Source organism: Eschrichtius robustus, chromosome 8, assembly GCF_028021215.1.
Source record: "Eschrichtius robustus isolate mEscRob2 chromosome 8, mEscRob2.pri, whole genome shotgun sequence".
NCBI lineage: Eukaryota > Metazoa > Chordata > Mammalia > Artiodactyla > Eschrichtiidae > Eschrichtius > Eschrichtius robustus.
The window spans coordinates 128260798-128404976 of NC_090831.1; positions in this window are offsets into that span (position 1 = coordinate 128260798).

Sequence of the window (144179 nt, forward strand, 5' to 3'; positions counted from 1 at the left end):
TCTCAAACCCTGCCACTGCTTTATCAACTAAGTTTATGTCCTAGTCTAAATCCTTTATTGTCATTTCAACAATCTTCACAGCATCTTCACAGGAGTAGATTCCATCTCAAGAAACCACTTTCTTTGCTAATCTATAAGAAGCAACTCCACGTCTGTTAAAGTTTTCTCATGAGATTACAGAAATTCAGTAATATCTTCAGGCTCCATTTCTAATTCTAGTTCTCCTTCTATTTCTACCACATCTGCAGTTAATTCCTCTACTCAAAGTCATCCATGAGGGTTGGAATCAACATCTTCCAAACTCCTGTTAATGTTAATATTTCGACCTCTTCTCATGAATCATAAATGTTTATAATGACATTTAGAATGGTGAATCCTTTCCAGAGGGTTTTCCACTTCTTTTTCCCAGATCTATCAGAAGACTCACTATCTATGATGACTATAGCCTTATGAAATATGTTTCTTAAATAATATGAATTGAAAGTTGAAATTAGTCCTTAATCCATGGGCTGCAGAATGAATGTGTTGACAGTTCTGAAAACATTAATCTCATTGTACATCTCCATCAGAGCTCTTGGGTGACCAGGTGTGCTGTCAATGAGCAGTAATATTTTGAAAGGAGTCTTTTTTCCAAGTAGTAGTTCTCAAAAGTGGGCTTAAAATATTTAGTAAATTATGTTGTAAACACATGTGCTGTCATCCAGGCTTTGTTGAGAGCACTGGCATATTAGATTTAGCATAATCCTAAGGGCCCTAGGATTTTTAGATGGTAAATGAGCACTGTCTTCAACTTAAAGTCGCCAGCTGCATTAGCCCCTAACAAGGGAGTCAGCCTGACCTTTGAAGGTTTAAAGCCAGGCATTGACTCCTCCTCTTTAGTATGAAAGTCCTAGATGGCGTCTTTTTCCAACAGAAGACTGTTTCACCTACACTGAAAATACGTTGTTTAGTAATACCACATTCATTCATTATCTCGGCTAGATCTTCTGGATAACTTGCTACAGCTTCTACACCAGCACTCGCTGCTTCACCTTTTACTTTTATGCTATCAAGATGGCTTCTTTCCTTAAACCTCATGAACCAACCTCTGCTGGCTTCAACATTTTCTTCTGCAGCCTCCTCACCTGTCTCAGCCTTCATAGAATTGAAGAGAGTTAGGGCCTTACCTGGATTAGACTTTAGCTTAAGGCAACATTGTGGCTGGCTTGATCTTCTATCCAGACCACTTGAACTTTCTCCATATCGGCAATAAGTCTATTTTTATTTTTTTTTCCATAGCCTCTTTTTTAAAATTATGTAATTATTTATTTATTTATGGCTGTGTTGGGTCTTCGTTTTTCTGTGCGAGGGCTTTCTCTAGTTGTGGCAAGCGGGGGCCACTCTTCATCGCGGTGCACGGGCCTCTCACTGTCGCGGCCTCTCTTGTTGCGGAGCACAGGCTCCAGTCACGCAGGCTCAGTAGTTGTGGCTCATGGGCCTAGTTTCTCCGCGGCATGTGAGATCTTCCCAGACCAGGGCTCGAACCCGTGTCCCTTGCATTGGCAGGCAGACTCTCAACCACTGCGCCACCAGGGAAGCCCCCAATAAGTCTATTTTGTTTTCTTACTGTTCATGTGCTCACTGGAGCAGCACTTTTAATTTCCTTCAAGAACTTTTCCTTTGCACTTACAACTTGGTTAACTGTTTGGCACAAGAGGCCTAGCTTTCAGACTGTCAGCTTTCCACATGTCTCCCTCACTAAGCTTAAGCCTTCCTCATTTCTAGCTTTTGATTTAAAGTGAGAGATGTACAACTCTTCTCTCACTTGAAAAGTTAGAGGCCATTGCAGGGTTATTAACTGGCTTAATTTCAATATTGTTGTGTCTCAGGGAATAGGGCTGCCTGAGAAGAGGGAGAAAGACAGGAGAATGGCCAGTTGCTGGAGCAGTCAGGACACCCGCAACATTTATCGATTAAGTTCACCATCTTGTATGGATGTAGTTCCTGGCTCCCCCAAACAATTGCAGTAGTAACATCAACGACCACTGATCTCAGATCACTATAACAAATATAAGAATAATGAAAAAGGTTGAAATATTGCAAGAATTACCAAAATGTGATAAAGAGACACAAAGTGAGCCAATGCTGTTGGAAAAATTGTGCTTATCTAGTTGCTCGATGCAGGGTTGCCACAAACCTTTAATTTGTAAAAAACACAATATCTGCGAAGTGCAATAAAGCAATGTGCAACACAACAAGATATGCCTGTCATTACTTTACCAGCACTCTTTTTTTTCCTTGTGAATTCTAATCGCCATCTGGTCTCACTCGTTTTTAGTCTGAAGATCTTCCTTTAACATTTTTTGGTAAGCTGGGTCTACTAGCAACTAATCCCTCTATTTTTGTTTACCTAGAAATGTCTATTTCACCTTCCTTTTTCAAAGATAGTTTTGCTAGATGTAAGAGTCTCAGTGATAGTTTTTTTTCCTCCAGCACTTTACTGTCATCCACTGCCTTCTGGCCTCCATTGTTTCTAATAAAAAGTTAGCTGTTAATCTTACTGGAGTTCCTTTGTGTGTGATGAGTCATTTTTCTCTTGCTGACTTCAAGATTTTCTTTGTCTTTCAGCACTTTAACTATGATGTGTCTGTGTATCTCACTGAGATTGTTGAGTTTCTTTTGTTGTTGTTGTTGAGTTTCTTAGATGTGCAGATTAACATTTTTTAAAATCAAGTTTGGGAAGTTTTTAGCTATTATTTCTTTGAATATGTTTTCTGTTCCTTTCTTTGACTCCTCTCCTTCTTACACTCCCGTTATGCACATATTGGTATGTGTTATGTGTTCCACATTTCTCTAAGGCTCCACTCATTTTCTTCCTTCTTTTCTCTTTAGATTCCAAAATATCTATACCTTCAAGTTCACTGATTCTTTATTTTGTCAGCTCAAATCTGCTATTGAACCCCTCCAGTGAATTTTTCACCTTGGTCATTATACTTTTCAATTCCAGAATTTCCATTTGGTTCTTTTTTAAAAATAATTTTCATTTCTTTATTGATATCCTCTATTTGATGACACATTGGCATTACACCTTCCTTTACTTCTTTAAGCACAGTTTTCTTTACTTCTTTGAACATACCTATAATAGCTGTTTTGAAGTCTTTGTTAAGTCTGACATCTGAGCCCTTTCGAACGCAGTTTCTATTGCCTGATTTTTTTTTTCCCCTATATATGGGTCATGCTTTCCTGTTCCTTTGCATGTCTCATAATTTTTGTTGAAAATTTGACATATTAGATAATATATTGTAGCAACTCTGGGTACTGATTCATCCATCTGCAGGGCTTGTTATTGTTTGCTTGTTTTTTGGTAACTGGGCTGGATTCTTTCAGTCAAGTCTGTTACCCTCACAGGGTGAAGCCTCTGATGTCACTCCCCTGAGGGCACAGTCTTGGCATGTGTCCAGCCATCCTGGGATGACAGTGGTTTCAGCCAGGCTCTCTCTGATTGCCTCTCTGTTAAGTTGTCTTTCTCTCTTGGTATCACACTCAGCTGTTAACCTCCACTAATGCTGGCTCATTGCTCTATTGTTTTTGACAAGGCCCCTGGGCATAAATTGCTCCATGGTCAGATTCAATTAAATTCATGCCCTTTTGCAAAGCTAGTCTCTGGGTCCTGTCTTTGAGTCTTGTTCCAACCCCAGGAAGGCTCCTCTTAGCTGTCTCTTTCTCTGGTTCTCTCTGGTAAACTTCTAGCTGGTTTACAGCTCAGCTTGTATTCATGGTGCTACCAGCCTCCTCTTAATTTCTCACCACTGACATTTCCATTGTTTTTGACAGCACCCTTAGGTTGAACTTCCTCACTCTCTGTTCCAAATAAATCAGTTTTCTTTGGGAGCGCTCAGCGCTATTTGTTTTTCAGGCCTTTCTCTACCTCCTGGGCGAGACCTTTGCATCCCTCTCTGGACCTAGGGGAGGGGATGGTGTCTGCTTCTCTCAAGTAACATCCCTGCTTTACAAGCAGGCTATTGGGTGGGCGTGTTGGCCTCTGATATTCTTGGCTTGCCCCTCCTGGTATGGAATCTCTGCCCTATAAGTGTGCAAGGGTGAGGGTGGTCAGGGGCCCATGGTCTTGTTGTGCTGCTCCTGAGCCAGGGTTTCTGAGCTATGAGTGAGGTCTGGGTGGAAGAAGGGGTCTCCAGACCTCTCAGCTGCTCTTGCCTAGAATACAGCTTCTACAACACAGAGTTGGGGGAAATGAGAAATGCTGGTGGCCTGTCCCTCCCAGGGAAAAACCATAGCCCTGGACTGATGGCTGGAGGGGGAGTGAGCCCTATGATATATATAAATGCTGCTCTTATTGCTAGTAGTGGTACAGATGATTAATACATTTTTCTTGGGGAAAAATGTAAAGGAATGGAATGAGAAGAAGATGGTGAGTTGTCTGTTGCTGAAGTATTTTATGAGGAGTCCAGCAGGTTATCTGTTTGGAGTGGTGTCCTGGCTGAGAGCTTGGACTAGGTGGTCTTTAAGGTCTTTTTGGTGGATGAGATTTCATGATTCTAAATATTGGGTGGGCCAAAAAGTTCGTTCAGGTGTTTCCATAAGATGTTATGGAAACATCTGAACGAACTTTCTGGCCATCTCAATACAAACCTGAACTCTGTCTGAGCCGGACATCTGAGCGGATGACTTTACACTAGTACAGCTTGGTCCTCTCTTTGTGTTTGGCCACAAAAGTAATTCTTCTTGGGTTGCCTGCCCCTCTTGGGCTACCAATGTGATGTTTTTCTAATGGCAAGGCCACACTGGTGTTTAAAAAGTCAGCACTTGTGAAGTTATTTAAAATCTTCCTGTTTGAAGCAGGGGCTGATGTGTTGTGATGCTGTGACTTTGCCTGACCCATGAGAGCTTCTGAGATACTACCAGCCACGCAGATGCCCCATCTCAGGAGGGCTAACACACCCTTCACCAGCCGTTTTCATGCTGACCTGCGTCCTCCACCCCCACAGTGATTTGTCTCTGTGTTAAGTGGAAACAGGAACCAAGGAGAAGTGGGCAGCTACTATCTGGTGTGATTGGTGGGCGATATGACAAACCCAGTGCTCACAGATGGCCCCCTTATTCTACACCTTATTAATTTCTTTGTATCCATGCTGCCAGAAGGGAAGGTTTTTGTTCACATAGCTGTTACTGCTAAGATGAACTCTTTGTGTCGGAGAAGACTTTCTGTCTTGGTTCCAGTAAAATGAATAAAAAAATTACATTTGAACTTGCAGGTGTATTTTTATATCGTTTGTCTCAGACTTCACATCAAAATAGACTCTAGATCATCATCTTGCTTGTTCTTGTAACCCTGGCCTAATGATACAGGAAAGAAAACATGAGACTCAACACATAAATCCGTCTCCACATGCCTGCGGTTCTGCGTCTTTGTTCTCTCCCCACTGCAGCCAGAAAGAGCACTGAGAAAAGTCAGGGTTCTGTTCATGGTCCTATTATGAAACTCAACTGTTACCTCTGATTAGATCTCGCCTTGATTAAAAGTGTCAATATACAGAAGTATTGACTATTGCCCATGATGTGACAAGCAGGGTATATAGAATCCAAACACATGATCTTTTAGTAACAGTCACTAATGAAGTAAGAGCAGCTTTCTTGAAACAAATGATCACTGTGATTAAGAAGTGTGTCTTGGATCCTAATGAATGAATCAGCTAATTAGTCATCGGCCGCCTACGCTAATACGGTGAAGGTGTGATGTGGGTTTGGGCAGGGAAGGTCTTTGGTCTCTTTATAGGTTTAGAATGCTAAAATATAATGGCCTGTGGGATCCTGGGCTGGGCCTGCAACAGGAAGAGGACATCAATGGGAAAACACGTGGAATCAGAGTCTGTTAATAGAACCGCACTGACGTCCATATCTGGTTCTGTCCCTCGTAACGTGGGTCACGTTGTGGATACTGTGTGACGGGTACAGGGGAACTTCCTGGACTATCTTTGTAGCTTTTTCTAGAAATCAAAAATTATTCCCAAATAAAGAGTTTATTTAAGAAAATATAATGGGTCTAAAATTCTCTTAGAACGTGAAGCTAATGTAATGTCTTTTTGTTGTTGTTTTGTTTTTTTTTGGCCACACTGCACGGCTCGCGGGGTCTTCCCTGACCAGGGATTGAACCCGGGCCACTGCAGTGAAAGTGCAGAGTCCTAACCATTAGGCAACCAGGGAAGTCCTGCAATGTCTTCTTCTATCAGTGAACTCTGTAACTGCCATGGAACAATAACGTGGACCTGGGGGATGGAGTCAGGCTTCCGGATCCTCGTGGGCTCTGCTCGGCTGGTCAGGTGGCTGTTGGACAGTCAGCTTTCCCAATGGCCTCCACGGTCTCATCTAGAAAGTGAGATGGTGGGACCCATGGGGCCATCTTCAAAGTTCTGTCTGTCGGATGCTCTGTGATAGAATGTTCCGCTCATCGCCGTATCAGGGGGGCAAACCCCTCTAAAATGTCATCCTCTTCTGCGGAGATCCAGCTGGTTCTCTTTAAGTGGCGACAAAAATAAGATGCTCCGAACCGCTCAGTAGCAGGAAAGAGTGCAAATTAATCCTTTTGAATTGCTAATTGGGGATTTAGTTGGCTAGATTGAGGGTTATGAGATGAAAGCACGGGCTTTTGATCTTCTCCAAAGGTAGGGAAAGGATGCCCTCTCTGGGGACCCTGATGTCCTCCTATGTAAAACGCAGAAGCTGGCAGGAAAGATGAGAAAGCATTTTGGCTCAGCCCTCTAGAGGTTGTATCCTGTCCTCCAGAGTAATTTGAACGCATGGCCCCCTCACATTCCATCCAGAAGAAGCGCCTTTCACGTGGGTGTTACTGGGTTCGAGCCACTGCTGTTAAGCTGGACGTCATGGTGAGGATGGGTGAGTGTGTCTCCCAAGTGCTGGCACCTGCAGGAGAGCATGGCACACCTGGCGGGGAGAAGTGTGGTGGCTTTCGGGTGATTCAGGTGGGCAGGAAGAAAACCCTCTGTTCACAGCATCCTCTGTGGTGCCTGCCAAGTGCCTGGAAAAGTTCCTTCTTGCTTTACACTTCCGTGGATAAAGGGATTAGGCCCTACTAAAACATCCTTAGGAAACAGAATTTATTAAGTTATCATTTGCCACGTGCATCTGATGTGAACTGATTAGTCCCTTTCCAGCATGTGGGTGAGCCAGGAAGATGCTCTGACTGAGGAGAAAAAAGGAGGAAGAAAGAGATAGAAACAGAGGACCCTGCACTCCTGGAAGGGGAGGTGGCAGGTGCCGGAGGAAGACTTCATTCCGCAGGTCAGGTCAGGTGGGTAAGACTCAGGTGATGGTACATCACTGTGCCGCCACCAGCCTCAGTTGGTACAAAAGGGGTTCCCATCAGTGTAGATCTTTGAAGGGTCTCATGTGGGGTGATGGGGAAGTCCCCAGGCACCTTGTGCTCCCAGCAGTTTGAAGTCGGCAGTTATGGATTAAGGCAGGAGGGCACATTTGATACCTTACAGGTATTGCTGACCAGATGCTTACCTGGCCTCTGATCTTCGTGGCTGGGTTGAATCTAGGACCCAGTTCTTCTGAGCCCTCTTCAGCTAAAGGGACAGCAAATTGGTCAGCAATGGCCCTGGGCACATTTGAGACCCCGGTAAAATGAGTCATGTATCTTTCGAGCCCCCGTCAGAAACCTCGTCTCCCTTTTGTGTCACGTTCCAGTACTTTTCTACAAAATCTCATAAAGCCCTCCCTGAACCTCCTCGCCCCAGACAGCCCTCCAAGTTAACCTCACCCTCCCCTCTTGAAACGGAACCACCTTACGTCTCAGGTCTTAAAAACCCGACCTCCTTGCCAGCCAATTTGTTCATTCACTTGGGTTGCTGTGTTTAGGGCATTGCAGGCTCTCTGTCCTGGGATTGCCATGGAGCATTTCAACTTTGTAAAGCATTTCACATCTTTTATCTTGGTGGAGTTTCATAACATCCCGGTAACTTGCCCAAATGTTGGCAGCAAAACTTGAGTTGGAATTCAGGGCTCCCAAACCCCGGTGCCTGCCTGCTTCTCCATACCGCATGGATGGTTTTCTATAAATAGAAAACTTCACATATTTGCATCCCATCAAGTTCCAGTGAGTGATCTTACCCTGGTGCCCTGGGAGATGTTTTGGGGCAGTCAGAGCCGTCTTGAAAAGCTTGAGGTCCTTGAAATAATAGCCTGAAGTTGGCTGGCAGTTCTATCTGGAGCATTTTCTCCTCATCTCTGCCTCTCATTACCTCAAAAACGAAGACCTCCAAATAGCTTTTCCTAGCCCTGTCTTCTCTGTAGACTTTACATCTTATTTTGGTCGTAAGTTGTTTCAGTGTTCACGCTTTATTTCCTCAAGGAGAACTCAAGATCCTGGAGGGTGAGAGGCCTCTTTTCTCCTTGCTTTGCACCCCAGTGCTGGTTCACTGACACATAGTAAATGCTCAACAAAATTTGTTGAACCAGATGCATGCTTGCTAGATGATGCAGATGAAGTTGTGTTCCGCTAAAATATACAACAGGTGGTAAATGTCGTCCTGGGGCTGACTTTTTCACAAACATAGAAATTATCCCTCAACGGGGACCTTTTACAATGTATCTTTCACAAGAATCTCTTGGATATCCCATATGCTGACCCCCTGTCGCAGCAAGTGGGCAAATGCTCAGGTCATTCTTGGAAGGCCTCTTTTGGAAATGACTGGCATTTCTTTGGATTAGCCTCAATATTGGCAAAACTTCACTTTTGAAGGTATAGTTGGATTTTGGAAATGCCTAAGTCATTTGAAGCTAACTCTTATGAGAAAGTTTAAAAAGCTGGATGATGCAATTTTTGAATATGTAAACAAATAAAAAAGTTAAATGACTGTAAAGCAATTAACTCGATTTTTCAATGTGCTTCATTTATTAGTTCTTAAAGGATAAAAGATTCAGTTGGATATGTCTTACTGTAAAGTCAAGCACTATGTCTCACCAAATAATCTAAACATTAATTTGAATGTGCCTCCAAATCCTTGAGGACAGGGGTCTTATCTTTTCACCTCTGTCTTTCCTTGAGGCACCATGCTTGGCTCATGGTTGGTGTTCAGTAAAAGACTTTTCAACAAATGAATGAACGAATGACCTTGGATGCATTACACAAAATCAGTATAGTTATTTTATATCAATATACGTGTGTGTGTGTGTGTGCATTTGTTCTTATTACTAATGCTGCATTGTCACAAAAATTAAGACTTAAAACAACAATCATTTTTTATCGCTCACCATCACTCTTGGTCTGGTATTTGGGAAGGACCTACCTGAGCAGTTCTCCCTTGAAATCTCTCACACAGGTGCAGTTAGATGTTGTCTGGGGTGCAGTCTCATCTGAGAGCCAGGCTGCGGCTGGAAGACCCACCTCCCAGGTGGCTCCATCACACGGCTGGCAAGTCGTTGCTGGTTCTCTTCAGATGCTCTGCACATGGCCTTCTCCGTGGGGCTGGTTGGTATCTTCACTGCCTGTGGCTTCTTCTCCTGGTGAGTGATCCAGGAGATCTAGTAGGAGCCGCTACCCAAAGCCTTCGATGACCCCGCTTTGAGGGTCTCACTCTGTCATCTGCACCACATTCTTGGTCACGCAGGGCCAGTCCTGATTCAAAGTGGGAGGAGACTGCACAAGTGCAAGATCCTGGGGGTGTAGACTGGGCCATCTTGGAGGCTGGAGGCTCCCCCCGCCATTCTACATATTTATTTAGCCTATACAGCTCATCAGGTACAAAGTTTTTTTGGTACTGGGTTATAACAGCGAATAAGTCAAGTCCTGTCCCCAAGGAGCTCACTGTCTAGGAGGAAGAACTATGACCAGCGTCATTCGACCACAATGCTTTAAGGGCTATGGTGGGGGGATGCACAGAGACCCAGAGGAGACCCAGCTAACCTGACCTGGGGATTCCCCTGTGGAACTCATATGAGTATTTGGGCAAAGATGAAAGGGACGATGCCTCAGGGGAGGGAATCGTCTGGGCAAGAGGCATGGAGGCACGCATGAATACGATGTGTTTAGGGAGCTGCAGGAATTTGACATGGTCACACCAAGAGGCGTGTGTAGTGGGACGGCCTCTTGGCTCGATCAGGTGGGGAGATGTGGGGAAAGGTCAGCTGGGGTCAGACCTCCCCAGGGAAGGCTAGGACTGCATCTGCGTTTCGGGAAGATCATTCAGTAGGAGGTGGAAGGTGGATTCAAGAGAGACCAGCTGGAGATGGGTGGGTCTGGAGCAAGAATCAGGACAGAGTCACTGAGGGCTTAAACCAAAGCAGCGGGAGTGTCTGGGCACTGAGGAGGGATGGTGACCTTGGGTGTTGATGAATAAACTCTCCTCCAGTCGTCAATAATTGGACAGGTGAGTGAGTGGGCAGGTGAGTAAGATGACCCAGGGTTCAGGTTCAGGTTCAGGAGACTGGATGGATCAAGGTTGGGATGCAGACTGCGCTGGCTGATGGAAAACAGCACAATTGAAAACCCGCACGTACTTTCTCATCTGTAGAGTGAATAGTATTTTCTATTTCCCTCCAAACGTTTTGTTTCTATTTTTTGATAACTGTTTTTCTCAGTGTCTAAGAAGGGAGTAATTTGAATAAAGATACTTACACGTGGAGGTTTTCTTAGTACTTCCAAACAGAGGCATATGTGTCCATGCTAAACAGTAACTTCACATCAAACCTTCTTGCCATTTTAACATCCTGCATTGGGGGAACCCGCCATAGTTTTGGCTTTCCCATCCTACCTCAAACAGAGGGGCTTTCTGGGCTCTGTTCTAAATTTAAATGTGCTACTTAGGTCACGGAAAGGGCAGCCAGATCGAAGAAAATAAAAATATGGGCTACCCAGCTAAATTTGAATTTCAGATAAATGATGAATGCCCTTGCAGTATTTGGGAAGTGCTGAAATTGTATCGCTTCTTAAATCTGAAATTCAAATTTAATTGGGCATCCTGTACTTTACCTGACAACCCTAGGCATGGGACATTTCTTTCAGTGACTACTGGATATCCCTGTGACAAATGATCACTTAGGGCCTTCTAAAAGACAAAATGGAACGTGGCTAGCGTCGTGCTTGACATTTAACAAGTTCTCGAATAATTGTTAAGAGTTTTGAGAAAATGGTTTCCCATTTTCAGGACAGTTCCGCTGCTTCTGCCACCAGAACTCAATTCCACCCTTTAAGACCACCACCAACAAAAAACCTACTGATACATCTTCTGTTGTAACAACGCCTTGCAATGGACCATGCCTCATGGCAGCTTCAATACCTGTGGTTATTTTTGCTCTCTCAGGCACAAGCCTAAATAAACAGGTGAGACTTTTTCTTCCCCTTGAAGGTCAAGGAAACCAACCCCTAGCAGGGTGGGAGTTCTCTGGTGGGAATACTCAAGTGCCAATCGCAAGATTTTGAACTTGGGCTCAAGATGTCTCAAAGGAAGCGAGCACGTGAACACTACATGGAGCCTTGTGGCTTGAACTGGTTTCTTGAATTGCCAATTGACGCATGCTAAAGCTGGAGTAGCTGGGGCTCTACTACAAGGGCCACTAAGTATGTCCTGGGAGCTGACTGAAGCTGTCCCCTGGACCCTGAGCAGAGGCTGCTGTCCCCTGCACCTGCTTTGCAATTGTGAACATAGCCTGGTTCACCTTCATCCTCTCACCTCCCCCTGCGGTGCCTGGGGCCCCCCTCCCCTTCCTGAGGGATGGCTGGTGGAGAGTGTCTTGGAGGAGTGAATCAGGGAAGTCTGACCACTTGACCTTGGTCTCATGTCTCTAATCAGTTGGAGCAAACTGTTTCAAAAAGCACAGTGACTGACCCATGACTGAGACCAAAGTCCTTTGTAACAACATTGTCTTGTATTTCCCATGGGTTAGATCCTTGCTACTCAAAGTGTGGTCCCCGGACCAGCAGCACGGGCCTTACCTGAGAGCTTCTTAGAAATGCAGGATCTTGGCCCCCATTTCGAATGTACTGAGTTGGACTTGCGTTTTGATGAGATCCCCATGCGCACAGAGAAGTCTGAGAAGCCCTGGTTTGGGTCATTGTGATTGACTGTGGGAAGGAGGGGAGCTTGGGGCACTTACACTCTGCCCTCTCGGCCGTGAATGCCCTGTCTGTTAGGGCCCCCGAGAGCCCAAGGCCAGCACACAGGGTGCACACATGTGGGGCTGTTCTCCATGGCCCTGTGGGAAATGTCACCAACCAATTATGGCCCTAGTCGATCAGGCCAGCCAGCCCAGGTGGAGTTCAAGCTCTCATTTTATAAGCAAGAAAACAGTGACCGAGAGAGGGGGAAGTAAACTGTCAGAGGTCAGAGAGCTGTCCAGTGGCAGATCCAAGGTCAGAACCCAGGTTTTCTGACTCCCATTCTAATTTTCTGGACACTCCACCTAGAAAAAAGGAAGTCACAAGAATGCAAAGTGTCTTCCTGGTGCCGTCAAAGGGCCTTTAGTCATGCATTGAACAAAGAACAGAGCCTCCATGGTATGTTTGGTGAGCTATGGAGAGAAAATAAATATAACACTTCAGCTCCATGGCCCCTGCTTAGGCCACTGTGGATCAAGCAAACCTGCTCACTCAGACACGAAATAGCAAAGCCAGAGAAGAGCACGTTATTTGTATAACAGCCTGGTCCTTGAAAAGTGCATGGAAAAGTCATCTTGTTTTAAAGATATTACAAGTGTCCACTGTGCTGCCATAAAGCAGAGGTGCAATCATAAAGTGGATAATTTTCTGCATAAGAATGACTTTTTAGGTTTGGATTTCCTGCAATTGAGAGTAAGTTAGGACTGCAAAGAGAAGAAGAAAGGGAATGTGGGGTGGAAATAAACACTGATGGAGTACTGTGACTTCTCAAAGCCCTTTGTGAATTCCAAGGTTCCTTCCTGCATCTCACGTGGCCGCTGTAGACACAGGTGGATTTGTGCCTTCCTGAGCCCAGCCCAGAGCTCTGCCATTGGATCTATCCTGGCTCCTAGAAAGACTCAAAATCCTGCTTTTGGAAGTCCAATGCGCTACCCATTGCTCCACAGAGCCACCTTCAAAATTCTGCTTTGGAGCTGGTCGGACAAGCACTAGTATTTGGAAAGCCACTCACGTTAGTGGACGCTTATCCATAAAGCTCATCTCTTCTGGCCCAGGTGATACCCTGTGCAAACACTGCAGATGCTGCCAGGGGAGATGCCATGTTGGTCGCCGGCCCTGAGCTGCCTCAGCTTCTCCTGTTTTCACTCACCCCCATCTTCAGGGTCTTCTCAAATTCCTTCCTCACACCCTCAGCTGCACTTGTCAGCTGGAGAGATTGCTGCTTCTTGCCTCCTTTGTGAGACTTAAAAAGCTTCTCGTTCTTCCTTTGAAACGGAGGAATAAGGCCCATCTTGGGGTTTCTTTGCGAGATGAGTGAGCGGCCCCTTTCAAAGCTCTTGGGAAAGCTTTCAATAGAGGGTTTAAGGCAGGACAGAGGAGTACATGTGATTCTGGGCTTAAGATGTTCGCTCCAGCATGAGACCTCAAGAAATCCGGCGGATGTTTCCATTGTGTCCTGGAAATGAAATGCGTCAGCCTTTGCCTATGAAAAATATTTGCTTAATGGAACAAAGTGACCAATTGGGCAGTCCTGGCTGGGAACCGATGTGCTAAGTCTTTCCTGAGGACTTTATTCTGTTTACAAGAAAGAGCATTGTCTTGAATGCGGTGTCCTGTATCGTATTCCCGATCCACAGGGTACCATCTCAACCTCCCTCAGGACAGGCTGAAATGGAGATTAAGGCAAATTCCTGGGCTCGCATCTCTTAGGTTAGCTGTGGGCACTGACGCTCCAGGTCAGAGGTCCACAGGCAGCGTCTATCCACTCACCCTCATGCGCATACCAGGCCTCTGGAGAAGGGTGTACGAACTTAACAGTATGTGTCGATCGTCTATATGATCAGTGTGTGCAGTGTTAAGGACTTCCAGTGTTCTGATGTTGTATGAGATAGTAGTGCCAGGAGTTTGTCATCTGTGGGGCAAAGAAACATATTAAATAACTGATAAGTACACAGACACCTGCTAACACGTCAAATTATGGGTTACGGATGACAGACCATTTGGGTCAACTTTGTACATCATCTAAATCAGGGGTTGGAAAACACTTTCTTTTTTTTTTTTTTGGTGAAAGGGTCACATAGTAAATATTTTAGGCTCTGCAGGTGAGGTGGTCTTCGTCACAGCTACTCACCTCTTCCTGCCAAAGCAGCTGTAGACCCTGGCAAATGAATGCCCATGGCTGTTCCAATAAAACTTTATTTAAAAAGCAGGCAGCAGGTTGGATTTGGCCCAGGCAGGGTTCCCTGATTTAACAAGTAAAAATCCAGGGAGCCCAGGTGAGTGTGGATTTCAGATAAACAACAAACGCATTTTTAGTATGTCCCGAATATTGTATTTGGTACACTTACACTGGGCATCCTGTATTTTAACTGGCAATCCCGACGTTTGAAGGTCCCGGATTTGAATCAATGGATATTTTGACTGAGTCAGTTACAACTTCTGGCCTTCAAACACATCCTTTCAAACTTGGGGAAGATGGAAGAGATGTTTCAGATGGGAAAACAGGGTCCCAGATGGGAAGAGATTTTCCCCAAGTCCCATGGCTGGTTGGGACAGTGGCCCGGCCCAGGCCCCCAATGCTCGCAGCCCAGAGACCCTGCGTCCGGACTGGAGGAGCCCTGAGGTTGGACAGGACAGGCGCTGGGCGGCCGCCGTGCATCCTGCTGGGAGTCGTCTGGTGTCCTGGTCCCCCACGAAGGAAGGCCTTTGAGAGGGGGCTTCCTGGCAGCTAGCTCCCTGTGAGTCAGCACGTTTGTCCCTTCCTATTCTCAAGGAGAAAAGTAGGTGATTTCTTGGTAATGGGCCAAATGCTCACCCTTCTGCCATGGGGTGGCATTGTTCCCGGACAGTTTCAGAAGATGGGAATCAGGCCCAATGTCACTGACCTCTCTTTATGTATATTTAACCTCATGTATATACACATATACTTATATAGGCAGCGTACACATATATTTAAGTTAAAAATATTTATATAAAGCTTCAACCCGCCTCTATCCTCAGGGGCTGTCAGGACACAGCACCTTCATTGGGGTTGCAGTAGCCTTTTCTCCTGATTTGGAATGAACGCGTGAGCCTGGATGCGTGTCCGGTGGAGAGAGCCACGCGTGGGGTTTGATGAAGACTCCCGGATTCTAATCCCAGGTGCAGCACCGACTGGCTGCCTGAACTTTCTTAGAGTTTGAACTGCCTCTTCTGTAAAATTGGATGAAGGACACACGCTCTTCACAAACGGTGTGCAGTCAGTTCCGAGCCCAGACCTTTAATACGTGGCCTTTAATACGTGCATCTCTCCTTCCTCTCCCCTGACTGTGCCCGCCGGTGCCCGAGCAGGCGGTAGATTCAGAGCCAAGTGAATGAGGTCCCCTCTGACCGTGGGGATGAGGCTGACCTGCCGCTGGGGTCTGAGTGACACACAGGTGCCTGGGTGGCAGGTTCAGTAGAGAAGTGGGGCACGGATCCTGGCTGAGGAGTGAGGGCAGGATTCTTGGACCTGGTATGTGCGAGAGTTTCTACATCTTACCTTCTTTTTGATGAAGGAAACACACTCAGAAAAATTCAGTAATTAGGGCAATATCATGCATAGCTAATACTTAAAAGATACACCCCAATCTTTCCTTTTCTCTTAAATGTTTCTAACCAGGTCTCTTTGGGTCTCCAGTGAAGACCTTGGATTGCACTGGAGTGATTGGCTGCAGCTCTGTTTTCCGTATTTGGTGACCAGAGGGCTCTTAGCGTTTTAGGCTCCTTGCTTGTAGCTGCACTTCTCCATCATTGTTCAGAAACAATTTCCAGGGCTTTGTCCGCTCAGGAGATAGGAACACTGGGGAATGCAAAATATTTGGACCTTGTTTGATTTTCGACTTTTCGCCAAGTCTTCTTTTTCCCTGACATTCTTCAAAGGATAAAGGGCACATTAACAAACTCTTCACTGATGGTGACAATTAGGGTGAATCTGTGAACTCAAATTTGCCAATTGCCTTCATTACTTTGGAATTGACAGTTTGCTTTTCATTCTTCTTTAAAACGGTGCTTTACGTAAAGCCGGCCCACCTTGCCGGATGGAGGGATTTTCTGAATTACAGATTAGTCTTTCAAGCAGCGAGCAGAGGCAAGGTGGGTGCTCTCAGAGAAGGGAAACGAGCCCCCCCAGCCGCTCGGACTTTGTGATCGTTTGTTTCTAGTGGTAAAATACGGGCACATGTGCGACCTTGCAATGACTTTTGTTGAGCAGGGAGATTAACCACAAAACGATGGTACCAAAATGAAGGCCGGGGAGGGCGTGTGTCCTGGTGACAACTGACTGGCGGACTGATGAACTAGCCCATTCACTATGGGTTTACTTATCTGTGTATTGATAACCGGATGATTGGAATCTGAGAGGCACCCTTGTGACCGCTCAGTGGCCCCAGGCATCACTCTTTGGGGGGTGCATGTCACAGGAGATGGGAAATGAGCTTCTCTGTCCATGACTTTGAAGAAGGGAGAGGACAGGCCACCTGAGCTGGTCTGCTCCCTGCGTTCCTCTCTCTTCAGCTCTGGGGCTCGACTGGCTGCCTTGCATGGCGGCATCTATTTTATTGCCTATGTAATCGGCTCAAAGTTTCATGTTAATTGGGTGGAATCTTCCTTGCGGAGTGTTTTGGTTCTGAGCAGCCTGAGACTTAAGCACAGTTAATTCCCCTCTGAGACCCTCTGCCACTGACAGCACGAGATCAAAAAACAACTAATTAACACCAAAGTCCACCTTCCAGTGAAGTCATCGCTCGCTTCCCCTGGAGGAAGTCATTTTCTGAACTTGCAGTCCCTGGGGAATATTTTTCCTCCTCAAATCATGTGACTAGGAAAATGTCGAGTCTGAGATGCCTGTTTCCTTTCTAAGTCAAAGGAAATGGTTGTCACGAGCGGTTTCGTATGCTCGGCCCCGCCATCCACAATCGCAGGGCTCCCAGGACGCCTGCTCAGTCCCACTCTGTCTGTCTGTGCTAGGATCATGTGTTAGTGCGCAGGAAAGTGTTCAGGGAAGCGGTCAATATTCATGCGTGGTGCAGAATTCTTGGTACTTCAGACAAAGATACCCTGCCGGTTGGTGTGTGTGTGTGTGTGTGTGTGTGTGTGTGTGTGTGTGTGTGTGTTACTCTTGAGACAGAAGGCTATGTGTGTTTGTGTGGTGTGTGTATTTATATATGTGTGTCAATGGTGAGACAGAACGCTATGTGTGTTTGTGTGTGTGTGTGTATTTGTATGTGTGTGTTAATGGTGAGACAGAACGCTATGTGTGTTTGTGTGTGTGTGTGTCTTTGTGTGTGTGTGTGTTACTGCTGAGACAGAACGCTATGTGTGTTTGTGTGTGTGTGTATATTTGTATGTGTGTGTGTTACTGCTGAGACAGAACGCTATGTGTGTTTGTGTGTGTATTTATATATGTGTGTGTTACTGCTGAGACAGAACGCTATGTGTGTTTGTGTGTGTGTGTGTATTTGTATGTGTGTGTTAACGGTGAGACAGAACGCTATGTGTGTTTGTGTGCGTGTGTGTCTTTGTGTGTGTGTGTGTTACTGCTGAGATGGAATGCTATGTGTGTTTGTGTGTGTGTGTCTTTGTGTGTGTGTGTGTTACTGCTGAGACGGAACGCGATGTGTGTTTGTGTGCGTGTGTGTCTTTGTGTGTGTGTGTGTTACTGCTGAGATGGAACGCGATGTGTGAGTGTGCGTGTGTGTGTACTGTACAGGTTTATACGTCTATCTCGCTAGCCAAGGACAGCAGAAAGCTAATGACTACTGTTTAGCTGAAGGATTAGCCAATGACCAGTGCTCAGCACTCACCATATTCTCAGGAAATATCCCTTTGGGGTCTGTGGCCATTTCTTTCTGTGAAGGGGTTGACATGTTCAACGGTCACCCTTGGAAGGGTTTTTCCTTTGCTGTTCACTCAGCCTGGCTGCCCTGGTAGTGAACTGAGTGCAGAGGCTATAAGAGCATCGGCCCCAGACCCTGATGGAGACTCCGGGCGTGCACAGTGGAGAGGTGGGCTTTGGGGTTTGCGCCCCATCTCGCGGGGGCTGGGGGCGGACAAGACAGGGGAAAGGGGAGAAGCTGGTGGCTGAGTGGCAGGTGGTTTGGGCAGACAGAGCTCGGGGAGGGAGCTGGCATGCGGGCCAGAAAGACTGTGATGGGCTCCCACCCTGCTGTCCCGGGGAAGCCCAGGTGGCCTGGTGGGGACCTGCTAGCAGAGCCTTCTCGGGGCAGAGCAGAAACCTCCCTGTGTCCCCTTACCCTGGGCCCTCTTCTTCAGGGTGGGGGGTGTCGGGGTGGGCACAGCCAGCTGCGGTGGTCTCGAGGATGTGTCTTCCTCTGAAACTGCAGCCCCCGAAGCAGCAGGTGACCTGGAGGCAACGGCCCCTCCCCACAGAGCCTGTTGCTGTGGTAGAAGGGCTGGCCCTCCGCTGCCCGTTACGTCCTGGCCACGGAACTGCTGTCTCTTTAGGGGACCGTGAGGCCTTCTGTTGTGACTCACCTGTACATTTCAAGGCTTGATTTCCTGAGGGTATTTTTATGCCCAAGTTCCAACCTCATTAACTGAATAAACGACCTTTAAAAATTACACAGTTAACACATGCTCATTATTAATTGTTAGAACCTAGAGAAAAATGTAGATAGAAGGAAATCCATAAATCTAGCATCTAGAGAAAACCATAAATGAATAACGCTTTAAGTTGCATTAAACTGAACATAGGACTTTCACAAGCCACTGTCCCTTTTCCAAATCCTATTTCTCCTCCTTCTTGTCAAGCATAAAAAACACACACTATTCACTCAGGCTGTCTTCAACATACATGTTACATGTCAAATCCCCACTCTTGCATTAAATCAAAGGAGTGACGCATTTTATATCCTGGAGTAACAGCAGATTCTTACTGCTTTTAATTTTTTAATAACCCTACCCAACCCCCTTTGTGGCTCCTGGGATAAAACTAAATTTCTCAATTGATTTCTTGATTTCTTGATTCTCAAGAATCAAGTTGCTTTCCAGTAAATCAGTTAATTTTTCTTTCGAACAAGTTACACCCCACTCTCTATACACTGAGTTTTGGCTATTACCATAGCTATTAATACCTCCCTGCCTAGTCAGATACTGATGCTTAAGTTCAGATTTGTGCAACAGAAAATTATTTTACACTAGAGTTTGTTTCCCAGTGGAACTTAGGCATTTGCTTTAACTTCTCAAGGTCTGAGCTGTCTTGAGGATTCAAGGAGGTAACGCACAGCGTCTGGCAAATACCAAGTTTGGGCAATCGTCACTCTTATCACCTCCTCGCCGAGCTAATAAATGACACTGTGTGTCCTCTCAGACTTTGAGAAGTTAAGCAAAGTGTCCAGACTGCACCATGAGTAGCTAACTATTGTAAAATACATTTTCTGTTGAGCAAATATAAAGGGGAGGATTTGCCTTCGTTTTATAAAGAAAATGGATTTCTTCTGATAACGTTTGAGCAATGAATACAATAAATGCTTGGAAAAGTAATAACCGTCTTAAATTTACACCCTTAAAGAAAAGTACCTGGGAAACAGATGCGGCAGGAGGAGGGGAGCGGTCCAGCTCCTGCAAGAGGGTGCGAGCATTCCCCACAAACGCCTGCATCCCCCCGCTCTCCAGAGATGCACATTTGTCTGTGGGAAGGTGCCATTTCTTGGAACAAACTCATGATGAAATTAAATGGTTTCTTAAGTTTGCAATTCTTTGGCATGAACACTAATGAGCGGGTGGTGGCAGACTTTAAAAACCAGAAATATGTGCCTGCCTTGACCCAACAGGCCTGCCCATGGTATCCACAAGAGGCGGGGGGAGCCCAGGGCCCTCCTCCATGTTGGGGGTCTTCCATGGGCAGAGGGCGTGTGCTCTTGACTCAGACAAGCTGACCTGGGTGGGACACCTGCCAGTTTCCTTCACACCCGCCCAGAAGAGCACATCACTTGAGCTCTCCAGAACATGCTATTCTAAGACTTCCCAGTGGGTCTCCTGGGGCCCCGTTTGCCACAGCGCCCTGCAGATAGACCGCTGGTGTCTGACAAGCTCCCTAAACATCCCAGGAGGATGGCTGTGGTTTCTTCTGCAGGAAAACATGTGCACCATTTTAGAAAGATTGACAGCCAGGGCACAATGAAAAGGTGTTTCTGCTCATTTGGAGTAATAGAATTTCCTGTTCTCTAATCATGCCATTTAATTGAGGATTTTAAAATAAAGTGTGTCTTATCATCAGATCGTATTCACTAATATCAATTTGGAAGAGAAGAGAAATGTAGGGGAAAAGTCACCCCAGTCTCAAAAACAACCCCTCAAATCTCCTTTCCTATGCAGAGGTTAAAAAGATGCAGCTGCTGTGTTAGTGAACGTAGGATCTCTTCACTTACATCACCAGCAGGCCTGTGTTTTTACGTGGGCTTTATAACTAGATAACTGTCCGTCAGGTGGATGTGGCAGAGTTTGCTTTCAGTTAATTGAGCAGTTACCTTTGTTCTTACTGTACATGAGACGGCTCTTAGCTCTAAAGAGAAGCCCTCATGGAACGGCCTGGCAGGCTCCCATCTCCCAGTTTTCTGCCAGCACAGCCAAATTCCACCCCCCTCACCCCGCAGCAGATTCCCCTGGGCCTCAGAAGCCAGCTCCAGCCTGGGCACAGAGACTGGCGTGGCCGGAACACAGCTCCCGGCTCAGCTGACCTCGCCCCTCTGCTGGCCGCGATGTCGGCTCCTGCATCAGTGTCCTGCCCTCTGCGGCCACGCCTGCCTCAGTGACCGAGTTCCCCTCTTGTCCCCGAGACTGGCCCTCCTGGGCACTCCAGTCACCGGAGCTGGGTTTCCAGGCTCTGGCCCTGACGATGGGCACCCGTGGCCCACTGCTTTGTGGAAACTGAAGTTCTGCATCGTGCCTGATGTGGGCTGGACTGTGGCCCCCAGAACGAGTCAAAGTCTTGACTCCACACCTGTGGATGTGACCTTGCTTGGAAACAAGGTTTTCGCAGGTGTAACTGAGATGAGGTCACGCCAGAGAAGGGTGGGCCCGAATCCAGCAGGACTGGTGTCCTTGTTAGAAGAGGCCAGAGACGGGGGCGGTGGGGGGATGGCGAGGGGAAGAGACACACAGAGAGGAGCCCACGTGACCCCGAAGGCAGAGACTGGAGGGTGGTGTCCACAAGCCAAGGTGCCGGCAGCACCGGGGCTGGGAGAGGCAGCAAGGTCCCCCCCTGGAGCCTTCCCAGGGAGCACAGGCAACCCAGCGGACTCGGGCGGTGCCCTCGCGAGGGAGGGGTCGCTCTCAGGGTGGGCGCCGTGCGCCCAGCTGCGTCCGGGGCCCCGCTCCGCCTCTCGCCGTCCTGTGCGCTGTGGCCGCTGTGCTGAGTCCCCAGGGCCTCAGCGCCCTCCCCTCACTCTCGTACCGCTTGGAGGCATGATGGGCGGGACCCGGCTGTGTCGCAGGCCCCAGTGAATGGCAGCTCCTCCAGGGCCCGGGGTCCTCTCTGGGCTACATGTCCTGGGCTTCCCTGACAGACCTTGACCCATCCCGGCTCCGGGACAGTCACTTTCCTGACGGGAAGACAGACCTCGGCTGTGTGCGAGCTGTGCATCTCGGATGTGGCCTTGGGTCCAGCTGGACCCAGACTTTCCCTTGGCCTCTCCTTAGGGGCACGTCCAGCGTGTGCTCTGATGCCCCTGGGCTGGTCAGACCTGGGTCCCCATCCCCCCGCCAGCTCTGCCGGCCACAGGCAGAGCCCGGCGCGCACTGCTGCATCAGGGGGCCCGCACTTCTGTCCCAATCTGTTCATCTCCTGGACCGCCCTCAGCACATCTCCCAAAGCCAGGTGCGCCTAGAACCTGCCACGGGTGGGTGGGCGGAGGGGCAAGGAGGGTGGGGGAAGTGACTTGCTAGGAAGGTCAGCAACCCTTAGAGGTGGGGTTACCTGGGGATGAGGATGGAAGGGGTCTGAGAAATCTACCCAACTGCCCTCCACCCTCCAAATGGAAATGCCCAGGCCCAGGGAGGCATCTTTCCCAGGTCTGCCCACTGGTGGGACAGAGCTGACCCAGCCCCATCCTCCTTCCTGGGCTCCAGGAGAATGGGAAGAGGCAGGAAGCTGAAAACCCAGGCCACAGCGGGTGGGTAGGGTGGATGAGATGCCACCAGCCTGGGGACACACACCGGGACCAGACCCGGAGGCCAGGCTCAGTCAGGACCCCCACCCCGGGGAGGAAGTCTCTAGCAGTTTAGGGATGACAGTCTGATGGTTTGACCTTGAAGGGTTTGCATCTTGCTGCAGAGGAACTCACGTGGGTACGTGGGTCCTCAGGACGTGAGAGGCACCTGGAAAAAGAGCCTGGGGCCCCAGGTGAGCTGTGACTCTTGGGGAGCCTGAGCCATGGGGGCTCTGACGGCTGGGCTGAGTGACCGCCTTCCCATCATGTGGGATGGTGCCAGGGGCTGGTCCAGGGGGACCCTCACCTGGTTACAAGATGGCTTCCTGGGGACCCACGCCTGATTCTCGGAGGAAAAGCCCAATCCCCGCGTGCACATGAAGTGCACGCTATCCAGACCAACGACAATGAGAGGAAAGTGACTGTTTTATCGTTCTCCAAAAGCATCTCGTATTGAGATGCTGTCCAGCAGAGAGAAGGTTTCCCTGCCCCGAGCGTCTGAGATGAGCATCTCCTACGGCAGGTGTCTGCCAGCTTCACCCCAAAGGGACGCAGAGTCTGAGTGCTGTCATTGTGAAATTTGGACGGAGTGACTGGGCCGCAGTGAGGGAACAGGTCGACCCAAGGGTGTTCTGTAAGCGGGGCCACCCTCCCAGCCCTCCTTGCACAGGGAAAGGACACGTCCCCCTCCCCCCTGCCCCTCCAGGCCTCAGCTGCCCGGATCCTTCCCTGGGCGCCCCACATAGAACCGCGTGGGTCCCGGCAGCCCGCCGGTGTCCCGGCACGTGGATCCCCTGGACGCTCGGTCTAGGAGGCAGCAGAGGGGAGAAGGCTTGGGTGCGGGTGGCCGTGGGGATGCACTTATTTAAGGAAGGCCAGTGCGGTCAGGATGAGTTCCCATCCAGGTGAAGAAACTTTAGTCACAAAGAGAATTGCTGCTGCTTTAAAATCTGGACGCTGAGCTGGGCACAGTCTGTGCACACAGGAGGATATTTTCACGATGGTGATTTTTTCTTTTGGTTGTCTGTTTTGAAGGTTGGGGAAGTCTGGCTCTTTCTTTTTAATTACGTAAGTAAATCACGTTCCTTACAGGAAAAAAAAGAAAAAACACACAAATAGTAAGAACTTCCCTTAGTTTATCTTTAGGTAATGACTTGGACTTTGGAAATAAAGCAATCTTGCATTATGAGAGTTTTCTTTTCCCCCCTCAAAGGACCCAGCTTCTTGGATTCCATGTGGTTTTCACGAATCACCCTGTCAGCGCAGAAAAGGACCCAGCGTGTAAAGGGCAGGGACGCTGACGTTCAGATTAAACCGTCGAGCTTCAAGTGGTTTGGAGATGAAAAGCCCCGTAGAAGGTATTATGGTCATCACGGTGAATAATGGATGAGCTGGGCGGCAAATGGAGCCTTGATCCTGGCACGCGGGGGCCGGGGCCTTTCGGGGCAGGTGTCCTGGCCTGTCCTCAGCTGGCCTGCCCGGGTCCCTCCACCCTGCGCTGCACAGCCGGGGTGGGCGGCAGGATCCCAGGAGGCGGGGACCCAGGGACTGTGGCCTCTCCCCCCTTCCCTCTGTGTTGCTCCTTCGGCTGTCACCCAGGGACATAGGGACCCTTTCTCCTGAGAGCCTTCGAGGCAGGTCTTTGGGCTATGGGTCAGGCAGACTCTCGCCTGGCTGGGGGCCGGGGGCAGGCTGTCTGCTCTGCGTCCCAGCATCCAGCCAGGCCCATGGGAAAATGTGGGGTGACAGCTGCCCCAGGGTGAGGCCTCCCTCAGGGCTCTCCCATCTCCTCCCCAAACTCTCCCTTTGAAGACTTTTCTCTTCTGTGTCCAAGGAAAGCTCCCCCTTGACTCTCTGTAACCAGGAGGCCACCCTTGCTGATGGAGCTGGGGGCATGGGGAGGGCCTGGGGGCTTGAGGAAAGCTGCGGGCCCCCCAAGTCTGGACCACTTTCTGCCTCGACGTGATCCCCAGGCCCTGGAGGACGGGGTCGGGTGGCTGGAAGGTGTCTGCGACCCGGGGTCTCAGCTGTTGGGATCAGAAGACAGAAGTGCGGGCGTGGTGAGCCTTGGGACCGGACAGATTGTGCGCGGCGTCCACAGTGACCGTTGCTTCCGGCCGGGAAGTCTGAACCCGGCCCGGTGGAGAAGCGTCTTCACTGTGCTTTATCCATAAGCATAAGGGGAGCTGCAGGCGGGCAGGCAGGAGCCAGGCCACAGGGCGGCTTTGACCTCCGAATTCAAAGAAGGCAGAGGCCTCACTCGAAGATTCTGGAAGAACGGATCTGTTCACTACGAAAGCCTTCTCCAGGGCCCCTGCACGGCCCGCTTTCTGTAGACCTGAGCTGAATGAGAGCGTCTCACCCAAAGCATTTATTTCTGAGAACTGCGTGTTTGTGGGTGTTCATTTGGTTTTTTCTGCTTGAGTGTACGAACAGTTACAATTCCCTGTGGGAACTACCCTTATTCCATGTTTTTGGCGCTGCCCCTACACCTGTCTCGAACCATTTTACAAAATCACACAAGAAAGCCCAGACCCTTGAGTGAGACAGAACCACTTACCCCAGGGAAACGTCAAGGCCACACCACAGTCCCAGTGTCAGACCCACGGGGGGAGTTGGTCCTCTTGGACTCGGGCATCTTGGCCCTTTGTCTTCCCTGCCCTGGAGTGAGCGAAGGCTGATGATCTCAGAGCAACTCAGCCAAGCAGAAGGCAGCAGGAGGAGGCTGCAGGCATGAGTTTTCGCCCTCTGAGCTGGAGAGGTGGCACGTGCAGGGACGTGGGGTCCACAGCGGCCACAAGTCTCATCGGGGACAAACAGGAATCAGAATGCATCCTCGTGGCACCTGGCTCATGGCGATTCTTCTGACGTTGGTGTCTCTGGGCTGAAAGGTGAGAAAATATCAGAAATAAACACACACAGGAGAGATGCCCCACAGGAAAGCTGGGGCCACAGAAAGAGCCGACCTGAGGCCGGGTGCTAACACGAAATGACAGTGGCGGTGTTGTGAGGCCACACTCGAATCAGCCCAATCTGTTCTTACAGCCATCCCACCGGGGGGCACCACTGCGGCTCGTGGCCGACAGACGCTGAGGCAACATCCTTGTAAGTGGCCGCACCGGGAGCTCAGGCCCCTCTGTCCCTGGGGAGGGGACTCAGCCGAGAGGTGCCGGGTCAGGCTCAGCCAGGGGGATACACACTGCCCTTGGGCCCTTCCTGAGCTTTAGTGCCTCGAGTCCAATTGTGAGAAGGTCGGAGTGAAGGCTGCAGACTTCTTCCTTCTCCGTACTCCTGGGCATCCTCTGTGTGAGGCAGAATCCGGGCTGTGTTGTCATGGAGATGAACCAGGTACCTGGTCCAGCGCACCTGGGAGAAGCAGCACACCCCCTGCTTGTGGATTCAAAACGCATATTTGCATCGTAAAGGCTCTGAAAAGTCCTGCATAGAGAAACCTGTTTAAAACGTGTTTACTACAGTGTTTTCCTATGTTTCAAGGAGTATTATTAATGTGTCACAGAACAAGCGTTCTCTGGACCATGGTCAGGATGCTGGGTGGAGTGGTGACAATACAGAGTTTGGAGTCACACAGACCTTTGTTCGAATCTTGCTTCTGCTGTGCAATTTGGGCAAATGATTGATCCCTTTACGGCCTCTGGTTTCTCGTCAATAAATGCCATCCACCTCCTTGCGCTGCTGGGGATGAAGAAAGATCACATGCGAAGTGCTTAGCACGGTACTCTGCACATAGTAAGTGCTTAATAAAAGGTATCTGTTATTCTTGATATTCTTCTTATTCCCAGGGTGGTTGATGATAGACTCGGAAGTCCAGATCTGGGAGTGAGGGTCATTTTCCTGCCGCTCACCCTCCGCAGGGATATGTGAGTGTCACAGCCTCTCTGGCGTTTGCACCACTCTCTCCTTGCCCAGGTACTTGGCTCCAGTTCAGCCAATGAAGTCAGAATTAGTAAGGAACAGCAAGCACTTTCTCCCTCTGAGTACTAACGGTTTTGAGAAAATGGTTGAACTGTTCTTGCATTTAGTAATTAGATGGGACACGTTCATTTATATTTCAGGGAAACTCCAAGTCCTCCCTCCATAATTAAGGTAATAGCCTTGCGAGGGAGCCAGGGATGGGGGCCCGCAGGTGTGACGGACCCTCCCCGCCGAGGTGCGCCGACAGGCAGGGGTCCGCGCGCCCGCCGCTCTCTGCGGCAGCCCGTAATTAGCACCTGATTTATCTCTCCTCGTTCTCATTTCCAGCCTAATAGATTTTACCAGTTATGAGTTTCAGCCAGACGTTCAGCCAGCTGGGGTTGGACATGTCAGTTGCTTTTTCATTCATGACGACGCCAGAGAGTTGGGGTCTTTAATCCGATTGATGAAGTTTAGAGGGTGTTTTCTGCTTCCTGGAGCCCGTCCATTCACCGGTGCTGCGGCGACTGCTGACCTCTGCTATTGATTAGGAATCAGGGTACCACCAACTAGCTGCTGTACAGAACACGGCCTCGAAACCCCAGTGGCTCGACCCCGTGGAAATTTATTGTTGACGATTTATAATGGACAGTTAAAAATGGTCTCTCTTCCGGGTGCACAACTTGATGATTTTATATGTGTGTACATCATGAAATCTTCACCACGATCAAGCGAATTAACAGATCCATCACGTCACTTAGTTACCATCTTCTTTCTTTTTGTCTTTTTTCTTTTGTGGGGATAACAATTAAGCGCTACCCTCTCAGCAGATTTCAAGCACGCGATACGACACTGTTAACTGCAGCCTCATTGCTGAACGTTAAATCTCCGGAGCTTACTCACCTTGCGAGACGCAACCTGTGCACCGCTGGACCGACATCTCCCCACAGCGGGAGCTGAAGGTCCGGCCTCTATGCGTGCGGTGCACGTGCTCCCAGCCCGCCCCTTCCTCCTGCGGCCCCTGTGTCCACCTGGGTGGGAGTGCCACGCTCCAGCCTGCCCACGCTCCATGCCAAGAACCAGCCCCACGGCCCCCTGGGAAACAGGAGGGTCTGGACAGTGGGGACCTCGGCCGAGCGGCCACTCCACAGCAAGGACATGGTCAGTGCGAGGCGCATGGCCGCTGGTGGGCAGCTGCCCTGACCCCACCCGTGCTATGGTCACGGAACCCCCGAGAGGCACGCGCTGTTACTCGGATCTCAGGCTCATCTCAGGACTTCCCCTCTTCTTCCCTTCCCCCTGGGATGCTCTGGTCCTGGTTGTTTGGGTTGTGGGTTTTTTTTTTATTATCATTCAGGTTTCATTCTGGAGCCAGATGAAATGTTTCCTCCTTGGAGGGATCTCTTCCCACTGCCCTGGTTGGCTGTACCTCCCCACCCATCCCCGCTCTCCACATATCGCTCCGTTTAATTATTTCATGTCACTATTCAAAAATCTCACTTCCTTTTTAATTTTTTTGATGTACCATCGTCTTTCTCCTTAAATCAGGTTTGACTGCCTTGGCCTCTTCTGAAATCTCAGAAGAGTGCTTTGTACATAGTAGGCATGCCATAAATAAAACAGTTTCACTGTAGAAACGTTAAAAAATTAAAATTAAAGTTAAAGCAATCAACTAAGGAAAAAAATAAGCCTGTAATCCGTGACTAGGAAATATTCTTTTAACACTTTTCCATCCCTCCTTTGGATTATGCACATTGTAGGAATTTTATTTGTACATGAGATCATATTGCAATCATTTTGTAATTTAGTTTTATCACTCACATTTTTCATATTATCAAGTGTTCTACATAATTTTAATGCCTTCTTGGTATTTCATTGCCTGCGTGTGTGATGATCACCTATCCAATTTCCTATGGTAGAGTACTGTATTAAAAGATTTTTCACTGCCCACTGTTATTAGCAAGGCTGCAGTGAACACCTTTGCCATTGTAACTGTGAGTATTTCTTTAGGATCTATGGGTAAGTTCTTAGACGTGAAGGATTGTGCCATCACATATGAATATTTTATGTATTTTGTACGCATTGTCAGTTGGGCCCCAGATTGTAAATAATAATTTTTTGCTTCTGTTGGTGGTTTATGAGGGTGCCTATTTCTCTCCATCCTTCGCAACAGTGGCATTTCATATTTTTAAAGTTTTCTGCCAACATGATAGGTGAACACCACTCCCTGTGGTCACACCCATTGCATTAAATTGGGGACCACAATTGCTTTCCTCTTCCTATACACGTGGACATTTAGCACAACATATGAAAAAGTACTTCCAGTATTCATGTACGATGGCTCGGCAATCACTGGGGCTGCCGGTCACGTGGATTTGGCCGAGCGCTCCTGCAGAGCTTTCGGGCGTTTGCTTAGGGCCATGGGGAGCCGGCTGGCTACCGAGTGCAGAGGCAGACCTCATGAGGGTCCCAGTGCCGGCCTCCATCCCCCTACCTGTAAAGGGGAACGATAACGCTATAGTGACTGGTGTGTGTGTAACGCTTAGCGCAGCCCCTACTTCTGCCCCAGCGAGGGCTCAGGGTCTGCGGTGAAGTCTCCTGATGACACAGAAATGGGGCCAAGGCCCCTCTTATCTCGGTGCACCCCAGGCTGTACTGACACCTGCAGCGGGCAAGTCACTGCGTGGCTGTGAGGTCCGGCCTGGTGGAGTGCTGGTGGTGGCCTACACGCCTGCAGCGGTGGGAAGGAGGGGTCCATGGGGCTGGGAGGAAGCGAGGGCTTCCCACGGGGAGGCGGAGGAGAAGGCCCACATTGGGGAGAGGGGCCCTGCAGCTTTGGACATAGGTGCTATTTTTACAGGGAGGAGAGTGTGGAGGGATTGGGAAGCGAGAGGGGTCTGGGGGGCTGTGATGGGCAGGGAAGACCCCTGCCATCAGTTTGGAAGGCATCACTGCAGGCATTCCTGTTTCGCTCTCACCTCCACCCCCCACCTTTTAGACTGATTTTCTTCCCGGGCTTCTCTGGCAGCCTGTCCTTGCGCACATCCCGGGGGCCTGGCCTCCGGGCCCACAAGTCCCAGTGCAGCTGCAGGACCACGAGCAGAACCCCCTTCCCACGAGGAAACGCAGGCCAGCTGTTTGTCCCACGCGAAGAGTTTCAGACTTCATTTCCTCGTTGAAGAAGAGACCACTTCAGTGCCCTGTGGATGAAACACTTTGAACAGGATGTTCTGAACGATTTTTTAAAATAAGATAAAAATTCTGCCGAGACCTGAGGGAAAGTCTGCTCTTCCTGTGCTTCTCCTCTTTTCTTCAGGTGCTGCGTTTAAGAAGTTGGGATGACCCGGACTCCCCTGACCCAGCCCATCGTCAAGGTCAAGGTCAAGGTCGGCCCAGACCCAGCCTGACTCTCTCAGGCTCCTCTCACTTCACACACAAGGTCTCAGGGAGCGCTTTCCCTCCAGCGTCCACGCAGAGGGGGACACAGAGGCGGCTCAGGGGACCTGGCTGAATCCCAGGCCTCTGATTCCACATGCCGTCTGCCCTCCACTCACTGCAACCTGGAAGGTTCCGTTTAGCTCTCTGACAGCTGGGCTCGTAGGACGTTCAGAGGAGAGAGGACACAGCCTATCAGAGGGAGCCACATCCTTCCCGGTCTGTAAGGCCTGCAGGGCTTCAGGGTTGTCTGTGCTGCAGACACGGTTTGCTTTGGTCTGTTCCCTGGAACAGGCTGCCCCAGCCCCCCGCAGGGGTCCCCTGGCCCCTTACCCTCGGGCTCTGGGGCTGCCTGACGCCGGGCTCTCGCCCTCGGGCTCTGGAGCCTCCCTTCTGGTCCCCCAGCTGAGCGGTGCCAGGGTGCTGGCCCCGCAGGGACAGGGGACCGTGGGCTCCCAGAACACAGCTGAAGAGAGAAGCCATCATGACGGCAGGATGTGCGGTGAGCAGGCAGGTGGCTGGCCTGTGACAGCTCGAGGGGGCCCGGTCGGAGCAGCACCGGACAGGCTGCGTCCTGACGTCCAGTGTGCCGTTGGCCCTTGAAAAGATCAGAACTTCTGCTCCTGAAGGTGACGTGGCCACAAGCAGGATGACAGCCGGAGAAAAGTTCTCTGGGGGGCATCTCTCAGGGGGCTGGGGGCAGCCAGAACATGGGGGTGGGAAAGGTCTGTTCAGTGAATGAATGAATGAGCGAATGATTGAATGAATGAGTGAGTAAATGAATGAGTGAGCAAAGGAGGGAATGAATAAATGAGTGAATGAATGAATGAGTGAGGGAATGAGTGACTGAATGAGTGAGGGAATGAATGAGTGAGGGAATGAGTGAGTGAATGAATGAGTGAGTGAGTGAATGAATGAGTGAGTGAGTGAATGAGTGAGGGACTGAATGAATGAGGGAATGAGTGAGGGAATGAATGACTGAATGACTGAGTGAATGAGTGAGTGAATGAATGAATGAGGGAGGGAATGACTGACTGAATGAGTGAGTGAATGAGTGAATGAATGAGTGAGTGAGTGAGTGAAAGAATGAATGAACGAGGTGAGGGGGCAGGTCCAGGTCCTCACCCCCCACCCCCCTGCAATGGCATCTCCTTGGGGCATCTTTGTGTCCCTCTGGCCCTGGCGGCGGCTTAGGGTGCCTCGGGCTGCCCGGGGCTCCTGCTCCCTGGAGTTTCCCTGGCCGCTCTCCCCGCCTGTGGGCCTCACACTCCCGGGAAGTCCCGACGAGCCAGGCCCTTTGAAGCGGAGCCCCTGCCAGGCCGCAGGGCTCCCCACCTCTGTGGGGAGGTGGGCACAGGGGGCCAGTGGGAGTGGGAGGAGTGGGGTGAGGGGACAGAGTCCCCCAGCTCACCCGGACCGGAAGCTTGAGGGCTCCTGGGCGAGACAGCCGGCCCTTTCTCCCCACGTCGCCGCGTCCTCCCGTCTCACTGAGCCCTGGAGGACATGCTCGTTTGTCCTGCGGTACTTCCTGAGCACCTACTGTGTGCAGCCTCTAGCCCCGGGCCTGGCTTCTAGTTCCAGTGGGTGCATCGTGGTCACCTGTACCTGGATGCGTAGTGAGGATGGAAGGGGGTGTTAGTGATCGCTCAGGACAGCAGTGCAGATGGGCCATTGCTGGCGCGTTTGCAGGATCACTCACTGGCCGTGTCTCACCAGCCTCTCACCCTCCACTAGAAGAGCCAGTGTCTTTCTTTTCTGCACCTTCTATAGCACTGCTTTTAAAACTGTGGGCTGAGAACCATTAGTGGGTTTTGAAATCAATTTGGTAGGTCATGACCAGCGCTTCCATAAAAAATGAAACAGAAGAAGATGGAAGGAACATGGCAGAGGACGTCTCCTAGAGCAAAGTGAACATTGCTCGGGGAAGCAGTTCTTTCCGTGGGTGCACGTGCACCCGCAGGAGCCTGTCCCCCACCCCTGGGAGGCCACTGGTGCACGAGCAGTGGCCCAGGAATTGCTGTGAACACTGAACGACCCTTGACATGTGCTGATTGACTAGATATCTTACTGGATTTGGAGCCTGGTTTCCTGCAGAGACGGTGGGGATGTGTTTCCTTCCTTCATCCGACGAATATTTGTACGATGCTAGTTGGGAAGTGATGGGTGAGTTTGCTTCCCTGTTTCAAAGTAAAATAAAGGACGGTTTTCTTCCTTTCTTTCTTTCTTGCAAATCCTGCAACCAAACCTCCAGAGTTTTGTTCCCCACTTGTGCCCTCTGTTTTCTTAAATAATGGGCACAGTTGTGTCTTCTCATGTTCTAAGAATGGATTGTCACAGACGTCCTGCTGTCCTCGTCCCAGCTCAGTTTTGAAGACCGGCTTCAGTTCTCCCATTTCCAATCCCATCTGGGTTACTGCGACTCACATCGTTTTTCTCCTCCCTTCTAATCCTTCCAACGGGAGCAAGTAACAGAGTCTTTCCCATATATCTTTCATTTCACGCTAGTAAAGCCTTAGAATAATTTTCATTTCTTGCTGCTCTGATGCCAGGTCCAATAAAAGTTTAATGTCTACAAAAACATTTTAATCTTGACATCTAACATTTTAAGCTTTTTGATCTTGAGTGTTTTGGTATCCATGTCTGCCTTGATGATGTCTGAGAATCATGGGCTAAGGTGGGCATCCAACTTAGGAAAGATGAAAGAAATTCACCTAAAATCTGCCCTTAACACAGGACCCTGCTTGCACTTTCCCTGGAGCTGGTGTGACCGGCAACTCTCACCGGGTGCTGTCCTCGGTGACACACCTCGGAGGCGGGGACCTGCAGAGGGAGGAGTGCCCGTCATCACCTGTGTCCGTAGCAGGGGCCACACCCCCAGGTTCCTCCTCCAGAGCAGGTGGTCTCAGCCTCCACTTTCCACCCAGAAGTCCATGAGCTCCACCTTCTCTGTAGGGCCAGAGGTGGTGGCCCCAGGTCTTCCCACCGGCCTGCAGCCCCTCCTGCCCTCCACACCGCAGCACAACCAGAGCCCTTTTGCAGACACCTCCTGCAGACCCCGCGGCCACGTGCCCAGTAGGTCGTCCGCTTGGGCATTGGCAGCAGGGGAGCCAGAGGTGGCCCTTGAGCAGCCACTGCGCTGACCACGTGCTCCCCTTACCCCTCTCCCAGCCCAGCCGTCGGCATCTCATCTCAGACTCGGCAGGGAGAAGCGCACGCTGTGTTTGCCCTCGGACGAGAGTGCGGCTCCCACTGCCCCACTCCTGCACGGGGAGGGTGCCGCAGGGCTTCTCCTGCTTCCTCTGGGAGCTGCTGTTTCCTGGGGGTGCAAGAGACATCGATCTCGTTTCCTGGGTCGCTCGTAGCCTGCTCTCTGCGTAGCTTCTGTGCCTTCAGGAATGCGGCAATTGCCACCTTCAGCTTTTCCCAGAAGCATTGCAAGTGCTTTCTGCACGTCAAGCTCACATCTTAAATCAGCCGAAAGTGGTGCCAGCCCCAGTACGCTTAACTCATGTCCACTCGTCACCACAGCCCAGTCTCTGCCTTCAAGGTTATTTTCTTCCTGTCTGCAGACCTGCCTGTGACTGTTAATTGTCAGGGGTCTCTTCTGCAGGTGGCTCACCCAGAAGACGTTCCTTACAGTTAGGCCACCGGGATTGCTTTCCCGGGTGCACTGGGGATGCTACTGACCCATGGGTCTGAGGCCCCCCGGGTCACTCGGCACAGTGCCAGGTGTAGGAGGCACAGCCTATAAACCCGATTTTATAGGAAATACTGCAGATTTTCCTTGCCTGTGAAACAGTGATTTCCGGATCTAAGTCCCCACGTGGACCAACATTATTTAGAGCTCAGTTTGTGCCAGGCTGAGGCATGGGTTAAAGAGGGAACTGTTGTTAGCACATTTTACAGGTGGGTAAACTGAGGCACGGGGCGTTTGCGTGAGCCTGCCAGGGCCCCCCAGCTTGTAAGCATCAGGACAGGGACCCTCACACCAGAGGGCAGAGGGTGTGCTCTTTACCACCTTGCTTTATGGAGCCCCCAGGTTGGTACGAAATTCAACCGAGACGGGACCAAGAGGCGGGGGGGTGGAGCACAGGGGCGCCACGGGACGCTGTGGACCCGGGGGGGCGGGGCTGGGCGCTCCCGGGGCTTCCCCTGCCCACCCCCCTCGCTGGGCGGGGCTTGCTTCCTGTCCCCTTGGGGTCCCTGGGCAGCAGGGCAGAAGCCACTGAGGGAGGCACAGGATCACTCAGAGCACGGTTTCCTCCCTGAGGTTGGAAGGTCATGGGGAGAAGGGGAACACGAAGTGACCGCAGATGAAAACGTCAGCATTTCAAATACGAGCCCTGCAGTGTTTTGAAGCGTTGAGAGGGTCTGGGGGGGACTGACCGCCTCCAGGGCGTCGTGGGCTTGCCTTGGCAGTGTCCCCCAACCCGGGCCACAAAGACCTCGCAGAAGGAGACGGTGGGAAGCGAGGGTCCAGGTGCTGGGGGTTCTGCGAAGAGACTTCCTGGGCTCACGCCGGCGAGACAGGAAGGAAGAGATGCTCTGCTCTCTGCCTGCGGGGGATGAGGATGGGGGAGGGGGCCAGGTGCCGCTGGGCTGCTCTGAGGGGTGCCCTGGCCGCGGGGGCCTCTGGGGGCACCTGCAGGAGCTGCACCCCCAATGCCGGAGGCTGAGCACCTAAATTGGAGCAACTAGATCCAGCCCAGCCGGGAGCCAGGGCTGCCCCGAGACCTTCCACTTATGCAAAATGATGAGCTGCCTTCACGCTGGGTGTGGGTCACTGACAGCACCAAGCGTTGCAACAGGTACACCTGGGTTCCCGCTGCAACTGGACCCAGAACTGCTAAAGCCCCGGGTCTGAAGTCTGTGACTCCACGGACATCTCGGTCCCGCCTGAAATCTGCGCTTCACGGCCTTCCCGTCCGAATATTTGAATCTATTTCTGTCAAAGTTGGCACTTGGGTTTAGCACCCATTCATGAGCCAGATGAAGGAGGCGAAAGATGGAAAATGATGGATTTCTTCCTCTCTGTGAAATCAGTGTAAAGCATGTTAAAAAAAATCAGGAATGTTAAAAACCCAGTGAAGGTAACCAAGTGAACCAACATACATGTCAGCAAAGCCAAGGCGTGGCCTATTTTTTTGCTGGGCCATGAAACGTTCTTCATTAACCCCTCAGGTGATTACTAACCAGACCTTTTTGGTTCTGTTTCGTTCGGTTGTCAATGTCTGATTCTTTGCGCTTTCCTGATTTCCTACCAAAAATATTTATTTCTGCTTTGTATGCTGTAGCTTCACCTGAAGGCGGTCCCAGTGACTAACAATGTACGTGTGGGGCGCTTCTTCCAGGAGAAGGGGGCTCTGCAGTGTCTGAGCTCAGCACAGCCACCTAGGGGACTTGCCCTTCTCCCCACGAAAACCGTTTTCTCTTCGTAAAGCAGTGAAGTCTCGCCAGCCCTCGAGGTTTCCGTCAGGCCCGGGCAGCAAGCCTCCTGTCCTGACTGAGGCCTCCCCGCCTCCAGCAGCTGGTTAGTTAAAGCCCCGTCATCACCTGATGACTAATTAGTGCCACGGCTGCCTCAGAAACGTGGAATAGCGCCCCAGATGCTTGGTTCCTCCTCCGTGGGCGCTTAACAGTGGTCCAGGGGGCCTTCTCTGTGCGAGGCCTGGGGGCTGCCTCTCCTCTCGGTTCTTCTCGGCACCCAGAGGACGCCAGGTGACTGAGTCCTGTTGGTGCCTGGGGAGTTTGGCTCTTGGGAGCGCAGGGCAGGTGCCGGTGGGGAAGGAAACAAGGTGACAGTTCAGCAATGATGACTTTTATTTAAAATCCGTGCCCAACACAACCCAGGTTCTTTTAATGCCACCACATGACAAACATCCCAGCTATTCACAATGACATCCAACTCAAGCACATCTAATTATTCCTGTTTCAATGCTTGCCATCAATCAGTTTTTACACAAACCCAGTGACCCTTTCACAGACTTATCATTTCAAGACTTCTCTACGTTTTCTACTCCTAATTGAGAAAATAAAGGGGAAGCAGGTACGGTGTATTTTATGCAATCAGCAACATGTTTCTTCCGTATGAATTCAAGTCAATCTTGGCAAGAGGTGAAAGGGAGCATCAGTAATTTCAGCTAGTTATGTTTTTCTTTCCTTATTAAATCAGTTAAACTGATCTTTGTTCTTCTAAGACAGGCTCTGAAGGGTCTATTAAGGCATCCGTGGCATGGTATCCCTCACCTGGGCTCTTAGGGAAGGCAGAGATAATTAGAACGCTGTAATTTTACAACATCTTAGAGTAAGAAGGGGCCTTACAGAACTTGTGGAGTTTGGTTCAGCCTTTTTGAAATCAGAGATGTGAAAATGGGGGTCCTTTGAGTGTCAGAGGCCAGAGCTGGCATCAGAGCTGGACCCAGATCTGAGAGGCCCTTCTGCCCCATGGCTTCCTTCAAGGCAGGTTCTACCGCCCTGCTTGGGGGCAGGCTCTGGAATTTCCCAGCTGGAATCTCCCAACCGCACACGGCAGTTCTCCCCACCAGCCCGTCCCCTTCCTTGGTCCTCCTTTTTATTAATAACGCAACACAATTGCAGGGGCCGCCGTCGGCAGAGCACTGATGTGTTGCGTGTTCCAGGCCCCGTGTTTTGATCCCTCGTCTCCTGCAATCCGTCCTTCAGCCCTGCGAGGCAGCTGTGGTCGTGTCCATTTTAGAGACCAAGGCCGAGGCCTGCTGAGGTGGCAAAACGGGCCGCCGGAGAGGCTGGCTCCACACTGAGGGAGGGCCTGGGCCTGTGGACTTCAGGCCGATGCCCACAGCTCCCTCCTGTTCAGACCACCCATCTCCTGCCCCCAGGGTCCCCGGGCCGGCCCCCCACCTCCCACTGGAGCCTGGCCCCCCGGAGGGTCTGTGTCCTTGACTCCAGCAAAGAGCGCTGGTGTGTTGGCCCATCTGGTGACCACCTTCCCCCCTCCTGGTTGCCGGGAGCGCTGGGCCGGCTCAGGTTTATATCTGAGACTCTCAGACGTGGGGTGTGGCCGTGAGGATTCCGCCAGCTCTGGGTCCTCCTGGCAGCCTCACCCCACCCCAGGCTCCTCACCTAACCCACATGGCCGGCCCTTTCCTGTGTATACTTGGGGTCACATCCGAGATGCCAGTTCTCTGAGTTTTGTGTGTAACCAAATGCCCCTTGGTCAGTTCTCGGGAGAGCCGGCGCCGGACTGGGGCAGAGTCCTGGTGCTGTGTGGGTGCACACACATAAAGTGTGTGTGCTTGTGTGTCTGTGTGTCTGTGTGCGTACAGGTGTGCGTGTATGCATACGTATCCTGGGCAGGTATGCATGTATGTACCTGTGTGTACACACATGTGTCTGTGTACACGGGTGTATGTGTATGCATGTGTGTTCCTGTGCACATCTGCACACGTGCATCTGTGTGTGTGTGTTTGGGGGGCTCCCCAGGGGTGGGGACCAGGCAGGTGCTGTAGTTACTCAGCTCTTGCATTGCCCACACATGCTCTGTGATGAGTTGGGGTCTTTCTGTGGACGCCTGGCTGTAGAGGTGGGATCTGGTCCCCTCCCCATCCGTCACTGCCCATGAAGACCTCCCGATGGCTGGAAAGAGAAGGATGCCATGTCCCTTCCCGGCCAGCCATGGCCTGTTAAATGACTGCTGGGGGAGGCGGGCTGGGTGTGGTAGGAAACCTGCCCTTGGTGTCTGTCTAGGCTTGGGACACACACGGAAGAGAAGCATGATCCATGGAGTTCGGCCTCCTAGGCCAGACCTCCAGCGTCCTTTGGGGCCCTGGGCCCCTCTCCTAGGGGTGCGACACTGCCACCTGCTCCTGTCCCATCCAAGGCCCAGGGCACGAGACTCCACTGCTGGCTGTTCCAGCTCCCAGGCCAGGCACACTTGTCTTCCAGGCTGCAGTCTGCTTGGGCTGCTTCCCCTTGGCCCCCTTCCTCCCTGACTGTGGTGCCCTGGGGCTCTGGACCCCTCCGCTCTCTGGGCCCGTCTTCCCCGTGCCGGTCCTTCCCAGTCTCCGCCTTCTCCATGCAGCCTCCCTGCCTCCCTGTCCCAGGTGCACTCACCCCATCCTGGCCGGGGCGCAAGGACTTCTGCCTCTCCCCCCACCCAGAGGACAATGACGGACGCATCAGCGGGGCTGCCACCTCCTGCCGGAGGGTCTGTTGGCTTGGACCTGGGGGAGGCAACCAGCTCTGAAGCCTGAATCACCACCTTCCGAACGCACTCGGGCTGCAGCATCTTCCCGGACTGAGCGGCGACCTCAGCCCTTTTGCAGCGCTCAGTGAGGGCCCGTGTTTTCTGCGTGCAGGTCCTCTGAGCCGCAGTGCTCTGCGTGGGGCTGGCTACATCTGTGCGCCCTGCAGGCTGCAGAGCCGGACCTGCGCTCGCTTACAGGACCCTGCGGGCCTGAGACAGCTCGGCGGTTTGTAATAGTTTCTTCAGAGGTGGCTCAGCGTCCATGGAAGAGACAGCTTTACATACGTAGCGCTGTGGAAGTCCTGCCGTGGAAAGCTTCCCAGGTCCCTCCTTGCAGAATTCAAATCTCAAAGTCCCTACAAAGTCGACCCAGTTTCAGGGCTGACATCCTGTGCTATTTTCCCCACTTAAAGATGGATGATTTCTTTGCCCCTCGGAATTGACGATAATAGGGTTTTGCTGTACATATTCATAATTCTCTGGGCAAGTCGCTCGGCCATATGGCTTTTGTAGAGTGGAGTTTCTCAGACGTTAATGTGCGTGGCTATCACCTGCGGACTCTGTTACAAAGAAAATTAGTATTCAGTGCGTCTGGGCTGGGGTCTGAGAGCCCGCATTTCTAGCGAGCTCCGGGTGATGCTGGTGTCTCGGTCCGCGGACCCCATGTGGACAGCAAGACGCCAGAGTTCTGTCATTTTAAGCTTTGGGTAATTTTTCTTCTCAATGGCTTAGTGTGCTCTCTCTCTCTCCAAAAACGAGAAATGAATCAATTTGCACTGTAAATGGGTACCTGCCAGGCCAATTTCCACTGGATTCTAAGCTCTGCTCACGGGGTGCACTGTGTCTCTCAGAGGCCCACGCTGGCTCCCCAGGGGATGACAGAGAAACGGTTGCTTCCTGACTTGATCAGTTTCTTGATTCCGTAATTTTAAGAATAATACCGCTCTTACCTTCTAAGCCACTGCTTCTCAATCTTGGCTGTACCCTAGAATCATCTGAGTAGCTTTTCAAACATCTTAATGTCCAGGACCCACCCAGAATATCTGCTGGGAACCAAGGTAGGGTGCTTTTGCTTTTGTTTTTGAAAATGGTCCCCCCCGCCGCCCCCCTTGGAGAGTGCAGCCAGGATTAAAATCCACAATGGAGACAAGGCTTGACTTGCTGGGTGATAAAGAATTTAAAAATTTTAGGGCTGCCAGGAATCTTAGAACCTGTCTAGTTTCACCCTTTTATTTTATGGGCAAAGGAACTTGCTGAAAGCTGCACCGTTAGTGGTGAGTCTAGAACTCAAGGCATCCGGCCTCCTGCTCCGTGTTCGTTTTCTAACACCTGATTTCATACTTGTCGAAAGGGAGCCCAAACATCATGAAGCATCACAGCCAAGGGCACAGAAAGCTCCCTGGCAAATCTGAAAAGGAAGAGAAAATACTTTGAAAATATTAAAGGTTATTACCAGATGTCAAATGAATGTCATGGAAATCGCTTCAAGTTTTTCAACACACTGGGACTAATTGAATTTATTTAAATGTCTTTGTCAGCTTGAGGAATTCTTGAGACTGCTCCTTGTCATTTTATCCTACTATTAATCACCTGCAAGCTAACTTGAACTGGAAATAACTGTAAAATTTGTTATACTTCAACTGATCGGGATTCAAGACATTTGATTCTTAACAGTTTGTGTAGGATCAAAGATATGGCTGCCCTCCAAAAGGTTGGGATGTTTACATCAAAGTTGAGGTTGAATCCCTTTCAACCTGTTCCTCTCTTTGGCGCTTAGATTTAAGTTCTTGTTGAAAACTTTAAAATAGAGCTGTTCATGTGTGCGTGTGTGTGTGTGTGTGTGTGTGTGTGTGTGTGTGTGTGAATGTCAGCTATCGCCCAGACCCCAACTCCAGCTTCTCGGTGTCGTGAAATGGACAGTGGAGGTGATTTCTGAACTCACCTGGCTCTTGCCAAGTGAACTTGGTCAGCAGCCCTACAAATATCCTTTTGAGAAATGGCTCAGGGACCTTTCCAGTCACCGTCAAATTGTCATGGAAAAGGCTTTTGACAGAACAAATGCTGATCACCTGGCCTCCCGTGTGAAAAAAGCTGACACCCAGTATGTTTTTTCATCAGGAAAAAAACTACGTTTGATTCACGTTTCTCTTTCATGTGCGGTGCTTTGCATCAGGACCCACTGGTTCAAGTTTTTCGCTGCCTCCTTCATTTTCCCTTTTTCTCTTCCCTCCCCCTCCCCTTTCTGTGCGAGTTTCAGAAGGTAAATGTCTTCGGGCAGACGGGAAAGGAATTGCTTTTACTTGTTTCAGGTGCAGGCAGCACGGTGAGGTTTGCTATGCTGGGAGCTTAAGACAACAAACGTTCAGGGGGCCTGGATGCTGTCTAAAAGCACGGAGCACAAGAATTTCTAATTGAGATAATATCCTTGTGTCTACCAAGAGAAATAGATACTTGCCTTCTTAAAAAAAAAAAAGCGTCTAAAGTTAACTTGCTCATAGAATCCCAGTCATAAATACTTTCATGTCTGACTCAAGCTGGAGTTGTAACTTAACATTACCATGTGCCTTTATATTATTGAAGTTTAAAGGCATTCCTTTCAAAGCCCAATGTTTGGCTCACGATGAAAGGGAATCAAACAGCTTATTCTAAGTTACATTCAATAATTACATAAGTAACCCTTTAAATACTAGATATGCAAATAATGCACTATTCTTTCTATAATTACTTTGTGTACATGGTTTGATAGAATCCCAAGACTGTAATACATGTTTATGGAGAAGATTAGCGAACATGATTTCTTTCTGAACAGAAGACACGAAATAGGGATATAAAGATTTGCAGTTGCTCTGAATGATTGCCTGGGACCACTTGGTATGAAAAAGCCCGGAAAGATCTGGGTAGGGGTCCTAGGTAAGACAGACACTGTCAGAGTGTTTCCTATGCCCGGCTTTATCCAAGTTCTCTGAGACTCCCCGAATCCCCAATTTTGCGGGTTTCCAGTCTTGAAAGAACAGATTCCCTCAAGAGATTTTTGGCACTTCTTTCTGGTTGGGCTGGAAATACCTCTGTAGGTGTTTCAGAGATTTCAGTTTTTATCTCAACTTAATCCAGGAGGAAGGGGGGTGACCTGGACATATGCCCCACTTCCATACCCCCCCAACCTTTGAAGGAGGAAACGGGGTGATTTGGACTTAGATCAGTGGCTTTCAGCCCTCCTCCCAAAAACGTACTTTTAAAAACAAGTTATTTTAGGTGTAATTCCTGCTAATTGTAAAAATAACCAGAGTTAAGATGTGTGACACTTCTTTCTCTACACCCTTTCTTTTTATTTATTTATTTATTTATTTATTTATTTATTTATTTATTTATTTATTTATTTATTTATTTATGACTGTGTTGGGTGGGTCTTCGTTTCTGTGCAAGGGCCTTCTCCAGTTGTGGCAAGTGGGGGCCACTCTTCATCGCGGTGCGCGGGCCTCTCACTATCGTGGCCTCTCCCGTTGTGGAGCACAGGCTCCAGACGCGCAGGCTCAGCAATCGTGGCTCACGGGCCCAGTTGCTCCGCGGCACGTGGGATCCTCCCGGACCAGGGCTCGAACCCGTGTTCCCTGCATTGGCAGGCAGACTCTCAACCACTGCGCCACCAGGGAAGCCCTCTACACCCTTTCTAATCCCATATCTTAGAGAGAGCTTTCTATATGTTTACTTCCAGACGTTTCACCTGATTGTAAACACAAGCGAGACACGCAAGCACCCCACACGCTTGCACTGCTGCTGAGGACACTCTGTCATTCACTCTGGACACAGTCCTCACGTTCAGCCTCTCTGGGTCCTTCTCATGTCCCAGGGAGGGAGGCGTTCGTACTCATCTTCACGCAGGTCAAGATAATCTACCGACTCCATCCTGCTGGCCAAAGAAATCAGCTCATGGAGGACACAAGGGATCATTCACTCAGCAAAAATATTTCTTGGGTGCCAAATACCTGCCAGACTGTGTCCCAGGAACACAGGCATATCCGGCAAAGAGTGGGAGGGGATGGAGCAGACAATAAGTCAGTGCACATTAAAAATGAGCATGTTATTTGTATATTGCAAGGTGGTGAGCAATATGGAAAGACAAAGTGGGGCACGGAGGGGGGGGTTGCTGCATAGTGAACAGGGTGGGTGGGTGGGGTTGGTGCATAGTGAACGGGATGTGGGTTTGGTGCATAGTGAACAGGGTGTGGGTTTGGTGCATAGTGAACGGGGTGTGGGGTTGGTGCATAGTGAACGGGGTGTGGGGTTGGTGCATAGTGAACGGGGTGTGGGTTTGGTGCATAGTGAACGGGGTGTGGGTTGCTGCTTAGTGAATGTGGTGTGGTGGTCGCTGGAAGTTAGGTGAGGGGGTTTTCAATGCTCTTTATAGCTATTTTACTACCTCCAACCTCCTTCCAACTTGTGTTAGTTTTGTTATGACTTTTGCCTGTTTCACCTGTTGTTTATGATTTTATTAAAACATCCATCCTCTGAACAACCCCCTGCTCTGAGATACGAAGGAATCAGGACAGTTCCCTTCTTCCCACTCTCTGCTCAGCTTTATGCCTCAGACTTTGGTGCTTCCGTGATCATTTTTTCCTTCGTTAAGTCTGGTCACATTTACTTTGCTTTTTGTAAGCATATGGATCTGATGACAAGATGTCTGTAATAATTGAACAGCAATAGATAACACTCCCAGGATTAAGACTATGTAAATGTCACTCATTTTTGACACTTTTCTAAGCATCAAAATCTGATGAACCTTTAAAAATTTTCCATCAAGTCCCCTCTAATCCATTTCTGCCGTGCTCCCTGGTTACTCAGTCTTGTATCTCTCTTGTTCAGTCTCGTCTCATTTTGTAAAGTAACTCTCCCTGCCCCAATTTTTTCCTAAAGGTAACTTTTCTGAATTTTGAAAATGCCTGTATTTCCCCTCACATTTGATTAGTAGTTTGGCTACGGAAAGAATTTCAAGTTCAAGGTCTTGTGGGCACTGAAGGTATTGATCTTGGCATTCACTCAGCATCATGATAAGAAGTTCAACGATGTCTTATTCTATCACGATAAGCTCGGTGATGCCTTCTTCTCGTCTTATTCTCATCGAGATAAGAAGTCAGATGATATCTTGTTCTCCTTGCTCAATATTGCTGGAAGCCTTTTGGGCAGCATTTTTATTCTCAGAGGTTGTCTATTTCAAAGGCAGAATGTAGGCATGGTCTTTGAAGAACTCACCCTGCTCACCTCTTCATGGCCACGTTTGATGCTGAATCTGTGGCCTTCCTGTGGGCTCTGGAGCCCCCGGTGACTTTGTTCCTCCCACTCATTTTGGAATGCCCATCAGATAGATGTTAGGCTTCTTGGTCTGCTCTCTGTGTCTCTAAGTTTTCTTTCGTATTTTCCATCTTGCTCTTGTTCTTTTCTTCCCCCAGTGTTCCAGGAGATGTTTCATCTCCTGCTGCATACATTTACTCTCCTGCCATGCTCAAATATTCAGGCCATCCACAGAATGTTTTATTCCAGTAAAATAGTTTCTGTTTCATTTTCCCTTTTGATTTCTGTCTCTCTTTCTAACAGGAGCCTGTTATTTTAGGGATACTCTGTCTTCTCTCGTCTCCCTAGGAATGCAAATGAGAGTTTGCTGAAGTTCCTTTTCAGCCTCTGGCTTATCTCTGTCTTCTCCTGGTGAGTTTCTGGGGGTCCATGTTGCCCCTCTTGGTTCTGGGGCTCACGTCTGTGAGTGAAGGCATTCCTTCTCTCAGTACAAGGGCTGCTCGGGCCTCGTTTACATTGTGTGGGTCCACAGCCCAGTAGCCTCCCCACTGCACGGTGGCCTTTGTCTTCTGTGAAAACAGAGGAGTGTTCCACTCCCAGGCAGAGCTGCCCACCTCCCCTTCCTGCAGGGGGCTGGGGGTGTCAAGCTCTGCTCTGATTCACTCTCAGTATCATCTTCCCCCGCAGATCTCCCCCATTCCTTCGGGAGCTGGTCCTTGACTTGACCTGAGAAAAAGGAAGCTGCTTCCCACTAAATTCCAATGAGGGCCACCAAGCCATTCCAGTGCAGTTACCAAATGAGTGGTCTCGGTAGCCCCAGGGCCCAGACTTCTTCTGACGTTTTGACTCCTTTTGGGTGTGGATCTTGCAGAGACCTCCCTTCGGGTGACGTGCAATTGTCCCCAGTGTCCACACTCTGTGGTTTCCTATCTTCTCTCCTTGTCAGGCTGGTTGCTCATGGGTCCTATTTTCCAGCAATTGATCAGCAATTTCTGGTATATAATGGCACCCCTTGTAGTTTCCTGTTAATGTGAACTTGGGAAAGAGGGCGTGGAGGTGTGTGGGCTCGGGTGGCCTCGTTGAACCGATGGTCCTCCCCTCTCCTTTAGACCGTGGAAGCCTGGAATGTCCCTGGGAAATACTTCCTCTTCGAGGTACAAGGAGGGAGAGTGGTCCTCTACCTGAGATGGCAGGTTGTAGCTCCTCAACTCAAAACTGTGTGCTAGGTGACCTTGAGTGAGTCATTGAGATGCTCCGAACCTTGGTTTACTTACGGGTGTCATGATCCCTGACCTCTATGGATAGAAAGGGCCAAATCAGATGGTTTCCTGAGCCCCTTCCAAGTTTAACCAAATGGCTGGTGTCCCGTGGTCACCTAGCTGCAAAGGGAAAGGCACATCAGGTCACGATGCTAAAATACTTGGAACTAAAAACCAGACTCCAGGAGTTTGGTTGCCCTGGCCCTCATGTCACAAAAATGTGGCCCCGCTGCTGTCTGAATGCCTTGGCAGGAGGCCTCAGCCTGGAGCTTCTCTCCTGTCAACACAAGCGAGGCCAGCGCTCTCGGCTTGTTTGCTGTACGTCACTCGTTCTCTGGTAGCAAAACGTTTCACGGGTAATGAACCAAAGCCTCGGTCCAAGCGGAATGAGGCGGAATGAGGCGGGGAGTGGAGCTGTCTCTGGGCTTTTGTTAGCGGCTCGCCTTTCAGGTCCTGGAGACTCCGCCCACACCTCCCCGCAGACAAAACAACCTCCGATTGACAGATCGACTTCAGGAGATTAGTGGCCTCTGACAAATCTCCTTAAGTGCGTGGCATTTGGTTTGCCATTTCATTAAACGGTCTGGGCCCCTTGGCTGTGCCCACCGGCATTTGGGGGACCCGCGGAGGTGACTGAGTCACTGCCACAAGGACATGGGGCAGCAACGTTGTGACAGCAGCTTCTGGTGGAAATAAACTTCCGTGGGACCACCAGGGGCCCTAACTCCATCATCACTCTTCTACATCGACATATGAAGCAGACTCCGATTTATGGAGTCTTAGCGGTCCAATAGAATTTTCTGTGATGATGGAAACATTCTGTATCTCTTCAATATGGTAGCCACTGGCCACACGACTATTGAAATGGGGCTGGTGTGACTGAAAGACTCAAATTCTAAATTTTATTTCATTTAAATGAATTTTTTTTTTTTTTTGCCAAATGGCTTGTGGGATCTTAGTTCCCTGACCAGGGATGGAACCCGCGCCCTTGACAGTGAAAGCACAGAGTCCTAACCACTGGATCACCAGGGAATTCCCTCATTTAAATGAATTTAAATAGGACTTTACACAGTCACAGGTGGTCAGTGGCTCCTGTCGTGGGCAGCGCAGATCTGGAAGACTTAATTACCCGGCCAGGTTGCAGGTCTCGATGCCTGGGCAGTGGAAACAGTGGGAGAGCTTCCCCTTCTAAAATACCTCTGCTGCTTACCTGTCTGTAATCTCATTCTTATAGAGATGCTAATCTCTCTCACATCATCCTGAGAGATGCAAATGGAGAAGGACAATACCCACAGAAATGTCAGCTATTCACATATTGGTGGGACTTGTCTATGTCTACCAGGTGTATTTCCTTTAAGGCAGCTCCCAGGAGGACACCAGTGAAGGACTCAAGCTCCTTCTGGAAGGTCCAGAGGTTGGAGTTTAGATCCGAACTCCTCACTGGGAAGGAAGAGCAGTAAAGACGGACGGAGCCCAATGCAAAGAGGTTCCGGGTCCCGCATAGGAAAAGGAGTTGGCCGCAGAAGGAAGGCCGGGAGCAGGGAAGTGAAATGGGCCCATTTCAGCTGCTAATCAGCTTTGCTGAACATCCCTGGCCTGGTTTACAGAGAACCTGGCCCAGTCTTATAAGCAAACGCAAACGAACTCCACTTTTTAAATGAAATAGCTTAGCTTTCCCAGTCTAACTTGCTGATCAGGTGATGCATGGAAAGTTGCAGCCCAGATGGCGGGGCAGGGGGACCGCTGGACTGACCAGGGCCTGGGGCGTGGCCATGGCAGCACTGACCACAGTGCTCACACCTGGGCCCTCGCCATGTCCAGCTCCAGCCACCGTTTCACCCTATGTGGGAGGGAAGTGCATCTACACTCGGAATCTCCCACCCGTGGCGGGGTTATTAAGAGCTCATCAGGAGCAACTACTGGTATCCCTCACGTGCACACATCCTACTAGCTTGTTCTAAGTGCTCTGCAAGGATACTATTTAATCCTCACAATACGTCTTCTTTTAGAATCTTAGAAAATAAAGCAGCTGTAGTTACTTCGTTTGTGACCGTAATGCGATTCATTTATCCGAATCTGATCTGAGTGATCCTTGAATAGTTTTCGCACCTGCATGTATATTTCAAGGCAATATTCCTACTGAAAAAAACAAGCAATTTATCTTTATAACAGAGAAGCTAGGTAAAGAAAATAATATTTGTCTTTTTCAAAGAAATCTCTTCTCTCCTTCCTGAGATTTTTTTGATGATCTTGGGCCACGGAAAGCACTGAACCTGGAGCCAGTTCTGGTTCCAGCTCGGAGAGCCCTGGCTGTGGGACTTGGAGTGACACCCGGGCTGCTCTGGTTAGTTTCTGCCTCCTGAGAACAAGGGTGCATGTTCCACGCCTTTGTTGCCTTAATGACCTCGTGGAGTAAAGCTTTGTGGAAAACCCAGAATCGCAGGGGTTAGTAAAAGGGGGTTTATTTAAGAAGAAGTGAAGACAAACCTTCCAGCAGCCTCCTACATCACCAGCTATTTGTTATTAAAGAGTGGGTCGCTTTTTCTCAGCATCACTTCATCTTTTTGTCCTTTTCCTGTCCCCGATGGCACAATTCCCCCCCCCGAGACGCTCACACCGGAAACCCCACTTCTGACCTTGGGGAAGCCCTCTAGACTTTCCTGACGGACCCGCCCATCTTCCAAGGAGGAACTCCACTTTCCCTGGCGTTCTGGTCCCCTTTGCATCAGAGTGTGAGGGTAGTCACGCATCACGGCTGTGCCTTTCCTGCATCACCCGGGCTTTGCAGTGTCGACAGCCAGTGGGGTGAGTTCCACCCTGAAGGCTGGCAGAGGGGGCAGGAAATTCCTCTTCCTTTCAATGCAAATCAGCCTGTTCTATCCTCAGATATTAGAAACACAAGTCCTCGGTCATCTCTAAGTCTGTCTACTTTTACTGAAATACAGGCTGCTCTCTTGTTCAGCCTCCTGGGGAGACGCGGAGTCTGCAGAGCTCTCCACACCAGGATGGTAGTGGACCTCCTGAGTCTGCTCGTTTGTGCAAGAACCGCCACCCCCCCACCGTCAGAGCGACTCTCTATAGACCCTTGCGTCGTCATTTGGTTGTTTTGCAATCTCATAATCTTCTATGTCTCTGAAAAGTGGAGCAGACCTGTATGCTTCCTACAGCAGCTTCTTCCTATGGAAGCTTCTGGCCCCAGAGTTTCCTTGAATGCTCCCTCCCACCCTGGCAGAACTTTGCCCTTGGTTGGACTGTGCCTCTCTCTCTTCTCCACTTTGTCAAGACCTTCCTCTGAGATCTGGACTCAGGGTCACCTCTTTCGATCACGTTTTTACACCTCTTATGAGAGCTCATGCGTTCACTTCTTCATTCATAAGATTACACTCTTACGAGTGTTGATCCGTCGGGGGAACCCCCCACCCCCATTCCCTCTCGCACCCGGCCGGTGCCTCTGCTCCTGTGATCCATAAAGCATCCGTGGCGCATGTCACAATTTTGTCATTAACTTCATGTCCTTTCCCACATTGTTCTCTCATTGTTTCATGCATTAATTTTGTCTTCCCAGCAAGAATAAAAATCTTTTTTAAAATTTATTTTTTTATTGAAGTATAGTTGATTTACAATGTTTCAGGTGTACAGCCAAGTGATTCAGTTATATATACATATATATATATAAAATGTGTATATATATATATATATATATATATATATATATATATGTATATACATATTCTTTTTCAGATTCTTTTCCATTATAGGTTACTACAAGATATTGAATATAGTTCCCTGTGCTATACAGTAGGTCCTCGTTGTTGATCTGTTTTACATATAGTAGTGTGTATCTGGTGATAAATTCCTAATTTATCCTTCCCCTCCAAGAATAAAAACTTTTTGAGGAAAAAAAACTCCCCACAATAATATAAATAGTTAACATTTTTTGTGTGGTTAGTATGTAATATGCATCATTCTGAGTGTGTTAGAGTGTCTATCTGATTTAACTGTCACACTGACCATATAACATAGATTCCCTTGTAATAGCTATTCTCCGGATGAGGAAACTGAGGCCGCCTTGAGAAAACTTCTCAAGGTAGCACAGGTTGTGAGCGGGGGGATTGGAGCCCTGTCAGTTATATATCAGCTCCGCCTCTTTCATTTGCATCCCTGCACTGGCACCATCAGATTCCATCCTAAGCTCCCTTATAGTTTGAAACTTGCAGCCACCAGAAATTAGGAGGAGAGATGATCAGAGGATATGACAGAACCCCACAGGGCCAGTACAGGTGACTGAGGAGTGAAGAACCCGGCATCAGACTGACTGGGTTCACGTGGGAAGCTACCGGGATACAATGAAATAAATATGCCTTGTACAATTTTCCAAGACAAGAAGGAAATAGCTAGAATGCATCGTGACACATTCCTATCTGGCCTGACCCTGTGGGATATTGTGCTGTAGGCTTTGTGAGAATTATAGTTATTCCACCCTGTAGAGATCCAGAGAGAAAGGCCCCCAGGGTTTCTTCCTGAGTTGGAAGTTTTACCAGGAACTCTGACAGCTGCTGTCAGCTCTGTACAATCCATGTTGATACCAGCCAGGATGCAGGTCCAGGCAATCAGGTTGCGGCTGCACCCAAGAGACTTAGAGGTTAGGACAGGTGACCCCAGCCATCAAGGCCTGCTGAGTGTTCTAGTACCTGGTCCCTTTCATCCGAGGTCTGCATGGCCCAGGAGAGGAGGTAGTGGGCTGAAGTTGGGAGTCCTTCCTTCAGTCCTAGTTTTGAGGCTAACTTGCTCTGTAACTTGGGCAAGATACTTCATTTCTCTGAGGCCGTCTGTTGAATGGGCTGACAGCCCTAGATTTGCAGAACCCAAAGCCATTCACTGTATAACCGTGGACACTTAAGCCAGATTGACACATGTATTTAAGTTCCTAATTAACAAAGACAGAGCTAACCTGTGTATTGCTATAGCTAGTTTTCTTTTGACATTTGAACAGGCTGATGGAGAGAACAAGAGAAATGATTACGGTTGTTCCTTCACAATTTCTTCTGTGCTGTTGATTCAAGGCTCCTTTGGGCAATATCTGTGTCATTTGAAACTTTGGCGAGTGTGACATGGAATCTTGAACAAAGGAGCAGACCTGTCCCAGAGATTCTCCCCTGTCCACTTACAGAAATGGAAGCCCCGTCCTTTTGACCTTTGTAAGGGAGCTCAGGTGAGTTTAAAGCCAAATGGCGTTCCCACGAGAAACATTTTCCTTATTATGCTGGCGTTGAGGTTTTAAACCAATTAGGGTACGTTGGATTTTCATTCTTTAGAACGGTTTTGGTCTAGGGATAGGAATGTTCTTTTATCCACGCAGTTGAAACTACTGATTATGTACCATCGACGCTGTGTGAAAACAGCCTGCGTCATCTTTGGTGGAGTTTGCAGAAAGGAAGCAGAGGTACTCGCGTGATTCAGCGCCAAACCAGTGATTTCTCAGTAGGCTTGTCCCAAAAGACAGTACGTAGACGTCCAGGAGACATTCACTACATATACCTGTGAATTAAAACCCAGGATTTGCAGTGCATTTTAAAAGAATGTCTAAGATATATATGTCTGAATGGGTGTTTCTGAAATTTAAGCCTGAAAATCCAGGGAGTAATGGAAAACTTGAATCTCTCTGTTTCTCTACAATCACCAAATTGAAGCCAAAATAAAATATCTGTGACCTAAAAAATTGTTCTTAGTTTGAGTTCATGGTCTTAGGTTAGACGTGAATATTTGAAAGAAGTTGGGGAAGGTGGTCAAAGAGTGTGGGTGAAGGTCATGGTCACATTCTGCCCCTGGGCTCAGAGCAGCCATGGGTCCCTCTGACTTCCTTAACCCCCGGGGTGGAAGGTGAGGATTGGAAGCCCCCAGGGTCTGCTGGGGGCCTTTTTCCAGCTCTCACTGACCCGAGTGTGGGTCTCTTCTATAACTGCACTCTTTGGCTGAGGTTTGAACATTTCCCTTCTCTCTCCTTCCGTGCAGCTGGGGAGCAGTCAGGTCACATTTACCTACACTCGCCCTTCATACATTTTGTGACTATAAATTTACTTCTTGAACTGGCTGTTCTGCTAGCAGAAAGTTCCAGAACTGCTGGAGTGAGGCTTTGCCTGCCCTTGAGTCCTGTTTGTGACAGTTGTTTCTGAGACCCTCATCATTCCTCCGAGGACCAAGGCTGACAATAGTGGGAAGACTGCTTTTGTTCTCATGCATTCCAGGCTCCAGCAAAAATATCCAATTACTTTGTTTTTGCTTTTTGGAATAACAGAACTCTGCCATGCTCTTTACTCAGCTTCTGTGATTCTTTCTGATTCTCCAGTTCATTTTTCTGGTCGTTTTTTGTGTCTTACCAGTCCTTTCATCCTTGTGTCTACAGATTGTTTAGAGCCCTCCTGTTTGGCTATGAGGCAGTAGATCTAGTGGTTAAGACCTTGTTAACCAAAGAAGCCACAGAACCATCAAGATACTAGAACCCAGTCTCAGAAGAGCTCTTAGAGCTGGGGTGGGCCCCCCTCCGTCCCACATCTCAGACTCCCAGGCGATGGTCCTTGGAAGGGCAGTCCTGCAGGAATTTCTCCTGAGGTTGAAAATTCACTGTGTTATGAAGCAGCAGATTCCACAGGTGGGCAGCTCTGTTTGTCAGGAAAGTCTGCTTCCCTGAACCTTCTTCCCACGCAGTGGTCCGACCCGCATTCTGTCACCGACAAACTAAAGACCAGCATGAGAGCAGTGGTGCAAATTCTGCAGGGTCAGGGTGACCCCTCCCCAGGTGAACAGAGGCTGGCAACTCAGCATTTGATTTCTGACAGTGAATGCCAGGAAACAAAATAAACGGCTTTTATTTGTGACAGGTTTTAAATGAAAGGAAGCATGAAATTCTCCATGAGGGTCTGAAACCTCCTTGCCCAGTCTCAACATTTGAAAGCCTCTTTCATTTAAGCTGTATCCACTCATCCATGATCTATTTATCTATCTATCTATCCATCCATCAATCATCTATCTATCCATCTATATTATCTATTTCTCTATATATCCATCCATCCATCTATCATTTCTATATCTAGCTATCCATCCATCCAAGTATCTATCATCTCTATCTATCTATCCATCTTTCTATCATTCCTATTTCTCTATATATGTACCTATCCATCCATCAATCATCTATCTATCTATCATCTATATATATATCTATCAATCTATCCATCTATCATCTATCATATCTATCTTCTCTATCATCTCTATATATACTTCCATCATCTCTATATCTATCAATTTATCTATTGATCTCTCTCTCTCTATCTAATCTCTATCTATCCATCATTCTATCATCTCTATCTATCTATCATCTATCTATCCATCTACCTATTTATCTATGCATGCATCCATCTATCATCTATCCATCTATCATATCTATCTATCTGGATAATTCTAGATATATTTCTCTCTCTCTATGTATATATCTGTATATAGGTATATATTTTGGGGAGTGGGGAGGAATTGTGGCTAAAAATGGGGATCACCCCAGGCAAAACTGCAAAGCAGAAGACATTGGGGCTGCACCCTCCCCCTTGCATCACCCCCCTTCTCACCTGGTGAATTCGGTCCCCCTCTCTCCTAGCATCAGAGTTGCTGTAGGAACATTTGTGGCTATAAAGGCAAAAGTGACTGACGGCAAAGACCCCTGGAATGGTGGCCTATTAGAGCTGGAGGAACAATAGTTCAAGCCCTGTTTTATGAGACCCGGCACCGTGGTCCCGCTCGCTAGGTCACTGGTCCAGAGCTTCACCGACACACCTGGACGTCGAGCCAACAGCCCCCGCTCCCCCCACCTGTGTCTGCTCTTCTCCAGCAGCTTGCCTCTCCTCCTCCAGAAAAATCCACATTTTAACAACAAGGTCCTACCGTGTAGCACAGGGAACTATATTCAATATCCTTCAATAAACCATAATGGAAAAGAATATGAAAAAGGATATGTATATATATGTATAACTGAATCACTTTGCTGTACAGCAGAAACTAACAACATTGTAAATCAACTATACTTCAATTAAAAAATTCACATTCTAATTTGCATCCATTAGAATAAGGGATAGAGTTTCTAGGAGAGGCTCAGTCCCTCAGGGAGAAGGACCCTCTGGCCTGGGAACCCAGCCAGAAATAGCGATTTGGAGACAGTCCTCACTCACAGGATGAAGTGGAGTTCAGAAAATGGTTTTCATTTCAGCTTTGGGGACACCACGGTGTGTTGTGGCTTAATTTGCCAGATGTGTGGTTCACTGTATCGATCCCCACACACAGGTGAAGAAAGAGAGAATTTCTATTCAGTGGAATGGCAGTTTTTCTCGAAGCAGTCAGCTGTCCTGTGTCCTGAATTGGAATGTGCTGCTTTTGAAACCGTTGTGTGGAAACTGCCAGGGAGTAAACTCCATCCTCTGCGCTACTCCTTCCTCGTACCAAGTGTGGAGTCTCAGGAAACCTTCAAACATCTCCACGCAAAAGCAGCACCTGTGGGCTTGTCTTCAGGCAGAAATAAAGTATCTGCTTCAATCGGATCCCAAAGTCTAGTCACCGAGGTGGCTATGTAGTTTCTGACATGTATTTGAAATGAGAAAGACATTTTACACATTTTAATTTTCATGTAATATTCCAGGCTGTAATTATCTGTGACTGACACAGGGGTCTATTTCACCCCCGGCAAAAATAGAGCGGGCAGTTTCCACGACAGCGTGGTTCTCACATCACCTCTCACAGCATTTTCCTCCCTGGGAGGTAAGAGGTCTTGAGTAACGCCGGGGATGCCCGCGTCTGTCTGAAGCAGATGCTGGAGGTGAAGAATGTTTGGGAAGGATTAGTCTGTTGTCGCAGGAGCTCCGAATGCCAGGAGTGACTTGCTCAGGGGACAGCACACTCTTGACACTGGCCCCAAGCCCACGTCACTCCTGTTCTGCGGTTGTTTTTGCGGACCCTGCTTTCCTTACACACCTGCCTAACACAGGGCAGGCCGAACCTGGGTGCAGCACCCATTATTCTCACAATTCATGGCACTAACACCTGGATAACTCCTCACCCGCCTGGGCTCCCCTCCTCCTGTCTGTTCTCACCGCCCCACGGGACGGCAGGACCTTGACAGTGGGGACACCTCCCCCTTCTCCCACCTGTACATGAGCCCGGTGACCTCGGCTGCTCCCAGAACAGGAGCCCAGCTGTGCTACCTCAGGAGGCTGATGTCGCCTACCTGCAGGTGTAGTTGTATTGTTTTCACCTGAATTTCATCATTAGTTTGGCTCTTCAAGACTTTTATATTCTTATTTGTTTGTTTATTTTCAATGAGGTGGCATCGAAGAGAATAGAACTCCTGAGTGATCACTCAGGTTGAATACGGCTCACTTGTCAGTTCCAAAGGGCAGAGAGAAGTCACATCGTCGAGCAGCTGATGTGCGTCAGGGGCCACGCTGCAGGTACATTGCCCTCCATGACCTTTTTTTTTCTTTTTAACATCTTTATTGGAGTATAATTGCTTTACACTGGTGTGTTGGTTTCTGCTGTATAACACAGTGAATCAGCTATACGTATACATGTAACCCCATTTCTCCTCCCTCTTGAGTCTCCCTCCCACCCTCCTTATCCCACCCCTCTAGGTGGACACAGCCCTGTGATCTTTTAAACAGGCCTGGGGCGTCGAGTTCTCCTTTGAGGAACGTAGAAACCAAAGCTTCCTCACCGCTCACAGGAGCCTGTGTTTTTCGGGTTTAGGGGGACCTTCTACATCTGAAGACTGGTTAGTCTGTGCCTACACGTGAACATGACAGAGACTCAAAAGAAAACCATACGTATCTCCTTCCTGCTCTAACGCACAGGAGTGCCCCCTTCTCAGCCCGTCCTTCTCCCCTCTCACCGCTTGGCCTCTGACACCCTCCACGGACTCCTAACCCCATTGGCCCATCTAACGACACCTTCTAGGACTCCATGCAAGCAACACCAGCCAGGAAGCCTTCCTCCGCCCCGTCCACGCCATCGGATTGGGCAGCCCTCCCGGCTGCTCCCCCAGCACTAGACGCCATCCTAACACCAGCATCTAGGAATCTACTATTGACTTATCGAACCCCCGCTAGACCTGTGGTTCTGTACTGGGGGCCATTCGGCCTTCCAGGGGAACTCTGGAATGTCTGGAGACATTTCTAGTTGTCACGCCTGGCCACGGGGCCACTGGCCTGGAGTGGGTAGAGGCAGGGAAGCTGCTGAACTATCTACGATGCACATGACGCCTCCGCCCCCAACAAAGAGGGGGCCACCCCAAGACGTCAGCAGTGCCGGGAAAGCTGGCTGCCCGGGACAGGTCCCCTGACCTGCTTAGCTCTCTGTTGTTGATGTGACGTGCTCCACAAACGTTTGCTGAACGTTGTCGGATATAGAACTCATTAACTTAGAAGAGTGAGGTGCGTGAGTGGAAGGAAAGTCACTGTATTCATCACGGAATTTGATACACCCGATTTGTAAAATGTATCACCGTCAAGCTGAACATTGTCGTGGAAGATTCCTCTCTTTGCACTGTAGGAGTTCCATCTGTATCAAGTGAACTGTGTTCTGTGTTTAGACCAAACTCTTTGGCCAAAGGTTTGAGCTTTTCAAGTTGTCTGTTAGCTGAAGCTGTACTCCTTTATTTCATTTAATTTGCTTTCTGTGAATACGCCAGTAGAACTGCATATAATGATGGGGCAAGCCGCTCTATTCTCCAGACAGTTAATATCAATAAATGGCCTCAACGTAGGAATCGCTTAATAAAGAGCATTGTTATTATAACTTCCAACGAATTATTCTTTTATTGCTTGTTCAAAGTGTTTTGAATTAAAAAAAAGAACACATTGAAATCAACACCATGAAGTCTTCTGGTGGTGGATGGGAGAATTTCCAAGGACAAGCACACTACTGAAGAGAGAATTTGCTTGAATAAGGCAAGGTTCTTTCTAAACCAGCATAGCAGTTACGAGGTAGAAAACAGTGCAATACACCTTTAGCTATGAGGACATCAAGCAAGAATGGAGAAATCCTTGTAGACGCCAGATATGTGTGTACCACCCATTGGTCAACGGCCTTCATCCTACTGGATGTTTTAAGGATCTTGAACCCATCATTTTTCATCAGCATAACTCATGGGGAACGTTGCCGTTTTTCAGAAATGAAACTTATGAACTATATTGTACTTCAGCGTGCTTAATAGGCACTCACAGTTTCACTTTTTGATGATACCAAAATGGACTCAGTTAATTAATTAAAATCCTGACTCATTCCAAAAAGGATTCAAGGCAGCTGAAATGAAATGTGCATAATGTAAAGTCAGTGATGAGATTAAGATGAATGTGAGACAAAGGTAAAAGGAGGTCAGCAGTGACATCGACACACAGAAATGTACCGTAATGTCCTGCATGGCTGTTAAAGCCTGGTCAAAACCAGGGCTCGTTGTTTCTTGTTACAAAGCAGAGATGATGTGACCAAATATGGAGTCACAGTGTCCAAAGTTAAAATGCAAATGAAATTAATCAATAATATCAGAAGTCATTATGCCAAAGATCCCCAAAAGGATGAAAATAAGCTGCTCTAGGTTAAGCAAAGAACAGTTTCCACGAACCTAATTACAAGATACATTAAATCAATTTTAACTTGTGTGGCTTTCATAATTACAGAATTCGGGAAATTGTAGCTTGTAAATATCTTTCAAAATTAGGACGGAAGTGGCAGTCACTAAATATCTCTAAAAAGCCACTCAAGTTAACCCCTTGAGGCCCCACAGGTGGCTGAATGTCTAAGATACACCAGCTCACCTTCACTTCTACACCTGGTGCAGACAAACTAGAAGGAGTGGCATTTTCACTTCTAAATATTTAGCAACCAAGTTCAAGAAAACACGTCTTCCTCGCCCCGCTGTAAGGAAGTTTAGACTCCCAATGTCTAAACTGCAGGTCACAGAGCTGTCCTTGACCACCTGAGGAGTTGACTGTGAAACCACGGGGAACTCTTACGATGTGGGTTCCTATTTTGGGATGCCAGACCTTGACCGTGAGGTAGGATGCACAGATGTCATGTGTTTCTGGGGGCAGGTGTCCGGGATGGCCACCACTGGCCACAGGTGGCCACGGAGCATTTGTACTGCAGTCTGTCCGACTGGGCATGTGCTATAAGGACAAGATGCCCACAGGAGCTCAAAGATTTGTTACAAAAATATCTAATGAAAATTAATTTCACCTGCTTCCTTTTCTTTTTGTTAGTGTGTCTACTAGAAAATCTGAAGTTACAGGTTTGACCCACATTCTCTTCTATTCGACAGCACTGGTCCAGAACTAAAATCAGGTTCCCAACTGGCTCTTCCACCCAGAGTACAAGAGCTCCTGGCTTGTGTCTGTAATGACAGGCATATCGATAATGAGATTTTACAAAGAAGACACACATCACCCCAAAATCTCCAGTTCAGAGATGGTTAACATTATTAACCTAATTTTGATCATTCCTCTTCTCCTGTGTGCCTTTTAGTGTATGTTTAAATAACTTGGATAAAGAGGCATATATTTTTGTATCTTTTTAAAAACTTTAATTGTATCATGAATTCCATCCCCCCCAATGCTACAGGTTTAAAAGCATATTTATAATGGCAGTATAGCACTCCAACCATGTAAAAACCATAATTTATTTAGGTGTACTTCTATTGCTTGACATTTAAATCACGTTATGTGAATCACTATTATGAGTAATACTACAATAAACATCTTTCTACACAGGCATTTGTATAGCTTAATTTTTTTTCTTTAGTCTAGACTTCTAATTTCTGCATCAAGGGGTAAAAAACACTTTCAAGACTCTTGATATATATTGTCAAATTGCTTAGCAGATTGTATCTATCAGCAATATCTGAGCCTCAATTTAATTGCGCTCACACCAGGGCTGAATGCCACGATTTTAAAATAGTTTCTTTTGGATTAGAAAAATGGTAAGTCATCAATGTTTCATTTTCATTTCTTTGTTGCTGCAATTGAATTTTTTAATATTCATTATATATTTTCCATTTTTTTTTGATTACCTTTTCTTGTCCCTTTATTTTTCTGGTGGGATATTGTATATCACTTATTGATACAAAAACCTTCCTATATTAAAGGATTAATTATCTGTTATTATATATAAATATTTTCCCAGTTTGTCATCTAAAATTTTTGTTTTATATTTCTTATGTCTATGTACTATTAATTTCCATGTTTGAAAAGTCTATGGATCCACTACTCTGAATTTCCTTCCATCGATTTCCTACAGAGCTTGGTTAAATACTCATGTATGTTTTCCTATCTTGTTTAAGATTTCACTTTTTACTTTTAAATTTCACCTTCACTTCATCTGAAGTTAATGTTGGTATATGATAGAAGGCAGTGGTGAGCTGCCAGAGGTTTAATCACTGTCTCTTCGGGCAAAAAAGCCTTGATTAGTAACATTTGCCAATTTCTGTGGTGTAAATCCTCCCAACTGGCTGATTTAAACCATCACTGAGTGTAGAGAACGGAAGGCTCCAGCTCCAGCATACCAATGGATAAATAAGAATTTCCCCCAAATAGTGAATTTTCCCAATATCTTTACTGAATAGACTTCCCCTTCCCTTTTACTACAAAATGTATCTTAATGTATTTCCTGGAGTGATTTAGTTCCAATTATTCTGCACCTTGAACATATTGGTAGCTCAGTTAATAGTTGTTGAATGAATGACCAGTCCGTTGATCTACCTTTGGATCTGATATTTCAAGTATTTTGTTCTATTTATGTTAACTTAAGAGATTTTGGTGGAATTAACAACCCAACCACCTCATTCTCCATACCCAGTTTTTGAAATATTTTTGTTACTATTGCTTGTTCTTCTTTACGGTGATTGTCAGAATCATTTTCTAAAGTTTCAAAACAAAAGTCTTCCTGAAATTATGCTAAATCTGTCATAATTTGGTTTGACATCTTTACAAAACTCAGTCTCAGCTATCACTCTGTTTACCTCTCCCTGCAGTTTTGTGAATCTTCTTCACTTCGAAAATGTCTAATGTCACATTTTTTTTTTCAGGGGGAGCAGTAAGAACCAAAAGGAGAGAGCGAGAAAGAGAGGGTGTGAAGAGGGTTGGAGGGCAGGGCGGAGAGGCTGAGCCTGGTGATAAGGTCACGTTTTTGCAGAGCTGGGGTCATAGGAAGCGAGTGATGCTTGCACTGCAGGGTCCTCACTGCATCAATCTCTCCTGAGACTTGGGCGAGGGACCTGGCAATGTATTCGCATGATTGCATGTTCATAAAATTTGCAAAAGGAAGATGTTTTGACCCCAATAGGTTAGAACTGCTGTTTTTTTTTTCCAGCTGACCTCCTCTTCATCACGGCACCCTCGTGTTCTGTGGTGTCAGAGTTGACACAGACATTTTGGGATCCAGCTAAGCCAACGCTGGGCTGGGTTACTGCGATATATTTTGTGTTTTGCGGCCTCCTTGGTGGAGGGTAGGGTTATTGCTGGCCAGCCAGCTGTCGTAATGGCTTCTGAGAATACTTCCACCCACGGTGCTGACTTGCTGGGCATCCTGAGACAGCACTGTGACCCTCAGGTCTGGAGGTCCTGCAGCTCTATGCTGTGCCCCTGGCATCTGGGCCAGGACAACTGGGTGGTGGAGAGAAACAAGGTTTAGACTGTCTGGAGCCAGAAGCTAGTCTATGGGAAATTCTTCCAATCTTCAGATGTGTAAACTTATAATGAGAATATATGTTTGTCACTGAGGCTTGATCAAGATGTGACTTCTCTCATGATAAGAATATGCTTTCCAATGCAGCATCTATAAATGTAAATGCAGTATACATCCTTTTGACTACCTTGGTATAAATTGCATGAAATAACATATTAGAACGTTTGTAGAGTCTGTGTGGAAACATGTATTTTTGGCATTCCAACTTACCTGTATCTCATCATAGCATATCTGACACACCTCATTGACTTATTCTGCCTGTTCCCAACAAAATGGCATAAACAACTGCCACCAACATGGTGGAACAGCTTAAAGAAATGCGTTCCAGTGACAAAAATCATAAACTTACTCATAAATAAGTCAATAAGAAACTTAATTACTTAATTAAACAGCTCAATGGAGCATGGCAGTACTTTTAAAGTGCCTTAGGATTGCTCTTGTGTACACCTTAATTTCCTTTAAATTTTGTATTTTTTCATGTTGACCATAATAAAAATAGAATATAATGGGAAGGAATGATCCCAGTGGAAGATACAAACACAAGTGGAAAGAGAGAAGATGGGCAATGCTTCAAAATGTCAAAACCTCTCATACTACCGCCAAGTAAATAAAAACTCGGAGGTCACCACGATGAAGCATCTTGATGTCCAAAAATAAAGATGATAAAATTCACAACAGAAGAGCTAGAAAAAGAATCTCCTTAAATAAGAAACAAAAAAGCAGAAGATGAAAGCAACATACAGAAAAACAATTTGTACAAACATAGGGCAGACATGTGAGGGTTGCTGCCATAACCCTGTTATAAGAAGAGGCGACCCTGGGACTGCCCTGGCAGTCCAGTGGTTAGGACTCTGTGCTTGCACTGCTGAGGGTGCGGGTTCGATCTCCAGTCAGGGAACTAAGACCCTGCAAGCTGCCAAATTAAAAAAAAAAAAAAAGAGGCGACCCCAAGGTATGTGGCCAAAAGTTGTAGGAAAAGCTGTTATGAAGGTGTGTGGCAGGGTTAATAAAAAAAAACCTCATTTGTTTTAAAATTTCCTGGTGTCTGTTGTATTTGTTAATGTCTAAAAACTTGTAGTTGATTGTGATTCTTTTCTCATTCTACATAAAGATTCACATCCATATTTAATTTTGTATTTAGAGTTCGCATTATTTTTTTTAAAGGGCACCCCAAACTCCATAAGCTGTAGTCCCCGTAAAGCTGGGGTCTTCCCCGCTAGGTCTATAGAAGCTTAGGAACACTTTCCCGCATGTTGGTTCACTTACTGAGGATGGTCTTTGCCAGTTAACAGCGTCCCTGAGACCAGCTCTGGTGAGAGCTTCTGCCTCTCTCCCTGCCTGCCCTCTCCGGCCCCTCCTTCTGTTTCGTGGTTTCTCCACCTTCCTGGTCCGCTCGCGTCACTCGGCTGTTGTCCGGGAGGCTAGAGAAAAGGAGGCTGGGAAGATGAGAGACAAATGGCCATCCCTCTCGTGTCCTTTGTTACTTCTTTTCTTCTAGTGCCACACCTCGAATTGCCCTCCAATCTACTTGCAATACATCACACAGTCCAGAGCTAAGCAGCTTAAGTACCACATTGTTTCCGACCCGGGAGAATTAAGACCAACGTGGGGAGAGAGAGAGGATGGTCACCAGGGCCCTTGAGGACCACGCACCCTCCTCCAGGGCATCCCAGCAAGTGTTTGAGAAAGGAATCAGATTCTTTTCTCCTCTCTGAACATCCAGGCCCTTTAGGTCATCACACAGCAGTGGCCAGGATCCCCACCTTGCCTTCCACAAGTTCCCCTATTGTCACTTTCGTCCCCTTTCTCGGCTCCACTCCGAGGAAGTGCTATTCGTGTCAGCGTGTTGGGCAGGATGCCGTGACACGCGGTGGGCCACGGGCCGAGGGACAGGACTGCAGGGGAGCCCTGCCCACTCTGTGCCTTGGGGCCACCCCTCCTTCGGGGACCTGACAGATGACCCCACATGGATAAACGAGAGGGCCCGTGAACTGCCACCAAGACTGTGTTCCAAATAGCAGCCTCACACGAGGTCCAGCACACGCGACAACATGGATGAACCTTGAAAACATCAGGCTCAGGGAAGGACGTCAGACACACAAAGCCTCGTATTATGATTCTGTTGATAAGAAACGTCCAGAATGGGCAAATCCGCAGAGGCAGACAGAGCTGAGTGGTTGCCAGGGGCTGCGGGGGAGATGGGGAGTGAGAGCTCACGGGGACAGGGTTTCTTTCTGGAGGGTGACCGTGTCCTGAATTTGATTGTGGTGATGGTTACACAACTGTGAATATACTAAAACCACTGAATTGGACACTTTAAGTGCGGAAACTGTATGGTATGTGGATTATGTCTCAATAGAGCTATTTAAAAAAATAAAAGCAGCCTTGGTACAAATGAGGCTCTGAATGGAGTGATGACAACCAGCAGAAAACGACCCCTAGGCGCCCAGAGCTCAGGCTTCAGCAGACAGGAGGGGCCACAGCCAAGGGACACAAGACCTCCCCTCCCTCTGCAAAGCCGGCGCTCCCCGTGGCGGGCCAGTGACCTCAGGTCCCAGAGGTGAGAGCCCTCTCTTCCCATGGCCACGCTCGCTGTGCTGAGAGAGTGTCCTGTCTGCTTGCACTCCTTTCCTAAACAAGGAACCCACACTTGAAGGCTTGGCCGCTCCAGCTGTCGGGTAGCTGGTTAGGGGCTTCTAGGCTGAGTGGGCGTGAGGCCCCTGGGGAGACTTGTTGGGTGGGTGAGTGGGGAGTGGAAGTGTCTCTGCACCAGAGGCCTGTCCTGAACCCCCTGGGGAATCCCAGCAACCCTCCCTCCTGGGGCTCAGGGTGGAGAAGGTGCCTGTTCACGAACACCGAGGTCCTTTTCTCAGGTTACCTGGTGGGCGGGAAGGGCATCTGGGCCAGAAATGAGATGCAGGAGGGACGGTGGGAGGGAGCTGGGCGCGCAGGACGAGGAGATGAAAGGGCAGCTCCGGGGAGGGAGCCCCTGAGAAGCGGCGGCTCAGCCCTTCCTGGCTCCGAGTGACCGCGCTCTGTCCTGACCGAGGCATCGGGTATGTGGGGCTGGAGTTGTAGATTGGGGGAGCTCTGTGCCATGTTGGGGACCATGGCTCAGCACAGCGGACTGAAGCACAATTCTAAAAATAGATCAGATCTAAGATAAAGGGAAAGGGAACCGCCCGGGGGCCCGGCTCGGTCAGACGGAGGGAGACGTGGGTGGGAGAGGGACAGGGCTGCCTCCTGCCCCTCCGACCGCGCAGGGGGCGGGGGATGCCAGGCTGCGGGCCAGGCGGGGAGGGCAGGGCCCTGAGAGCTGGGACGCCAGGCCACAGAGGAGCCTTCCAGCCACTAACGGGGACTCAGCGGGCTCTACGCTCCTCTGGGACCGTGACTCGCGAGCTGTCTTTCTCCCTGACCTGATTAAGAGCAACCTGGGGCTCCATCTCTGGTCTCACCACTGGTCCCCAGGCTCCTATCCTGCTTTTCAACGGTTGCCCCTTCGCTGAATGATGGTGACTGCTGCTTCACAACGGCCACGCGGCCAGCGCAACTCAGGCCTGCCCGCTTCCTGGATGGCCATGTGGCGGGAAAGCGCCCTGCGGCATGCCAGGCAGAGGGGTGGCAGGTGTGCCGGTGCACGTCCGAGACCTTGACCGCAGACCGGCCTGGGAGCTGGCCGGGAGACAGACGGAGCCCAGGGCTCCAGACAGGTGTGCCTGCGACACGCGCAGGCTCTGGGCCCCGCCCTGGGCTCTGGGCCCCTGCATCCCCGGCCTCCCTCTTCTGCTTGCAGCCGGCTAGGCCAGGAGACAGGAGGACGGAAGGGGAGGGAGGTGGGAATCAGCGTCTCCCCGGCTCCCCGCTCACGCGGCCTCCACTGGCTGCCCTGGCCCCAGGCCCTCTCCGCTCCCATTTTCCATTCAGGGAGGGGACCGTGGTTTTCCAACGTGTCTGGACTCCAAGTGCTCGCAGCCCTGTCGGTCCCCAAAATAGACACGCCAGGAGGCTGCCCTTCGGGAAGGGGTCCCCGGGAAAGAGTCGGACCAACGGTGGGAGAGACCAGGGCCGGGCGCCGTCAGCATCACCGTCCTCGGTCACCGCCAGGCAGCACGTGATCCCCAGCCCCACCTCTGGGCTGTCCTCCCGTCACTGCGGGTCCCCCAGGCAGCTCCCCAAGCAGCCCCACAGCAGCTACTTGTTCCCCGGGCAACTTCCTGTCTCGGGGGCTCGGTCAATGCCGGTCCACGGGGGACACAGGAAGGAGGGGGCGGGCGGACCAACAGACGGCAAGCCACGTGTCTGAACACAGAGCCCGGGAGGGGCGGAGCCAGGCCCCGCCGTGTGGACCATCGGCCGTGGTCCTGCGTGTGTGTGAATCCGAGGGCGTGGCCTCGAGCAAGGCCAGATGCCGCAAACTGTCCCTCCCGCGTCACCGCAAACAGTTGAACAAATAAAGTTGCCAGGCGGTTGTAAGGCAGGCCCTGAAAAGACCTCCGAAAACAAGTGGCTTTCACTCCCACGGGCCTTTGAAATCATCACCGCTTTGTGCAAACACCCTTTGAAGCCACCGCTTGTACCTGGCGTGTCTCTAAATTAACTGTTGTTTTGGTTTCTCCAGTGCTCTGCCCGGGAATCGCTCCCCTGACAAAGACGGAGGTTCTTTCAAAACGCTCCCCTTTAAACAGACCCCGCGCAAACCAAACAAGGGACGCGCTGGCCAGCCCGCTCCCACCCAGATGCAGTCCTCCGCCCGGCGAGTCTATTGTGTCTCTGAAACGAGGTAACTTTTCCTTTGAAACTTCTCACACTTCTAAAACACGAGAAAAACAAATTCAGTTCACCAGAAGCCCTTTGTCCAGGCCAGGTCGTCCCCAAGAAGCGCTTATGACTTGACTACCTGTACCTCTCAAGGGGCCCTTTTGTCATCGTGACTCTGCCCAGAGTTGTAAGCTGGCCCGACCTGGGGCAAAATGGAGAATTCAGTTTTCTGATGAGTCACCTTCACTGTCCCCCCTCCGCGCTGTTTTCTAAGCGAGGCCCATTTTTTTTCTCTTTTGGGGGGGGCCACCCCAAACAGGCTTATGGGGGCCTCAGCCAGGTAATCGGTGCTTGGACTTGGCCACACGTCCCAGCTCGTCCTTCTCGATGGCGTAGGGGCTGGAGGAGCCCGTGGCCGCGGCTGTGCTGGGGGTGGGAGGCCTGGCGGCCATTCCCACGAATGGCTCGGGGCTGGGGGCTCGGGGCTCGGAAGCCGTGAAGCCACGTCGTGAAGGATTCCCGGGTGTTTGCAGCTGGAGACAGAGGGATGAGGGCCCAGGGCTCCGGGGGGGGCAGCAGCCCCAGGTCACACCGGGTGAGGGGTTTGGAGAAATACATCTGGAGAGGGAGGGGGGCTTTGACGGACACTGACCCTTGACCTGAGATATTTATTTTGTACCTTACTTTGTGACTTAGAGGAAGCCCGTGGAGGAGGGTTCCTGCCGCTTAATTATTTATATTGTTTCTCTTAAGGTTCCATCTGGCAGCCAGCAAGCCTGTGGGCGTACCTGATGTGTCCACCGTAGCTGGTGGGTCCGGTGCCCCTCCTGACACTTGAGTCCATCCTAAGACAGAGGAAGACACGCATCCCTCATGGCACTGGCATTTTCCTGAACGCAGACCTGCAGTTAAATATACAAGATAGTAGATGACGGGGGCAGGGGGGTGGAGAGACAGGGTGGACACAGGCCATCGGAGCACTGTGGGGGAGGGGCTGCTGCTCTCAGTGGTCAGTGTGGGGCTGTGACCCCCGACCCCAGGGAGGTGAGAGTGTGCCCTGTGGACACGTGGAGACACATCCAAGGCCGAGGGAAGTCGCGAGGAGACCCGTGGATGGGGAGGTGAGAGTGGAGGGAAGAAGGTCAAGGTCCCCTGTCCTCTAGGGACCTCAAGATCCCTCCACGGCCTGTGGGAGTGGCCTCTCCCTCCACCAAACCTTCTCAATGGAAAATTCTGACTTTTAGTTACAGCCAGCTGAAAATAGCTGATAATACATTTCAAAGCATAAGGTCCACCTTTCCCTCTTCCAAAGGTGCTGGCCTTTGTAACAGGATGAGAGTCTTGGGAAGGAGGGTTGAGCCCTGAGACAGGGTTTCAGAGGCCCCGTGCTGGCCGGGAAGGATTTCCTTGGTGCCAAAAATTGCACCATGTGGGCTGTTTCCTCCTTGCCTAAGACTGAGACCAGCCCTGAAAGGAAAAAGACAACATTTGACTCACTCTAGAATATTTGTTCTAGAAATTGTCTTTGGCAAAACTCCACTCTGCCCTTAAAATTAGCGTCCACGACAGTTTCACCTTCACCCTCCCTGGCAGGCTTTCACTGTATTAAAAGTATGTGCTTGGATATTTTCTTACGATGAGTCAGGAAATTTCCAGCTTGGAGGGAACCTTGGAGGCGGCCTGTGGCCCTGGGGCCCACTTTGCAGACAAGGAAACGGTGGCCCAAGGAGGACCAGAAGCCACGTGGCCTTGGACGTGGCAACCAGAAAAGGGACCAGGGTCTTCGGATTCCTCATCCAATTCTCTTTTGATTATAGGAATTTTCATTTGGGCGCATTTTATGTTTCTTTTGGGAACAATGTACAACTTCATCCTGACACCCACTCTGTTTTCTCACTGAGAGAATTACAAGGAAAAATCAGGACATTTCAGAGCTCAGGGAGACCTCAGGAATGACACAGGCTCCACGCATTCTACTGGTACAGCTGTCCCCACCACCTTACAGATGGGGAAACTGAGGCACAGAGAACTTGAGTGACCGGCACAGGGTCTGTGGGCTGGTTATCAGAAGAGCTCAGATGGAAACCGAACACCCTAAACCAGCCATTTCTGTACGACCTCCCACTAGTTCTGTACGACCTTTTGGGAAAGGGAGGGAGTTAGCGATCCTGATGTACCGCGTGGAAGGCTGGAAAGCTGCGTCTCGCTTTGTTGTGTATTTTGTGGCGGCTTGATCTCTCCCGAGTGAGTAGAAAGAAAGGGAAGATCTGGTGCCTTCAAGCATCACTTAATAAATGCTTGAGAGGCTCTGGTCTTAGCACAAAGCCGGGCTCCTCTGCAGACAACCACAAGAAAGAAGTGGCAGGCACTGCACTGCCCTTAATTCTGGAGCAAACACAATAGTATTTTTTTAAGGATAATGTTGGGGGAGAGAATGAGACTGCTAATTTCTTTTGGGAGACAAGGCAGGAAAAGAAGAATAGAGAAGAATTTATTTTGGCAACAATTCTTGATCTTCTTTTTACAAAGAAAGTTAAAGCCATAATTCCCCCAGGTGCAAATGCTGTCGCCTGAAAAAAACCTTCCTTAAAATATATTAAGTCAGAGAAAAAGATAAGCAAAGAGGAAATGGACCTGTAGCTGGATCTAACGGCTTTCGGTTTTATCTTTTTAATGAGATCTGAAAATAGGATGGTTGTAGGAAAACATTTCAATTTCAAAAATCTAAATATTGTGTGACTGTGGAAAATGTGAGCAGTAAGTCATCTTTCTGGTAGACAGTGAAGTAGAGATGGGACCAGGCAAAGTCCTTTCCTTTTTAATGCAGGGAAGGAGTCCCCGGGGGGAGGCTGAGGGTAGGGGCAGAGGCCTGGGCTCTGGTCTCAGCCATGCTGCTCGCCCATTCTAGGATGCAGGGCATCCTGACCTAAATTACCTTAGGCTTCAGGCCGCGATACCTGGTAAATGATGTTCCTGGGGAGAGTTACCCGGGGGAGGCCGAGGATTCTGATTGGGCAGATGCGTCCCGTCTCCAGGAATGCCTTCAGAGAAGGGACCTCGGATCCAGCTGCTTGCAACCTCCCTTCCTTCCTTCGGGCTTGCCCCCCTCGGCCCCCATTCAGTCCTATCAGATGGAAGATGGAATGGGATTTCCTTTTAAGGTTAAAACTTCTTCTGTAATTAATTTGGGCTGCTTTGGAGGTAGCAAGCAGTTGTCTTGGCTAATAGATGAGATCCTGCCCCCCACCCCCGTCCCCAGTGACAGCTCAAGCCGAGACCACATGCACCTGCCTCAGCCGGGCGCTCCTCCCTGCTCTCATCCAGGAGGGCTGCCCATAAGGCGGGCTTCTCCGAAAGGGAGCGGGCACAGGGTAATCAGCCTCAGTCCTAGAATTCTGCACACCAGAATGAGAAAATTGACCTGCACCATCCCAGCAGGCGTACAACTCTCCCAGCTTTATTTCTTACGTCTCTGACTTAAAGAACTTGGGTTCTCCTAAGGCCTCTGGCTGTGCCCTTTGACCCGCGTTTGTAGACATAATAGGTTGGTTGGTGCACTGCTGGTCCCCTCCCCCGCCCCCCTTCCACTGTCCCTCATGCTTTCACACGAGCCTAAGGACAGGCTCCGGCTACCTCAGCACTTGTCACAGGATGAGACAGGTCAGCCCGGGACATTGCTGGCCCGGAGGCTCAGGCCAGGCCACCTTGGATCGAATTTTCGGTTATTCAGCAACCTAGAAATAAGGCATCCAGAACTGGCGCCCTGTCTGCTAAATGGGTTTTGGAGAATTTCAGAGAATTTTAATTTCAAATGATGAGCTAGGAGTTCCAGCCGAAAAGTAGCCACGTCTTATTTTTAGACAAATAAACCAGAATCGATATGGTGAAAACTCAGATGGACCTCTAGAGGATGCATCCTCTGCCAGCTGTTTTCTGCAGCTGATGGAGAGTTTATTTCTTTATTCACCATTAAAGGATATTGAGCCTATTGAATAGCAATCTTTCTGCTGTAAGTGTAGCAGCCATAAGACCAGCTCCTGACACTGGCATGTACAGTCACAGGAAGTCTCGGTGGCTGTGGCTTTGGGGGGATCTTCTGAGAATAAGATGTAGCATCATGATGGGCACGAGCAGGGCCCTGCTCCAGGCTCAGCGTTCTCTGCCTTGGGAACTGTACCCATCACGATGCCAGCCAGAACCCTAATGGCCAAGACCTGTGGATTTTTCTCCCTAAATCCTTCACTCATTCACTGTGTGCTCTCATTCGCTTGCTTGGATTGTTGCCCCAGCCAAATCACCGGCCTCCTTCCTTCCACCATGCTTGCCGTCCGTTCCTACCACCCACCCATCAGACAGCTGCTGAAGGGCTCTTTCCCGCTGAGACCACAGAATGTGACTCTCTTCCTCTGAGATGTTTTAGTAGGTCACCACCACCAAGTAGGATCACACAGCAGCCCTGGAATTTGGGGGCCAGGATTCCAAGCCTTCTCCTGTCTGCTCACACTTACCCTCTTCCTCGAAGCTGCTTCGCCTCTGATCTCCTGTGAACCATTTCTGCTCTTCTAAGACTCAGCTCGGTGGGTACCACCCCATTTTGCTCCGTACGGCACCCCAAGCAGACTTCCACACCGCACATCGCGTCGCCTTTGTTAGGAAACCTCTTCCACGCACTCACGCGCCCCACGAGTTTCTCAGTGGACCACAGGCTTCTGGAAGGAGAGACCTCGTCCATCAGCATCTCTGAATTGAGCACCTAGTCTGTGCTGAGCACAGGTGACGGGTACTGGCCGCAAGGAGCTGAGCCGGGGGGCGGGTGATCACGCTCTGTGAATCCGTCACAGGACTGAGTCGTTCTGGTCACGGAAACAGGAGCGGAAGGGATGCCTGTCAGTTTCTGGCCGAGGAAGTGAAAGCCCAAGAACATTCCCTGTTCTCTCTCTTATGTCCTGGTGAGCCTGGGTCCACAGAATGTTGGAACCATGTTGCCACGTGGAACCCAGTGTAGGTGAGAAAGGAGCCTTGAGTTGAGCCTCTGTGGGGACCACAGAGGGGCCACCAAGTGTGACAGGACACGTGTCCCCATTCATTCTGGTCGGGGGCCAGATAAGAAGAGAGCACAAGACAGAACAAGAATACTTCAGGTAAGTCTACAGAGAATTAAAGTTGGGTGACAGATAGAAGGTGAAGGGCTTCTTCAGATGCTGTGGCCAGAGGCACGGCTGCAGCTGAACTTGGTGAGGCGGGAGTTCTGAATAAGAGGAAGCTTTGGTGCTGAAATCCAGGACAGGAACATGGCAGTTGGAGAACAGCTCAGGCAAATGCCAAGGGGAGGAACACTGGCAGAGTATTTGAAATCCAAAGAAGCCCAGCGTAACTGCATCATGGGGGAAGAGGGGAAACATGGGTGGATGGAATCGGAAAGGAAGTGAGGGCTTAGCCACAGAGAATTTTGTTCCTCGTCTAAGGCATTTGGATTTCATTCTGTCCTTTTGAACCTCTGAGGCCTAGGACAGTTCACGACACGTAAGTGATGCCATGTTAGTTTGGGTCCTCAGCTGCCTTTTGATTTGGGGTCATGCTCTTGATAAAGGAGGCTGTCAAGGGTCCAGGTAGCCAGGGTGGCAGAGCACACGGAACAGGATGCCACGCGTAACAGGGGCTGAAAGTATCCCAGAAAATAATAAGCAGGTAATTGTTGGGCGAATGGAGGTAAATGACCAAGCAGCTAGCACACCAGGTCTGCCGGAAGGAGCTGCATCTTTGGAGGAAGCCACAAGCACAGGAGCAACAGCAGGTACTCAGGGAGTAGGCGACTCCAGGAGGGATCCTACCCTTAGGCTGTGGGGCTCAGAAGCTGCCTGGTTTGGAGCCCTGGCCCCTCTCTGGTGTTATCAGGAACGGGCATCCTCCAGCACAGTGACTTGGACAAGCTGGGCCACAGTTCCCTTCCTGACAGCACAGCTTCACCGTTGGAGCAGCGCTGGACCCGCCCTGGCCTGATGGGGGCTAGGATCCAAGCCTGAGGCTGCAGTCTGCTTTCCACCGAGCTTTGCAGGAGGCTGGTCCTTTTCTAGGAGGCCAGCATGCAGGGACCAGTCCCACATAAATAACTCTTAACTTTCAGTTAAATAACTGCCCCTAGATTGAGTTATAAATCCAAAGACGCTATTTACAAGCACATAAAATGAAGTGGCAGAAAAGGATTCAAAAGATGAATTGTGTACATGTACATAGAAAAGAAGAGATCACAGAATTGCCATGCACTGCAGACTTCAAAGAAAAAGTATTGAAAGGACCAAGACAACCATTTTATGTTATAATGGGTACCATTCACAACAAAGATATATAATTGTTATGAACTTTTCAGTATTGAATTTAAGCATTGTCTTTATTTTTTTCAGATTTTATTTTGGTTTATTTACTCAGACAGCTGTCTAGATATATATATATTTTTTTAAATTATTTATTTATTTATTTTTGGCTGTGTTGGGTCTTCGTTTCTGTGCGAGGGCTTTCTCTAGCTGCGGCAAGCGGGGGCCACTCTTCATCGCGGTGCGCGGGTCTCTCACTATCGCGGCCTCTCTTGTTGCGGAGCACAGGCTCCAGACGCGCAGGTTCAGTAGTTGTGGCTCACGGGCCCAGTTGCTCCGCGGCATGTGGGATCTTCCCAGACCAGGGCCCGAACCCGTGTCCCCTGCATTGGCAGGCAGATTCTCAACCACTGCGCCACCAAGGAAGCCCCTAGATATATTTTTTACATTAATTTTTATTGGCGTATAGTTGCTTTACAATGTTGTGTTAGTTTCTACTTACAACAAAGTGAATCAGCTATACGTATACATATATCCCCTCTTTTTTGGATTTCCTTCCCATTTATTTATTTATTTATTTATTATTTTTTTTTAAAAAGGGCAAAGATTTTTTTATTTATTTGTTTTTCTTTAAGGGTTCAATGCCCTTTTTTTTTAAACATTTTTATTGGAGTATAATTGCTTTACAATGGTGTGTTAGTTTCTGCTTTATAACAAAGTGAATCAGTTATACATATACATATGTCCCCATATCTTAAATAAGTAAATTAATGTTAGTAATTCAAGAGATGCTGACAGAAACAAAATGTAATAGAAAACCCTATATTCAGTATTTCTACCTGTTTTTGACAGATGAAGCAAATTTTAAAGAAAGATATAGAGAGATTTGATAAAGAAATTAAGAATGATTTAGTATAGAAATTAATACCCTAGAGAAAATATAACTTTTTGAAATGTCCATGGAAAATTAGCTAAAATGCATCAAGTATTATGCCATAAATAAAATCTCAAGCTGGAAAAGCAAGGTGTATACAGGTTGTATTCTAAGACTACAACATATGGATACAAAAAGAAAAGAAGAAGAAGGAAACTCTAAAACATAATGGAATCATGATAAAAGGATGGTAGGAAGAGGGAAGAAGAAGTAAAACCAAAAAAAAAAAGGAAAAAAGAAAGAAAGAGAGGGAGGGAGGAAGGGATGGATGGAAGGAGGGAGAGAGAAAGGAAAAGAATAGAAGAAACCATGGTAAATCAAAACAAGGATAAAGGAAAATTGCACTGACCAGCTATACCCTTGAGCAAGTATAGATGACCCTTGATCAACACAGGTTTGAACTGCACGGGTCACCCTTACACGAGGATTTTTTTTCAGTAAATACATACGGTACTATGTGATCTGTGATTGGTTGAATGTGCGGATGCGGAACCTTGGATACAGAGGGCCAATGAGCATCCGCGGATTTCCGTATCCTCAGGGCTCCTAAACCAATCCCCTGCAGATACCGAGGGATGACTGTAATGAGGTCTTTAATTAAATCTATAAAATGGGAGAAAATATGAGGATTAAATAATATGATACATTCAATATTACTTAGTGCATTTCTTGGCATATTGTAGATGCTCAAAAATTAACTACAAAAAATAGCACACACTAAATCCTATAAACCAATTTTGCTCATATAAATAGATGCAAAAATCTTAAGTCAAATATTAGTAAACATTAATTTAGCACTATATTGAAAGAATAACACATAAAGCCCAAGTTATAGTTTATTTCTTGTAATGCAATATTATTTTGTTCTATTTTAGGTTAAATGTTAATTAATTCAACATACAGATGCTCAAAAATCTGAATCATAAACTCAGTAGATGTTGCAAATGCACTGATTAAAACATCCATTCTTGATTAAGAGAAAAAGAAAACCCTCTTAGAAAACTAGGACTATATCTCTGACATCTGAAACAGATCTATCTGAAAGCAATATCTGATACCATAATTTATAGTTAGATAGTCCCTCAACAATAATAATTATACAAATAATACTAATACCTACTAATATAATATAATATAGTAGGTATTAATACCTACTAATATAGTACAATAATAACATTAGAAATATGGCTGTTGTATTATTAACAATTATTATTAAAGTTCAAGATGAAGTAGTGCAGTTAAGAAAGTGAATCGAAGCTATAAATATTGGAAAGTAAATGGGTTGAATTGTGTCTCCACAAAATACATATTTTGAAATCTAACCCCCACACCACAAGATGTGACCTTATTTGAAAATAGGGTCTGTGCAGATGATCATGTTAATATGAAACCATTAGGGTGGACCCTAACCCAATATGACTGATGTCCTTTTTAAAAGGGTAAGTTTGGATGCATAGATAGACGTGCGCAGAGGGAGGACGCCATTTAAAGATGAAGACAGAGATCGGAGTAATGCTTCTTCAATCCAAGAAACACACAAGATTGACAGCAAGACACCAGAAGGTAGGAGAGAGCCTGGGGCATATGCTCCCTCACAGCCTCAGAAGATACCAGCCCCACTGACATTGTGATCTTGGACTTCCAGCCTCCACAAGTGTGAGATGATACAGTTCTTCTGTTTAAGCCATTCGATCTGTGGTACTTTGTTCAGCACTAGCAAACTAGTGAGAAAGCAGAAAACACATTATTATTACTTATAAATGAACCAAATATTTTCAAAAAACTCAAAATTATCAGCTAAAACCCTGCTGGAACTAATGAATGAGATAAGTGAGTTTGCTAGATATAATCTACAAATATGAGAGCTTACATACAGGATAAAAAGAACAAATTTGAAAATATAATAGGAAAAATATCCCATTTCCAGCGGTAAAAATATAAAATAAAAGCAAATCATCTACTTGCTCTTTAGTGATGTGTGTGATGAACGCATGATATGGAGAGTTTTGTAGCAATTAGGAAGACAGACTTATAGACAGCAACAAAAACAGATCTTAAAATATAATTCTACATGAAATGAATAAGAAAATGAGTAAGACCTGTGGCAACATTTTATACATTCAGAACACACAGAGAGAGAGAGAGAGAGAGAGAGCTTGATTTAAAGATGCTGTACTTTGGGCTTTGAAGACAAAGGAAGAGACAAGGACCCATGGAATGCAGATGGTCTCTAGAAGCTGGACAGTGCCCTGAGCCTCCAGAAGAAATGCAGCCCTGCCAACACCTTGATTTTAGGGCTTCTGATTCGCAGAACTATGAGACAATAGATTCGTGTTGTTTTCTTCGCTTTAGAAGAGAATTAAAAGTTTGAAAAAATTGGGGGTTGGAGAAATTATGGGGCAAAAGATACTGTCATATACTGTGGGTGAGAGTGCCATTTGGTACAAACGTTTGAGAAGACAGTTGGATAAAACGTGTCTGAATTTAAAATTAGCCTAGCAATTCCACTTCTAAAGGTTTCTCTATAGGAGATTGCCAGAAAAGTGTATACCAAAATGTATGGTTAAAGTTTTCCACTTATTGTTTATAATATAGCCAAAAATTGGGAACAACTTAAAAGTCGAACAATAAAAAATACTCGTGATTTAGTGCATATTTAGACTGGAATAACAGGAGGTAGCTTAAAATGATGATATTTGTCTATATTTATTGGTATTGACCAAAAGATCCACGATATATACTTTAGTAACTAAAAGGTTACATAACAAAATGCATACAGTAATGTCTTTGTATAAAATTCGAATTCACATAAAAACGTCCGGAAAAAATATTTACCAACATGTTATTAGTGGTTTTCTCTGGTGATGTAATTTTGGATGATTTTAGCCTTCATCCTCTTATTTTTCTGTACGTTCGATTCCTTTCTTTTTCTCTTATTTTCTTTCTCTTTTTTTGCAATGAACATGGATAATTTTTATGGTTCGGGAAAACAATAAAGGTATTTTTATTTTGGAAAAATAAAGCACAAACAAAACTGTTGACGTCAATGAAACATGTATGACAAATTTTGAGCCTTCATTTTTAAGGACATTATGAGTCATTTTCATAAAAAGACAATTCCCCCAAAAAGAAATACGTGGTCAATAAAGGTCTGAAAAAAAACCCTTGAACCTTATGAGCAATCAAATAAATGCAGTAAGACAATGAGTTTCCATTTTCTTCTATCATATTGGTAAGGGAAACAATATTTCCTTTTCATTGGTTTACAACCCCGGCTGTTTCTAAAAGTCAAATCTATTATCAAAAGATGACTTAAGGTCAACACATAATGTTGACCTTAAGCTGCCCTTTAATCTTGAACTTTTCAAATTAGCATTATTAGTATTATTACAATTACAAGTTGTTTCCTAAGTAAGGCACTGACGCAGCTCTACTGAGCTTGGATGAGCGGCCTTGATCAGCAACCACACAGACTGTAGCTAGGAAAGGGTTCGGGCAGTCTGCCATCTAAAAGGCCAAGATCTTGCCCACCACTTGGATGGAATCCCACTGAACGCTTTCTCAAGACTATTTTAATTTGATTAATTTCTCCAATTTATAAAGCTGGATTTCTTTTTTTTAGCACAATTGCATTATATCATGGAGTCTTTATGGATTTGAACTACCAATATGCATTAAAATAGCCACAATTAAAGCAAACTAAATGTCTTTGTTGGTAGGGTCTCTGCTCTACAGCCTTTAAAAATGCTATCTATATATTTTATCTTTAGCAGTGGGACAGAACGTTCTGTTCATTCAAATACATCCATTCATCAAAACAGAGATGAAACTCAACTTCAAAAAGTGACCTTGCTGTTGGGAATTGGATTCTCAGCCAGCAGAAAATAGAGAAGATTATTGGAATGCCGGGGGGGCCTTAATAGGAAGTCACTGAAACAGATTTGCAAAAAGACGATGTGACTTCAGGGACGTCCACGTTCATCCTTGCGTCCTGAAATGAATTCCTCTCCCTTTTTGCTCTCTGATGCCTGAATTTCTCCAACTAAATCCTCTTTTCCACAATGTGACTGAAGGCATAATATACAAATTCTCCAAAATGGGGAACAGAATGATTTATCCTCATTATGTGTATATCAGTGACTGATATCAGGCCTTTTCCAGAATGGAAGGGCATGGGGCAGAAGGTCATTACCGCAGGAAGAAAAGATCAAAGAGAAACCAGAAAAAATGGCAGAACAGTACTATGGTTTATTCCGGTCAGACAGTGGCCAATATTACAACATTAATGGCAGTTTGTATGAATATGTAACCAGGAATGGTCATCATTTTCCATTTATCTATTTCGATACACACAGATTTTGACATCTATCTTTGTCTTTGAAAATAAAGACTCCGGTCTTCTGCATAGAAGTTCCATTAACAGAGAACCAATAAACCCAAGCAAGTAATTAGCCAAGTTTCCCCAGTTTTCTTGTACCCTGCTCTAAATAAGAGACAAATGTCAAGTATTGAAAGGCAAATGAGCAAACTCTTCTATATAAGAATTCTACAAATTATCTTACACAACACCTAAATCTTCTTTTTTCAACCTCTAATCCTAGACAATTAGCCTGCCTCGGCATAGTGTGGGATCAGAGCTACGGTGATGTCTTAAAGTTTCAGTTCCCCTCACCAGATCCTTTTACCAAGAGACAGAGATGCAAACATTTTAGAAAACATTCAACAAGGTCTCCATCTCGAACCCCTTCTCCAAATTCTTTTTGGCAAGAGCTTATGTCATGAGCTGAAAATATATTTGAATTCTAAAGCAAATTAATTGTGTCTAACTGTCTTACATAAGGTTCCATTATAGGCATATTAGAAAAATAGAACTCAATAAACCCTAAGCTTTGGAAAACCATTAGGCCTATTAGTTATGTTTGAGATTTCAAGATTTGGATGTGACACTAAAAAATAATAGTAATAGTCCTCTAACTCTGAATTTTAAAACATTACATTGAAGATGAACTACTAAAAAAATAAATACAGAATTACTTCCCAAGCCCTTAAGGTGGAGGAAGATACTAGGCAACAGCTAATAAGGTTGGTGAGGGACCGAATTTGGACGGTGGACCCAGCCAGCTGAGATATTGTCAGAGGCAGGAAGGGCTTTACAGGCACATCTAGATGTGGTCTGGAGTCTAATCTGTAGGAAATTCAGAGGCCAGTCTAGACAGTGTCTGCTTGAGATCTTGTGATTCCATTTCTAGCTCCAGCTGCTGGAGATTCTTCCTGACGTAAGCCAGAATCTGTCTCCCCCTCGTTTCCATCCCCTGGTCCTAGCTCTGATCCGGGCGACAATGGACACGTCCCTCCCCCACGTTGAGACTGGTCCTCCGGGTCTCTGCTCATTCACGTGTTCCTCTAGGTCAAAGCATCCTTGCTCACTCCCTTCACTCTTTATCCGGCGTGGTTGCCGGATGCCTGGGCTCGGTGGACATCGGCCTCAAATGCGGTGCCCAGACCTGCAATGTATTGCTGCAGACACATCTATTGAGCTCAGAGAAGAGACACACTGTTGCCATCACTTCCCTTGTCCAAAACCAGTTCTCAACACATCAGCGATGGTCTTCATTTCCTCAGGTCCACTGCAGAGTGATGCCTCTTTACGGAGATGCAGCAGACGTATGGAAGGATCCTGTTTCTCCAGGAAAGTGTCAGACTTTGAAAGAGGAAGTGGTGCTTTTATCTACTTTATCTCTTATTTTATTTTATTTTATTTTAAAATTTTTTATTGGAGTATAGTTGATTTATAATGTTGTGTAAGTTTCTGCTGTACAGTGAAGTGAATCAGTTAATACATATACATATATCTACTCCTTTTTAGATTCATTCACCTGTATAGGTCATTACAGAGTATTGAGTAGAGTGCCCTGTGCTATACAGTAGATCCTGATTAGTTACTTATGCCCTGTGCTATACAGTAGATCCTGATTAGTTACTTATTTTATATATAGGAGAGCATAGATATCAATCCCAATCTCCCAATTTACCCCTCCTCCTCCCTCCCCCCCCGTCTCCTGTAGCCACAATTTTTTTTAACATCTGTGACTCTATTTCTATTTTGTAGAGTTCATTTGTATCATTTTTTTAGACTCCACATATAAGCAATATCATATGAATTTGTCTTTCTTATTTTATCTCTGATGAGACTTTTGCTTCTTGAGCACACAACTATTTTCACTACATGGAGGAAAAAGGGCATAGATGGCGAAACTATTCCGTGGAAGAAAGTCAAGGAGTTGTCATCTCAGGTTCAAACTTAGTCTGGGCTCAGGTGGCTTGAGCATTTTATTACTTTTGTGAGCGGGTGTTGGTAGACACAGGCCCTTTCCATTAAAAACATCCTGAAATCTTGATCTGGAGTTGCTGTGAAAATACATCATGTGGACAACGGTGCATTTAAAGGGAGGGAGTGTGGGGGTTGGCTAGGCAGGGCAGAGGTGACATGAAATAAACAAATTTCAAGGCAGGAAGGTGGGGAGGGGACATACAGAGATTTTTCATTTGCCCCGTCTTCTGTTCCTCGATTAGGCAGATCGTGGCCGTGTGAGGTGACACACCGACCGTCTTCTCTCTGAATTGCTACATGGCGTCATCCAAGCGACAGTGAGGCAGTGACTTGGAGACAGAAGCAGAGAAGCAGTGAGATTCAGAATAATAACTACACAGGCTGAAATTATGAACACAAGCCAGTAAGTTCCCCAAACCCACCAACCTGAAAATTCCCACACGAGCCCTGCAAGCCTGCTACTGTCAGGAAAACCTTACAGCGGGCCACTGGCTCGTGCGATCTGCGCGTGACGGCTGCTGGACTCCAGGCAAAGGGGCCTCTGGACAATGGGCGGAGCAGACCCTGAGGAAGGGCTTGCGGGCAGGTGGTTTTGGAAGGAGAGCTCAGGAAACACAAGGTAAGGAGCGGGGTCCATGAGATGGGGGGACACCCTGAGGCCGGGGGAAGCCCGAGGCAGGGGGGCCAGCAGTGTCCACTGCAGCTCGGCCTGAACTCGGAGGGGAGGGATCCAAGGGTTGTAGACATTGCAGTGCCTGCTTCAGAAGAAAATGATGAAAAGCATCGCAAATCAGACATCCCCAGTACCAAGGCTCTTCTCTTAGCCTCACCTCCAGACTCGGCCCTGGGGCGTGGGGAGGACGGCCAGCACCAGTCTCCTTGGCCAGCTGGGTCCTTTGCAAGGACCAGCCCAGGGAGGGGACCAGAGGGAGCCTGCAGGCCGGAGGAGAAGGATGCCGTGCTGGTGGCTTCCTAGTCCTGTCGGCGTCACCCCAGAAATCCACAGCGCTGGCTCTCGTGTCTTCTGTCTTCAGCACCGTGGCTGGGCCTCTCCTTGGCGGCCTCAGCCTGCTCTGCCACCTCCTCCCGTGGATCCCATATTCTCGTCCCCCAGCCTCTGTCCGGCCGGGAGCTGCTTCCTGCACCTGCAGCCTCACTGCCCGCCTCCTGCCTTTTCAGCCCGCCAGTCCTGTTCAATCAGCTCCTCACGTTAGTCAATTCTTTACTTTGACTTTTCTGTTAAAATCGGGAGTGGGTTTTGTTTTCCTGACTAGACCCTGCTCAGTAATCTAGAAAAGGCGAAAGAGGGGATTTGGGCGGGGTAAGGGCAGGAGAGGTGGGAGCACACGGGGCCCCGTGGACCTGGGGGTGACTGGTGCATCAGCCCAGGTGGGGAGGATGGAGACGGGTTGGGGGTGAGCGGGGCTGATGGAGCCGTGGAGACAAGTCGGGTTCCTGGAGGTGTCGAGAGGGGACCACGGCGAGAGCCCTTTCCTTCCATCAGCTTCTTATGAGTCAGAAAATTCCATTTCGTCTTGGTCCAGAGAACTTGAACACGTGCAGAAAAGAGCCCCAGATGAAACCGAAGGCTTGACAGACAGAATCTGGTAGACGGGGGGCAGACGCTGGAGGTACGGGGTCTGGAGAAGAGAAGGCTTCGGAGTCCTGGAATGACCATGTCCCAGGGTAGAAACTGTCCCAAGATGAAGGCCGTGCTGGTCCTGAGCGCGGGTCAGGGGCCCCGGTGCTCGCTCTGCAAGCCCATCCATCCGTTTGACCCGTGCACGTCCAGCACCAGCCGTGCACCTGTCCTGTTAATGGACCCGGGACACGTGATGGACCAGAGAGGTCGGAGGTGGTCCGAGACAGCATTTGATTCTAACTGTGCATTTCAAGCTTCCACGAGACCCCGATTCCATTATGGAGTCAGAACAACCTTCAGACAAATTCGGGGACGTCTTCATGTTGAAGGGCCTGCCTGGCATGTGCCGGCCCCGAGTCTGGCTTCTTACCACCCCGAAGCATCAGCACCTCCATGGTTCCTGAATGGAGCCTGTGTTCGTTCGTGAGGTGGGCCCCAGGGGTTTCAGGAGGCGCTGCCACCGGTCTGTTTCTCCCCCTGAATTGGGGGGCTTCTCTCAGAAGCCCAGGATCACTCAGCCTCTACACTGGTAGCCACACTTCTTGTCACAGAGGGTACGGACCTCAGATAAAACGTTCAAGGGTGTGGATGGGGGGTGACCCCTCTCCTGTCTTAGCTCTCAGCTTTAACCTTTGTGCCCAGTGGAAGCCCTCCAGTGGTTCTGGTTTATGTGCCCGGCTTCAACCATCAGCCAAGGCAGCATGGCAAGGCTCTTTGGAGACAGGCAGGTGGCCGCAGGAACAATTCAAGACGGGCGTTTGGGCAACTCAGCTTTCCCTGGCGCATGTGGTCCTTCTCTGGGGCCCCGATGCTTCTCTTCTGCACTGGCCGTCATCCCTCCGCAGTCTAGTTATTTCCAAGCTTTTTAGATAAGAAAAGACAAACACGCTGGGGAGCCCACCTCCACCCCCTCCACTGCCGGCCTCTGATACCATGGCAACCAAAAGCTCCAGGTCAGATCCAGGTACTTCCCACAGGGAAATGGGGCCCCAGGGGACACAGAGCGTATTCAGGTCTGAATCCCGCTGGGTTTAGCTCACCTCTATCTTGAGCCACTCTTCCTGCGAGGACGGACCTGTGATTGCAGGACCAGAGGGGCAAGTTGAAGAAGAGGCTGCAAGAGGAGCGTTTCCCCACGAGCCCTGTGCTCCCTCCCCCAGGGAGGTGGTCTCTGAGGACCCGCCCAAGACCTCTGGGGCTTTGCACAGTTCAACGTGCAAACACGGGGTCTGATGATTTCTTGATTCGGTGCCCGGGTGCTTAGGAAAACACTGCCCGGCATTAAGCAGCCTGAACCCAAACAGCCTTGTTGGTTAGAATTTATCCATCCTAAAAATGTCATTGGTGGAGACAAACCCCCAGCAGGGCCCAGACAGTAGGGGCAGAGACGACAGATAAGATACGTGAAACATGCAGCACCTGTCGCCAGGCAACCACATTGTGTAACAAAATGCTGTTTGTTGGCCATGCTGATGACAACAAGGAAGTCTTCCCGTCCACCGCATCCCCCTGGGCTGGACGGACTCCGTCACCAAGTCTCGTTTAGATAACGTTGTCAGAAAGGGTTACTCTTGCCTTTTTATCATTTCTCCTGAGCTGGGGAGTTTCCTTGACGTGAATCTAGAAGGTCACTGTCATACTCACTAACTGGTGAGTAAAACGGGAATCTCCTCTAACATGCGTTTCTGCAAAGAATTTCTTTTATGTGAGCGCTGTGCACAAACATTCTTGTTTCTCTACAGCATCTTGGAGAACTCTGGAAGTGAGGGCCCCTCTGTCCACAGTGACCTTTGGAGAAGAGGCTGGAAGGAATCTACTCCTAAGTGTGGGTAATTTAGTGTCCTGGGGAACCAGGCGATGCCCTCACTGGGCCCAAGGAGGCCAAGACTGGACGGTGGGCCAGCCTCCCCTTGGAGGACGCACGGCCCATTTGGGGCACGCACTGCTCCTCTGACGTCTCCCTGGCCCTCTGGTGTCCTTCTTTGCATCCCGCCTTCCTCATGTCACACAGAGTCACCCACTAGGCCTGGGCAGAACTGTTCCTCGTCTTAGTGATGGGCTGCTTGTAAACGACCACCTATGCTGGCCTGTTCTGCCACCTCCTCTCCACTCCCTGTCCCACCGTCACTCACCTGCTCTCGGCGATGAGGTCACATTAGCTACACGTGAGGGTGTCAGTGAGTGAGGCCGACAAGCACGGCCCACTGAGCAGTTGAGACGCTGTCCCAGCACCAGGTGCAGAAGTCAAGTCCAGCTGGTTGAGTGAGCGAGGACAGAACAGGTGTCACCCTCCACCCCGGGGGAGAGAATGGAGACGGAAACAAGAGACGTGACCTTCTCAACGCCACAGAAATGGGTGAAGTGTGATTCCGAGGCCTGTGGCCACTGCGGTCCCCAGTGCAGGTTTGTGACCAGGGCTCCAGACATCCCGACCCCACCAGGTGCCAGCCACGCCAAGGTCCACGCCACCCACCCCTGGAGAAACAGGAAGGGCCTCTGATGGGGAAGCAGCCTGTCTCGCCTCCAGACACCTACAACCTGGTCCCACAGGGGGATCGTTTCTTAGATGAAAGCATGTAAACATTAGCCAATTGCTCTGCTGAATTTTTTTCTTTTCAATTGGCTATTTGGTGGCATATGATTTTTTAAATGTCTGATTTCTGGAAAATCTGTTTTTTTTTTAAACATCCCAGTGCCGTAAAATTGTCCACCATCCTCACCCCACACCCCCCAGCCTTGTGTTCATGGAGGGGTGCAAGAATCCTGGGGACCCTCTCAGACTGGATCTTGGCAAAGTTTCTTTATTACTGCAAAAACTCCATTGTACCCTGACAACAAGACATCTTTTCTCCAGTACCAATTTCCAATAACCAGAGCCTCAATTTAGCAATTATTATTTTTTGAAAGTATTTTTCCCCCAAGGATGCAAGGATTCTTCAATATCCACAAATCAATCAGTGTGATACAGCACATTAACAGATTGAGGAATAAAAACCATATGATCATCTCAATAGATGCTGAAAAAGCTTCTGACAAAATTCAACACCCATTTATGATAAAAGCTCTCCAGAAAGTGATCATAGAGGCAACCTACCTCAACATAATAAAGGTCATATATGACAAACCCACGGCTAACATCATACACAATGGTGAAAAGCTGAAAAGCTGAAAACATTTCCTCTAAGATCAGGAACAAGACAAGGATTTCCACTCTAACCACTTTCATTCAACATAGTTTTGGAAGTCCTAGCCACGGCAATCAGAGAAGAAAAAGAAATAAAAGGAATCCAAATTGGAAAAGAAGTAGTAAAACTGTCACTATTTGCCAATGACATGATACTATACATAGAAAATCCTAAAGATGCTACCAGAAAACTACTAGCAATTGTTTTAATTCAAAAAAAATCAGTGAGAGGTGGGCAGTTTCGGCCAGGTGGCAGGGAAGAGCACTTGTTTAAACACCCGTGACGAGAGTGCCATGGAGATGTGTGACCTTGGGCACGTCACAGCCTCTGTGCTCTGTTTTTCTCATTCACAGAAGGAGGATGAAAGTGCCTTTGCTGTTGACCCCTTGGTACTTCAGAGGATCCAGTGTGAGCCAGCGAGAGGACCCCAGGAAGGTTTGCTCAGGGTACACCATCCAACGCCAGGCGTTATAACTGTGCTGTCACTATGAGTGGGGCAGATAGGACCTGAGCTTCCCAGGGCAGCATGCGAAGCAGAATGTGTGTGATGGGGACGGAGCCTCGGCCGCTTGGCAGGAAGGTAAAACTGGCTGCCTGGGTGCTTCATGGTAACTGCGCTCCCACAGCTAACACAGCTGGTGGATCCCTCAGCTAATTTGCTGCCAGAGAGAGGAGGCGAGACCATACTATTAGATGAGTGGCTGATTAAAATAATGTTGCATGATGGGCTAGACATCCCTGCCTGGATCAGGATATCTTAGATAGAGAAGATGCTTTCTACCTTGACATAAGCTGCAAACACTGGTGTGCCCAATATTGTAAATCAACCATACTCCAATATAAATTAAAATTTTTTAACTAAAAATTAAACAAAAACAATTTCATGTATTAGGTTTATAATATGAATTGAAATAAACTTTGCTCGATAATGAAACAAAAAAACAAAACAAAACAAAACAAAAACTGGTGTGTCATGGGGAGGCTGGCTTCGTGGGGGACATGAGCTAGACCTTCACCCACCTGGAACAACATGAGGATGGTGGGAAAGGAACATCTTCCTGTTCAAAAGTTCACTATTGAGTCTTTAAATTTCACCATTAGTGACTCATTCCTTTTCTTTTGTGTGTTCTCTTTGAAATGAAAATATTTTTTGGAAAAGTAACATGGCAGGTGTCTATACCTTGGAATGAATTAAGAAATAAAAATACCTTGCTCCAGGTTGGGTCCTAGAAATGAGAGCTAGGGGAGTTTGGGGGGTGGGGCAGGTATGGTGGGAGGAATGGAGCAGACAGGAGGGGGGGCAAAGAGAAAAAGGGAAGTAGGCCAAGAGGGGGACGTGGAGCACGTAAAAGAGGGAGGAGTTAAATCTGCATCTATGTAGAATGTTACCCTTCTTCAAACAGGGGTGGCCTTGCTTGGCTCTGTCCTGTTTGCCTTTGCTTTTACATTTCTCTATGAATTTACTTCCCCTTTGCATTGTCTCTGAAAGCTCCGTCTCCCCAGGTGGGAGAGCAAAGTCTCGCTGTAAATTGCTGACACTGGTCCCTCTGCTTCCTGAACTCATTCCTAAAGTCTGGGCTGTTGTCATTTTGTGCTCAGGCCTGGTCTTGAAGGTTCCATACTAACTGCCACCTGGTGTGACCAGCAGCCAGGCCAAACAGAACAAAACCGGGATGGGAGTCTTGTCTCCTTAGGGCGGATGATCCTGGGCTTGGGGTCGCAAGCAGGCAACCTGGGCTGGAAATGAGTCAGACTCTTCACCTCCAGCCCTGGCCTGAGCAAACCCTGCGGGATGAGGAGTCAGACTCCGGGGATCTCCTTGACACCAAGTCAAGCTGTAGGGAGCCTTTGTCCATCTCTTACCTGATTCGCTACAACCTCCAATCAACAACTTTTTTCAGTATTTCCCCAGGGGGATCAGGGTCAGAGGGTTGGGGGAATCTATATGCACTGCACTCGCTTTAGGCGTGAAGATGGACCAATGCCCGGCTGTTATCCTTCACGGCTCTGTCACCAGAAATGTGTGCTAAACCCAAACAGAGCGATTCTTAAGCAACAGTTACTATGGATGACAGTTAATTACAAGTTCTTCTGTTCATTTCTCAGGTGAGCCAATGGTTTCTATTCTTTGCATCCGTCAATGACTTTGTGAACAAAATCGTTACACAAATCTCCAAATTATAAATCTGTTAAGCGCCAAACGTCTATTTGCACGTCAGTTTTTTGTAATTTAGAGAACATGTTCTCATGGAAAATAGTAGCTCCGGTTAAGTTCTCAGGCGAGCTCACTGAGATGAACTAATAAATAGGCATAGAGAACTTTCTCATATTCATAGTTTATCTTTACAATGTCTTCATGTCAAGTGTAGGAATAAATAAATATAAAAATAAACGTAGAAATACAGTATTTCAGCTCTATTGTGGTTTAAATAGGTATTCGTGGCTAGCCTGAAAGCCTGATTCCTGTTTAAAACGTTATTTTGGGATTTGAAGAAGGAGATGCCCTGTTTTGATCCTGCCGTTGTAGGAGAAGACTCACCCAGGTGGCCTCCCACCCCGAAATGATGAAGGCACAGCACCTCTGTTTTGTTATTTTCAGTGTTTTTCTGTTAACATGTAGTCAGTTTTCTTTGTCATGGGGAAGCTGGTTCTAACAATGACTAAGCATCTTAGAATAACAATGGCTATTACGGGTTGATTTTTTTTTTTTTCATGGAAAGGCATTTTATTTTAAATATAGCAGTGTGTACACGTCAATCCCAAACTCCCAGTCTATCCCTCCTCTCCCATCCCTCCCCTGGTAACCATAAGTTCGTTCTCTAAGACTGTTTCTATTTTGTAAATAAGTTCACTTGTATCATTTTTTTAGACTCTGCATATAAGCGATGTCTTATATTTGTCTTTCTCTGTCTGACTTACTTCACTTAGTATGATAATCTCCAGGTCCATCTATGTTGCTGCAAAAGGCATTATTTCATTCTTTTTAATGGCTGAGTAGTATTCCATTGTATATATGTACCACATCTTCTTTATTATTTCGGGTTGATTTAAATTCTAAACATAGAATCTTTACTCCTTCAAGGATTCATGGATTCTGCCCATTTTCTAACCACTCCCCCATAACACTACATTTTCTTCCAGTTTCTGCAACTCAGAGTTCTAAAGGCATCTGAGATCATGAGTGTGCCGTGGCTGACTTCACACTGGGCTGAGTTTTCAATCATAGTCTCTGCGAGTGGATTTGGAGTTTTCCACACCCCCTACTCGCCTGATCTAATCCTGAATCAGAAAACTAGTGGGCAGGGATGAGAGGGATGAACGTTAGTAGCCAGCATTTTAAAATCCTAGTGTCCTCAGTATACTTTTCTGAATCCCTAGATCAGGACAACTTCCCGTGAACCTTTCCTGGATTTGTGTTCCAGTCCAAGTTTTGACAGCAAATGAAGATAAACCAATCACTGCCTAGAAAATCCACCCAAAGAAAAGCAACCACTGTACAGGAAATTTGCCAAAGACACTGTCCTCTAACTCCACTCGGGGTGTGTAGACCACAGTAACGGCCGTCCCAGAAAGCCTCTGGGATGAACCAGGCGTCACCTCTGTGGTCACAATGACGAGAGGCTGCCCTCTTCTGTCTCCTGCATCAAAGGCCCCTAAGCTTGCCTAATTCCCACTAGAGCTGAAGGCAGCTCTGAGATGACTCATCTCTGTGCCTAAAACCCAAAGGATGGATACCGGGCATTTGTAGGGAGGGGCGCTGGAAGAGCACTGGGGGCAGAGCAAAGGAACGAGACTCTGCTGTTACAACATAGCTGTTTTCTGGGATGAGCACAAAACGGGTCTGGTCCTAACGATTTAGTTTGAGTCAATCACAGACTTGCTCTGTGTTCAGGCTCTGGTCAGTGGCAGGGGCAATGCAGGCACATGCTGACGGTGGCCAGGGAGCCGCCGTAACTGAGTGTGTGGGGACTGGGCCCCCTGCAGCTTGCCCGCCCCATTAGGGTTGTCCACCTGCAGTGAGGCAACTTCACCAGATGCTCCAGGACAGAATTCTAGGTTAAGAGCTGTTATCTTCAGCATTTTGAAGGTATCCATCAAGGTCTTCTGTTATCTTTTGTTGCCGATTGTTTGCTGTTGTTATAATTATTGTTTTATTTGGTAATAATCTCTATGTTCTCTCTAGCATCTTTTAAGGCGCTATACTCTTTACTCTCTATGCTTTACCTAGCATATATAGGTGAAATATTGCCTATCATTTATACTATGTTTATTCTTTATTATTGCTATTTTATAGTTTCATTATGATACCTTTCAATGTGAACTTATTTTTATTTGTTTCTTTGTTTTCTGAGGGCATTTTCCATGTGGAAGCTAATGTCTTTTGCAAGTCTGGAAAATTTCCAACCATTTTCTCCTCAAATATTGCTTCTTCCCAATTTGTTCTTTTCCCTGGGAATTCCTATCTGACCTAAGCTGAAAATTCTAATGCTACATGTTGTTACTGCTTTTCATGTGCTTTATTTTGTGGCTCTCTGTTCTGTGCTCTGGATGAATTCTTGAGTTCTAACTGAAGAACTTAAGTCCAATCTTCTCTTCATGCCTAGTCTAGAGCACATTCCACCTACAAAGTTTATTGTTTTTAATGACTGTATTGTTAATTTCCATGATTTTTTTCCTGTATTCACCTGTTATTTAATTTCAGGCTTTTATGGCTTAATTTATCTCAAAGTCTTTTGGAGATTGTCCTATTATTTTCCTTTCCTCTGGAGTAAATTCATGCTATGATGGTTGACTGCGTTTGCTGTTTTTCAGTTAGTCTTCTCCAGGTATGGTCGTTTTGTTCCCAGTCTCGTCTTGAGTGGGATACTCCCTTTCCTGCCCAGTCTCTTTTTTTGCCTCGGCACTCCCTTCGGTCTGTCTGTCTGTGGCTTTTCCATTGCTCTCACCCAGGCTCCTAGGTTCCTAGTCCAGCCCAGCTCACATCATGGTGGCTCGAGCTCCTGCCATGCGGTGACCTTGGGGCTAGCTATCACAGAACTGGTTACTGGGACTCAGGTGGCTTGTCTCAGGTTCTGGTCCACATTGGTGTCTGTATTTGCCTGTCTCCAGGCCTGTGGTTGCCTGTAAACCACGGCCCAGCACAGTGCATGACATTGCTGTGGGGGAACTTAACCTATTACCCTGTGAGCCCAACAGAGGTCACCTCTGCCAACTTCTGAACCTCAAGAACTTTGGACCCATGTTCCATTGCTGTGCTACAAAGCCTTTGTTTTAATCAAACTTCTTGTTTGAGATAATTGTAGATGCACAGGTAGAAATAAGACAGAGAGATCCTGTGTACCCTTCACCCAGTTCCCCCAATGGTGCCAATGGTACAACTAAGGTGCAATATCACAGCCAGGCTGTTGGCAAAATACAGTCAAGTTCAGAACATTGACATCCCAACAGGAATCTTTGCATTGCCCTCCCACCCCACCTTCTTCTTAACCCCTGGCAACCACTAATCTAGTCTCCATTTCTGTAATTTAGTCACTTCAAGAAGGTCATATATACAAGATCATACAGTATTACCTTCTGGGATTGACTTTTTTACTTAGCATAATTCTCTGCAGAGTCGTTCAGGTTTTTGTATGTATCAATAGTTTCTTTTGTTACTAGGAGTTTCCGTGGTGTGGAAGGACCATAATTTGTTTAACCATTCATCTGCTGAAGGACACAGAGTTGTTTCCAGTTTGAAATTATTATGAATAAAGCTGCTATAAACATTTGTGCACAGGTTTTTGTGTGATTTCATCAGTTCTGCACATGCTTGCCAACATTTGGTGTTGTCACTGTTTTTTATTTTAGCCATTCTGATAGATGTGTAGTGGTATCTCATTGTGGTTGTAATTTATATTTTCCTAATGGCTAATATGTTGAACATTTTTTCCTAGGCCTATTTGCCAACTGTGTGTCCTCTTTAGTGAAATGTGCCTTTGCTGGATTGTTTGGTTTTTGTTCAGTTTAGTTTAGAGTTTTTTCTTTTCTGTTGGGTTTTGACAGTCTTTTATATATTCTACTTTTTTTTCACTTTTAAAATTGAGATATAATTGACATATTATATTAGTTTCAGATGTACAACATAATGATTCAATATTCATATGTATTACAGAATGATCACTACAATAACTCTAGATAAGATCTGTCACCTTACATAGTTACAAAATTTTTTTTCTTATGAGAACTTTAAAGATCTGCTCTCTGAGCAACTTTCAGATATACAGTCCAGTGTTGTTAACTATAGTCACCATGCCATACAACACATCCTCAGGAGTGTATACTAGATACCAGTCCTTTGTCAGATGGGTGGTTTGCAACTATTTTCTCACTTTTCTGTAGCTTGTCTTTCCATCCTCTTGACGGACTCTTCCGCAGAGCAAAACTTCTTCATTTACATGAAGTCCCATCTATCAATTTTTTGTTTTATGGATTATGCTTTTGGTGTTAAGTCTAAGAATATCCTGCCCTGGCCTAGATCCTGAAGATCTTTTCCACTTTTTTCTAAAGTTTTATAGTTTTACAGTTTTCATCAAACCCCGTGATTCGTTTCTGTGTAAAGTATGAGAATTAAGTTGATGCTTCTTTTTTTTTTTTTTTTTTTTTTTTGCCCATGGACAACCAACTGCTCCAGCACTATTTGTAGAAAAGGCCATCCTTCCTCAATTCAATTGCTTTTACACCTTTGTCAAAAATCAGTTGGGCATATTTATGTGGGTCTATTCCTAGGTTCTCTCTTCTGTCCCATTGATCTATGTGTTTGTCTCTATGCCAACACCACACAGTTGTATAGCTTATGTTATAGCTATATAATAAGCCTTGAAATCAGTAGACTGATTCTTTCCACTTTCGTCTTCTTTTTCAAAAATGTCTTAGCTATTTTAGTTCATTTGCATATTTATGTAAATTTTAGAATAATCTTGCTGTATCTACAAAAAATCTTGCTGGGATTTTGATAGGAATTGTTCAAAACCTTATATCAACTCGGGGAAAGTTGACATCTTCACTATGTTGAGTCTTCCAATCCATGAACATGATATGCCTTTCAGCATACATGTATTGTTAGATTTCCTCCTAAGAATTTCATTTTTTGAGCAATTGTAAGTGGCACTGTATTTTTTTTTTCAATTGACCATAGATGCATGAGTTTATTTCTGGAAATTCAATTCCATTCCATTGATCTATATGTCTATCATTATGCCAGTACCATACTGTTTTTTTTAAAAATAGATCTTTATTGGAGTATAATTGCTTCACAGTACTGTGTTAGTTTCTGTTGTACAACAAAGTGAATCAGCCATATGCATACATATGTCCCCATATCCCCTCCCTCTTGAGCCTCCCTCCCATCCTCCCTATCTCACCCTTCTAGGTCATCGCAAAGCACCGAGCTGATCTCCCTGTGCTATGCTGCTGCTTCCCACTAGCTAATTATTTTTACATTCAGTAGTGTATATATGTCGATGCTACTCTTACTTTGCCCCAGCTTCCCCCTCCCACCCTGTGTCCTCAAGTCCATTCTCTATGTCTACATCTTTATTCCTGCCCTGCAACTAGGTTCGTCAGTACCATTTTTTTTAAGATTCCATATATATGTGTTAGCATACAGTATTTGTTTTTCTCTTTCTGACTTACTTCACACTGTATGACAGACTCTAGGCCCATCCACCTCACTACAAATAACTCAATTTCGTTTCTTTTTATGGCTGAGTAATATTCCAGTGTATATACGTGCCACATCTTCTTTATCCATTCATCTGTTGATGGACATTTAGGTTGCTTCCATGTCCTGGCTATTGTAAATAGTGTTGCAGTGAACATAGTGGTACATGTGTCTTTGAGTTATGGTTTTCTCAGGGTATATGCCCAATAGTGGGATTGCTGCGTCATATGGTAGTTCTATTTTTAGTTTTTTTAAGGAACCTCCATACTGTTTTCCATAGTGGTTGTATCAATTTACATTCCCACCAATAGCGCAGGAGGGTTCCCTTTTCACCACACCCTTTCCAGCATTTATTGTTTCTAGATTTTTTGATAATGGCCATTCTGACCAGTGTGAGGTGATACCTCATTGTAGTTTTGATTTGCATTTCTCTAATAATTAGTGATGTTGAGCATCTTTTCATGTGCCTCTTGGCCATCTGTATGTCTTCCTTGGTGAAATGTCTATTTAGGTCTTCTGCCCATTTTTTAATTAGATTGTTTGTTTTTTTGGTATTGAGTTCCATGAGCTGTTTGAATATTTTGGAGATTAATAGTTTGTCTGTTGTTTCATTTACAAATATTTTCTTCCATTCTGAGGGTTGTCTTTTCGTCTTGTTTATGGTTTCCTTTGCTGTGCAAAAGCTTTTCAGTTTAATTACGTCCCTTTGTTTATTTTAGTTTTTATTTCCATTACTCTAGGAAGTGGGTCAAAAAAGATCTTGCTGTTGTTTATGTCAAAGAGTGTTTTTCCTATGTTTTCCTCTAAGAGTTTTATAGTGTCTGGTTTTACATTTAAGTCTTTAATCCATTTGGAGTTTATTTTTGTGCATAGTGTTAGGTAGTGTTCTAATTTCATTCTTTTACATGTAGCTGTCCAGTTTCCCCAGCACCACTTATTGAAGAGGCTGTCTTTTCTCCATTGTATGTTCTTTCCTCCTTTGTCATAAATTAGGTGCCCATATGTGCGTGGGTTTATCTCTGGGCATTCTATCCTGTACCATTGATCTATATTTCTGTTTTTGTGCCAGTACCATACTGTCTTGATTACTGCAGCTTTGTGGTATAGTTTGAAGTTGGGGAGCCTGATTCCTCCAACTCGGTTTTTCTTTCTCAAGATTTCTTTGGCTATTAGGGTCTTTTGTGTTTCCATATGAATTGTAAAATTTTTTGTTCTAATTCTGTGAAAAATGCCATTGATAGTTTGAAAGGGACTGCACTGAATCTGTAGACTGCTTTGGGTAGTATAGTCATTTTCACAATATTGATTCTTCCAATCCAAGAACATGGTATATTTCTCCATCTGTTTATGTCATCTTTCATTTCTTTCATTTCTTTCTGAGTACAAGTCTTTCACTTCCTTAGGCAGGTTTATTACTAGGTATTTTATTCTTTCTGTTGCAAGGTAATTGGGAGTGTTTCCTTCATTTCTCTTTCTGATTTTTCATTGTTGGTGTATAGGAATGCCAGAGATTTTTGTGCATTAATTTTGTATCCTGCAACCTTACCAAATTCATTGATTAGTTCTAGTGGTTTTCTGGTGGCATCTTTAGGATTTTCTATGTATATTATCAAGTCATCAGCAAACAGTGACAGTTTTACTTCTTCTTTTCCAATTTGGATTCCTTTTATTTCTTTTTCTTCTCTGATTGCCATGGCTAGGACTTCCAAAACTATGTTGAATAAGAGTGGCGAGAGTAGACATCCTTGTCTTGTTCCTGATCGTAGTGGAAATGTTTTCAGTTTTTCACCATTGAGTATGATGCTTGCTGTGGGTTTGTCATATATGGACTTTATTATATTGAGGTAGGTTCCCTCTGTGCCCATTTTCTGGAGAGTTTTTATCATAAAAGGGTGTTGAATTTTGTCAAAAGCTTCTTCTGCATCTATTGAGATGACCATATGGTTTTCATTCCTTAATTTGTTAATGTGGTGTATCACATTGATTGATTTGCATATATTGAAGAATCTTTGCATCCCTGGGATAAACCCCACTTGATCATGGTGTATGATCCTTTTAATGTGCTGCTGGATTCTGTTTGCTAGTATTTTGTTCAGGATTTTTGCATCTATGTTCATCAGTGATATTGGTCTGTAATTTTCTTTTTTTGTGATATTTTTTCTGGTTTTGGTATCAGGGTGATGGTGGCTTCGTAGAATGAATTTGGGAGTGTTTCTCCCTCTGCAATTTTTGGAAGAGTTTGAGAAGGACTGGTGTTAGCTCTTCTCTAAGTGTTTGATAAAATTCACCTGTGAAGCCATCTGGTCCTGGACTTTTGTTTGTTGGAAGATTTTTAATTACAGTTTCAATTTCATTGCTTGTGATAGGTCTGTTTATATTTTCTAATTCTTCCTGGTTCAGTCTTGGAAAATTGTGCCTTTCCAAGATTTTGTCCATTTCTTCGTGGTTGTCCATTTTATTGGCATATAGTTGTTTGTAATAGTCTCTTGTAATCCTTTGTATTTCTGCAGTGTCAGTTGTGATTTCTCCTTTTTCATTTCTAATTTTATTGATTTGCGTCCTCTCACTTTTTTTCTTGATGAGTCTGCTGAGGGTTTATCAATTTTGTTTATCTTCTCAAAGAGCCAGCTTTTAGTTTTATTGATCTTTGCTATTGTTTTCTTCATTTCTATTTCATTTATTTCTGCTCTGATCTTTATGATTTCTTTCCTCCTACTGACTTTGGGTTTTCTTTGTTCTTCTTTCTCTAGTTGTTTTAAGTATAGGGTTAGATTATTTATTTGAGATTTTTCTTGTTTCTTGAGGTGAGATTGAATTCCCTCTTAAAACTACTTTTGCTGCGCCCCATACATCTTGGGTCATCGTGTTTTCGTTGTCTTTTGTTTCTATGTATTTTTTAATTTCTTCTTTGATTTCTTCAGTGATCTCTTGGTTATTTAGTAGTGCACTGTTTAGCCCCCATGTATATGTGTTTTTTACAGTTTTTTTCCTGTAATTGATTTCCAATCTCATAACATTGTGGTCAGAAAAGATGCTTGATACGATTTCAATTTTCTTAAATTTTCCAAGGCTTGATTTGTGACCCAAGATGTAATCTATCCTGGAGAAAGTTCCATGTGCACTTGAGAAAAAAGTGTATTCTGCCATTTTTGGTTGGAACGTTCTATAAATATCAATTAAATCTATCTGGTCTGTTGTGTCATTTAAAGCTTGTGTTTCCTTATTTATTTTCTGTTTGGATGATCTGTCCATTGGTGTAAGTGGGGTGTTAAAGTCCCCTACTATTATTGTGTTACTGTCGATTTCCCCTTTCATGGTTGTTAGCATTTGCCTTATGTATTGTGGTGCTCCTATGTCGGGTGCATAAACATTTATAATTGTTATATCTTCTTCTTGGATTGATCCCTTGATCATTATGTAGTGTCCCTCCTTATCTCTTGTAACAGTCTTTATTTTAAAGTCTATTTTATCTGATATGAGTATTGCAACTCCAGCTTTCTTTTGATTTCCATTTACATGGAATATCTTTTTCTATCCCTTCACTTTCAGTCTGTATGTGTCCCTAGGTCTGAAGTGGGTCTCTTGTAAACAGCATATATATGGGTCTTGTTTTTGTATCCATTCAGCCAGTCTGTGTCTTTTGGTTGGGGCATTTAATCCATCTACATTCAAGGTTATTATCGATATGTATGTTCCTATTACCATTTTTTAAATTGTTTTGGGTTTGTTTTTGTGGGTCTTTTTCTTCTCTTGTGTTTCCCACCTAGAGAAATTTCTTTAGCGTTTGTTGTAAAGCTGGTTTGGTGGTGGAATTCTCTTAGCTTTTGCTTGTCTGGAAAGCTTTTGATTTCTCCATTCAATCTGAATGAGATCCTTGCTGGGTAGAGTAATCTTGGTTGTAGGCTTTTCTCTTTCATCACTTTAAGTATATCCTGCCACTCCCTTCTGGCCTGCAGAGTTTCTGCTGAAAGATCAGCTGATAACCTTATGGGGATTCCTTTGTATGTTATTTTTTGTTTTTCCCTTGCTGCTTTTAATATTTTTTCTTTGAATTTAATTTTGTTAGTTTGATTAATATGTGTCTTGGTGTGTTTTTCCTAGGGTTTATCCTGTATGGTACTCTCTGTGCTTCCTGGACTTGGGTGACTATTTCCTTTCCCATATTAGGGAAGTTTTTGACTATAATCTCTTCAAATATTTTCTCAGTCCCTTTCTTTTTCTCTTCTTCTTCTGGGACCCCTATAATTTGAATGCTGATGAATTTAGTGTTGTCCCAGAAGTCTCTGAGATTGTCTTCAATTCTTTACATTCTTTTTTCTTTATTCTGCTCCTCGGCAGTTATTTCCACCATTTTGTCTTCCAGCTCACTTATTCATTCTTCTGCCTCTGTTACTCTGTTATTGATTCCTTCTAGTGTATTTTTCATTTCAGTTATTGTGTTGTTCATCTCTGTTTGTTTGTTCTTTAGTTCTTCTAGACCTTTGTTAAACATTTCTTGTTTTTTCTCAATCCATGCCTCCATTCTATTTCTGAGATTCTGTTTCATCTTTGCTATCATTACTCTGAATTCTTTTTCAGGTAGATTGCCTATTTCCTCTTCATTTATTTGGCCTTGTAGGTTTTTACCTTGCTCCTTCATCTGTGACGTACTTTTTTGCCATCTCATTAAAAATTTTTTTTTATGAGTGGGATTTTGTTCCTGTCTTACTTGTTGTTTGGCCTGAGGCTTCCAACACTGGAGTTTGTGGGCTGGTGGGTAGAGCTGGGTCTTGATGCTGCGATGAGAACCTCCATGAGACCTCACTCTGATGAATATTCCCTGGGGTCTGAGGTTCTCTGTCAGTCCAGTGGTTCGGACTCGGAGCTCCCACCACAGGAGCTTCACCTGACACCCGGCGGTTCACTTGGGAGTGCCTCCCATCTCCTTGGGCTTCAGGGTCCCCCATCAGTGGCCAGCAGTTGCCCTAGTTGTGGGGAGATGTTAACTCGGCATCTTCCCACACCGCCATCTTTGGCACTGTATTTTTAATATTGGTGTTCACGTATTCATTGCTAGTATGTAGAAATACAACTGATTTTGAGTGCTTATCTTGTATGCTGTGAACTTTCTGAACACACTTATTAGTTCTAGGAGCTGTTTGAGATCCCTTGGATTTCATATGTATCTAATCATATCATCTCTAAATAGGTGCAGTCTTATTTCTTCCTTTCCAATCAGTATGCCTTAAATTTTTTTTAATTGAAGTAAAATGTCATAACATAAAATTTACCATCTTAACCATTTTTAAGGTCAGTGATATTAAATACATTCATCTTCATAACATTTAATCTTGTAAAACTGAAACCCTATACCCATTAAACTGTAACCCCCCACTCCCCCTCCCCAGGCGTAACAATCACAATTCTACTTTCTGTCTCTATGATTTTGACTGCTCTAAATACCTACTTCATATAAGTAGAAACACACAGTATTTGTTCTTTTGTGACTTACTCATTTCACTGAGCATAATGTCTTCAAGTTTTATCCATTTTGTAGCAGATGTCAGAATTTCCCTCCTTTTTAAGGCTGAATACTATACCATTGTATGTTCATATCACATTTTACTTGGATTACTTCCATATGTTAGCTATTGTGAATAACAATGCTATGAACATGGGAGTACAAATATTGTATGCCTTTTATTTCCTTTTCTTGCCTTATTGCAGTGGCTACAACTTCCAGCACTGTGTTGAATAAAGTTGGTGAGAGTGGACATCGTTGCTTTGTTCAGAATCTTAGATAGAAAGCATTTAGTCTTTTATCACTAAGTACAATAAAAGCTGTAAGGTTTTTGTAGATTTTCTTTACCAATTTGAGGAAATCCCCTTCTATTCTTATTTTTCTGAGAGAGAGAGAAGCCAGTTTACCACAGGGATAGCTTTTGTTTAGCCAAATGATGAAAAACTCTCATTCTCATTTGTTACTGCTCTATATTGTAATAAATCTTTTGGGAGAAGGTTGTGAGCAAAGAATAAGATGCTGAGTTTCAGCATCTTATTTTTTTCCAGAAACCACTGAGGAAATTACCCTGGTAGCCTCGAGTCTGATGTGCCCAATCGATGCAACTCCCTCCCACTGCACACCCTCCTCTTTGTAAACTGGGTAAACTTTGGTGCCTGGATAATTCACTTATGTCGTAAACTTCATTTTCTGATGATGCTTCATGAGATATTGTAGTTGGTTAAGGCAATTTTTTTCATTTTCAACAGTTGTTTTGTATTTTGTATATTACAGACACAAGGGATTATTTGTGATTATTTCTATGACGCTTCCACATTTCCAGCCAGAATGAGATGTGGGAGGATTCAACATGCTCTCAGCACTGACAGCCATGGCGTGTGTTCTGTTGACTATCGTCATTTTCATGCACGTGTGCCTGCGTCACTGACTGGCTGGAATACTTATGGTCTGGATTACATATTTTGGCGTCTTATTTTGCCAGTTTGGCACTTTACTATGAATTTTATTGTAAGTTGGCTTTGTAATGCTTTTGATTGTCATGCTGATAATGTGGTGGACGGCGTGAGGCTGACGAACATCACTGATTTCTTCTGTATCCCTGGCGTCCCCAGCAGACCATCCGATAGTGTTTGCTGCAGAGGCATTCACATGTGCTGGACCCCGTCCCTTTGTGTTGTTTAAGCTTCTCAAGGAGAGAGGCCTGATCTTCTGTGCTAGTCCCCTCACCTGACATTTATTGAATTACCGAGGTTGTATCAACACGATTCCAACATATTTTGAAAATGGAAAGCATGGTGGGATCCATCATTTATTGGTCATTAAGATGCTCAAATTGAAGTAGCTGGACATGGAGGGTTGGAGAGCGTCCACTTAACCCGACACTGGGAGCCCTCTGAGGTCAGTGGTTGAGACTTTTTGATATTTGTATCTCCCATGCCTGCCCTGCAGTAGGAGATGGTGGAGATTAGAAATGGGAGCACATACTTTGCCCCTCCCCTGCCCATGGGAGGTCTGTCTCCCTGGGATGTGGGCTGGCTGGTGGTGGAAGCAGTGCTGGGCCCTTTCTGGGCCTGGCCTCTGAGCAGTGGCTGCTTTTCTGCCCTTGCAATGTTCCTTCCTGTGGGCTGCGGCCTTGTGTGCAGTCCCACCGTCCCGAGGCCACTGTGCATGGTGGCATGGGGTCCCCAAAGACACAGGGTTGAGTGCTAACCCCTGGCACCTGAACGTGTGACTTTATTTGGAAATAGCATTTTGTAGATATAGCTAAGATGTAAGTTATGACGGGGTCATACATGAGTCAGGTAGACCCTTAACCCAATTTGACTGGTGTCCTTATAAGAAGAGGAGAGATACAGATGCATAGAGGGAAGATGACCAAGTGACAAAAGAGGCAGAGACTGGAGTGACGTAGCTGCAAACCCAGGAACTCCAGGGCTCTCCGGGGCCCACCGGACGCTGGGGGACAGAGCACGGCTTGGCTGACACCTTGATTTCCTACTTCTAGCTTCCAGAACTGTGAGAGAGTGAATTTCTGCTCCTTTAAACCACTCAGTTCGTGGTGCTTTGTTACAGCAGCCCCGGGAAGCTAACACAAGCCCCAAGCTGTTCCTGTGGGTGGGGTGGGCCTCCCGGGGGAGCGGGGAGCAGGGAGGGAGAGCAGGGCTGGGCCCATCCCAGCTGCACCAGCCAGCTTCTGGCTGGAAGGTAAGGTAAGGTAAGGTAAGGTCCTCCTTGGGGTTTCATCAGCTGCATGAGCAGGAGGGTCACCCAGGTGGGCCCAGTCCAGACCACAAAATGGTGAGAAATCATAAACGGTTTATTGTGTCTCTATGTTTGGAGGTTTGGATGTGGTTTGTTACAAAGCAATTGACTGAAATGGCAATCAGTACACGTTTGCTGAAATGAACTGTGTCCCTCCCTGTGCTTGGTAACTGGTTGGCGGTACCAGAATCCATTGCCATGTGAGGCTGTTACCGACCAGGGTTCTTGGTTCCTTAATCAATAGAAACTGATCAGAGGCCAGGCAAGAAATTCAGGCACGGCTTTATTGGGGTCCCTGCTGCAGTGGGGGGAGAGAGAACAAGCAACAGGTTCCCTTGCTCACTTGCTCCCTGAGGGGGGGCGAGCTGGTTCCTTATATGGGATGAGGGTAGGGGTGTGTCCAGGGGTCGGGCCTGAGGGTTGGCTTAGGTGGTCTGCCCACTCCTTTGGAGATGTCGAGTGAGGGGGAGAACGCACAGTACCCTGCTTTTGCTCCCGGCTCTTCAGAAGTGGCAGTTGGTTTCTTTGGTCTCTGTGTATCTCACTGTCCGTAATTTGCCCCAACTGCTCATTCATGCACTTATTTTTAGTCCCTTATAGTTTCTTCCTTTTTGTTTTTAGAACTTTATTTTTTTTTATTGGGGTATAGTTGTTTTACAATGTTCTGTTAGTTTCTACCATACAGCAAAGTGGAGTTCCCTGTGCTATACAGCGGGTTCTTATTAGTTATCTATTTTATACATACTAGTGTATGTATGTCAATCCCAATCTTCCAATTCATCTTACTCCCAGTTTCCCCCCTTGGTGTCCATACGTTTGTTCTCTACATCTGTGTCTCTATTTCTGCCTTGCAAACCGGTTCATCTGTACCATTTTTCTAGATTCCACGTATGTGAGTTAATATATGATATTTGCTTTTCTCTTTCTGACTTACTTCACTCTGTATGACAGTCTCTAGGTCCATCCACATCTCTACAAAGGACCCAATTTTGTTCCTTTTTATGGCTGAGTAATATTCCATTTTAAAAAATCCCTTATAATTTCTTTGCATCTCGTAGCCCGAGGAGACGTGTGTCCAGGTGCAGGCTCTACAGCAAAGGGCCCCACGTCCCAGGTCCCAGTCTGTCTCGAAGCCACTGCTCTGTAAAGGGCCTGTGGCTGTGTAGACCCTTGTTTGGATTTAGCATTCAGGATTCAAGTCCAAACACCGATCATGTAAGTCGTTTCTGAGTAGCATGTGTCACTCAGAGCCCAGAGAAGGGGACGGAGCCCCTGGATCAAACCACTGTGGCCGACCTCCGTGGACTAGAGCATCACTGCAGGCGTTCAGAGTAAAAATACTCGCATCTGAAGCTTTCCATGAACTTGTGCCAAATTCTCATGATTTCAGGGTCCAGACGAGGGAGGTCTCTAACGATCCCAGCACCTCCCGCTGTTCCCAGGGCAGGGTCTGCTCAACAGAGCCGTTTCGGTTGTGACCACAGGGGCACAGTCTCAGGGGTTCCCAGGCCCAGGGATCTGGACATGTTGGGACACCAGGGAAGGCAAGCTGAATTTCTGTAAAATCACTCACCTTTTTTTTTTTTTTTAAAGAATCTAATTTAGATGCTCTGCTTTTTCTCCATTTTCTTCTACTCATTATTTTTGCAATAGTAAATCCATGTTTTTTTTTAACCATTAGAGATCTGCTCAAATTATTTCAGGTTTTCAGTTAATTTGTGCTGTTTTTGAAGGGCTCTTGCTGCAGTGTGATTGTTGTCTCTGGGTCTTCACATAAACAAGCCCCTCCAGGCGTGTGACCTTGAAGATGACTGAGGGTGTCTGGGTTCTGATGGACTGAATCCCGGGCCAGCTCTGCCGGCGCTGGACGCTCACGCGTTCTCAGCCTGGCTGCCCGGCCTCGGGGGACCTCAGATGGTCTCTGCCCCTGAAAATTCCTCCACCTCAGCAGAAGTCTCTACCTCAACCTACCCAGGGCTCTCTGATTTTTCTGTAAAAAGAAAGAGAAAGGTTTATTCCGGGGGATCCCTAAGGACAGCGCAGAGGCAGACCTGCTCCCTGCAAGAAACAGAGGAAGACAGGCCACGTACAGGGACCAAGGGACTGTGCAACCCAGGCAGGCCCTGGGCTCGCTGTCAGGACGTTTGGATAAAATGCTAAACAGTGAGGGTGTCAGACAGGGTTCCAGAAACTAAGTAGCACATATTTCTTGATGTTTTTCTATTACGTTTCCAAAAAAAAAAAAAAAACTCAGTGTGGAAAACTAATTCATATTATAGACTGGATAGAGAATATTCCACTAAACAGTCTAATAGTGCATGGTGATGGAACTCACAAAGAGCGCATTCAGGCCGGTACAATCTCTGCTCATCTAATTCCTTCCTCTCATATCAGTGTTGCTTTGACTGCCCCTTCTAATTTGTGTTGGTGGAGTTGAGTTTTCCTTGAGCAAAAAAAAAAAAAAAGGTACTTAATTTGTCACCAAAGCTTGATTCCTTTTTTTCCCCCTCTGCCCTGCACATAAATCCCATCAATTAGGTTAATAATAGAAGCAAATTTCAACGTGAAATGAAATCTCCCCCAACATTTAGGACTGTGTAGCAGCCTCTCTGCCTAATTGTATTAATAAAATTTTTAGCAACATAGTTTTGGGGATCAATGCCGCAGGCCCTGCCAATCAAAGACTTTTCTCCTCACTGAAAAGGTGCTAGACTTTTTAGTTTCTTTGTGACGGACTACGGAAAGGCTGAGTTGCCCCCAGAAGATTAAATCTTTAATTTCACATTATTTCCAGCCATGTCTATAGAACAAAGTGGGCTTTACCTGTTGAATATGGGGCTTATGCGACTTGAAGGACCCTTGAGACATTAAGAGGCGGCCGTGAACGGTCTCTGAGATTTAAGCTGTGGGGAATTCTAAAGGGATTACTGCTGCATTTTCCATAAAACGAGAAATAAAAACAGACTTAAGCAATGCATGATCATAAATGCATTCCTGCTGTGATGGAGAGCCCCGTTCGCACCGCCACTCTGAGGCCCAGGCAGGAGGGTCTGTCAAAGGCACCCACACTTGTAAGGGTTTGGACGAGTCCAGCTTATAATGAAGTTAGGGCTGAATACTTTGCAAAGATTGGCTATTAAAAAAAAAAAAAAAGATCTTCTTCCGTTTTCTCCGGTCCAAAGGTGAGAAATGCATACGTTATTTTGACATCATTAAGATATCTTTTGTACGGAACGCTAACCTGCCTTGACCAGAACTGGAGAATTCTCCCTCTGAATAAAGGAAGAACAAAACTCTTCCTGGGAAGATTTTCATGACTGATTAGCTATGTGGGATGGAAAAAAAAAGTGATGTCTTCCAAAGACCAAAAGAAAATGAGGACCCCAATTAAAATCCCGCCGTCCTCACTAATCAGCTTAAAGACTCAACTAAAACAAAAGTTCTATTAAAAATGTAACAGCATTCTAGAGTATGCATTGATTACCCAGCAACGCACATTTTATATAAACACTGCATCTCTTTATGTCATGGCCATATCCGGTTTTGTAAGTGGATGATTGAAATAGTGAAAGAAAATTAGAATAAGTTGCAGACAAAATGTGATGGACCTGAAATAATGTAATGTAAAAACCAAACTTTTATTTTAAAGTATATTCCAAATAACAATTTTCTAGACTTTGCGGAGTTTGTGGAATATGGAGGAAAGAGAAAACACCCTCCCAGGGCCACTTGCCACATTTAACAAATGAATTCCTTTAACTCACGCATCCTGGCCACACAGTTTTTAATAGAAAATTAAAAGTGTATAAAATGTTGCTTCTTACCCTTACTGTAGAAAGGTTTTCACAGCATAGCAGGTACAACATTTCATGATTAGATTCTTCCAACCCTTAGCTTCTATGATTCAAAGTACAGTACAAATACAGAGCAAATACATAAACAGAAAATTTAAGACCTGGATGACTTTCTGAGCTGAACCTTCTAGATTTTTATAATTCTGGGACTGACTTGCTCAAGATGGCTCTTCCAGTTAGTGGAAGAGCTCATACAAACTCCCAGTGTCCTGGTGCCCTGTCTTCTTGCACCCCCTGTGCCATGTCTCCAATCCTGTCATTTCTACTTCAAGGTCATTACACATCAGACCTGTAACTGCACACATTTCTTCCCAAAGCGAGTAAGAGGAAGTCAGGGTTGTCCCGTTACGTGGGAGGTGTGGTGTTTTCTCACCTCTGCAGGGGCTCAGCATTGCTGGAAAAGACCTCATTTTCTGGAATGTTCTTGACAAACATCTACCTGGGGAAAGGGTGGGCAGTGTGGGCACACCCAGCCCAAGCCTCCCCTGTGGCCTGACACCTCCAGTCTGGGACTGTCAGGGGTCCCTCATGCCTCGCGGCCTGGTCTGAGAGGGAGGCCCTGAGGGAGAAGGACCTGGGGACCTGCAGGGGGCTGGGGGGGGTGTTTAGGGGAGCAGGAAACACCATCATGCAGATGAGACTGTGCCCCAGACACTTCCCCTGGCTCACGGTCCCCCACTGGTAGAGGACCACTTAGCCGGGTCCTTCCCTGTTGGGGGTGAGCTCCTCTCTGGTGGGGAATGATGGGATCCTCCATCCCTACTTCCCACGTCCTTGTCACACTCTATTTTACCCTCTCGGGGGCAGGAAGGGCCCCAGGGGTCAGCCCCGCCCTGGGTTCTCCTCCGCATCTCCACTAGCTCGTGGCCCGAACTCTACTCAGCATCCCTGGGAACGTGGCCCTCCCTCTGTCCCCCTTCCCTCATGAGGTGTCCAGTTCTGTTGCTGCAAAGCTCTCATCCTAACCCCCCTTCTTGTGTCTTCCTTCCAGCAGTCCCGGATCCCGGCACCCTAGCCTTGGAGGCAGCGCAGAACATTTCTGACAAAGTCCTATGAAGACCACAGTTATCTGCTTTTCTTCAGGACAAAGAAAGCGCGTTAGCCCTTGGAACACACTTATTGATGATACAGTCCACAGCCTCTCACCATCCGGTCACCCCTGGGGACACTGCAACTTATCAAGGGCCTCTTAGAAAGTAACACCCCAACTGGATGTGACAGGCAGGAGTTCTTGATGAGCAAGGAGTCAAGCGAGGCTTTTCAGTCCTCAACTGAAGCCCCCGATCTCCTCCTACAGCCCCCAGGGCCGGCTACACATGTACAGTTGACTTTCTTAACTTGATCTTTGCAGTGGGTGCTTCCCATTCACTTACAATCCTCAAATGCTCACCCTCAGATTTAGAAAATGTCCACTCTGAGCACAGTGACTTGGTAATAAATATTACATTTCTTCCATCCCAGTATTTCAAGCCATGACATTTGCCTCACATTTATCCTGGTAGATTTTCACTACTGCATTGCAGTCATTCATCTAGAAGCAAAGGTACATATAACAGAGAGAGACAGGACGTTACATAAAAATGCATTGATGGCAAAGTGTGTACTACAGGACATTGTGTACATTTTTAATAATGCTTTTGTTTCAGTTCCATTTCTAGGTTGATGCTTAAGGAAGATGGGGTTCCAATGCTGCTTCCAATTTCCCTCACTCCTTGGAAAACATCACTGCACCAACCCATACAGCTGATCGGGTTTTGCGTTTGGGTTCCTGTCTCGCTGCATGTGGTACGTGTAAGGTCACGAGAGGTTCTCATGATAGCTCCATGTGTGCAGGTATTTCTTGCATCAATAAAAGTGGCCTGAAGGTGTCCTTTGTGCTACTGTGTCTCCTGCCATCAGCTCTCTTTGATGGAGAATTCCCCTTTGCCTCAGCCTGGGGGGAAGAAGACCCTATTTCTCCCCAAGAGCAGCAGGCAGTTTCATTAGGGGTGTAAGACGTGTTGCACTAAAAGCATCGCCTACCCCCCAGGACAGTTCAGCCTCCGTGCCGTGTCGGTGGTCCTGGAAATGCTCGGGGAAGAATCACCATAGAAGGGGTGGGTGGGGGGGAGTGGGAACCGCGCTGGCCCAGGAGCGGTGACTACGATCTGAAAACATGGAGAGGAGCAGCAGGAAGGTTGGAGTCAAGACCCGCATCAACAGAGGGCGGGCGGGTCCGGGTCTGGGTGCATAGGCGTCCTCGAAGGCCCTGCCTTGGGTCTGGCGCACTGGGCACAGGCTGGGGTTCTCTTCTGTTGGGGGGTCGGGGGGACCACGGAAACAAGACGCAGGAGGCACATGGAAGAAAGAGCCAAGAGGCTCTGGGATTGTTCTTACTTGTTCATCGTTCCAAAGGCAATGGGGGCTCGCAGACAGGGCTCGGGGGGCAGGGAGGAAGGGGAGGAGGAAAAGGTGAGCTGAGTTTTGATCTGGGACCCGGGAAGGTGTCAGGAACGAGCCGATATTCAGCTGAGACGTGATCTGTGAGCTGTGCTGACTCCCATCTGTACCCTGGGATCCAGGATCCATCCCGTGTCTGCCCTAGTGGGTCTGCGCCCAGACTGTCCTGGCTGATTATCACCGCTGCGTAGGATTCTTAAAAGAAAAAAGGAAGCTAGGAGCACAGTCAAGCTGCACTGCTAGTTGGAACAGTAAGAGCTTCAAAGACCCAGAGAAAATGTTATTTCATGCCTCTTCGTGGCTCCCAGCCTGATCACCGTCTGCGAATACGGGGGTTTCCCTCGTTCACAAGAAGTAGAGAAATGTGTCCTTTTTCTAGTCTTCAAAGAAAAGAATCACTGAAACTCCGAAACAAAACATAAATCTTTATCAGTTCTACTACATTTGAACTTCAGCCTATTAGTTTTTCTGCCATTTATACAAGTCACTGAAAACCCTACTGAAAAGAAGGCTGAAACTGTTTAAAGTCACTTTCAATGAAACTTCCCTTAGCAAAACTAACACACAACTGAAAATTCCTTTCGGCCCCTTCCAGGCACAGGAACCCTGTCCAGTGTGTGTGTGTTTGTGTGTGTGTGTGGTGGAGGAAAGGATGGCAGTGCATTTGGACAGAGGATTAGGTGATACTAAATGCCCTAATTAAACTAAAGATGTAAAAAAGGATTCATGGTTGGACATTAAAAAGAAGGACTGGAGTGACGCAGAGTTCATCCCATCCCGTGGGAAGAACTCACTGGGGAGGTGAATTTGCTTACTTGGATCCCTGGGATCCTGAATTGGGGGCGTTGGGTAAGGGACAACTGTCAAATCTCAGAGGAGGTTTGACCTGAGTGGTGACCAGGGGCCACACATTGTTACTGCTGCAGCTGTCACAGCCAAAGCTTGGTTAGTAGGAATGCAATTCACCAAAAGTCCAAGCTATATTTTTCCCAGCTCTAAAATGGCGAAGAAGTTGGTTGATACAAAGTATTTGTCTAAAGAAAATGATCCTACGACCGTTTCTAGCCTCCCCCTTCTTCCTGACCCCCCGCAGCAACCTCCCTCAGCACGGCCCTGCTGGCCTTCTGGAGACGGCAAACCTCTCAGGTCTTCATCTAAGATTAGCCACTCCCCAATATTTCATAATGAGAGTTGAAATTATAGATGGTGATCCAAGGTCTTTAAGATCCTGTGTTACAGAAATTGTTAGGTACTCATAATAAACTGCCATTTTTTGTCATCAAAGATGGTCAAATATTAATGTTTTGAACTATTCAATCTAAGGTATTCAATTTTAGCCACTAGATTCTTCTGTAAAACAAAAACAAGTTGTGTGGGGTGTGGAATTTGGAATTTTGCGAAGATTTTTATCCAAAATGGGAACAAATCCTTGAATTCAGTTGGCCCCCACTGACATTTCTAGTTGGTTGGGGACTTCCTGTAGAGCAGCTGTTTTAGGGTTCTTTAACTTTCAAGAAACAGACCGAAAGTGACCTTAGGAATGAGAGTGTGCGTGTGAAGGTGGTGACTGTGGGAGACTCAGTGGAATGAATCTTCCTGAGATTCTGATGGAGCAAACCCCAGCAATTCCTCGGAAACAAGAACTGGGGGTGGAGACCAGCAGTAGCCTCTGGGAATCTTGGGTCATATCCGGGAGTTCTGTCTCTGTCTCCATCCCCATCTCCATCCCCATCCCTGTCTCCATCTCCGTTTCCAACCCCATCTCCATCCCCATCCCCATTTCCATCTCCATCCCCATCCCCATCCCCATCTCCATCTCCATCTCCGTCTTCATCTCCATCTCCATCCCCGTCTCCATCTCCATCTCCATCTCCTTCTCCATCTCCATCTCCATCCCAATCCCCGTCCCCATCCCCATCTCCGTCTCTCTCTCCATGTAATATCCATCTCCGTCTCTGTCTCCATCTCTGTTTCTGTCCTCATCTCCGTCTCCCCCTTGCTCCCAACACCTCCATGTGTCTGTCTTAACTGACATGCTTCTTCTGCATATTCCTGGTTTCTTCTCACTAGTTGGGCTTGCACACAGTCCTAACTCTGCCAAGTGTGATTCCCAGAAGAGAAAGCTGAAGTTCCCCGGGTTATCTTATGGCTCCAAGCCAAACAAACAGTGTAAGGTCACAGGCTGGCTCGTGAGATAGGTGTGGATTCGTGAAGCACCCAGAAGTTGCCAGAATCACAGAGAACAAAGTATGGGCAGAATGGCTGTGGGCAGGCAGGTTCCACTGATGAGCAGTGTGCAATATCCCTTGCTTTGTTGCTTCTTCCCTACGTGACCAGCCTGGACATTGCTTGTGCACCAGGCATATCGGATTGGAGGACTGGACAGCCCACCTGACCCTCGGATCCCCACCTGTCTGTTTGCTACTGCCTGAACTTGTTTTTAACAGCTTCATTCCTTTAGCTTAAAACTACCTGGTTAAAATTTGAATCCCCAAGAAGGTGATATTATCATAAACTGTTAACAGTATCACCTTTTTTTCCCCCATTGTAATTCCATTATGGGTTTCTTTTTTTTTTTTTAATTGAAGTAGAATTGATGTATATTATATAAGTTACAGGCATACATATAGTGATTCATAATTTTTAAAGGTTATATTCCATTTATAGTTATTATAACATATTGACTATATTCCCTGGGTTGTACAATATATCCTTTTTGCTTATTTTATTTTTTATTTTTTAATTTTTTGGCCACACTGTGCATTTTGTGGGATCTTAGTTCCCTGATCAGGAATTAAACCTGGGCCCCGGAAATGAAAGCACCGCGTCCTAACCACTGGACTGCCAGGGAATTCCCTTGTAGCTTATTTTATACATAGTAGTTTGTACCTCTTAGTCCCCTATCCCTCTGTTGCCCCTCCCCCCTTCCCTCTCCCCACTGGTAACCACTAGTTTGTTCTCTAGATCTGTGAGTCTGCTTCTTTTTTGTTATATTCACTAATTTGTTGTATTTTTTAGATTCCACATATAAGTGATATCATACAGTATTTGTCTTTCTCTGTCTGACTTATTTCACTTAGCATAATACCCTCTAAGTCCATCCATATTGTTGCAAATGGCAAAATTCCATTCTTTTTTATGGCTGAGTAGTATTCCACTGTATATACATGTACTACATCTTCTTTACCCATTCATCTGTCAATGGACATTTAGGTTGCTTCCATGTCTTGGCTATTGTAAATAGTGCTGCTATGAACATTGGGGTGCTTGTATTTGGGATTAGAGTTTTTGGGTTTTTTTGGGTATATACCCAGGAGTGGAATTGCTGAGTCAACTATTGCCTTTTTATAGAGAAAGGTTTGGAAGAGATCAGAGTTTAACATCTCTGGGAGGAAAAGGATGTGCATGGGACTGGGAGTTGCAGAGAGAAAAAGACAAGATATCAAAATGAGTTCCAGAAAAATGGTCCGGATGCTGAGCCCTCACAGAAATGGTTGGTCTACATGCGGTACCAAGGGCAGAGCTTGCTCTGCTCTGCGGAGAACTTCGAGTGACCGATCCTACTCTGGAGATCTGTTTCACAACAACGTGAATATACTTCACACTACTGAACTGTACCCATAAAATGGTTAAGATGATAAATATTATATGTGTTTTTTACCGCAATTTTAAAAACCTTTAAAAATCGCTGACATGAGCTACAGTAGCTTTTGGGTGTCTTAGCATCAGCTGTGCTGAGGCGGACCAAGACCTGAACACACGGTCCCTAAAAACCCTGCAGGCTGAAATACGGCTGACCCTCCAGTGCAGAATAAACAAATTCTCCATGCATCGCCAGGAGAGTTTCTTTTATTATTCAGATGAGCTTCACAAGAAACCCTACTATTTACCGTCCCAGCTCCCTGTGTGTGGAAATAACGGCGGAACTGGAGAGCTGTGGTCCTCAGCACTCTGGCCAACACGGCCCTGTTCCTTTTCCTCAGTCAGTGTTTCCTCTTCTCTTTCAGCTGCCCCGGACTGGCTGTATGTTCATATTCTACTGGTTCCCACGTGCTTGCATCTCTCCTCCCACTGTACTGAGTGCACACCTGTGGAGTGACGGATAGACGTGTTGATTGACCTGAGACTCTATTTGCATAATTATTGTCTTTGTATTTGATTGGGACAAAGGAAGACTTGGACTTCCAAACTGTAAAGCACCGTATCCCCACATCGCTTTCTCTTTCTCTGGCTCTTTAAAGCAGTTCTTTCTTTAAAAATTTATTTTATTGAAGTATAGTTGATTTACAATGTTGTGTTAATTTCTTCTGTACAGCAAAGTGATTCCATTATACATATATATACATTCTTTTTCGTATCCTTTTCCATTATGGTTTGTCACAGGATATTGAATATAGTTCCCTGGGCTCTACAGTAGGACCTTGTTGTTTATCCATTCTATATGTAATAGTTTGCATCTGCTAATCCCAAACTCCCAATCCATCCCTCCCTGCCTCCCCCTCCTCCTTGGCAACTGCAAGTCTGTTCTCTATGTCTGTGAATTGACTGACTAGTGGATATATTTCAGCTTCTAAAATACAGTGTATTTACTTGTTTTTCCCCAAAGAAGGAGGTATGTTGAGACATCCTTCATGTGTTACAGATCATGAGATCACTCCTCTTTATTGAAGGGAGAAGAAATGATACAACTCCTATTGATGATCTATTAGAAAGTAATTGTCTTCCTGCCCCACAGAATAGCTGCTGGCTGTGTAGAGCAGTCTGGGCAATATTTATTTCCTTGTGCAGCAAATGATCTCAGGTGATTACATTTTTTATAGATTAAAGACATTTTTGTCATTTTTAATGTCTTACTACCGGTACTTTACAAAAAGTATTTGAGATTATGTTGACATACGTTTTACAAGAAGAACAGCTTCAGCGGTATTTAATGGATAACTTATTACTAAGAAAGAATTCTTCAGGCTTGTTTTACCTTTTAATTGGTGGCGCTAACTCTGAGCAGTTTTTGCTGCATGCAAAGCAGTGTGAGAAATGATAAGGAAGATGATAAATAATAATAATAGAGATTTTGATGATTGACTAGGAAGACTTAAGAACCACTACGTTAATAAGAAAGGTGTCATTTGTCAATAAGGGAGAAAAAGAGCTTGGTTTTCAAAAGTATTCCTTAAAGCACAACTAAAGGAAAACCAAACTGTGATATTTGTCTACATAAAGGCTTAGGAAATTTATGCATTTTTGATAAGATGCAATAAGTTCACATCAGATCAGACATGTAATAAGAAACCTTATTACCACATTGATAAGATGTCTCGAATTTGAGGAAGAAAAATGATGCCTAAAATTCAGTTCAATTTACCTTCAAAAGCCTTGAAGAACAAGCATAGGCTTTTTCTAGTTTCTGGTGGAATTGCTCTGGGGAGTTAGGACTATATGTCAGGTGAAGCCAGCCAGCTGCCTGGCCTTTCCTCAAGCTCACGTGCATTCCCAAGTCTTCCTGATTAGAGGCTTTGGATCTTGGTCAACAGACTGAGGCAAATCCCCATAAAGAAGAATGAGTCACTTATTATGATCAATCTGGTAGGTTCTCATCTCCCAGGCCCGTCTCATGGGAAGGAAGGAGAACCTCCTACACCTGCTCTCTATCTCTACTTGCCCATGAACGTGATTCAGAAACCCCTTCCATTTATGGTTTCTGGGTAAACAGAGGATCTTCAGTTAAATTTGAATTTCGGATCAACAATGAATACTTTTTTAGTATGTGTATATCCCACATATTCAAATTTCAATTTAACTGGAACACCTTTATTTTTAGTCTTGAAGTCTAACAACCCTATTTCTATTGTCTGTTCATTTCAGAGCAGTCGACCAATAGATTCCCAGGAGGTAGCTACCTGTCTTCATTACTGATTATCATTGGACAAGGGTTCTTACCCCACACAACCCTGTGCTGGGAGCTACAGCAATAAAATGAAAAGAGAAGACCCTGCTCCCTGCCCTGTGGAGCCCAGGGAAGAACATTTATTGCACAGTCATTACAAGCTGGGGCTTATGCACTTTTCATACATTTTCCCATATAATTCTTATTCTAATTCGAAGAAGTCGGTATTTTTATTCCTGTTTAGGACTACTAGGGAAGAAGTAGTAGGGCCAACCTCTGAACCATGCTCCATCACGGGGCTACATGTTACCTGTCAGGCTGTGCTCACTCACCTGTCGTGTGTTCTGTGTGTGAAGCCCGCACATTTACCATCTTACACTCGTTCCCTAGGGTCCAGCTGTGAACTCCACCCGGTTGTTTAGAATCCTGGTCTAGAAGGACATCTAGGTTGGCTAACAGGATACAACCCTGGGGTAAAACAAGATGGCAAAATATAGGAGCTCATGTCCTAGTGGGAAGAAGGTCAGCTGAGGACCGCTACTCTAGGTTGTCAGAAAGTTCACGAATGTTCACGTTGGAACACAGCATCATAATGGCGTCTGTGGATGCCGAGTGAAGGACATCCACTCACAAAAAGGGAAGAGATTCACGGAAGGGAAACCACACACGTCACGCACAGATTCCCCCAGGCCTTGCCCTAGAAGAAGATGCAGGAGCTTCGGGTGTCCCAAATAAAAGAAACTTTCTACAAATCAATGAACCCAGGAGAGGCTCTGTTCAGAAGTCCAAGGTGCTGAAGACAGCACAGAATTGGGTGGAGAGGGATCCATGCAAGATGGAAGTCCAGGATGGCTTCCTGGAGGAGGAGGGACTGTCCCAGGGCTTTTGGTTCTGGAACCACTAAAGGGAAATCCTGAGGGGAAAAAACCTACAAATGGATCACAGGAATCCCCTAGTATATAAAATACGCTCCTAGAGAAGTTTAAGATTTGTTCAGTCAAGGAGGTTTGGTATTTATTTATTCTTTCATCTATCATATTGAAAGTGCCCACTGATGCCAAGTCCAGGGGAGGCCATGGGACACAGTGTTGGCTGGAATATTCTCAGTCTTGCCTCCATGAACTTCAAAGTCTACTTGGGGTCTTTTTCTGTAAAGGACACAGTAGTAAGTATTTTAGGCCCCGTGGACATACGGTCTCTGTCATAGCTGCTCAGCTCTGCCACAGTCAGGCCAAGAAGCCAGACACCACCCACGAGGGGACAAGGAGAGCTGTGTTACAGTTCAACTTCATTTATGGACCCTGATCATTAAATTTTATATAATTTTCATGTGTCATGAAGTATTTTTCTTCATTTGATTTTTTCCAGCCATTTAAAAATATAAAAACCATTCTTTGTACGGGAATCATAAAGAAATACAAGAGGCAGGATTGACAGGTGTAACTTTAAAATCCTCAAGAGAACTGCAAGCTCCTCCAGGGTGGGCCCAGGTACAAGCGCCTGCAGCCCCTGCAATACCCTGCACAGTGCAGGTGTGGGTCCAGTGCAGATGGGGACCGAGTGCAGGTGTGGATTCGGTGCAGGTGTGGACAGTGTAAGTGTAGACAGTGCAGGTGTGGACAGTGCAGGTGTGCAGTTGGAATGGAAGTGAGCAGGGCTGTCCCCCAGGCCCTCACCGTGGAAAGGGCTGTGACTAGCATCCCATGGAGACAGCGGTGAGGTCATCCCGCCATCCTTTCCCTTCTGTCCCAGGACCTGTACCTCCCCGGCATCTGGGTGAAACCAGTGCCCCGTGGGGTGGGGACGGGCAGCGGAGCCCGCAGAGGCACGTCGGAGGGAGCGCGTGCGAGACAGACATGGCTCTGGGGACCCGAGCCTCACACTGGAGCCCGGGGGTGAATCGCCGAGGATCGGATACAGACAAGTGATTGCTGGGCAGAGCGCCAGACAGGCCTGCATTGCCACGTGGGCGTCTCTGCTTGGCTCCAACAGAGGGGAAATCAACTCATTTCTTGAGAGCAGCAGCTCTGATGTCTGCTTGATGTGGGCTCCCTGCTCCAGGCCGGGGGTGCTGCCCCGATGAGGGGGCTCCTCTCCCCCGCCCGCTCCCTCCTCGCTGGTCATCCGCCCGGGGTCCCGCTGCCGCCCACCCACCTCGGCTCCTTCTCAGGCTGAGCCCCTCACCCTGGACCCGTCCCCACTTCCCTCTCGCCAACGCCGCCCGTGCTTGGGGCTCCTGCTCCTGCCAGGGCTGCTCTGAGGGGCTGATTTCAGTTCTTCACTGGCCGATTGTGGTCTAAGGAACCAGGGAACGTTTCCATTTTGAGGATTTGCATGGCCTTGGCTTGGAGGACTTTCAGGGGCCAGTGATGCCAGGACAGAAGCCCTTCGTGCCCCATGGGGAGGCGGCAGTTGTCACGTGTGTCAAAATATCTCTGTATTTGTTGGCATTGCCGCATCGCTGGCTGCATGGGGCCACGTAGAATTTCCTGTCTAGATGGGCGTCTAGAACGAGGGCGAGGCATTGCTTAGCGACCGCCTTAACCTGCAGGTAGCGTCCTCTGCTGCCTGCCCTGATTCATGCCCCCTCATTGTAGCCACTGGTCCATAGATGTATCTAGTCTTAAAATCACGTCTGGGGCTTCCCTGGTGGCGCAGTGGTTGAGAATCTGCCTGCCGACGCAGGGGACACGGGTTCGAGCCCTGGTCTGGGAAGATCCCACATGCCGTGGAGCAACTGGGCCCGTGAGCCACAATTACTGAGCCTGCGCGTCTGGAGCCTGTGCTCCGCAACAAGAGAGGCCGCGATAATGAGAGGCCCGCGCACCGCAATGAAGAGTGGCCCCCACTTGCCGCAACTAGAGGAAGCCCTCGCACAGAGACGAAGACCCAACACAGCCATAAATAAATAAATAAATAAATAAAAAATAAATAAATAAATAAACCCAAAGTTTTTTTAAAAAAAAATCACGTTTGTGTTCCTGAGACAGTACCAGGAGACTGGAGGGCAGGCGGCGGAGGAGGTTTGGGGAGAAACGTCAGGAGTTAGAGCAGTTCTGCCCGACGCCAGACCCAGGACGCGAGGATTCCTCCCGGCCCCGCGCTTGCAAGCCCCGCTGCTCTCCTGCAGGCCTTCTGTTTTCTGGGGTCCAGCCCCAGAATGAGTGGGAATAAGCTTGTACCTCTGTTTAGTTGTTCACCCGGTTTGTGTGTGTTTATTGACAATCTACTATGTGCAAGGCCATCATTAGGTCGTCAGCAGCTTCTGCTCTGGGGTCCCCAGAAGAGGCTTTACTGGACTGTGGCTTTGCACAGCATCCAGGGCGCACGGGGACAGAGCCTGTGGTACCCCTCACTCCCTCGAGGCTGTGGAGGTGCAGAAACAACACTTTCCTCCCCCGCGTTCCGTTCACTGTAGATCATCACTAACTGAAGTACTTAGATTCCTATCCCAGCTTTCAATGGACTCACCGTGGAGTCTTATTTCTTAGAGATCTTTAAGGAAAGGGTTCTGAAAATTTAAATGTACGTTTTACACAACTTATTTAATTTTTACGATTTATATACAAACGTAACTTTGCGTTGCGGCTGTTATCAGTAGTATGAATGGTGATGTGGACGGAGCCTTAGACCTTCACCTGCTGAAAGGAAGGGGAGGGGACCATCTGATGGCCTCTGAGAGTTCCTTTCCTCCCTCTGGAGGACAAAGGTCCCACGTGCTGTCCTAGAGCACATAAGCTGTGCCATCATATGCTACAAGAAGCAAAGCAATGTCCATTCTGGTCATCACAGTACATCTCTGAAGCCAGCTCTACCCTCCAGGACCCCAGGAGAGAGACCTTGAATGGATAAACCAAGGCCCAGCACAGCCCCTAGAGCCTGGGTGGATGACGTCCGTTCACCCTCTGGCCGGAACTCTGGGAACCTTTCAGAAAGAAACATCTCTACTCTCGTCTCTGTCGGGGCAGTCAAATGCCAGGATCTGGCATGAGATGCCCAGAGGCGTCGTGGTCGGCAGCAGAGCACCGGGTGAGGAGGGCTGTGGCCTCCCTGGCGTGGCTGGAGTCGTTCCCAGGCCACGTGAGGGGACGCAGCTCCCCTCGCGGACTCCGTGCCCAGCTGCTTTTCTGATCACTGAGTTTTGCTTCGATCTGATCACTAGATAAGACTGGGATTACCAAGATTTGGGCTGATTTGATCGTTGTGAGACAACCCAAAACAACAACACAGCATTTGGCTTTGAAATATGCCTTCCGTACCATCAGGCTGCTGCTGCTTACCTGTAGCAACCGCTTATTGATATGGAAAAACAAGCAGCGTCGATGCTATCGGCAGGCAAGCCAGCTGAGGGACCAGCTGGCCGCCCCGCTCTGCCCTTGGCTGGGGAGCACAGAGAGATGGTCGGCCAGGAGGACCCCGCCTCCAGGACGCTGGCACGGCCTCCGCTGTGTGGGATCTGACAGCCACGCCACGGGAGGGTGCAGCTCTCGCCAGGTGTGCGGAGGGAGAGAACGCTGCACCCCCAGCTCGGGGATGGGCCGCTTGCTGTGTGTGTCTGAGCGCGTGTGCATGACTGCTGGGGCCACAGGGAAAATCCGTTCCCCAGGATAGGAGCCCCTCCAGCTCTCGGTTCACCCTACCCCACCTTTCCTGTGGTCTTGGGCGCCCTTTGATGGCCACGAGATTCCTTTGAAAGTGCCGGAGGCCCCTGGTGCTTGGCGAGGAGCTCATCTGGGCACCATCCACACATTTGCTGGTGGAGCTGAAAGCGGAGATGGCCGGGGGGACTCACAGCCTGGATGTGGGAGATGCCCAGCGGACACGCCAGGACAGAGGGGTGTGGGCCAGCGGGGGGAGAGGATGCAGCAGCAGCTAAGCGAACTTGCGGCTCAGTTTTGCCCCAGACTATGGGATTTCTGTGTTTGTTAAGCCTTAATCACTCTATGAAACTGTGCTTTTTTCATAAGGAGAGGCTGGCACCTCCAGGACTTGGTCCCAAGCTCCTTGAGGGACCACCAGTGTGGCTTGGATGACCGGCGGGGAGCAGGAGGGCCCAGCCTGCTCCCCGTCCCGGCTTCTGCCCTGGGTCATTCAGTGCACACCCTGCATCTCCCCAGCTCCCACCCCAAGTGTGGGTGTGAACAAGGGCAGAACTTACCCATCTCTAAACCATGTGTAGGCAGAGCTGGAGGTTCCGTGATGACCGCCCCAGACAGGGGTGCAATGTCCCCCTCACAGACGCCCCTCTCCCCCGAGTCCCCATTTCTGGGTCATCTAAGCACTTGGGGTCCACGTGAGCATCTGCAGTAAGGACCCAACAAAGTAAGTATCACTTAGGTGAAGGATGGGTCTGGGGATCCACTTTTGGCCCCTTGCCTTTTTTACAGGTTCTGACATTACCCACACTTGGGTCCCTCCTACCCCACCTCTGTTCTCTACTCCTTTCCAGATCCAACCCTCTCTTCAAGCCCCATCCAGGAACTCACCACCTTCCTGAAGCCTTCCCGGACTCACAGTCTGAGAAGCACATTTTTTTTTCTTTTCTTTTTTTTTTTTTTAGAACCTAGCTTTATGCTTTTCCCTCATGCTTTACTGTATTCTATTTGTACGATACATGGCTTTTAAATTTATTTATTTATTTTTGCCTGTGTTGGGTCTTCGTTTCTGTGCGAGGGCTTTCTCTAGTTGCGGCAAGCGGGGGCCACTCTTCATCGCGGTGCGCGGGCCTCTCACTGTCGCGGCCTCTCTTGTTGCGGAGCACGGGCTCCAGACGCGCAGGCTCAGTAGTTGTGGCGCACGGGCCCAGTTGCTCCGCGGCATGTGGGATCTTCCCAGACCAGGGCTCGAAGCCGTGTCGCCCGCATTGGCAGGCGGACTCTCAACCACTGCGCCACCAGGGAAGCCCCGAGAAGCACATTCTGACACCTTGTTGCCTGTGGCTCCACCTCCCAGGAGACCATCAGTCCCTCCTGGCTGGGGCTGTGCCCTCTTTCCCCTTCACCCTCTCCCAGCGTGTTAGCACCGCGAGCACATGGCAGGGCAGGAAACAGCCGAGGAACGGTCTGATGAGCGCCATCCAGCCGAGTCCTTGGCCGTGAAATGAGGAGACTCTCTCCAGGGAGAGGGAAGGGCCTTGAGAAGAAACTGCCATCGTTTGCGAAGAACATGGAAGCGTTCTTCTCCGTGGAAACGCATTGAAGGACGTCAGTTGCTCACGTCCAGCAGTGTCCTAGGCACGGTGGGTAAATACAAGGAAAACTGACAATGCAACTTCTGCAGCGGAATGTGTATCTTTGGAGAGACAGAGGCTCATGAAAGAGCAAGAACAGCTATGAAACAATACATTTCAGAACATAATTTCTAGACTGTACGTGAGGATACAAAGAAAAGCCTTTCCCTCTGCTTTGCGCTCTGTGGATACCTTTATCGATAAAGCAAACTAGATTACCCTTTCTCCACTCTCGTGGCCTTGAACTTGCTCAGCCCTGATGGACGTCACGTCCTGCTCCACCTCCTTCTCTGTCCGTCTCTGCGTCCATGGGTTGGGGCACGGCACACTTTGTGTACTGTGACCCCCAGAATAGATCATTTCTACCACCTCCCTCTTCTATACAATATTCTCAGAAGTAATCATATAATAACCAGCAGTGATTATTCTCTTGATTTGTTCTTTAGAGTCAAAGTAAGCAACATTTTTTAAAAGAATGAATTTCAGTTGTAAGGATACCATTCGAATTCAGTGAAGTATTTCATGTATGAAAGAAAATTTGTACTTGCCCAACAAAAATATTATACCTCAGCCGTTTGCAATCTGTTCCACTGTTTTAAATTTTAAATACAAATTAAACACACCAAGTGGTCGCCTAGAAATACAGAAATTCAAGTTCTGTGCCTTCCGCTTTGTGATTGTTTAGTTTGAATCTGCTACTTAAAGACAGGCTTTGGAGACGTGGACTTTCCCCACAGTGAACCCAGACCACGTTGAACCGTCGCAAGCTGCCCTCTACATGCACGCCCGCAGCTGAACCTAACTGGGGGTTCTCCAAATTAACTTTCACGTCAATAAAACGCTTAATAAAGAATCCATAATAAAAACACACTCATTCGAAGCGTCTGTATAGAACATCAAAAGTCAGCAGGAACCACAGCAATCAATTAGAACAAAAGATCTTTTTCCACTGTGGGTTGTTTAGATCGTGGGCATCATTTGTAATTGCAGGTGGGGTGACATCGAACAGCAGATGCCCTCTTAGTTGGTGTTAAACACTCACTGGGTCCCCACTGCCCCCCAGCAGGGGGGGCTGCCACGCCAGCCACGTCCACTGCCCCGGCTCACAGTCTCCCTCCTGACGCACATCTCGGGGCACCCAGGTAACCACAGTGGCCCATGACCTGTGGCATCATGTCTGGATTTCATGGCTCAGAGTCAAGAACTTCCAGCCTGACAGCACCTGTGCTTATCACCCCTGGGTCAAGACTGTGTCCCTCGAGTCTGCCATGTGCCAGGCTTGCCCTGTCCTTTACCTGGAAAGCTCTCTCCTCTCTGCCCTTCTCCTGACGCATATCCAGCCTCGTCTGAAGGCACCATCTCTCTGTGTCCTGCCACAGGGGAGGTCTGCTCTCTGGCTTTTTGACAATAGCTTCGTAAGTGACCATATAGTCCATGTAATTTCTCCCTCCATCAGAGGGAAGCATCAATCTGCATATTTATTTCAGATAGCTCACGTAGCCTAGTACCCACAGTGGTAGATACAAAATAGATGCCTATAGGAATTTAATACAAATATTTTGAGCCAGAGACCTTTGAAGAAAATAACATTTAGGGGGAAATACCACCTTTTCATTTGATTGTTGCCTCTGGGTCGGGGAGGGGGTCCATCACAAAGCACCTGACCTCAAGGTACCTCCGTTCCCCTCTTCCTAACAGTGACGTCATGATGTTTATTTCCCAGGGCTTAATTAATATGCAAGATACTTTGATATCCTGAGATGAAAGGAGATATAGCAAGCAAAACGTCATCAGCATTTGCAAGTCTATGATTATAGCTATTGCTGTTGTTCATAGAGATGATTATTATACCAATAGTAATAATCAGAGGGTTGTTGCAGAAGCTTTTCATTTGATCCTGGGCACTTTTGACCCAGGGCTATAGGGCTAGGTGAATGGCAGCCATCTTCCTAGTTTCCTGTTATTTATCGTAGATTTTCCCAGAGGCTGAATGGGAGGTAGGGGTGCGTATTTCCCTGGCGCAGTGCGGGTAGATAAGAACTGCCAAAATGTTATTTTGAACATTTTACTCCCCAGCTAGAAATCTTCAGTGGTTCCCGCAGTGTGTCCCACAGAAGCCCAGAATGGGCAGACTCTGGACGTGGGGTGCGTGAGGTCGGACCCGAATCCCACAGCTCCATCCCTCACTATGGGGTCATCTTGTCAAGCAGCTCAGCTCTGGGACTCAGTCTGCTTGCCTCGTAAAACTGGGATAACAATGACCATCTTGTAAGGCAGGATAGAATTAGCAGTAGTAAGTGCAAAGCATACACTATATTATAATGCCATATAAAAAGACACACAAGGCACAGACTATAACACACTAAGTAAGTGTGCAGATTCCACATCTGGGAGACGCCGGCTCAGTCACCTTTGGATGAATGGCAGTGGGAGAGCCCTCGCCTCTCTGTGCCTCAGTTTTGCCACCTGTAAAATAGGGATAATAATAGTACTTGCCTCATAAAATGAGGTAATGCATGAAAAGTGCTTCTAATGGTGCCTGACACGTCTTAAGTACTCATAAATGTTGCTGTTATTATCGTTTTTCTTATTACCATTGTCTTCACCATATAGGGCTTAGCATGAGGTATGACACCTAGAAACTAGTCAACAAATAGAACCTATGATTGATAAAAATTAAATATTTCAAATCCTCACCTTGGGCTTCTAGAATCTGACCCAAAGAGAAGGAGGTTGGGGGCTAAGAGGCCTGGATTCCAGCCGGCCTCCCCTCCAATCTTGAGCAAGTGGCATTCCTGTGTTTCAGGGGATAGAATTTCAGGGTTCAGTCAGCCTCAGGCTCTGAAGGCTGTTGCCTCCAAGACACAGCTCATTGCTTCCTGTCAAACAGCGGAAACCCAGCCTCATCCCGGCCAATGGCAGACACCCCGTCCGGGCATCCGCTGGTGGCCGTGGCATCGCCCCACCTGCAAGGGCCTCGCCGTGGCTCTCCAGGTGCACCCCACCCAGCTCCTCTCGCGCCCCCACTCTTCCTGTAAAATCCCCTCCTGCTCTGTGTTCCCTCCGCCCCAAGCTCCCAGGACACCACGTCCTCCATTGGTGCCAGTGATTCACCAGCTCTGGGTCTCCCCCACCTTTTTCTTTCTCCTGCCCTCACGCCTAGCTCACCAGTCCTGGGCTGCTATTTGTGAGGCCCTGACCCGAGGACGTCTGCCTCTGATGCCCTGTGCTCCCCACAAAGCCCCCCAGCCGGAGAACAGAGGATGGTCCACGTCAGGTGCTCCTGCCTGGGACAGGTCCAGCCTCGTCCACCTGGAAAGCTCCAAGTCCTCCTTCAAGACGCACTGGAAATGGCGTTGCCTTCTGGAACCTTCCCTTATCCAGCAGCAAGAACAAACTCACCAGTATCCTTATACCATCCTCACCCCCGCCTTCTCCAGCACTTGGGGCCTGGTCCCTGGTTGTGTTCTGAGGGTGTCACCCCCGGGGTGGGAGCCTGTGCCCTCAGGGGCCAATGTCGGCAGACATAGGAGGCTGGGGAAAGCTGGATGAGCGGCTGGCTGGTGGACGGAGGAGCGGGCCAGGTATGGCGGGGCCCCCACCTTCTTTGTGTGCTGTCCAAAGACCCAGTGCATCCGGAGGACACTGGAGATGCCACCAGCGCCATCATGCCCCAGCCCGTCCCCCAGTCCAGCTGGGGGCTGGAGGTGGAGCTCAGCCATTTGCTTTGCCATCACTTAGGTACAGTGACACAGAGGGGTTGACTGTTGGACTTTCCGTTTGCCTGGTTCCCCTGCACACCTGGAGGTGGCGATGGTTGTCCGGGTGATGAGAAGACAGACAAAGGCTAATCATGATCTGGAAACATGTCGCCACCTCCGCCCCAGCCCATCATTCTTCCGCTGGGGCTTGGGCCATCCCACTCCAGGAGGACGGTCACTTCCGTTATTTCCCTGTATCCCCACTCCCGCCCCCAAGAAAGAGCAGAGGAAGAAAGGAGAAGAGTTTACCCATAAAAACCCAGGAGCTAGAACCTTAAGGAAGTGTGTAGTATGTGGGCACCAATATTCTATGGTAGGGAAACCTGCCAGTATTCTCTGCCCTGGGTAATTCCTCCCTGTGCCTTTATTCTCTTGTCTACACTTCTCTGTGACGCTTACTCAAGGTAGGGGCAAAGGCTCGGGCAACCGTATTTGCTGGTGAAGCTATTTTTTCAGTAGGTTCTCAGCAACTCTGCTTCCACAAGTCAAATTGTGTGTGTGGCAGGGAGGGGTTGAATGGAATTATCCTTAATAGGTTTCTTTAAACTCAAAGGACAGTTTCACCCATTGGCAGCTCTCTGCCTGGCTGCTACTTGCTCGTGGGCTGAGAACGGGCAGGCCTGGAAGCCCAGTTAGAGCCCCAGATGCCAGGCTGAGGCTGGAGGGGCCTCGGGATGGCGACCCCCAGGCCACAGTTCTTGGGTCTCAGGTGAGGAGAGTAAGGGCCAAAGGCATGAAATGATGGGTTCCAGGTCCCAGGGTGAGTTGGGATAACACTTCGTATTCAAACTCTGGGCATCAGGCTTTGAAGGGCACAGCGTACTCTACCAAGCGGGGTAGGGCCGCCAGAACCGGAAAGCGCCGCCCTGCAGGCCAAGGCTCTGCTGACAATTTCCCACAAGATTCCAGCCAACTTACACAATCCCCTGAGGATCCTGCAGTTGCTGGCAGACTGAATGCCAACTTCCAAGTTCCTATTATACAGAAAGCACACATCTGAGAAGAAATATGCATTTCAGAGAGAAAGCTAATTCAGAGCTTCTAAAAAGTGTTTTGCTTAAAAGAGTAATTATACAGTTCTGGAGCCTTTGAACTTGTGCGGGTCTTTCATCAGTTTATGTGCAATAATACAGGAGCTGCCGCATACCCTCTGGGTAGATATTATCACCTCCTTACACAGCTGGGCAAGGAGATCCCGTGAAGAGGAAGAGACTTGGCAGATGCGATGGGGTGGGTAAGAAGAGGAACCAAGACGGCTCTCGGGATTGCCTTGGCTCTGCCAAGAGCTTGCTCTGGACAGACCATCTTCAAGGCCACGTCCACCTCTGCACCCTGGTCCTCAGACCTCAGTGGCGGAGGGAGGCATCTCTGCTTAGAGGAAGGGCTTTGGGATGATTCAGAATCAGGTCCTGTCCAGCTCAGCCACCTCCCGGCTGCAGCCTTTAGCACAAGACCTACCTGGCTAAGCCTCACTTCCCCATCTGTAAGATGGAGCCAAGAGTAACTGCTTCCAGTGAAGGTTGGGGGAATTGCATGGAGTAACATACCTAGGACACTGTCTGCACTTAGTGAGAATCAATGCTGAGCTCAGTAGGTGGTGTTTGGGACCACCATCACCATCACCATCACCACCACCACCACCTACACCACCATCACCATCACCATCACCACCACCACCACCTACACCACCACCAGCACCATCATCACCACTACCATCGGCACCATCACCATCACCACCAGCACCACCACCACCATCGCTACCACCATCAACATCACCATCACCATCACCACCACCACCACCACCATCACTACCACCACCAACATCACCATCACCACCACCAGCACCACCACTACCATCGGCACCATCACCACCACCACCATCCCCACCACCAGCACCAGCACCACAGTAATTCACTGCCCTCCTTTATCCTCTGGGGAACACGTCTCCTTCCCCATCACACTGTAGGACTCTACTTTGGAGTTTCCTTAGAGTCTCACACTAGTGATTGTGTCTCATCTACATCCTGGGGTACTGCCAGGGGAAGCACTAATTCATTTGATTAATTACTCTAAGATGAGACACTAATAGATAATAAGGGCACAGTGTGTCCCTAAAGCCAGGGAGCCTTTGTAATCCCAGTAGAGGCCTTCCAGTGACAAGGAGGAGGAATGGGCCATACAGAATTTGGGGTCTTGGTGCGCTGAGGACACGTTATCCAAAGGGCAGCCCAGGGGGAGCATTCACAGCCATCTCACCTGGGACTCAGGGCCCAGCCGGCTCAGTCACCAGAGAGGCAGTGTTTTGTTTTGTTTTGTTTTTAAAGAATGAGACTGAGAAGGTGAGAAAGTCCAAATGACCTTGAACCTTGACCTTGTTAGAACTATTTCCAGGTCAGACTTCATCTGGATGTGCCAGGTGGAGGTTTTCCGGGCAGACAGACATCGATCCTGGAGTGAGAGGAAAACTCAGCCAGAAATCGGAGCCCTGTGTTCTTTTTCTTGGGCCCCGTCACTAACTCATTTCCTTCACAGCGTCCCTTGCACCTTCGGTCATCAACATGCTCAGTTTTAGGCAAGAAGCTGGCCTGGCCACTGATCCAAGGACGCCTTCAGGGACGGCTGTCCTCCAGGAAGATGGTGCAGCTGTGTGAGGATGGGTCCTTCTCTGTCTCGCTCCCCACGTGCTTTAAGTCCTGTGCTCCAGGATAAGGAATCCAGATGGCTGGCCGTCTATAGCGCTGTTTGGGTTGGGACATGCTGCCTGGGAGATCCCGTTAGCTATGAACTTGACTCTCATAAAATGCTGCCTATGAAGTGCTCCAGGTAACCCCTTCCCTAAGGGGCTCTTGTTTCTGGGAGTAGTTGGACAGGTGTCTGATTCAGTGACAGCCAGTGGGGAGGGGACTCAGAGAGAAGAGGGGGGTCTGGGCACCCTGTGGCCAGCAGGCCTGGCAGGGCAAGGACGCCCCCCTCCTCCCCTCCACGGCCGCCCCTGCCACACTCTTAGGCTCATGACTTCATTAAGGAGAGTTGGGTCCTTGAAGACTTGACCTCGCAGGGCCCCGCAGCTGTGCCCCCAGCCCCTGGGGGAGGCCACAGGAAGAGGACAACACACCCTGTCTGCCACGGATGGACAGACCTGCCTGCTGTAATTCTGCCGCTCACCAGCCCCAGACCCGACAGCTTCCACGCCGGCTCCCTGAGAAGCTGCCCTGGGCATTTTACAGGCTGACTGTCTCCTGATCCTGCTAGGAGGAGGGATGCCCAATGGGGACAGAGAGATGCTTGGACACCAGGGTGGCCAAATCCAAGCAAGGAGAGATGCCCATCTGGCATCTCGGCTGGAGCAGGCATCTCAGCCCACCTGTGCCCGTGTGGCCACACCTCCTGCCGGGACACACAAACCCACACAGCCCTGCTCTTGCCGGGCTTGGAGTCCAGCTGGGAGAGGGTGACACGTCTTACCTGATGAATATGGAGCATTTTAGGGCTCAGCGGCTGAGAGCCTCAGCTCTGGACTCAGACAGCCTAAATCATATCCCGCCCTCCTCTCGGTGTGACTCAGGCCAGCAGTTCCTTTACCTGGAGGGACCCTGTGTCCTTACCTGTGAAACGGGAGAACCCTGGCGGGTAACTCATCAGGTACCGCAAGGACTAAACAATTCTGGCGCTGGAGCACAGTGCCTGGTGGGTACCTAGTAGGAACTCAGATTTTGCTATTATTAGCAAATCTGTGTCATCCTTTGCTGGGCAGTGGCTCCCACACAAATTCCATTCTTGGACCATCCTTCCACTTCCAGACCATTTGCTTACACTGTCATCATTCTTAAAGTTGAAAAGAAGTATCTTTCCCGGGAAGTTGCCCACCCAGGCCCCAGAATCCTCCCTCTGATATGAAATCTTAGAGCACCTACCTCTGTTTTCAACCCTGGGACAACCACCCACAAACTGCTTTGTATTGACATACGTTCACTTACCTGTATTCTAGATCAACGCTGCCCAGGAGGAAGAGAAGAGGTGCTATCAACACAACCACACATGGCCTGTGTATTTCCCAGTAGCCACATCTGTTAAAGTAAAAAAGGAACAGGGGCAATTAATTTTAATACGATATATTTTTAACCTAACCATCCAAAATATTGCATTTCAGCATATAATCAACATTAAAAAATCCTCAATGATATGCTTTACATTCTTTTTTCTTTTACTAAGTCTTCAGGGGCCACTAAGCACGTCTTGGTGTGGACCTGCCACATTCTGAGTGTCCAGCAGCCCTGAGAGGCTGGAGGTAACACACCAGATAGAGTGACACTTGGCTGCAGAGTCCTTGGGCCGACTCATGAAATAATTTCACGTAATAGGACCTGGAAGCATTTTTTTAATGTGACGGATTACTCATTACTTTGTTATACATTTTCATGACCCATGGCAATCTGTGCTGCCCTTGTACTACTTCAGATATTATACTTTCTGGCACTGATTTTTCAGGCATGCTATTGAAAAATCAAGTACCCATCAAATCCATGTGTTTATCTTGTCTGCTTTGGAGAGTCCTGCATTTGGGTTCCAAGCAGCTTGGAATACTTCCTTCATCACCAGCCTGGCCCCACGCCCACTGCAAGAGTTTCTTGAGCTCTTATGATACCAGGCTGCTCGACCGCAAATGTTACCCTGGAGCTAAACGTGGCCGAGGCACCGTGGGGAGTGTTCCCGTGTCCACGAGACACGTTCTTCTCCCCAGGGACCCACAAGGACACAGAGGGTACCCACCAACTTCACGGAAGTGTGTGACCTCTTCAGCAGCAAAGGTTGGAACTGTTCTACTTGAAACTTCGGACTATTTTTACAGAGTTTAAGAGGCAAAGCAGAGATGCCTATAAGTGGAACATAAAAACCCATCTTGCAGAAGAAGCTGCAGATTAACCTTAGTATGTTTCAGCTCCATGTTAGTTTATTTCAAGTCTTAAAGAAAGACACAACAAACTGGATTCTCAAGTCTCCCAAAGGGATTTCAAAGGCAAAAATCCTGAATCGCCCCATAGAGTAGATGTCTGGTTGATTTGTAAATTGTTGCTTATAGAGGCATTAAAACACGTGTATAAACTAGTGTCAAAAAATAGTATCACCTCAAGGAGGACTCTGACATTAGGGCATTAACTAATCCACAGCGATGAAACGTTCTCGCGTTTCCTATTGATAAGATTGTTTGCACCTCTTAGTTATCGATGTGGTCAACGCGCTCCTTCAATGAACATCGTTTAGACTTAAGCTCTTTTTTAAAATTTTTTTAAAATTTTATATTGGAGAATGGTTGATTTACAATGTTGTGTTAGTTTCAGGTGTACAGCAAAGTGATTTAGTTATACATATAATGTATTTATTCTTTTTCAGATTCTTTTCCCATATAGGTTATTACAGAGTATAGACTTAAGCCCTTTGATAATGTTTTTATAAAAGCACAGGTCCTTCTTAAACGACGCCGGATTTTGCTGTGTTTGATTGCCGTGTCTGAAGGCTTGAGGCATTTTCTAATGAAAGAGTTTTATGATTTCAAAAATCCCCCAAATTATAAATAGAGCCTTCCGCCTCTGCTTGGCCTTAGAAGGTGAGAACGCTGCCAGAGCAGCTCCCCGTCAGGCCTGGCAGACGGCAGCTCGAGGGGGAAGAAAGACGGAACTATTCGAAGACGATGTGACAGAATAGATGGTCAGTGGGACCCTGGAAGAGAGAAACGCGGCGCCTGGCAGCCACGGCACACAGACGCACATCTCCCCAATTCAGAGCATCCCTCCACGTCGCTGGCTCCCTTGGGGCAGGCTCTCCAGGCCACCGCCCGGTGACCCACTGCTCCTCCAGGACGGAGCGGGGAGGGGAGCCCTCCATCCACGTCCCCACGCTTCCACCCACCTGGCAAAGAAGGACAAGTCCGGACTCGGGAAGGAGAGTCCCCCTCGGAAAGGGACGGCCATGTGGGAGGCAGAGCAGAGGATGCTTCGCCCGGGTCCAGCCTGGTTTCCAGGAGACGCTCTTCAGGAAGGGCCCGTGCCGGCCTGGGCTGGGGGTGGCCCAAAGTCCAGGGGCCCGGGAAGCAGACAGAGCTTAACCAAAGTTGGGTTAACGAGCATTTTGCTCCAGTTGATCAGGGGGACAAGCAATCCAGCTAATCATTTATCAGGCAGAGAACGGGAACTTGGAGGGCGGTGTCTGGCCTTGTCCAGGTTATCAGGGGGCTCCCGACTCTCATCCAAGTTGTTGGCGGAGGGGCCTCCCCGCGGGAGCCGTCTCCCAGGACGCGAGGATCACTGGGGTCGGGAGAAGTCCCACACTGTCACCTCCACGGCGCCAGCAAGCGCGAAGCCAGAAGAAGTCAGCGTTCTGGACAGCCCTGGTGGGAGCCCGTGAACGGGCTGGTTTACTCTGGCTCAGCTTCCCAGAGAAGGGAGCTCTGAGCCGCGTTTCTGAAGCACGAGAAACCTGGTTTGAACGAAAGGAGGAAGCAGGGGGCTTCAGGCTGAGGGCGTAGGGTGAACAAAATTATCCCTAAATAACCTGAAACTGTAATCCAAGATGAGATGGTCTAAACAAACCTTCTAACTAGAACACATCTCCTGAGCCCAGGCATAATTCATGGCCCCAAGGAAAGTCTACATTTCACAAGAGGGTAAGGAGGCCGGGCTGTGGTGTCACCAAGTCTTCGGGGAGGAGCCTGGGGTTCAGCTGGACCCGGGGAGGTGGCACGATGTGGCCCAGCCAGTGGGCAGTGGCAGGGAGCGGAGCAATCTGCTTGGGCTTTGGGTGACGCGCTCAGAAACGTGGATCTCACACCGCGATCAGTGGGAGGCACAGCCTCTTTGCAGGAAGGACCGTGAAATGGTGACACCCGTGTTTATGGAATATTGATCTGACAGTGATAAACAAGGGCCACCCGGGAAGTTTAATCTCTCCGTCCTCCATTTCTCTCCATCCAATGGGGCGGCTGTCATGACTTGTCAGGTGGGTGGCATCATTCGTGTCACGGGTTCATCCTTCACCAGGCGAGCACTGGAGGGCCACGGGATGTGTGTCTGAGGCATCTTAAGGCTTCGCTCCTGTGCTCCAGTGAGCTCTGCGCGCCCTTCCGCCTGAAACCCTCTGCCCTGGTTTCTTGTTATCTAAATGCTGCCCATCTTTTAAGAGCAGCTGAAAGATCTCCGCAAAGCCTCTCCTGACACCATGATCTCATGTCTCCCTGGCTCTACAGGACCAATCAAAACCTTAAGAAGGAGCTAAACACATATGAAGCACAAAACCTAACATCCACACAAGACTGAGCTGTCCTATTGAGTGGAATGTCTCAGAAGGAAACTGGAGCCTCTGGAATTCCGTGGTCACCCAAGGCGGGCGGTGGGCGTGCGTGAGACACCAGGAGGGGGGATGACGGCAAACCCCGAGGACGGTCGTGCCCGGGGAGTGTCCACCTGCCGGGCCCGGCCGCCTCATTGTTTGCCCTGACCGTGCTCACGCCTGTGCGGGAAGGCCACCAAAGCGGGAAAGACCTGGGTCAAAGAGGACATGGCTGAGACCTCAAGGCTTGAAGACCTGGATTGAGACAGAGCCTGGGCGTGACCAGGGCAGGGGACGCGCGCTGTGTCCTTGCCGCCCCCACGCTGGCGGTTTGGGCTCCTTCTTTGCTGTAGAAAGGGGGGGCGCACAGTAACCGGGGTCCGGCGACGCTTGCTGGAACTCAGCAGGGCAGGGTCAGGCCGGCGGGAAGCACGCCGGTCTGGCCAGGGGCTCTGCCTCAAAGGCCCGGGCCCAGGATGCTGGCTGCAACCACAGAGCGAGTGGGCCCCGAGGTCGGACTCAGTACAGCGTCCCTCATCCCCAGAGAGGCAGACTGTGCAGAGTCTGCGGTAGCTGCCTGGCAGGCGCAAATGCTCCCTGTCCCTGCCATGACAGATCATGGGCAGCGGGAGTGGAGGAGGGGAAAGAGGTGGGGAGGCACCCGGGCCCCTCGAGCCCCGGGGGGAGGGCAGGCAGTCATCTGCGGGTGGGGCTTGCTTCGTGAAGTCCGTTCTGGGGCAAGTTGTTAGAACTGGGAAACATCCACCCCACGTTTGGATATTGACTGTGGCACAAGCTGCAGAAGAATTCCCCGCAAAATGGAAACAGCAAGAGGGCTGAAATTACTTAAGAAGGGACACGGGCGAGAGGAATGCTTTTGAGAACTTGAAAAACACGGACATGACACATTCGTGTGCCTTTCCGTCTATTATAACAAATCACATTCTGCCCTAAGTATTCATGGAAATAAGTCTATGTTATTATTTTCCCTCTAGTGATGGTGAGGACAATGCCTCGGGAGGGGTAAGGAAGTAATCAACTCCCCCCGGTCGTGAGCGACCCCTCCCCACCCGGCAGGGGCGCGAGGACGCTGCCTGATGAGCGGCTTGTCCGGGGGGCAGTCCCAGCGCCGAGCCCTGTTCAGCTCTCCTCGGCCACGTGGCCGGTTCCGTCCCGTGCCTCTGAGGGTGCTACTTAAGGTCCTCAGGTGATTTCCCAGGATTGCGGGCCCCGAAATGGATTTTCTTTGTCACGTTTCAGGGGAGGAAAGGGAATTGAATGCCAGAAGTGAAGAGCCATCCGGGCTGGCCCTACAGTGGCCAGCTCATGTCTGTCCCACATTTCTCCATTCTCGGACACCCTGATCACCCATTTCCTGAAGACTGATCCGTCCTCTCACTGGAGGCCCGCACCCCAAGATCAGGCTCCTCCAGTGCCCACCGTTCCTCTCGGCTGACTCCTGGGCCGGGCTGGACCATCTTCCCAGTCCCCAGACCAGCACAACCATCGCTCTGAACGTCAGTCCCCTCGAGAGACCGTTCCGGCCCCCACTGTCCATTTTGGGGGTCGGTGCTGGCACAGCTTCCACAGTATCAGATGGGCTACAATTACAGGGCAAAGGCCAAGGCTTCTGAGAGTCGCCCTGTGAGATTTCAGCTTTTCCAATGGGCGGAGATGATCTGCTTTACTAATAATGCATCCGGATCAATCAGTAAGTCAGGTGGTCACTAAATTCACCCGGAGTTCTTACGCTAAACCAGGCCTCGGCTTGGATCCTCGGAACACACATGGTTCATTCGCTGAGATTTGTACCTTCAAAGTATTTGTCATTGATCTGGGGAGAGAACTAAATACATAAAAATATAACTGGTATTTTAGGTCAAGATGATCTTGCCTAATAATCAGTGCCGTGAGTAGGCCCCAGTTGGAATTCTGAGGCTTAGGTGGGCTGCAGTGGTCAGGAAGAGCCACCTGAGTGATGGGGCAGGTGGCCAGCAAAGGTACTGGCAGCCAGCAGCCAGCGGGAACAGAAGGACCCAAGCCCTCCACAGACAATCCACACAGACAATCTTATGTTGCAGCGCAATTAACTCTCCAGGTGCTTCAAGGGAAAAAGCAATTCATGAAAGAATTCAGATTGGGAATTTCTACTGACCTCGTAAGAGGAGGAACCCCTGCTTCTCCTAGTCTCGGGATTTATGGAGGCCAAACGGAGCTTCTGCCTCCCAGGATGGAGGGAAAATATGCTGAAAACCTCTGCTCCCAGCAAACCAAGAGGCCCCTCCCTCATCCGCCTGTAGCTACAGGACAGGCAGGTCGGAAGGTTCCAGGTGGATTCCAGCAACAGCTGTTTTCTGCTGGCTGCTCCCTTGCGGCCTCTGGCCCTCCATCCACTGCCACCCACCTGCAAGCACACAGCACCTGGGCCTGCCCGGACCCCACCCCGCCCCTCTCCCTCGAGAGCCCTTGGCGGTCAGACTGTCTCCGCGGGCATCCCTGTGTGCGGTTCGTTTGAGAAGTGTGGTCCAGGCCGGGCCCTAACGGCTGGTAACAGTGACATGACCTCCCCCCAAGCACTGCTGGGCGGCTGCACCTCCAGGGCCCCGCCAGCCTTCACCCAAGCGGAGAGGACTGCACATCTGAGCCCGGGTCAGGCCGGGGTTGGAAGGGCTGGGCATGGGGGCCTCCGGAACCCCGCAGCTCTTGCCACGTGGGCCCTACAGCCAGAAGCAGCACTGGTTTTCCAGGTGAGTTACAGACACAGAGGAAACGCTGGGTTTTCCTGGACCCGACGCCCCCGTGTCCAGTGTCTGTGGTGCGGAGCACACCCGCCAGAGTCCCGAGTGGGGCAGACGCGGTGGAGAATGAGGGGCTCTTGTGAGGACTCCTTCAGACCCTCCCAGGGTGCCCGTGGGCAGGGACAACGCCATCCACGCCGGACGCTGAGCACTTTGTCTCTCCTGTTTATATGTTTTTATGTTTAGCGTGAGCGTGAGTGTGTGTGTGTGTGCACACGCGTGTGCACACGTGTCCACTCCTGAGTGGGCCAGGCCTGCCCTTCTTGCTGGCACTGTGCCCGCAGCACTTCGCATGGCGTCTGCTCGTAAGAGGGGCTCAGTCCGTGTTTGTGGGACAGATGGACCAATGCTGAGTGACTCTAGAAGGAAGAGGGACTCCTGATCTCCTCCTTGAATCCAGACCCCACCGTGGCCGGTGCCCAACCTCATGGCAGATGGCTACAGCTGGGTGTGCCACCAACCCCCGGGCAGCGGGGCTGTCCACCAGCTCGAGCCCCGCTCCCCTGCCCTGACTGCCCCACTGCCAAAGACAAGCACCTCCCTGCTGGTGTCACGGAGGAGAGGGGACAGTGGCCAGCCCGGGGCTGTGTGACATGCAGAACGCAAAGCCGCAGGGGGCGTGTGGCCAAAGCGCTGAGGCCGGACCAGCCCCTGAGAGCTGTTTCCTGACGGCCCTCCCCCCAGAAAACCCTGACGTGGCTCCTCTGTCGGCCCCCCAGAAGTCTGCCAGGACCCCGCAAACACACAGCCAAGAGCATCATGTTAGATCTGCCAGGAGGGGGTGTGACCAGGGAGCTGAGGGCGAGACCCAGGGGACACAGAGACAGAGAGAGAGGGTGACGGGGACGCGAAGGCCAGGGGCTGGGGTGTCCTGGGAGGGGGGCCCGCTGGACGGGCGGGGAGAGCAGAGAGAGAACGCGGCAGGTGCCCAAGGGAATCGGGGGCCTCACTCCCGGCCTAAGCAGCAGGATGCCCGGAACCCCGGGTACATCGTCCAGACCACAAAGGCGGCTGCATCTACCATCTCAGAGAGGGTTTAACTCCTTCCAGCATTGCAGGGAGCAAGAATCCCTCAAACCACAGGAAACCTGGATGGTCTGAAACCCTCCCGGAAGCGCTCCTCCTGGAGGGGAACGCGCTTGGGGTGGGGGGCCCATGGGCGGGGCGGGGGCAGTGGAGCTGGGCTCGTGTCGCCTCTGCAGCCGAGCGGGTCCCCGGCTGCTCCCGTGGAGGCGCCAGTCCGGGTCGGAGCGTGTGCAGGCGTGTGCAGGCGTGTGGGGAGGGCTCCAGCTTCCCCCCACTCCCTCCTCTCCGCCGTGTCCCCGGGGGTCCACGCCCACCCTCGCCGCATGGGATGCTCCTGTAAAGGGCGCTGGAAACGGAGCTGAATGCGGCCACACCCCGGTGGGTGAGCCCTGCACCCCGGCTGCACGGCCTGGGCAGGAGGCCTTTTCTTTCTTCTTTTCTTCCCAGTTTAATGGAGAAATAACTGACATAAGTCCCTGTATAGGCTTAAGATGTACAGCATGGTGGTTTGATTTGTGTATATTGTGAAATGACGACCACAATAAGCTTAGTGAACTACCATCATCTCGTATAGACACAAGAAAAAGAAAAGAAAAAAACGTCTCCTGTGATGAGAACCCCCTAGCAGCTTTCCTGGGTACCACAGGGTGCTTAGCGCCGGTCACCAGGGGCCACCACAGCCAGCTGCGGCCTCAGCCCTCACGTGTACTTGTAGGCGCTGAGGCTTGGAGCTGAGAGGCCAGGGTGACCCCAGATGCACGGGAGTAGCGCTTAGATGTTGGGGTGCAGGTACCCCTCAGCCCCTAGGGACGAGAGCTTCCTTTCTGTGCATCTCTGCCCCCCGGACGCTGGCTGCCCTCCCTGCCCTCCGGTCACACAGGCTTCCCTGTCGAATCCTAGTTCCTCCCTCTCGTGGGAGCCTGCGTCCGCCCCGATGACCACGGCCCCTCCCCTCCGTCCTCCGGGAAGTGGGCACCAGCCCTGCCCGTCTCGGGCCCCAAGTGGAGTGAGCACGTACTAGAGAGGACGGCCTCTCTCGGGCGTTTGGGGGAACGAGGCCCAAGACGGGCAGTGCCCTGGGCTCTGTCCTGGGCACACAGCAGGCGCTCAGCAAGAATCAGTGTCAACGTGGACGTGGCCAGCACCGCTCCTGCCTTTTTGGAGCCGACGGCACGGCAGGAGGGGGACAAATATCAACGGAGCCGTGAAAGGAGAGAGGCCCGGGGTAGACACACGAGGCAGAGGGACCGCCTGGCCTCCAGGCCGGAGATGCAGCGGCAGGCGGGGCCACGGTTTCCGCCTGAAGCTGGAGGACCTCCAAGGCACCCGGTGCTGAGTGGGCTCTGGGGACACCTGCTCCCCGGCGCCTGGCCGGTGCCGTCTGCACAAAATGGCACGAGGTGGGGGAAGCACCCGTGGGCTCCTCCGCAGGAGACCCCTCCCCACGGGGCTCAGGTGGGTAACAGCCAGCAGAGCTCACACTCCCGAGTCACTGGTCCGAGGAAACTACAAGCCCTGTTTGGAGTAGTTCTAATCATCCTTTTAGACAAAAGCGCAGGGTATGGAAGTGACAATGAGACTGCAAGTCGTCCCCATGTTTGTGTCACCTCCACGGGCTCTCCTCACTTCCGTCCTGCCGGGGGGATGACCAGGGGGCCTGGACCCCGACATCCGAGGCTCAGGGAACCCTACGAGCTCCAAGCTCTGCCGCCTGGACCCCCTACCCTGTCCCCCGTGGCTGCTCTTCCCCCAAATGTAGTTATGGGACCAGGCCCTGGATGAAACTGTGACTTTATTTAGCAATTTTTAAAACTTTTTCTAATTTTTTAATTAAGAAAAATAGAAAGATTGGTTTATTAATTCCTTCAAAATTTTTTTTAGCTTGTTCATGACAAAAGAAGTTACATAAAGGTTAGGTTTTGCCACTGGCGCTGGGTTTCGTTGCTACTGGTTGGTGGATGGGGAGGGGGAGATGGTGCGTGGTGTGGATCTCCGAGATCACGACTGATGGCCTGTGGCCCCCGAAAGTTCAACCTCAGCCATACAGACTGAAACACACGTTGCACGTTACAGCAAACGAATGGACATCCCATGGAATTTTCATGTTAGTTTTGCCAGACTGCCACCTTCCCAAGAAAAACCAATAACTGACCAATTTTTGCTCTAAGTCCAGGGATTGTCAGATGTTTTCTTTCTTTTTTTTTTTTTAACTTACTTTACTGAAATATAGTTGGTTTACAATGTTGTGTTCGTTTCTGCGGTACAGCAAAATGACTCAGTTATACATACGTGTATATATATTCTTTTTTATATTCTTTTCCATTATGGTTTGTCACAGGAGATATTGAATATAGCTCCCTGTGCTATACAGTAGGTCCTTGTTGTTTATCCATTCTATATATAATAGTCTGCATCTGCTTATCCCAAACTCCCAATCCATCCCTCCCCTACTTCCCCCTCCAAGGCCCCGGCCCCGCCTTGGCAACCACAAGTCTGTTCTCAGACGTTTTCTATAAAAGGCCAGTGGGAAATATTTTAGGCTCTGTGTGTTCCGTACAGTCTCGGTCAGAGCTACTCAATTCTGCCATGATAGCAGCAAAATAATATCTAAGTGAGCGTGGCTGCATTCCAATAAAACTTTATTTGCAAAGACGGGTCAGGGGCCGGATGTGGCCCTCGGCTCTAGTTTGCCGATTCTGTGTTTCTTCCTGAGCCAGGTCACCAGGGGGTGACCTTGGAGATCACTCAGCCCCGCCCCTCCCTTTCACAGAGCGACAGCGATGTTCCCAAGGACATGATTAGCTGGGTCTGAGGTACACGTCCAGGGCTCTACTCAGCCATCTCCTCTTCACTCCTCTTGCCATGGGTTAACTCCATTCATTGGGAGAGCCGGTCACGTCATCAGTCAGGGAGGCTATGTCCTGAGGACCCGGGATGCGGGACGTGTCCAAGGCCCCGGGGTGGGCTGGATGCACATTCTGGAAGCTTCCTGCTACACTCAGCTCCTGATGGGCTCAGCTCGCGCTGTGGGCTGAGTTGTGTCCCCCAGATTCATATGTTGGGGTCCTAACCCCCAGGGCTTCAAACTGTGACTGTATTCAAAGATGGGCCTTTAAGGAGGTGATGAAGGTAAATGAGGTCATGGGTGGGCCCTGATCCAATGTGACTGGTGTCCTTATAAGAAGAGACCAGGACACAGACATGCACAGAGGGACGACCGCGTGAGGACACGGGGAGAAGACGGCATCTACACACCAAGGGGAGAGGCCTCGGGAGGACCCGACCCTGCCCTCACCTGGCTCTCCCGGACTGTGAGGGGACAAACTTCTATTTAAACCGCCCGTCAGCGGTCCCTGGCTACGGCAGGCCCCGGCAGTGAGGTGACCGGACCAAGGTCTCCACGTCACCGGCACGGGCTCTTTCTCAGGCCTCCTCTTCCCTGCACTCTGCCAGCCGCTTTGGGAAGGCCAATCCAGGAACCGCCCACCGCATCCCGCCCCACCAGCTTCTGGGCTTCTGCAGAGCCCAGCGGGGGTGAGGGTGCGGCGCTGCGTTTAGGGGTCTGGGCGGGTCTCCAGGAAACAGGCTGAGGCTGATCTCCCAGGGCAGCGGGAGGTGAGACTGAGCCGTCTTCACACCGTGGAGTCAGAGGAGCGTGCCAAGCCCAGCACGTCTGCTGCGCTTCTGACGGTTAAACTCTCCCAAGAGGAGAGTCCTCAGACGGGAAGACCCCGAGAGGGCCCGACGGCAACAATTCTCCTTTATTGAACACGAGCAGGAACTATTTCAGTCCTGGAGGAGTGCTCCTAAATTAAAGTAAGTGGTCAGAACGTCCTTGAAGACTTTAATCTTTCTAATTTTGTCCTGCATCTTCTAAGATTACTTTCACTCTGAGATGAATCGGCAATGACACCCCAGTTGGCAGCAATCTCTCTTCCTCTCCAGCCTCCCAGACACTCCCCCGGATGGGCAACGTCCCTTTAAGACGCCAACCCGAAATTTTGCTCTCGTGGTTTTCAAAATAAAAACATGTGATCGGTCCTTTTCTTTAAAAAAAAAAAAAAAAAATGGTTTTTTTCACAAGCCTAAGAAATATTAGGCAGACTCGATCGGGCCTGCCCCTGCCCAGAATGGGAAAAGAAAGGCTAAAACGAGTGATTTTCCTCTGCAGAAAGAACGTTGCCAGAGGGAGGGAAAGCAAGCGAGTTGGCAGGTGCAAAAAGCTTGGAGGTGTGGGGCTGGCGAGGCGCGTCCCTCTGTGATGCGGTGCAGACCTGAAAATGAATAAAAATATTTCCCAAACACGCCAAGATGTTCTGCGCGCGTGTGTCAGAAAGACAATGAGCGCAGACGTGACGGAGCCTCTCGGCCGTGGCCCTGTGCCAGCCTCGCACCAGCTGTGTGGTGCACAAGAATCACAGCAGCTGTATTTAAACGAGAAATTAAATCTCCTTCTATTTAATGTGCACCGTCTTTTTAGTTATCAAAAAGGAAACATTAGCAATTAGGGGATGTGTATTTCACGGCCGGCGTGGATCTGCCTGTTTTGTTCGGGATGTCTATGATCTCTAATTCGGGGACAGGATGAGGGCCGCGGGCGGCGGCCAGGTTTCTTGAAAGGGAAAGAGCTTTGACTACCTTGCCCTTTGTGAGCAGACAGGGGGTTTCAGACACACCCTGCTCCCCACTCGGAAGGGGCAGTCCTTTATCCTTTATTGCAGTCGGTTTTGATTTGGAATGCGAGGTCATGGGAGGGGAGGGGAGGAAAGAGGAGAGAAGCACAGAGAGAGAGAGAGAGAGAGAGAGAGGAAAAGAGGGAAGGAGAGAAAGAGGATGCATCCGTATGCAGACACACGAAGCCCAGGGAGACGGCTGTTTGCATCACTCAGGGAAAATGCAGCATGACTTCCAATAGGCTTGAAGGCCTCTGCCGGCAGTTTAACTGGACCATTAGGTCCCTCCCTGCTCAGAGCGAGCTCCTGGGGGCGGGAGGGGTGAGGAAACGGTCCTTCTCCCCGGTCCTCGGCTGTGCACCCCCGGCCAGTCCGGAGTCCCACAGGGAGAGAGGAAGAGGAGGGGGGCACGAGCTGCAAGGTGAATTCGCAGAAGGAGAAGTAGCCACATGGCTCCCTCCCTCCTCTTCCTCACTCAGAGCCAGGCTCACGCGATGCTGAGACTCGAGGAGGACGCGGCCACGGGTCCCCCTGTGCTGCTCATCACAACCACACTGAGACTTCGTCCCGGGGCTCCCGCCTTTGCACTAGGGCTCACTTTGCAAGCACGTTCACTTCCATGAGCCTGTGGGACCGAGGCAGCTCTGGTCTCCACTTGGCGTGCGTCAGGAAAGCAGAAGTGATGCAGGTCTTCGGACAGAAGAAAATTAGTACAGGAAGTTGCTTATAAAGTAAGTGCCGAGGGGCAAACGGGGGGCGGGGAAGCCACCCGGATGTCGGCAACAGGTGGGAAGGATGACCAAGGAGGTGGCGTCACCAGGGCCCAGAGTCAGGGTCATCCGAGAGCCACAGGGGAATCACAAAGCAGAGAGAGAGGAGGGGGACGGCGTGGCTCCCACTCCCTTCCTGCCGTGCAGTCTCCACCTGTGCCTCCCGTTGGCCAAAGCCCCCAGAGGCCAGAGGCCAAAGGTACCCGGAAAAGTAGCTCCTGAAGCTGTGGACCACAGCAGGGAAAGGGGACACGGGATCTGAGAATCACAGAGGCAGACCGTGCACCGAGGCTCCAGGGGCTGCCATGTGCCCGGAGCTGACAAAACTCAGGGCTTCCAACGCCCCTCAAATTTTCTGACGCTGTTTCTCTGCTGTAATACGTCCTCCAGTCACGGCCAGGAACCCAAAAGGAGAAGTCTCAAAGCACGGTGGGTAAATGTCCCAAAATCTTCAGGGAACTCTTGTTTTCTGTCACCCACCTTGCCTACCACCTTCCTCCTTTTTATAAAACATACTTTTTTAACCCTCCAAAATATATGGCATTTTATGAGCGTTTCGTGGGTGAGGTTCCCCTGGCATCAGTTTCCTAAACCTGGTCAGTAGGAGGGGGCTTTGCCCTGGACGTGCACGGCACAAGGACTGGCTCCCCCGCCTCCCTTCTGAGGTGGCGCTGGAGCTTCCTGTAGCCTCATCCTTTCCCTTTGCGCTTCCTTCAGATGCATATCTTGCTCCCGAGAGGTATTTGGGAGAGACCCCAACTGAAGTCGTGGCAAGTTATTCATACTGGCTTTGAATAAAGGGATGGAAAAATGAAGCAGAATCGTTGCGTGTTTGCTTTGTTAGTGGAGAGAGGCCGTTTAAAACAAGGCATCTCTAGGCGGGAAGTTTGGGGGTGGGTGTGAGCTGCCCAAGGCCAGGGCCCCTCCTGCTGGGGGCCAGCCATGCTCAGAGCCTTCCCTGCTCCTGTCAGCTGAGTCCAGGGTTTGACACAGAGGTGACAGGGCTGTCACTCTCAGGAATGTGACGTCCAGGGCGAGGGCCAAGTCCAAACCGCCTTCCCCGGTAACCTATCAGTGTTTCAAGGAGTCCCATAATAGGAGACTTTGCCCTGGGGCAAAGGCATGGATATTTCTAGAAGTTCTTTCTACAAGGATAAGACCACCTGGGAAGGAGCACGTTAAACCCCCTTGGGAGTGAGTTTATCAGAAACCAGCAGTACTATTTCTTGCCAAGACTCCGCGGAAACAGGATATACAGTAGGGCATTTTTGACATTGAACAAAGGTCAGGTAAAGGTTCTGGGGCCTGGGGGCCATGCCACAGTGGGGAACCAGAGGGGTCTGGTCTCCACAAGGCCAGGATGATGAATAAGCCAAAATAGAAGGAGTGAAGGATGCAAGGCAAACAGCGATTCCTGCACAGAGTCTTGATCAAGACAACCTCCAGCCACATCCGTTGGTTCCTTGCTCTGGAAGGAAGCATGACCTCCCACACTGGCCTGTCACTGGAGTTTTATAAAATGCCAGGGTTGGGCCCCACAGTATTTGCAAGATAGGATGACGTATTTCCAAAACAACCAGACTATCGACCCAAAAGGTGCAGTCATAGGGTCCATTGGTCTTCTTGTGAACCCAACTTCTGCACAGCGTCTGTGGTTTTCTGAGTTTACTGGTGTCCATGTCCCTCTGGTGGTTTTGATGCTGTGAAGACATGGCAACAAATAACATACCCAGCTCAGCTACTCTGTTTTCTGTCTCGTGGCCACCTTCAGTGGTGACACACATAGCACCTACTTTTGGGGTGTAGATCCTGTAAGTCATTCAATTCACAAGATAATCTAATCAATGGCAAACCAGTCTCCTGGACCCAAAGCCCTGCTAGATTTCCACTCCCACCACCAAATAGCCACGCGCATCAGTGCCCAGGAGAGCTGACGCAGTCCAGAAGTAGAGGATACATAGCATCACGTTGTAGATTAAAACTAGATCTTGCTTTGAGAGCCAGCAGTTGCGAAGACAGAGCCCACATACAGAGAAAACTTGCTTTTATAAAAGCAGACACAGATCTGCCTTACATACACCCTGGTGCCAACACTCCCTGTCAGCTTCTGCCCATCCGACCTCTAAAGGCAAAGTCTGGGCAGCCTCGCAAAGACACGCGCCCACAGGGCCAGCTTTCCCTTCCCTCTTTCCCAGTATTCCCAAGTCCAGTTATCTGTGGGTCGCTGTGTCCTCTGCCTCAGCAGGGTCAAGCCCTGAGTATCGGCGAATCACTAGGTTCCCCTCCATGCATCCAATTTTAAGAGAAAATCACTCATCACATTTCCGCGTGAACTTTCTTGAGGTGAAGAAAGCCACACATTTTTCTGTCTCCCCATCCGCTTACAACTCCAAATATCCAGCAGGAACCCCCGAAAGCCGGTCCTAATTGAGCCATTTTCTGAATGTTAGCCTTGAGTAGGCTGGGTGAGAATATGGCAAAATGGCATCTGAAATGTGCCATTAGGGCGAATGACAGCTCTCTTAGAAGCGGTGATGGAGGCAGATTGAGTGCCACTGAAGAAGCGTAATTACTGCAAGTCTACATTATGCTTGGCCTTTAAACTGTTGGGTGGTAAGCTGAGATCCAGAGGACTTAAAATACAATGGAAGTCTAACGCAGAAATAGCCGTCATTAAAATATGTACAGACCATGGAACATTTTAATAAAACCATCACTGTGGAGCTGACCTTCAAATTCAAAACCACCTTAAAAAATGCAGATACTGGACGTAAAACAGGAATAACAAAAGATGACTTGCCTTTTCTCCCTTTTTACCTGTCTTGTACATATCACCACCAAGAAAGATGTCCCAAATGTCTAAAACTCCCAATAGAGACGGATGAAGTCACTGGTTACAAAGAAATGGTTTTCCTTGGGGTGCCAGGAAGGTGTTTTAAAATAAAAAAAGTTTCACTGGAGCCAAGTTCTGCTTGGTTTTAATGGTGTTTGAGGACAGTTAGCAGTCATTTCTGTATCCAGTCCTTGGGCCTCCAAAGCGGGATGTCAGGTAGCTTTTTTATTCCCCTTTAAATAAGGGGGCTGAAGGCACTAGGATTCCAGGCCGTGCAATTAGGACAGATGACATCAGTACCAGAAATGAGCCTCCCACTTCCGATTGGGCCCTCTGACCCTCACACCCCACTGCACACAAAAAACACGTGGCGGTTTAAGAAACGGTTTATGAAGTTGATTATCATGGGTTTTTTTTTCCCTATGACGCCTCCCATTGCAAAAATCAGGCATCATTTAACACAGAGGACATTAAAGTGTCTTTGTGCCAATGGTTACAATTTCATCTTAACTGACCCTGGGTCATATTTTGACTACAGAACTCAGAAGCAATAACAGATTACCACATAGGGGTTGAATTAAAAGTTGACAAACGTGTGATATTAATGCTATTTAAGCTATTTCAGGACACAGAAGACTCATTTTATGAAGGCAGCAAAACTTTTCATACAAAACCCAATAAAAATATAAAAAGTATAGACTAATGTCACTTAAAAACATAAGGGCAAAAATTATAAATAAAATATTAGCATCGTATTAGGAGAAAAACACACCATGACCAGGCAGAACACAAGAATAGATTGATATAAAGAATTCTGGCTATCAAAATAGGCCATTACCTCAACAAATTATCCTATTGACAGAGACTTAAAAGGTATTTGAAAAATATAGCAGTAATTCCTAATAAAAACTTTCCACAAAGTAGAAAGGAGGAGAAAATATAAATATAGATTATTTGATAAAACCGAACAGCAAATATTTTCCTAAATGGTAAAATATTAAAATCATTTAAATTAAAATCAGGAACTAGAAAGGAATGTCTATAAGAAAATTACACTTTAACATTTTTAGTGAATTCAGTTAGTCAAGAAAGTAAACTACCTTGTATAAAGATAGGGAAAAAATAGAAACGAAACCATATCTGGTTGCTGAGGATTGACTGTATACTGGGAACCCAAAGAGCCTCTATTAAAACAAAAAACTATTAAAGTTTATTTGAAATTTTAGTATCTTGGCATACATATGTAAATATACAAAAATTAATAGTTTTTCTTCACTCTAACAATAAGAACCTAAAAATGAAAATGAGAATAAAAGAAAAAAAAAAACTATATTCACAATAGTGACAAACACTATAAAATACTTAGGAATAAATTTAATAAGAAAGGCACAATATCCATAAGATAAAGTCTATAAAATCTTATAGAAGGACGTAAAACTAAATCTGGACCAATAAAACAGTAATCACGTTCTTAGATGGGAAAATATTTATTACCATAAAAATGGTAATTCTCCCCAAATTAATGTAATGCAAATTTAAAGTAATTCCAAGTAAAATGCAAAGTTTTTAGTTGGCTAAAATGATATTAACATCTATATGAAAGAATAAGTACCCAGAAAAAGTCAAGAAAATTATGGAAAGTAAGAACAGGGAGAGACGCCTTTGCATCACTGCACATCAGAACATAACACAGATCCACTGAAATGAAATCACTATGGTATTGGTATATAAGTAAACAAAGAGAACAATGGCACTGAATAGTGAATCTTGAAAACTATCACAGTATATGTAAGAATTTAATATGGGACAAAGTGGATAGTTTGTACCAGTGGATAAATAATGGACTGTTTGATAAATGATGCTGACACAATTGGTGATCCACACGGAAGAATGAGAGACAACATTATCCAATATAAAAAATAGGTTCTAGAAGAATGAAGGGATTAAATGTAAGAGATAAAACTCTAGTTCGAAAATGTAGGCCACAACATATAAAATCTAGGGTTGAGATACTGGAAAGGTATTGGGAAGAGTAGAAACTCAAAACCTAAAAAAGAAAACATAGCCATAATAGATTACATACACAATAATAAAAGCTCAAAATTTATCATAAACAGAGTCTATATACAAATAATAGATTTGAAAAAATATATTCGTACCTCAGATGATAATAAGTTAATATCCATAGTATAAAATGACCTCTGATGAAGACAGTAAATAAAAATAGATTTTAAAAGTTAAATAAAATAATAAAGATTAACCAATAGAAAAATGTTAAAAGATATGAATAAGGCAATTCACAGAACAGCATATTCAAGTGGCAAAATATATGAAAATATACCCAAATTTATTAATGGTAAGAAAATATTAAAATGACAGTAAGGATTTTTTTACATCCATTATACTGGCAAAAACTTAGAAAGAATTAGCAGTGATATGGGAAAAAGAGTACTCATACATTGTTAGAGGAATTGTAAAGTGTTAACAAGTTTTTGGAGGAAGAAAACGCAATATGGCAACATCCATTAAAGTTAAAAATACATGTGCTCTTTGACCTGGAAATTCTCCCCTGAAAACCTCTCATGGAATAAAATCTTTGGCATTTGGGACATATACTCTAGAATGTTTATTTCAGCAGTGTAGTAGAAAAAAGTAGAAATGCCCATTAATAGAGGAATTGTTAAATTAGAGAAAGTGCCCACCCCATGGAATATAGGGCAGCTATTAAATACAATAAACTAAAGCTCAACAAGGTCACTTGGTAAGATTTCCATGAGGAATTTCTGAGGGATGGCGAAAAGTCTGAATAACATAACCTAATCTTTGCAAAACAAGCAATGATCACCTGTCCTATATGATAATCCAGAATACAGATTACAGGATGTAAGGACACCTACCTGGCTGTTGATGCAATTACCTAGGAATAACCAAGTGTCAAGACTAAAAGGGGACTAAGGAGTCAAACTTAAGAAGGAGAAGGAAAAGAAAGACTGTGGTAAGTGAAAGTATATACTAGATAATCACATTTTTGCATTTACAAAAATTACATATGGTGTATATATATGCATATATGCATAATTAAATAGAAATTAAGATTAAAAGTTACCCAAAAAAATGACAAGATCTAAATTGATATCCCATCTCCAGTTAGGTGTCTAATATTTGAAATAACACGTCAAAAATGAGATCCTTTATTTTCCATGCAAACTCCTCAAAGTAATCACCATCTCAGTAAATGGCACCACCATCCACCCAGTGGCTGAAGCCAAAACTCTAGGAATCATCCTTAACTTCATTCTTCCCTTCATCCTCTACGTCCAGCTACTTATGAACTGTCCTGCAGAATTACCTGATATTTTTCCACTTCTCTCCTTTTTAATTACTACAACCTCCCTAGTCTACCTGTGCTATTACAATAGCCTCCTAAGTGGTTCCAGCTTATACCTTTTCTCCTTTACAAGAAGTTCTAAACACAGGATCCAAAGTAGCTTTCAAAACTGTAAACAAGATCATGTTTTTCATTTGCTTTTTCTTTGAATATGTTGACACAATCCTTTTTTGGTAGATAGTTTTATTAAAGTATCACATGCATACAGGAAACTACACACATTTTAAATATACAGCTCAGTACATTTTTACCAAGTTCTCAGATCTGTATGACTGCCACCCAGATGCAGATATGGGACATCACAACACACCCCTTTCAAAACACCCTTCCGTTGTCTTCCAGGTTCCACTGTTTCTGTTGAAAAGTCATCTATGATCTTTATGTTGCTTGTTTGAAGGGTATGCTTACTTTCTCTGGTTTCTATTGAGATTTATTTTTGTCCCCAATGTTTAGTAGTTTGACTATGATATACTTGGCCTCGTTGTGATTATTTTTGTCCTGATAATACTTTTTAGGGCTCCATGAATGTGTGACTTGTCATCTTTCAACAATTTTGGGAAATTATTGGCCAGTATCTCTTCAAATATTGCTTCCGCCCCTATTCTTTCTTTTCCCATCCTCTGGGACTCCAGTTACATACACGTGATACCTTCCTGTACAGCCTCCATGGCAGCCATGGAAGTGTGCTGCTCAGATCACCCTTCAAACAAGGACTTGCCCTTCTTCTCAAGCGAGTGCATTGGTTGGCAGCAGCTAGCTCAGTGTCTTCAGGGCCCACCTCAACATGCCCTCCCTTGGAAGTCTCCTGCTGATGACTGGCCATTTCTACCTCGTGCAGGATCCCTAATGCCCCGTCATTGACCTGGTGCTCCCTGTCGGGTTCCCCAAAACCTAGGCTCAGGTCCTAGGCTCCCCAGTCTCGCTGCCCTCATTGCCCCCCTGACACCTGCCCACAGGTTTTATAGTTGTCTTTAGTGGGAGAGAGTCTAACACCAGCGGTTACACAACAGCTAGAGTGGAAATCCCTCCCTAGGAGCCCTTGTGAGTGTTCGGTTCACGTTTGGTTAGCCACGCTTAGGATGTCCTAGAGCACTCTTAAAATTGTGGAAGGAAATATTAAAGGGGGATTAAAATCTTAAAATCCCTGTAGTCCATGCTGGTTGAAGGAATCTTTATGAAGAAGTTCACCTTCCCTAAGGGAAGCCTTGGATCAATACAGCCATATATATTCCCTTTAGAGCTCCCATCACTCATCCATAAAGTTGTTCCCCTAAATCCCAGGGATCTCCTCCCTCCGAACTTCCACTCACTGATCCGTTTTCCTAGGAATTATTTACTGGGCATCCACCCCGTGCCAGGGACTCTGTGCATGTGAAAGACGAAAACCAC